The following is a 129,955-nucleotide window of genomic DNA, read 5'->3' as shown; positions in this document are numbered from 1 at the left end:
GCGACACCCCGTAAGCTGGAACACGACTGCTAAAAATGAACATTACAACAGAAGTGGCAACACATTGATCTCCCTGTGAATTAGAGAAAGGGGAAACATTAGTAGGATGAGAGGGACAAAATGACTCCCATGCAGCGGAAGACAGATCCCAGCCATGACAGCGGTCGTCATGGTGCAGTCACAGGACCAGAGCTGCAGCTCGTTCCAGTGGGATAAATTGATAGTGATTGTTTGCCCATGCTTCCACTTCACATGTGGACGTAAGCACACACAAATATAGAAACTGGATTTTGTTTTCAACGTCATATGGTTTCCAGAAGTCTATCACATCACAAACCCCTGAAAGAGTCAAACTCTAAACCATGCACAGACACTCATCTGATAAGACATCTGATAAGGCTCTTAATGATTAGCTGTAGTTGTGAATCAGTGTAAATATCCATCCATGTCATTCTTAAGCTTGCAAAAACACTATAAATAAACCCCTGTAGCTCCACCTACACTACTGCAATGAACAAATGTCTACATTTCCAGAAAAAAAAATCATGTAGCATATCTGTTAGTGTAGTTTGATGCTGATTTCTTGACCTGCTCTCCCTTGAAAAAAGCTTTTGGACCTCAATGAGATGAGGTTACATTAAGGAAAAACAAAGAAATGGTCACATCTTAATTGAGGTATGCAGCAATTTTTACTGCAAAGACAGAAAACTGCATAAGTAGAGCATCATTTATAGCCAAATGCTTCCAGTGTCAGTCCAAAAATGAACAATTCAAATTTTTTTGGCTCTTGTAGCATAACCCCATGTTTCTTTCTCATTTACATGTGAAAAACAATTAATTCTAGACTGGGAAGCGGTGGTTTATCCATTTTTATACTTCTAACTAAAGCGAATCAATTAGACATGTTGAATAGCTGATCAGATCCTGAATCCTGCAACCAGCTGAGGGCAGAAACCAGAGGAATCATTACAACTGGCTCATTGCTGCCACCTAGTGCTCCAAGCATGCTAAAACAACCATTACCTGTGAGGTGCAACACCACTGAAAAGAAATAGACAAGCCTTAATAATATAGGTATATATTTATTCATACGTACATATTCATTTATATCGGTTAATTGTACAAAAAAAAGAAAAAAGAAAGAAAAAAAGAAAAAAAAGGAAAAGATTTACAGTAATTATATGAACTACAGTCATTGTCAAATATGTTTTTGAAATGTCTCCTGTGTCAATCTACCATGAACACACACTGTAGATTCACCTCTTGCCCTCTATCCTAATCCTCATCCTTACTCCAGTGTTTGGGACCGAACGTGCATGAAACAAACTGATCCACAGCAAAGTAGCTCGTCCTCCATGTAAACTGGTGGAAGGTCTGACAGAAGGATACAAAGTGTTTGATACTGCGAGGGGGAAAAAAACGAGTCCGGTGTTTTGTTTTGCGAAGCCTGTAGTGTATTTTGCGCCGTGAAAAGACTGATGACAGGTTATTTCTTTTGTACACAAACCTTCAGGAGCCGGTTGAGTACTATTACCTATAATCCATTCAGAGTATTGTTAGCACTGATGACTCAGCCTGTACCACATACAGTGCACGAAGAGGGCAAGCAGGTGTTACGACCAGGCTTCTTTTCTAAATCCTACGACTTTTCCTTTTTCCTCAAGTCAACCGTCTTAACACCCCCGGAGCACAGGGAGAGAGTACATTAGATACCTCCGCCATTTTGACTCTTGGTTGTTCCCTAATCCCCCCCGTAAAACCCCCCATTCAAACAAAACAGATCAGACTGGATTACACTGGGTTCATCTCTTGGTTGCATTATCCTGTCCACCGTAGCTGTCAAATCACAAACTGAAGAAAAAAAATCATCATTCAGTATTTTGCCTGATAGTGGGCATCTTAAAACCAGGAATGGGGACATTTGAGATTCATCAATGTTTCAAAATGGGTTTACCAATATCTGTCTTGTTTGAAGTGATGGGGCAGGGTGCAATATGGGAGGGGGGAAGGAGGGGGGGTATTTGGAAAAGCAAGGCATACAAATTAAGAAAAAGAGAGGAAAGCACACTTCTTCTTGATGGAAACATTCAATAAGTAAAACCTACATCATACATACATGTCATCATGAACTCCTCCTTAACTCATAAAAAAAAAAAAAAAACCCAACTCACATTTAACATTTATCATAATTGCACTGGTGCCAAAACTTCGTCCCCGGACAAAAAGGCTACACTCTGGACATTTAGTGACAATAAACTCTTAATAAAAACACAAACTCCATCAGATCAAAAAAAAAACAAAAAAAACAACTGAGGACTGGAAGAGGGCTCAAACTCAACTTGGAGACACTGAACTCATGACTTCAAACACAAAGCAGGCGCAATCCATACCACACCAAAACAGAAATGCAAAGAGAGAGAAAGAGAGAGAGAGAGAGAGAGAGAGAGGGTAGAGAGAGAGAGAGAGAGGGTAGAGATCCAGAGGAAATCATGTCAAAGAGAAAAGAAATGCAGTAAAAGACACAATTATAAAATGAAATGGGAACAAAAGAGACGTAGAATAAAGCAGGTGCGAGTGCAGGAGAAGATAATCCATAAGAAAAGGCTTCAATACTTCATAAGGGCGGGAGGGGTAGGAGGGGGAAGGGGAGGGGGAGGGGGAGGGGGGGTTGAACTCTGTTATAGCCCTCCGTTGTGACAGAATCATTCCATCATATCTGCCCGCTCTGAGCAGGCCAGAATTGTGTGCTCGAGATTCAGTCAACTTCCTCTCGCAGTGACTCCACTGGTCTGATCCGGTCTTAACCTCTGGCAGCGTCACTGTTCCCAGACAGACGGGAGGGGGGTCACAGGTGGCAGGGGTGTAACACACCTTTACTCCATCCTCTGCAAGGCCTCATGGGAGTTGAGGAGTCACCGAAGCCACCTCGATGTCCTCCCAACACTCGCGCGTGGTTTCACCAGTTTTTTGTCTCCAGAATCGACGCCGATTGCGACAACAAGAGCGACTAAAAATGAAATCAAACTAACTGAAAATAGACGTACTTTGATTGTTTTCAGTTGGCTTTTTCTTTCCAATGTCCTGGTCTGAACATGAATTCATGTAGTGATGTCCGACGTGTGTTTGTTTTTTTTCCTTCCATCAAAAGAGTTTCTTTATACTTTTCTGTTGTTGAAATGATCTTTCGCAGACCAGCATCAGTTCTTCCACATTGAGTACTGGCTCTTTTTTTTTTTAACTCTCCAAAGTTCCAGCACATGTTCTCACACACATCAGACAAGCATGTGCGAGCTTCACCGTAATTTCCTCGGGGAGATCCACTGACAGCGGTCACCGGCCACATCTCATATCCTCTCGTGTCTGTTGTTTAGCTGGCTTCCACTCTCGAAACTCCCACAATCCTCATTTATGTACAATTAGATCTTTTAAAAAACTAGAGGTGTTACATGCAACATTTGGCATCTTCTTTAGTCCCCACTTGTGAGTCTTAATTGGTGTCCATTTTTAGAAAAATATTAAACTTTGTCTTTTTTTTTTCTTCAGTATATTGAAGCTTCTGATTGTAACAGAGACAGAGAGAGGCGAGGGTACAGTGGTAGCAAGCTCAGTGTATGCATGTGAGTGATGATTTGGATTTGAATGTGTTTTTGTTAGTAAAATTCGGAAATTCCTGTCTTTGTAAAGTGTCTCATCATTGCTTTACTGTAAGTGCAAATGGCTGCAAATATGTTTTTTTCCTTTTTCTTTTTTTTTTTTTTTTTTAAATTCAACAAATAGGCTTTCTCCTGCTTTCTATGTATGAGTTAGAGGAGTGTCGGTGGTTTACCGGCTGCAACGCTTCCCCTTTTTGTAATAAACATCTATTTGGACCGGAGAGCCTGCAGAACAAAGCTAACACAGGTCATACTCAAGTGCAGTTCTATCTAGAGGTAGCTGTTAAGTAACCTTCAACACCGAGGGAAGTGTGGAAGTGTGTGTGTGTGTGTTTGTGTGAGATTAAGAGGGATCTTTTGAGCCTATTCAATTTTTTTTGTTAGAGGCCGTCACTCAAATCTGTCTCAAAGTGCTAAATAAGTAGAGAGAGTGCCTGCTTGCAAATACAGAACAATGGTTTGTGATTTTAAGATCTTGCCTCATTATTCTCTGTTAAACCACTGTTAAATCTGTTAACAGTCATGATCGTATTTACTCTCTTTGTAATACTGGTTTGTCCGTTGAACGCAGGCCAGGAATGTTCTGACATTCTTCTCTAAGAGTTAATCTGTGTGTGTGAGTCTGTCTGCAAATCAGTTCGTGTGTCTGTGCATGTGTGTGTGTGTGTGTGTGTGTGATGGGGAGATTCGGGAATGTTTTGGGGGAAAGTTACCCAAGACCCTGTAGCGTTGTTTGGCTCTCTCCCTCTCTCTGCAGCTCCAAAAAGGGGGGACACACCAGCATGTACTCTTTGACAGGGGGCCAGGAGGGGGGACAGCAGGTCGTGGGGTCAAGTGACGGGCTGCGGGGAGCGTGTACGAGGGACTCGGGGACAGGGAAGGGGGTTGTTGTCTTTACATCATAGCAGGACACAGCAGCGGCAAAACCTCTGACGGCTGCCCCCGACAGAGGGAGGCGGAGTGACGGGAGCGAAGTACGCATGCACTTTGATGTTAGGCAGATGGGTCTGTGGAGAGAAAGAAGGGCAAACAGATAGAAATGTGTTAATGGTACTTAAAAATACTTGAAAAGCTTGACTAGATAACTTATTACATCAGTGGCTGCAACAAATATATACTGAAAATGTTGAGCTTCAATGCCCAGAAATCAATAAATACAGATTTGCCAACCCAGATTTATATCAAATTACAGACATAATTAGTCCAGCTTTCTCTGGAGTGTTCACTCACTCCTCTTAAGGAGATACTTTGAATTTCACACTTGAGTTTTGTTTCATCACTTTTTGTGGGTGGAACGGTGACCATACAACACCAGAATTTAACTTCATCTCATTCTTCTGTTACATCCTGATTGAAACAAATAAGACTAAATGTTTTCAAGTAAATCTCCATCATGCTAGTTTTAAAGTTCATTTTTAAAAATCTGTCTTAAAACAATATTCAGGTACCCATATGAATATTGAAACAGGTTTTGCTCACTGCAATTATTCATTCTGTTCATACAGACCATTACAAATGTACTTATGTAAGTGATTGGGGACAAAATACACAGTCCTCATCTGGAGCAAAAATGTGTTTAGAATTTGTTCAATCAAGTGGATATCTTCCAAAGTTTCACTCTTCTTAGTATGAAACTCCCTCTTTGTGTTTTCCTGTTGAACTGCAGTGGAAAAACAGTGACAGAAAGAGGGGATTTGGCACTAAAACGACAGTAACTTTATTAAGTTACTAATATTGACCTGATTTGACTAATTTATAAATACATTTGACTGAAACTTCATATCAGCTTTAAGTAAACTTTTAAATACATGTTTGCACAGACGGAGGGCTTCGAAACCTTTAGTTACCCCATCACAAAGTTCATTATGAACAGGATGAATCATTACAGAAAACACACCAATATTCATTTGGCACCTGAGTATTGTTTTTATGACAGATTTGAAAAACTGTGAACCTATCCTTTAAGCACATGTGCTGGTGAAAATTGTGATCCAGGATTTTAATTATGCATATCACAGTCAAATCTGAATCTTTCTTTTTACTTGAGACTGTAATGCAGGTCAGAGTTACACTCAAAACTGCCAATGGTGGCCAAAAGCTGCAGTGCACCAGTCTATGCTGCTACAAACAGCAGCACTAAGTGTATTGCTGCTGAAATGATGCAACATCTTGTCTTTTATATTTTATATATGTGTTTTATTCATTTAGACCGTCCTAGCCTCAAAAAGGAAAGAAATTCACCTTTCCTCCTGTGAGTCAATATTTTTAACATTCTTTTGAGTTTGAGCAGCATAGTAAGTTGGCATTTTTGTTCACCTCTACTCATGATCTATGAGTGAGGAACTGCTTTGCTGTCAAAAGGGTATCACACATAAACACACCAACTAGTGGGAAATGCCGAGGGTGGTGTCACTTTACATTTAAGTGTTCAAAACCAACCATTCAGCATTAAACCAACTAAAAATGTATAAATTTGTTATTCCCATGACTCATTCTTTACTAAAATGACATATGTTAAGTTCTCAGAGGGGTTTTTTATGGTACTTTCTGTGTATCAGACTGCTCACTACTCACTGCTGTCAGCCCACACAACTCACCCTTAGTCTCTTGATACCGGCGCGGGTGATCTGCTGGCAGTCGTAGAGCTCAATGCGATCCAGACTATGGCAGCTCTTCAGGTGCTCCAGTGAGGCGTCTGTGATCAGGGGGCAGTTATCCAGCTCGATCACCTCCAGTCGGTCGTGAGCACAGGGGCCGCTGCCGAGGTGTCTGATGCCATCGTCTGTGATCAGCTCGCAGTGAGACAAACTCTACAGGAACACAGCAGTACAACTGTCATTACTCAACTGTTAACTGTAAATGACACAGGAGTAAAATATGTTTAACTGGCAGGCGCACTCTCACCAGAACTTGCAAACGAGGGCAGTAGATAGACAGCTGGATGAGCGTTCCATCTGTGATCTGATGCAAAAGTAAAGAGAAACAAATGTTGTAACTGCAGGCTCTATACGACAGGAAAGACTGTTTGTGTAGCTCATACTGGTTGTTTTTTTTTTTTTACCTGCACACATTCTTCTAAATCCATCTTCTCAAGTTCATGACAATTCTGTAGAAAGACATTAAACACAAATATATCATCTGGTGTTAATGTACATTTAGATTTTATTAACTAAAAATGCCTGAAATACTTTCTTTTTTGGAAGAAAAACACATTTTCAACTCAACTTATATTTAAAATATTGGAATTTCAGTTCAGAGTTTCTGGTTTCTATGTGTATGTATGCAGCTATGAGACAGATGCCAAACTCACCCTCGCTAATGTAGTGAAACCCACGTCTGTAAGCTGAGAGCAGCGAGCCACTTCTAATATTCTGAAAGGAGAGAGAGAGATAGAGAGAGGGGAGCAGAGGGTTACACAATAGCAACATCACTTATAGTCAGTCGCTCTCTCTCTCTCTCTCTCATAGAGGGTAGATGGGACTTTAAAGCAAATGGACCTGAGATAACTTTACTGCAGAACAGAGCGTTACATTGTCAGACTCATGCTGGACAGTTTTTGTTAAAAAGGAGGATCAAAATTGACTCAGCAGAACCACAGAACTTTACTGCCAACAGTTCAAACAGAGATTCAGATGTAGTAGCTAGTAGTGACTAATGTACCCTTGGGCTGCTACCCTCAAGCAGAGATGAGAAGCCAGCCAAAGAGGTCTGGTTACCTCACTTCTTTTGAACTCAGCGCCCCCAGTTTTCAAATTTGTAGTCTCCAGCCTTGACCAATGCTGACTCAAGTGACATCAATTCATCAATGTTGTTATAAAGCAATCGAATGTGTGTTTCTAATCAAGTTTAAGTTTTACCCACTCCAGAGAGAGATCTCTTAAACTGTGGTATGATGTAAGTCACCCAGGATCAAGTCAGTCAATTAGAAACTATTCTTGAAATCATAAACATGTTGTGCTCAACTGAAATCACTTCATACCCACAGTGAGTGGATAGTTACTTAACCTTTGGACTAGATGGCTTAGTTAGGATATTGGCCACAGTTGACTACAGAGTAAAGATGAGTGTGTGTAAACTCACCTGAGGCGAGGGCAATTCTGTCCTAGGGCGTGCAAGATGGCGTCTGTGATGTTGGCACAACCCGACACACACAAAGACTGCAGGCGGTGACAACCCCGGCAAATTGTGATGAGGCCTTCATCTGTGATCTGCTGCTCACAGAGAGGGGAAGAGTGTGATTGGTGTGTGTGGGGGAGGGGAAACTTTTAAATCCACATACACTGTGAGATGTGACAACATACCAACTTCTCCTGTGTTCACTGGTTGCTGTGCATCAACAGCAATCAATGTCAAGACTTAACATATATTCATGTACCACCTCAGCACTCAGCTAATGAGAGCAATCTCTTTTCCCCTGCACGTATCGCTCAAGAAAAATCCCTGTATAGATCAGACAGAGTAAGAACAGGTGAGCTAGGAGAGAGACAGAGGAGGTGTAGGAGAGAAAAGCGGAGCAGAAAGAAAGGAGAGCGAACAACTGGCACAAGATGAAACGCTGAGTTCCTGGGGTGTGACATGAGAGGGAGATACAAGAGGAAGATCAGGAGAAGAAGGAGGGGGGAGAGCGTTCAGGTGCTGACGAAGAAGGGAAACTTTAGAGACAGGTACAGCCACAGTATGTGAGCTGGCATCACACACTACTGGTTATATGGGCTGGACAGCAAAGTCGTGAGTCCACAATGTGCTTTGAGCGGAAAAGCACAACGTGTACTTTGTGCTCTGTCATCCCCTTCCCTGAAACTGTGAAGCAACCAACAGCTTTTATGTACTTCAATCTCAAAAGCACTTCACCATTGAGGGGTTTTATAACAATGTTTACAGAGAAGTATGAGATAATAAAACACAGGTATGAAGTATGACTGAAATATAAAATACAGTTTCTCTGTTGATGTCATGTTAACTGTACTTACTGAACATGTCTGCAAGTTGAGTGTGACCAGCTCTGGACAGTGGGCCCCGATATGCTTCAGAGCCTCATCTTCTAGCTGTGCAAGAGAAAAGAAACAGACAAAGTAATCTGAAATCAATCTACAATCTGTCACACCTCTTTGAGTCCAGGTTATAGGTTTCCACTTCTACTTAAGACAAAATATATGTTGTGATTTGTTTCTTTCTTGAAATGAAGGACCTGTGAAACTTTCATGGACACACATGGTTGTCTTTTCACTCTGTATTGTTGATATAACAGGATGGCACAATGTATTAGGGCTTTTACTTTCGTACATCTGTAAACAATGCATTTCCTCAGAAACAGTCTCTGTTGCACAGGAAGTGTGTATCTTATGTTTGCAGTAGCAGTAACTGGTCTGTCTGGAATGAAAATAAGGAACTTGGTAGATAACACAAGAAGTAACAGTTGCTTTTAAGGGGAAAGTTCAAGAAAACAATGCCAGCTTAACTGTTGACCAATGAGGATATAATACCAGGGTCATCCTTGATGGGTTCAAACAAAGGGTGCTACAACCAGTGTGCTTTCAGAGATTTCTGTTGCATTAAACCACACAACAACATTAGCAGCACCAAGCTAATTTTCAGCATTTAACCATACATACCTGTGTGCAACCCTTGAGAAAAAGGCCTTTGAGTCCAGGGCAGGAACGAACCAGGGCTTGGATGCCATCCTTGGTGACCTGATCACACCAGGAGATGTTAAGCTGCTCCAGCAGAGGACAGCCCTCACTGAGAGGAGGTAAAAGAGGAAGGTAAATGACCTTTTAAGCAACCCACATATCAACTGCAAAAAAGTTTCCAACCTTCAACTGTGACACTCTTCACCTACACATCCAGTCATCAATATAGATTTAATAGAGGAATGAATCATACAAGTTGGTGTGGCATTTGTGGTGAGGTATACATACATACATACATACATACATACATACATACATACATCTCAGCCCTACACACCTGAGAGCTTTGAGAGACAAGTTGGTGATTGAGGTACAGGAAGCGAGGTCCAGGTGCTTCAACTTTGGACAGAACTTGCTGAGGCTATTACACGTGCTGCAGAAGAGAAAAGACACTAAGCGTTTTGAAGGATAAAAGCTCATTACGATTCATTGGCAGCCCTTTTAGAGAAACTATGCACATACCTGTCAGTGATCTTGGTGCAGCCATTCAAACTAAGCAGCTCAATGTTCCTGCAGTTCTGGGAGAAAGTCCTACAAAGAAAAAAGAAAAAAAACATTAAAGGAATGGCTGTCAAACTTAATTTGCCTGTCTCTCTCTTTCCTCAGGGTCATCCTCACCTCAGGGCGCTGTCACCCACACCAAGGCACCCCCGCAGGCTCAACTTTCTAAGGAATCCCCCACATCGCTTTGAGATGTTCTCCACCACGCGGCCCTGCAACAAACACAATACAGCAACTCCAGCCTTATGCATCTCCATATACTTTACCTTATCTTAAAGTAATGACAGACCACAGGGTGAAATGAAGGGTAGACACCCAACATCAACATTACAAACTCACCTCAATGTCCCTCTGAAAGTCAAAGAGGTCGATTCGTTGCCAGTTGCTGCCATCCAAAGCCAGAACATTCCAGGACTGAGAGCAGGGAGGGAGAAACAAATATTTAGGGTCAAGTTTTCTCTTAACACGTACCATGTACACACACACACACACACATAAACACACACAGACACACAAATAAAATGCTAAATCACAAACATGCATACACACACACACACCTTGTGAACACAGACTCACCCGTGAGACCTGGGCACAGCGACAGAGTGTCACCACATCCAGAAAGGAGAAGATTCTGGAAGACAGACAGGGACGGTTTAGAGACCCTGATCCCCGCTGCCAGAAGCTTCCTCTTTACACTAGACTCTGCCCTCAACCCTGCGTCTGCTTCCACTCACAGCACAGGGGTGTGAGTAAATCAGCTAATATTGTCTTTGACTGTCAGCGCGATGGATGTGTTTACCCTGTTTGCAGGATAGACTTGTTTACTCAGAGTGGGGTCATGGCGAGGAGGAGGATAGGCAAACTGCTTCTAGGGAACAGAAACTTACTATAAGATCCTTCAATGCAGCAAAAACACCGTTAAGGGGTTGAAGCAGGGATGCAGTGAGTCCCAGCGCAGCCTGCCAGCCTCACAAATCACAGCGCTGCACCTGGCCAAGCAGCACAGAGTCAGCAGCCGCAGCACAGGCAGCTTGGCTGGCAAGGCCGAGGCTTGAGTTATGGCCTTCATTTTCTGTTTGCTCAGGGGCTCTTGAGTTCTTTCTTTTTTTTGTCTGAATTCAATTTGAATGTTTTACAGCCTCAAGCATCTGGTTTTAATTACAGTTTTAGCATTGGGGGAGCAGAGTAGGTTGGGGAATGAGGAGAAATTTGCATCCTAGTGGCTGGTTGCTTGGTTGGTCTAGTTGAAATATTTGCTAAAGGGCAAGTGAGCATACAGTATATGATTGTGAGATGCACAATGTGTGCGTGTGTTTGGAGAGGGAGGAGGGTGGTGAGAGGCCAGTTGTGCCTTTGTGTATGATGAGAGTAAAAAGGCAAGGAGGTGAGTGTTGGGTATGCAACATGCCATTTCTACTTGCAAAAATCCTGCAGAGACTCTGATTGAAGTGTTTCAAAATGTCACTCACCGTAGCAACAGCTCCTTAGGTAACTTCTTATTGATGACTGCCTCGTCACTGTTTGTGAACATCTGAAAAAAATGTGGAGAAGATAACATTAGTCCCGGCAGCCTGTTTCAACATGGCTGGGGGCCCCCTCCATCCACTCACTCAAGGACAGCCCCAGCACACATATAAAGATAAATGATTGTAATCTCATCAGTTGAGATAGATTCAATGTCAGGTCTTGGAAAACACTAAGGGTGACAGAAGATAAAGCAGTGGAGGATTGTGTGTCTTCTAAGCAAAACCAGCAGGATAGGACTTTGTACTGTCGACTGCAAAGCTGACAGCTTTCGTGTTTTCTTTTCTGCATGCATTTTCTCTCCTTACTTCCTGTATTGTTTGCACTGTTGAGTTTCCACATCAACACATAGAGAGAATGTGCACTGAAATTTGTTACATACATCTTCTTTGACTAACGAAATAGCTCCCATTTCTGCACACAGCTAATGGATTTCCACACAAATAATTGCATGCTGTGTGAAATGCTAGCCAACAATCCACACAAAAGGTCTCACCACACAAAGAAACAATGCATTTACATTTATTAAGATCGAGCTACTTAGATACACAAACACATATACACCCTAACTGAAGACTGGAGGGGTTCCCATAATTTGTGGGAGATCGTATTTGACTACACAGTAAAATGCAAGATGTTGAGACAATGATGACTGGGAGCATCCACTCAGTCACAACGATGCAAATGAAACAACATCTGGCCCAATTCATTTTCCTCCATAGATTTAGAAAGATAAATCTAAACCTAGTGACAAGGTAATTGAGGGGTGGGGGGGGCTTCGGTGTGTAAATAAAAAGTGCAGGAGAGCATGTTATTTACAAGAGGCAAACATCTGTGACAGGTTCAACAAGGAATTCGCAAGTTCTTATTTGCACCTCCTTACAAGTACACATAATACATTACATTATACATCTATACTGCACTTTTCACTTTTCTCACAGTGAATCTCACACTAAACATAAAGAAAATGGTAATAAGCAATATGATTAAAAACACCTTCCTGAATAGAAACTTTTTATGTTTTTAGGCCTTTTAAACAAAGAGGGGGTCTGTGCTGCTCGATGCAGGTGGAAGTTTGTGGTATGAGCAGCTGCTGTAGGTAGGGAGGCAGGAAAACAGAATTTTACATAAGTTTTTCCACTCTTTGGGATCCTGCCAGTGTTCTGAATGTACTGGAGCTTCTGGATGTTCCTGCCAGGGATCCCAGTTAAGAGTGTATTTCAGTAATCCAGTCTTGAGTAGATAAAGGCATGGACAAGCTTGTCTGCATCTGACAGGGTTAGAAAGGCACAGATTTCTAGATGGTAGGACGATAATCAAAAGTCAGTTGAGGGTCAATCCTTACACCCAGATTAGTGACTGAGAAGGAAACAAGGATGTAAAAGGTGAGATGAGGGATGGGGGTTGGGTGTGGGGGGACAATAAGGAGAGAATTCATTTTGCTGCCGATTAAGTGGAGGAAATTTGTCATCATCCACATCTTTATCTCCTTAAGACAGGAACTGAGGTGTGACATGGCTGCAGAGGAGCATGGGCTTCTTGGGGAGGGGGTGAAAGACTGTGACAGATCGAACAATACTAACTTGAAGGCAGAGGTTGACAGGTTGAGTGATCAAGAGGCTTAGAATGAGGATGTATGATTTAAGCAGTTCTATGGGAATGAGGTCCAGACCACAAGTACATCTTCCTGAGGATTTCCTAAATGTGTTTCTGCCTGACGCCAGAAAAATGGAGATGAGTCGGTGAACTCCCAGACAGAGGGTTGATGACAGGAGACGGCAGAAAGGAAGAACTGGAGTGGTAGTTGTTGACCTAGGCTCTGGAAAACTCAAAGAAGCTGTTAGAAAAGAATCTGTCTTCTGTAGCCTCAACTGGGGAAGATTATTGTGGTTTCAGGAGATGATTTATGGTGGAAAAATAATATATCGACTATTTATGAACCACCCATGATCCAAAAATAAATTAAATGTGTTTATAAGGAAAGAGTAATAGGTCCTAGAGGAGTATACCAAGTGCTGTTTTGATTATGGGGTGTATGTCCTAAGACCACATTGACAATAGGTTATTTTGAGATCCTTACACTCTTAAGAAAATGTATTCTTCAGTTCACAAAAACAAACTGACAGGTCTGCCTGTTAAAGTTAATGACTGGACCTTTAAAAATCCAGTAGCTCTAGTTCAAAGCCTCACTATGTCTCTCTGATAAACATACACACTCAACAAGCACACAAACACACACACACACACACACACACACACACACACACACACACACACACACACACACAGGGGCGGCAGACATGTAAAATTTTGAGGGAGTAAGAAGGGACAGACATTTCCCGTTTTGGATATGGGGAAAATTGACTCTGACAGCTCTCCTTCCCCAGCGCTACTTTCTGGCCAAATAATCCATGGCCATTTCCAAAGGACCAGATGCTCATGGTCAACAGGCATACACTGTCCCCTTTTGTAATCTAACATAAAATGAACCTGATGCTGCATGAATGTGAGCATTATGTTTTCTCCACTGGTCAGCTATAGTCAGTGAAGCGGGCCTGGCAGGATGTAAAAACCTGGGGTGAGCTGTAACCTCCAGCAAGTGATCATTGTACAGCTAAACAAAAAAGTATTCATATTTTTAGAAAAATACTTTTATTTACGTTGTTTCCTTTAAAGACCCCATTCTCAGATTTAATTGTGATTAGTTTACAATGAAGCTTTAACCAAAACTAATATTGAATTTTTCTTTCATAACACCCAAATATAGTAAAGGATAAATGATTTATAATGTGAGTCAGAGATAAACTGTCAGTAATAAACTGATTGCTTTCTATCCCACAGTTTAAATTGCTTCAGCAGGACCTTACACCAGCACATCCACTTTAATATAATATGGTGAAGTCACTCACAACACTGTTATTATTGATGTATTCTGTTTAAATGGGGAAATTATTTTTTTGGCATTATGCCCATCTACTTTTCAGACTGCTGTAGTCTTTTGTTAAGGGCTGGTATACAACAGACCACTATGTAAGGCAGAGCAATGAGGGAAGACTGAAAATATCCTGTCATGCCTTTCAGAATAAAACTCTAATTGTCAGACAACATGACAATGAGGTTTGACCACTGGGAGTTTTTAATTGTCTACAGTTAGAGTTACAGTTAAAGGTAATTCTTTGGTCTCAGGCTTCTAAGAGCCCTCAGTCTCAGTTGTGTCTTAGTTCTCAATATTTCAAATCATTTGCTATTAACAAAAAACTTTTGACAAGGGACAAAAGGTGATAATTAGCCTCCAGGGCTAGCCTTTAGTTTATCAACAAGTACAATAAGCAAAAAATGCTATAAAAAGCAAGGCCTAATCAAAATAACACACTGTTTACATGATAATGGACCTGATTATTTAAGATACTCTCATGAAGAGGGCTGTAGCTCTGTAAACCTATATGAGATATTGAAATATACACACAAAAATTTAGTTTCAAATAAAACATCTATCATTATCTATTATTATTATTAGTTGCTATAGTGACCGTTCCCGTTTGAACCATCGACTTCAACCAAGCAGCAAGCTCTGAGTCTGAATGTGAAGCCAATGGGGAAGTGTGAAAGCATGTCTCTCTTGATTTATTACCTCAGTAAACATTTTCCCAATGAATTTATGGTCACAATCGCTAGTTTCAAATCCTCTTCAATACAGCATCATTTTCATTTTGTAAATCATGGTCTGAACGTTAATTGTAACATTTTAGTCACCAAAAACATGTCTCATTTAGTCTTTGGTTACACTAAAAGACCCACTAAGGTATCCACTGTTCAATGTTTCTGGAACACTTTGTTTTAAAGGACTAATGAGCAGGATTTAATGGCATCTAGCAGCGAGGTTGCAGATATTGAAATATTCCATTTCTGCCAATGGATCTCCCTAAATCTTACACACTGGTCTTTTAAAACGATTTTCCTAACCTTATATAAGTAGAATTAGACTGTAAAGTCACAGCGCTAACCAAGCTAGCAGCTAGCATACGGGTAGATGCATCCTCTCAATATGGTCACCTCTGGCCAAGGCCCTAGAAAGAACACTGGGGTCTGAAGCCAATTTGACAAAGTGGCCAAACTGTAATTACGAGTTCTACATCCATCACACGATGTACACTAACCCACAAAGACTTTTTCCCACATTGAGAAACAGATGTCTGTAAATCAGCAGATACATTATTTTGAGTGTCACAACCCTGTGAAATTACTTGTTTCACTATCAGAATTTACTCTATTCAGTCCAATCACATTTGGAAAGTGTAGAAGAGCTGCATAATCTAATTATTTTAAATTGAGCTGCTGGTGGGAGTATCTGGTGGGCCACCAGATCATGGAAGATCTGGGTAATTTTATACCCAAAACTCAACTTCACGCGCCACCGGGCAACTTTGATAGGAATGATTGGTCCCCGCCAACACTGTATCCAGAGTAACCAATGGGTGGTGTCACCAAGACTACACCCATTCTTTTTTAAAGTGTATGACTGCAACACACTTCCCTACAACAGGAGCTCTGGTAACCACAAATGTGTACAAATATTCACTAAATATTTTTAAGTAGCTATTTAATCAGTCACTAATGCACTTCTTTTAATAGTTGTGTTTTACTTAATTTTATATATTGTTCTATTTTTCAGCTACTTTGACTATGCACTATTTTTTATTGTTATTCTTATATTACATAATGTTTTTATTTCTTTCCTCTTTTTAAAAAAAACATTGCTTCATGCTCCTTTTATATCCCTTTTACGTCAAGCACTTGGTGTATGTCATATATTTATGTCGTAAAGCACTTTGAGCTCCATTTATTGCATGAAAGGTACTATATAAATAAAGCTAATTATTATCATTACTACAAGTGTTTACTTTGAAGGTAAGGTCGCACCACTTTCCAGCTTCCTCCTGTTGTAACCTCGGCCAGCTTTACGCAGCCACCGCAGCTGTCGGGCCAGAAGGTATCGGCCTGAATCTTCTGAGTCGTCAGCTGTTGCACCGTTAAAAATAAATAAAACCACACACAAATCCCACACTAGCTAAGGGATTAAACATACACCAAGTGCTCAGGCTACATAGGCCAATGTCACCGGCCGGATACGTAACATTTGTGTTTCAGGTTTTTCACCCAAAAAAAAAATTATCCAGCGACGCTTGCGTGGCTGCGACATAAAAGTTTATGGTTAAAATGTAACAGCACAACAAACACTGTAAGCATGTGTAGGTGTGTACAGGTGGCTCCCCTGAGATCAGTACAGCTTTCTGATCTGTGTCACACTGAAAACAGCTGGGGCCTATTTGTTGTTACTTCAATGCTAATACGGGGGTTCATGTAGCAGTCACAACCCGAGGCCCCCACAACCGCAGCGGCCACGATTACGCACAACAATCCAGCTGGTCAGGCGAGCCACTTAAAGTCGTATAAAAAGCACACACGCGTACTGTAGAAAGGTAATTATAACCTGACTACACATTCTCGGTCAACTAAAGTCAACAACTGCCTCGTTATGAATAATATGTTAATGCGTTTCGGGGCTGTCCTCGGCGTGCTCCATGTAGCAGCCTCATTGTCTTTGTTTTGACGGCGCAAAGCGAAGCATTTGTAGACCTTTAATAACAACAACAAAAAAGTCATTTTACGCATGAACACTACGACAAGCTTCAAGTGGAAAATACGCATTGTGTCCTTAACTAAATGCCATGTCAGGCCTAGCTGTATGTTGTTGTTGCTCGGACAAAAACAACAAGCGTTTTTGACCTAATCCCAAACACACTGACTGCGGAAGCTGCATCAATAGCTGCCTCAACCATACGCGTAATTATACACTAAAACACAGCGACAGTTATCATGCAGGCCCTATATTTCCTCGTGTTGAATGTGTGTCAATAGCTGTCATTTATTGTTTTTACATTGCTCGGGCTCACCTCAAACCGGCTCCGCGAAACACCGTTTACCTCCTTCCCCATGTCGGACGCTGGTTATACCGACTCGGTGAACTCGGTGCAGGCGCAGGGAAATGCAGAAACGGGCCCTCTTCCTGCCGATTCCCCTCCACTATTTCTATCATGCTACCGTCCTCTCGGTAGCTTCTGCAGGAGGGGTGCGATGTCGGTTGTTTTTTTAGGTCTGAAAGACAAACGACAAGACCTCTAGTTTCTGATAAAAAACAATGGGCTATAGGCAGCAGCAGCAGCAGCACCACCACCACCAGCAGCAGCAGCAAATAAGCCTTATCTACTCGCTTCGCCCTCACAGCCCCCCCTCCCCTCTATAAAGCTTTCCATCCATCTAACTACACAATAGCCCAGTAGGAGTAATAATTGGACCTTTGCGCCTACATCACTTAAAAATAATATATAAAACTTATAAATTAGTAGGCATATGTACCCAAACACATTGAAAACTACTGTCTCACCTATACTTGTTGTCTGTCCCTTTAACTAGAGCTTGCAGTACAAGCTCAGGAGCAAAAGATAAATAAAGTGGGGTGTCAACCTTTTTTTGGCAGCTTGTAACACTGCAACAGGAGTCAGGGCTATATATAACACTTATATTTACAAAATTAAGACAGAAAAAAAAGTTTTACACCAGATGATGCTAGCTTTGACACCACACAAAGCAAAAGGAGACCAATTAGGGTATGTAAGACTACTTATATGTGTGCTTTTTCTAGATAGCCTACCTAAAATAACAATTAAGAGGAAGTTTAATGATTATTTTCCACTTAAAGAGATTGTCAAGTTTTCATAATTTTGTCACAGTAAGATCTATACAGCTATATTAAGCATATAAACGGCCGGTTTGGCCACTAATAAGACACTTATCTACCTAAATGCTCATTAACTCCGTGCTGTTACATTTATTTTCCTCAAACCGACTTTGTAACAGTAATTATTTGTTATTATCTTTACAGAAACGAAGCACCACTTCCTGGTTTCTCATCGGCCACGCCCACATGTGCAGCAGAGCCAGTCACAGTTCAGGGCGTCATATTACGTCATCACGGTGACGAACACGCACGCTTGACAACAATTCAAAGTAAAATAAAGAGAAGATGAGATAAATTAATTGATCACACAGTGGGGAAAATTCATTGCTACAGCAGCTCAAAAATAGTGATATAGAAAAAAACAAACAAAAACAAATATGTACAACAAAAAAATTAAAAACTAAATAAAATGATCCTAAAATGCAATTATAACATATATATATGTATACATATATAACAATAAAAATGATAAACTAAGAAAAAGGACCCTAAAGTGTAACTATAGTGCAGCATTGTACAGTCTGACTGCAGTTGGAATGAAGGACCTGCGGAAGCGCTCCTCACAGTCTGATGCAGAGGGTGGGAGTTGTTTTCCATGATGGAGAACAGTTTGGCCATAGCCCTCCTCTCTCCCACCACCTCTATGGGGTCCAGGGGGCAGCCACAGACTGAGCTGGCTCTTTTAATTAATCTGTTGAGTCTGTTCTTGTCTCGCTCAGTCAAAGAAGGATCTCAGCAGTGGCCTGCACACACAAAACATTGCAAGGTGTAAACGACACTGACCCTTCTTGTAAATAGAGTCAGTGTTGTCTGACCAGTCCAGATTACTGTTGAAGTGAACAACCAGGTACGTGTATGTCCTCACTCTCTCGATGTCAAGTCCCTGGATGTTCACTGGTGCAATTTTGGAGGGTTTTCGGTAGAAGTCAACCACTCCCTTGTCTTGCTGGCGTTGACTTGTAGGTGGTTCTGCTCACATCAGTCGACAAAGTCCATGATGACCTTCCTGTACTCACAGTCCTTCCCTTCTGACACACATCCCAAGGGCAGTGTCATCAGAGATTAAAAAAAACAACAATTCAGAATAATATATTATTAATTCCTATTGTTAATTTTGATATTTATATTATCAATATATGTTAACAGTAATAATAATAATAATAATGATAATAACAATAATAATAATTTGAGTCTCTACACTATAAAAAAATAAGAAAAGTACATCTATTATCAAAATCTTCAGATTTTTTTAAATTGAAGATGTCTGTCATTTACACCTTTTTATTATTATTATTTTGTTTTTTTCTTTCTTTCTATTGAAATTATTATATCGTATTTATACCTTTTTTATTTATCTTTTATTTATGAACTGGAATGAATGGTTGCTTGCATATTTTTTTGTGTGTATTCTATTGTATAGTCTGTTCAATAAAAAATATGGGAAAAAAGACAGCAATTCATCATCTCATGAAATCCCTGTTTCACCAAAGGGTTAGTCAGTTGTCTTTGGTGCTGCCATCACAGGCATTATTTCACTTTTTAATAGTTTTAAGGGCAATAGCAATCCCTGTAATGATAGATGCAACTGAAACAACATTTTGGAAAACTTGTTTTTCCTGGCAAAATACAAATACAAATACGGTAATCTGTCAGCTTTTTCAGCAAAACATCATGAGTAAACCGTTGTCATATTGGTTGGAGATATTTGTTGGGAAAGAGTTTGGCTATTGCCACATAAGTTTTGTTTGACTAACAAAGTCAAACAGATAAAACACTTCATGTGTTATAGATATTATATAAGATAATATAAGATATGATATAATATAATGCATTAATGTAAGTTGTACCTTTGGTTGGGTAGCTCAGAGAACTGGTGACACATTTATTTTGGTCTTTGGCCCTCATACAAAACAACTATGGAGTAAATTGTCACGATTTATTGCTGATCATATCTACCCTCACTTAATATTACTCTGGAAAATGCAGGCTATTATATAGAGCTGGCAGTCCATATCAAACAAGATATTTTTTCAACCATCTGCATGTACAAAGAAAAAAGCTGTTAAAATGTATAACTGCTTTACACTTAACAATTTATCTATTTAACCATTTTATTACAACCTTTATTCCCTCAGGCATATTTGTAGACATAAGTGCTGTAAACCTGTTGTACAGCCTACTTATTTCAATAAAGCAGTGTATTAAAAAAATGAGAGAGAGAGAGAGAGAGAGAGAGAGAGAGAGAGAGAGAGAGAGAGAGAGAGAGAGAGAGAGAGAGAGAGAGAATGGTTCAAAGTTGTTCGAAGTGCCACAGTAATCTTTATATTCTACTAAATGCATGAAAGAGTATGAAGTAAAACCAAACATTTATTAGACTAAACTTGGATTAAAATTTGGATTAACTGAGACTTCAAAGCAGAACTGATAATCACAGTGATTCCCATCTCTCTTTTCTCGCCTTTTGGAAAGCCTGATGTGTAATTCAAATGCTTTTTGATGATAACCTACTTAAAGTAATTACTGTCAGCATGTGAAATGATGATAAATGCTGAGTTAGAGAAACAAAATCGATGCAAACAGTGCAATATCAACCAGTGTGTTGGTAACCTATTTAATGGTTGAATATTTATTTTTAATCAGTCATGAAGATAAATCTCCTGCAGCTGTCAGTTTCACTAGACTGTGTCTAAAAATGACTTTTGTCAATGTAATATGGGCCAAGTTGAAACTACACATATCCATTGTTAGAGGAACAGGCATGAAAACTTTAATTTCATATGATTTGAACCCAAGTTTGACTCCAGTCACCATTGTATTAACTTGACACTTGACTCTTTTGGGCAGTGGTTCCTGACCTGCAGGGGTTAATATCCACCAGCTGGGTCAGGAGATAAATCTGGGGGCTCACAAGGTGACTAACATGATGACACAAAAATAAAACTTCTGTGACACAAAATCTTCTAATGTTTTCCTTTTCTTGTAAAAATCTGTATATTGTTACCTCTGCAGGCTTCTGAAATACCACATTTGAGAAGGAAAAGCCTGTCTGGTTGAGCTGCTTTCAATTCATGTCCACATACAGGCTAAAACTTGTAATGAAAGATCAAAAGTAGATTTATTTGCTCCAAGGGTAACAAGCCAAAAAGGTTGTGATGTAGAGGAGGATGAATTTCACCACGACTTCTGAAGAGGCAGGCATTCAATGCCTACACTAAATCTAAATTTTAGTTGGATAGCAGAGTCCTGTCTGTGTTTGTGGGTGTGAATATTCTGAGCTATGAAAATCGACACAAAGCTTTGTTGGCTGGCTATTGTGTATTACTTTATGTACACGTATGTTTGCCACTAATTAATTCAATTAAATGATAAATATTTGAATGTTTGTTATAGGCTAGCTATTGGTGCTCTGTCTTTTTACTAGACCAAAGACATGACATGTGTCTCAAGTACAAAATCTAAAAATTGCCTTCTGATTTAACAAGGAAACATCTTGGGGATTTCATGATATTTGATGTTGATATAATGTATTGGATTCATTTTTAAATATGGTAAACAAGTCAGAATAGCAAAAGGTGTCCCACATTACTCTAATTTACCATATGTGTGTAGCTAATGTGTGTTTAATTTGTTATATTGGTGCTCTGTCTGACTTTACTAGCTAATTTCTACACGACAAAAGATATGATATGTGTAATGATATTTAAGACTAAATAAATAACTGATTTTTGCTTTAGGAGTCATGTGTTCAATAACATATCAGTAAATATTACCTCCTCTAATGTTAACGTATGGTAACGTCTCCCCTTTTCTTGCCTCATTGCACTGGTTACCTGTGGTGTTCAGGATTAATCTTAACATTTTACTGCTTGTTTTTAAATCACTAAACAGTCTTGCCCCATCCTACATAACTGACCTTCTCACCCCTTGCACCCTTCCTCTTACTCTCAGATCTGCTGACCAGCTGTTGCCCTTGGACCCCTGAACAAGGCTTGAGAAAGGGGAAAGTAGGGCATCTGCTGTAATGGCTCCACAATTGTGGAATGTACTTACATTGCAAATCAGACAAGCTACCTCAGTGTCGTAAAAACGTATTTTTTTAAGTTATTTCCAAACTATGCTTTTTATTATTGTTCTTTAAGTCAATTTATTCATTGTCTTTTGTATATAATGTTATATAAAATATTTTTTTTACTATATTTTTTACTACTATTGTTTTTGTTGCTTTTGCACTTAACATTTATTGTTCTTTATTCTTTTTTATTTATTGTTTGTCCTCTATTTTTACTGTCCACTTTGCTGCTGCAATACTGTAAATGTCCCCATTGTGGGACTAATAAAGCAATAGCCTATCTTATCTTATCTTTATTTCTTGATTGTAGTGAAATTATTTTTGTATATTTTTTGTTTTTATGGTTTGTGAAGCACTTTGTAAACCCATTTTTTAAAAGGTGCTATATAAATAAAGCTTAATATTATTATCATGTTTAAATTTAAATCGCCATGATATTGTGAAAAAGCAGCCGTGTGTGTCCATTACTCATCTGAAATAAATTATCTGAAAATCCGCTCATAATTCACTGATCAAAACAACATTTTACTTGTGCAGACTGATCGATCAGAGCGATCAGTTTTGCGTCGCTGCCGCGCCACGACGAGCACAGTAGGCGGGCCATTTGTTTGTGATAGGCCGTTGCTAAGATACGTCCAAGATTGACAGTGTTCCGGCTTCCGGTATGTTCCGCTGTGCGCAGAAGCTGCTGGTCGCAGGAGCCACAATGGCGTTTGTAGTCTCCTTCAGACAGGGCTGTGGATGTTATTAAATCCACTAGCATCGCCCTAAATATAGGCCTGGTTGACTCCCAGAGCCATTGATAATAAACTGGAACATCTACTGCACACGAAAAAACTATGATTTCTAATCAATATTGAATTTATAGGGGATAAAACTTACATTAAAGGGAACATGTAAACAGTACCAACCTGGTCAAGTTTTCATTTTGTTCGAGAAACGAGCGTCTTTCAATGAAGGCGTTTGCTTGTTTCTGAATGCTAAGACCGTAAATCTGTGGAATAAAAACACCTTTACTTAACTTGGCACCGGACAAGGACAGCAGCTTTCCACAAAGGGACTTTTTTTCCTTTTTTTACGAGTCGGCTCGCTAGCTGCCGAGCATTAGCCAGCGGTGCTAGCTAAAAAAATTGAGACGGAGACGACAGCACAATGCTCCGCTCTTTGGTTGGGATCTTCTTTTATTCACTGACTCATTCTAAGTAAATACTGGAAAATCAACTTGGCATTTTTCCTGCAATGTTGGCGATCTCACAGGAATGAATCGGCGCTGAGGAGGACTGGACGTGAGCGGCCTGGTGTGTGTTTATTTTGTGTATTTTCTTTCCCCCCCTCCTCCTTGTTTCTGCTTAGTAACACTTCAGTATTTGGCTTTTTTTGGAGTAAGCAACACTGTTCTCCCGTGAATGCATTGCCTGCAGCACCGAGGCCTAGTCGCGGGAGAGGTACCGACGCCGGCGTGAGGGATGCCTGGGTCGGACCGACACCATGGGACCAAGAGGAAGCCGGATCCAAGTATCAGCTGTGCGCCACACCAGACCCAGGCCTCGTCTCATACCTCTGCAGGAGACATGACGAGTAAAGACGGCAAGTTAAAATCTCCAATGTCCTCTTCCACCGCCAAACGCAAACGACATAAATCAACCAAACATAATCGGGATTGCTCGGCGGCACCAGGACCCGACGATGTTACCCTCGGCGATACTGCGCCTCCTGGTGTCAACACGGTGAAGCCTCTGGTGGAGTACGATGATATTAGCTCCGACTCGGACACTTTCTCGGACCCACCGTCCTCCAGGCCCTCTGAGAGGGGGGGCGTGGACCGACTCGAGCCATCACCAGACTACGACAGGGACGATGTCGGCAGAGCAGCTGACGGTAGAGAGAACAAGGGGCATAGACACTCCCGAAAAAAGTCCAAGGACCCAAATAAAGTTAGAGATTCTGGTAATGGGGAGCGTGGCTACAAGAAAAAGAGCAGCAAAGACCGCGAGAAAGGGACTTCTGGAAAGAGCAAGGAGAAGGCTGCATCATCTTCATCAAGCTCCTCATCCAAACGCCAGGTCCAGCTGGAGAGTGAGTCTAAACGAGGGGAGCTGATGCCCTCCTCCCAGGTACAACCTGCAACCAGTGTAGGCAGCACCACCTCCTCCACATCTTCATCTCGCAGCAAGGAGAGCAGCCGCTCAGGGAAGTCTCGCAAAGACAGGCAGCAGAGGAGAGAAGGTCGAGGGGAGGGCAGCCGCACAGCCTCACAGAGAAGCAGGGCTGACAGGAGCCACCGCAAGTCCTCCAAGAGCCTCAAGTCAAGCCCTAAAGGCAAGTCTTCGAGTAGGGGAAGTCCTCGCAGGAAGGGCACCAGCTCTGCTCTGTCACCCAGTCCCAGAAGAGGGGCTGGCAGCGAGAGCCCAGTGGGCGGTGGGTATGGCCAGCAGGGGGATGATAGCTACAGCAGACGCAGGACGGCCCAGCAGAGCCCCAGTCCTTATGGGGATATGTCTCGCCGTAGCAGGCAGAGATCAGACAGCCCCCATGGCAGCAGACACAGGTCCTCCAGCTTTGAGAGAGACAGCAGCCCCTACTCACGTAGACGCTCCATCAGCCCCTATGGTACTCGCAGGTCCTCCAGCACCAGCCCCATGTCTAGGTGAGTATATATGAGTATACATGCTCCCCAACAAAACCCTGGAAACGTGTTCTGAGAGGGTCCAAAGTTGACACCTAAACTCAGACACGTGTTCATAGGAGAGGTTTAGTATACCAAAAAAATGTGGAATATTTCTTAGAATAATGGTCCACATCACCTTATCAAGCCATATTTGGTAGTTTGTTTGTTTTTTTTGCTTCATCCTGATACACACCATGACCAGGAAACTACATATTGGGTTGTTAATTTAATCAGACAGAAGCAACCTACATTATGTGTAAATTATGTATATAAAGTCAGGCAGACCTGTCAAACCTGAAGACCTTTTCTCCATTCAGCAAACTGCGGTTTAAAGGAAGCCAGTTGTACGAGTCAGGATGTAGATGTTTCTTAATGCTGAGGTTTTCCCCCCTACATAACTCAGACTAAGGCCTGAGAGTGAGAAAATAAAAGAATGGAGGTGGTGTCAAGACAGGCATGCAGTGGCACAATTCAGCCATTTTATTTTTTGCACTGCAAGATGTCAGGAAACATTGAGCTGTGGTTATGTTGGGGGGGGGGGGTTGGAAGCAGCAACTTTTACATTGTGGATTATGTTAGTCATAAAGTAGATACAGGGTCGTCCTTAAAGGTACTTACAATGCACATTTAATAAGAAAGCGTCAGATGGTATGTGTGAGCACTTAGCGTTATTTTGAGGATATTTCCAAACTCCGTAAAGATTTTTCTATCTTACATGAAGCAAAAATAATCTTTCTGTTTTTCAGCAAAATCATCATACAATAAGATAGGATCCACAAAGTATTCTTTCATCTAGACAGGAGTGGCAAACCCAGAATGACCTATTTACCTGCTCATTTAGTAGACAATTATTATCAAAGATATTATTGTCTCTTATGGTCTATAGTTATCTTTTTAAAAAAACATATACAATCGTATTTTAATAGTTAAGAGAGACATCATTTCCAGGCACCACCTTTGGCTGGAAGTGTATGGCTGTGTCTTGAAGTTTGGAAATTTCAGTTTCTGATATCAGGGAGTGGAATGGAGTCAAAGCAAAAGTCTGAAACAGGTTTTAGACCTTCATTTCACTTATGTCTATATGAACTTCTTTTGGTTTCCAAATCTAAAAGCCCCCTTGGTTTTGTTTTCAGTATGATTTGATCCAGACAGATCTGTTTGTCTTGTGGCGGAAAAAGTTGTTTCACCCACTACCCACTCAGTTTGCTTTTTAAAACCTTTCAAAATGGCACCTAAAATGTTGTCTCATGTTTTAGATTTTTAGGAGCAGGAAATAACATTTTTCTCATATTGTCTTTTTTTTGTTTTTCAGACGGTCAGGCCGCTCCAGGAGTCGCTCCCCTCTGCTTTACTCCTCTCGCCGCTCTTCTTCTCGTTCTCGTAGCAAGAGGCATACTTCCTCTGCTGGGGCAGGGGGCGGCTCCCACAGCAGCCGACCAGCCAGCCCCTCCCGCCTCCCACTTAACTCCAGCCTGGGAGCGGAGCTGACCCGCAGGAAGAAGGAGCGACAGGCTGCTGAGGCGGCTGCTCGTGCCAGCAGTGGCGCTTCACCTAGTCTATCTGCACGTAAAGCGACAGGTTCCTCCACCTCCTCACGATCAACTAAAGCTGACGCTCCACAGTCAGAAAGAGACTCGGCGACAGCAGCAGAAACTCAGCCCCCGCCGCCTGCACAGTTATCACAGGACGCTGCCGGCGGTGAAGATCAGGTTACTGCACCTCCACCTTCCTCTTCCACCTCCTCTCCAGCACCACCTCCTCCTCAGCCCTCTCCTCCTGTGCCACCCACACTGGTTCCACCCCCGCCACCTCAGGCAGACTCAAATATTCAGCCTCCCCCACCCTCAGCCGCATCCCAGGCCAAATCGCCAGCTCCGCTTCCCACACGTAGCCCCGTCCGACAGACAGCGCTTCACAAGACGTCGACTCTGCCTCCTTTGCCTTTACCGCCCCTACTGCTGGGAAACGCTCAGGACAGGTGAGGATCTCCCAATATGGACACACATATATGACACTGCTCGCTGGTCTGATACAGTAATACACCACTGAAGTCATAACCTTTTGTTGTTTTTAATGCATGTAAGTCATAATTTATTTTGCTCACACTCTTCTCAACCCTTTCCCTTGAGTCCCGTGGTTTCTCTATATACTAGTTGTTTCTTTAAACAGTGAACTAGAAAAAGCCTGCCTCAGAAGATAATAAGCCATTAGATTTCTATTCTGACTCTTCAATAAATGCCACTTCTTTATTTCTGTATTTTGCACCATCAGTCCAAAGAAGTCCACCCATTCACAGAGGCCTCCCAGGAAAGAGAAGGAAGTTCGCAGCCGGCCATCACTCATCGATCTCCCTCTACCGCCCACCCTGCATGGAGTTGACTCCTCACCCCCGCAGTCACCTATCCGCCAGGCTCCACCACTACCCCAGCAAGCCCTTAAGAAGAGACCAAAGTCAGTTTCCTTCATCACTCATCCACTTCCAGTCTTTATGAATTTAACCCCATTATAAATGCCTTAACACACCGGGGGACATGATGAGTACACTACAGGGAAATGCAAAATACTTGCCTGTGGATATTTTGCATCTAAACTATTCATAATAGCAGCGATTCAAGCGTGTATGAGAGAAACACAAATTTGCAACAACTCTTCAGAAAAAAAAGATGGATGATCCTGTCCTCCTCCTCATTTGTCAAAAGAGGAAAGAGTTCTGTCCATTCAGTCCACACTCTGACATGCTTTCAGTGTGTCTGTCTGCAGAAACAAGTCAAACTGCCTTCCCCAGACTGACTGACAGCAGAAATGTAGTGAACATTTTTCATGTCGGCTCTATGGGAAGAAAAAGACAGTTTGTATTTATTTATTCATTGATTTTTAAGTACCTCTCTCCATATCGAGTGATGGGAATCTGTCTTTAGCCAAACAGACAAGTTCACAGACAGGCTGGGATCATGATTTATCCATGTAGATATGATAAATAAGTTCAAAACACCCATACAGAAGGATATTTGTGTGATTTGAACTGCAGTGTAGTGATTACACTTCACTGAATGTGAGGCAGACTTGGAGCGTTAAAAGGTGCAGTGTCCTTTTTTAATACAATACAGGGTGCTAACAAACACAGTCAACAGGTTCATTAGGAGTTCTAACCTCCATTTTGCACAATGTGATAGTTTTATTTGCCACATAATATTTGCATTCTGTGTTCAAGTACTCGTTACAAAAACAATAGTTGGAAAAAATATATTGATGTGCAAATTTATCGCAGAAATAATCCGTTATGTAAAGGCTTGTAGTGTTTTCTGGTTTTATTCATTCATTTATTCATTTGTTTTTTGTCTTTTTGTTGTTTCTAGGATTTGCTGCCCCCGATATGGTGAGCGCAAACAAACCCAGAGTGACTGGGGCAAACGCTGTGTAGATAAATTCGATATAATCGGCATCATAGGGGAAGGCACTTACGGCCAAGTGTATAAGGCCAAGGACAAAGACACTGGTAAGGGAATTAAATCTGCACTCACATGATTAATCAGTTTTAGCAGTCAGATACGTAATTCTCATTTTTTTCTCTTCTCAGGTGAACTGGTGGCTCTGAAGAAAGTGCGTTTAGACAATGAAAAAGAGGGTTTCCCCATCACAGCCATCAGAGAGATCAAGATCTTGAGGCAGCTCAAACACCGCAGTGTTGTCAACATGAAGGAGATCGTCACTGACAAGCAAGATGCACTCGACTTTAAAAAGGACAAAGGTAAGAGGGATAAAAATTAAAATCCATTACAGCATGGTGTGGATTTTCTCCCTCTTTTATTGTGCACAAAACCTCGAGGCTGCAGTAATAATCACAGGAGGAATTATCGCATGAAAGTGAGTAAACACACACTGGCTCATTTATCAATTAAATGACAGACCTGTGGAAATATGCCAGAACTTTTCCAGGTGTTTTTGTTTCCTGTGCATCTCAGCCCCAACTGCACATAAATCACTACTGCTAATGTAGCACTAGAAATTCTTATGGGGCATTTTTTATCTTTTATTTGGCTACAGGCTCTCAAAGTTAGAGATTATATTCATGTACAGTTAAAATGTCAAATTGCATTAAACCTAAGCTTCATAAAATTGAATTTTAGACAAATCACTCTGTATGCTATCAATTTTTAATCGCAGTTTATCAGCTTGCAGACCGTGTTTGAAAGCAGGAATTGAATATTGATTTCTGAGAAGGATAGATATATAGTTACACATAATTGCTAAGTTTCACTAATGGGTGGAAAATTTAAAGTATAGGCCTGTTACGTACTTGTCTTTTTAAACAAACATTACGAATGCAAACGAATGATTTGCAGCTTTAGAATCCATTTAGTGGTTTAATATTATTTTTCAGCTCACTCTTAATACACATCTAATGATATAAACCAGGACTAATACAGTTATTGCAGTTGGTTTGGTTATTTGGCCTCATGTGAATTCATGGGGGTCACAGTCATGACTAACTGGCTTCTCTAAAGTTTCCACCCACAGAAACCAGAGCTGTATGAAAATGATGCCTTACTACATTTGACAGATTTGTATTGTATTGTACTCTAGCTAGTCACGCACTTACAGCTGAACACACTGTTCCACTGTTAGAGTAAAATCGCTTGAGTACCCTAAGCTGCCAAGAAGCTAATGTGAAACAGTGTGTTGTTAACCCCTCCTTGCTCAAGGGCACCTTTGTAGAAGTCATCAAGTCTCTAACCTCTGAAATTGTGACTTATGTGTGTATAATTGTGGGCTTTTTTGGTGACTTTTTCTGAATACATCTTCCCTTTTCTGTTCAGGTGCTTTTTACTTGGTGTTTGAGTACATGGACCATGACCTGATGGGCTTGCTGGAATCGGGCCTGGTCCAGTTCTCTCACGAGCATGTCCGCAGCTTCATGCGCCAGCTGATGGAGGGTCTGGACTACTGCCATAAGAACAACTTCTTGCACAGAGACATCAAGTGCTCCAACATACTGCTCAACAACAGGTATGAAACAGTGGACACAGACTACAGGGGGTGGGATGTAGTAATGAGAAGAATATGGTGTGATTAATTTGCAGTAGCAGTTAGGTGTTAACCAGTCTGAGTATCAAACTAGAAGCAGTTTCAGGTGAATTTGGAAGTATTGGTATCACCTACAGGTTTCCTCTGTCTTTTATGTATGTGTTAGTTTATTTTATTGATCCACTAAAAGATCCACTAAAATATCCACATCATTAAACATCATTAAACATTTCTTAAGTTTATTTAAATGCAGCTGCAGTCTGTAACTATTGTAGATTCAAGACCTGAACCAGTCGAATGCTAATTGTAATGATCGTAATCTAAGTGTTTGGCGGCGCATCAGCAGCAAAGCTAATTACAGTAGTGCTAATTGAATTGGGCGCTTCAAATAACCGCAATGAAGGAGTACAGCAAGTCCTCACAGATGGCTGCTCAGTAAAGTTCTGCATCCAATCTGCAAACATTGCATAACGCATGCAAAAACAAGTTGAACGAGTTGTAAAAACTACGATTCTAATAAAAAAAAAAGAGATTTTGTTGTGTAATGCAGTGTTAAGAACCTCACATTAGTCTGCTCTCAGTCACTGCCCTGCAACTGTACAACTGACTGTAAATGGAGATGGAGTTTGGACATTTGCACCATAGAACTGCTGAGTTTGGCTAATCATTATGTTGATTTGGCTTGATGTACCTTCTCAACGTTTAACATTTTTCAATCGTCATGTAGTGCATTTCTGTATAGTATCAGTTTTTAGTAAACAGAATCACACAAAAAGATTAGAGTAGATCGATTTACACATCCCCTGGAGAATTGTTGTTTTTCAAATTTAAACTAGTTATCCAAAATATCCTGTCTGGCTCAGGCAGATGAGTTGCGTTGTATTTTGTGTGTCAGAGTTTGTTGGACAGAGCATTTTTTCTCAGACTTGGCGGTGCTGTTCCTAATCAGATTGTTTTTGTTATGTGTTTCTTTGTTCAGAGGTCAAATCAAACTGGCTGACTTTGGTTTGGCCCGGCTGTACAATTCAGAGGAAAGGTAAGATGAGCCGAGTGTTGTCTGCATATAACATAACCCATCTTCTTGCTTCTGCTTTCATGAATATCAGATCTGATTTAAATGTATGATTGTGTTTATTATGATTGAGACAGTAATTAAACGTCACACTGAGTTTAGATGTTCCTCTTCATTAACAATGATTCTCCACTAGATGGTGCTGAGGGATCCCATTTATTTAAAGCTGAAATATTTGTTTGGACACTTGGGGGCAGAGGTGTTCTATGAATGTTTGCTGAGTCTCACCATCCTCCCTTTCCTTGCCCTCAGTCGGCCTTACACTAATAAAGTAATCACACTATGGTACCGACCCCCTGAGCTTCTATTGGGAGAGGAGAGATATTCTCCAGCCATAGACGTGTGGAGTTGTGGGTGAGTATGACCCTGAAAATCATCAAAACTTCTCTTTGTTCATCTACATTTTTTATTGTCCTCATCCATTCTACAATTTTCCTCACATAGTATAAACAGACTTCAAGCAAATGGTTTTGATTGCCAGTGGATTAATAAGGGAAATAAAGACTCTAAAACACCATCCCAAACGTGGAAATTTTGCGAAATATGACGGTTTCATCTCAAATATAGCAGAGGAGTTAAAAAAACAAACATCAAAACTGCACCTGTGCTAGTTCAGTATCATTTGACTAGATGAAAGTGTACATCCCTCCATAGTAAATGCACCAAAGCAGATATGCTTGGTGATATTTTTTTATGGAATGGAAGCAGATTAAAGGTGACACAGGACTAAATAAATAACAGATGTATTGAAAGTACATTTTTTATGCCTTGTAAGCAAATGTGTTTGCAGCATTATGAGCAGACTGGATGTTTGCAGCACACTGGGTCTGTTAGTTTTTTCATCCTTAAGCACCGGAGGCATCAAGAGGCGAATTTAACCCAGTCAGGCATGAGATACTCGATGTTCTCTTTGCCTTTGTGCTCTGCTGCCAAATTTTTTAGCTTGGTTCATAGCAGGAGTCCATTTCATGTAAATCAGTCCTGTTTTTTAGTAGTATGTATTAAAAAAAAAGGGCTGAACACACTGAAGAGCAGGGAAAAGTGGCCTGAGGCGAGTTGCCATGCAATCTCTATGTAAACTATGTAAACTCTTGGCCGCTTTTCGCCTCTCTTTGGTGTGTTCCCGGCGTAAGATAACTCATGTTAATGTTACTTAATACGCACTATTGGAAATGTATCTTCATTCAAAAACAATCTTTATTGGTCACAGTCATAACCGGGTCTGACAGGGATCAGACATTCACATTTTAACATTGTGTTTTTAGCTTTTGTTTTTTCTTTTGGTAATATGCACAACAACAAATATGTATTGGGAGAATATATTTTCTAACCTGTTGCGTGTTGTGGCTCAGGTGCATTCTGGGAGAACTCTTCACTAAGAAGCCCATCTTTCAGGCTAACCAGGAGCTTCTACAGCTGGAGCTCATCAGGTAGGATGCCCTTGCTCGAACACAACATCTCAAGTAATAACTTCACCACTGACTCCATCTTTTCCTCCCTCTTGTCATTTCCTGCAGCCGTCTGTGCGGAAGCCCCTGCCCTGCAGTCTGGCCTGACGTCATTAAACTTCCACTCTTCAACACCATGAAACCTAAGAAGCAGTACAGACGGCGACTGCGGGAGGAGTTTGCTTTGTATGTAGCTGTGCTGCACTGCCTCAAAGTTGCAGTGATTTTAAGTTTTGGGCTGTTTCTACAGTTGAAAAATGTTTCCCCTTCTGCACAGCTTACCTACTACTGCCCTGGATCTGCTGGACCGAATGCTGACCCTTGACCCTGCGCGGCGCTGCACATCAGAGCAGGCTCTTCACAGCGACTTCCTGTGTGACGTGGAGCCCAGCAAGATGCCACCGCCAGAGTCAGTAGCTCCATTTCACCTTCCTCAGTATCAGAATGTTAAAATTAAGCTTCACAGCTCCTGAAGAAGTCTCATATTTAGACCTTTTCTCTCATTTGTTAGAAATAGTGTGTAGAGTACATGTGCATTGTGAATACCGTTTTGTTGCTTGAGTTCTTTACAAAATAAGTTTTAGATTTAGAGCACTGCTGTGCTGTGCTATAATTCTTTTTATCTTCTAATTTTGTCTGTGTCCTGCCCACTTTGTTTCCAGTCTTCCTCACCATCAGGACTGCCACGAGCTGTGGAGTAAGAAGAGGCGACGTGCACGTCAGAGTGGGCAGGCCGAGGATGTGCCTGCAGCCAAAGTGCCCCGTAAGGATGCCACAGGGACCTCAAGCGGAGAGAATAGTCGGCCCCAAACTAGCCCGGCTGGAGCCCCGCCTCCTCCACCAGGAAAACCACCGGCAGCAGCCATCTCAGAGAGTGAGTTGTCAGGTAACAGCTGCCTCAAGTATTTTAGCTGAAATGCACTTTGACATAATAATCTGATTTCCAAGTCAAAGCAAACTCTGTTTTTGGTGGGTAACACTGATGGAATGATTACCCAATTAATGTCATATTTATTTTATTCATATTTTTTGGTTGTCCCTATTACTAATGAATCCATAAACCCACATTGTGTTGCTAGGTATGCATTGCCAGCTAGAAAAAGCTCATTTTAGTATGATTTTGCAGAACTTTTTTTTTTTTTTTTTTAATTCTGGTGTCTGAATGTGTGCGTTCAGGTCTGGGAGCTGCTGCAGAGCAGTTAAACCAGACAGAGTTGGCGGTCTTGCTGAACCTCCTCCAGGGACAGACGGACCTCAGCCTGCCTCAGGTGGCCCAACTCCTTAACCTCTCCAATCCTGAGACTCTCAGCCAGTCGCTGTCTGCGCTCAGCGAGGCATCTGACCACCAGGGGTCTTCAGAGGACCAGGCCCAGTCTGCTGCCAGGCCTCAGCCCCCAGACCAGCCCCCCGAACCCCAGGAGCTCTCGCCGACATCAGGGGAACCACCCCACATCACCCCACAGGAAGAACAGGCCAACCTGCTGGCTCTCATTCTGGGTCACATTATCAAGCCACAAACCGAGGAGCAAGGCGATGAGAGCAATGGCGTCCAATCAGAGGAGGCACTAACACGCGGTTCGTCCGCCTCTACTACTGACCGCAAGGGCAAGTCTGGGTTTAGTCTCTAGAAGTTGAAAAAAAGAGGGAGCCAGGGTCAGTTGGAAGTCACTGGGGACTGCAAGAATGAGGAGAGCAATGCAGAAGAGAACAAAAAAAAGCTGACTGAGTTTTGATTCTCAAAACTCCCTTTTATTATCTAAGTAATTACACTTTAGTCTACCTGATGAAATCGACAAAATGAATCAATTAAGAAAATGAATTGGGCAATTAGGCCTATCATGCATCCCCCCTCCCCACCCCTTCCTTTATCCCTGACATTCCTAAAACTCACATAAACCATTGTCCCCATTTACCACCCATTACACACATACATATATAGAAAAAAAAACCTGGCAAAATGCCTGTCTAGCATTTGTTGTCATGTGACCCTGGATAACCAGGCAAAAAGGTTTGTTGTACATGGACGTGTCCCAATGGTGTACTCAATAAACCAAGAGGAAGTATAACGTTATTCATTTTGAAAAGAAAGGTTCACACTGTATTGTTCACTTCCACGTTTCCTACGTTTCTCTTCCCTTGTTTCTTTTCTCACGGTCTTTGTTTCTGTATCTGTCCCATTTCCACACGTGTTTTTTCTTCCTCACTTCATTTTCATCATAAAGCAGGTGTCAAGGATCCTTCACAGGAAGAGATGTTGCTCTAAACAGTCTGTAATGTCAGCCTTTTTATGAAGAAAGTCTAATAAATTATCAAGTGAAAATAAATGTTTTGAATCTTTAGACCTCACCTGCATGTGTTTCCTTTAACTTTTGTTTGCCACACATTATTTTTTGTTTTATTTTTGTTTTTAACTGTTCACTCTGACTCAGATATTAGTTCAAAAAAATGTGATTAGTTATTTGAATAAAACAGTTGACTATGCTGCTGGCACTGGAATGGTAATAGTCCTGTTTTCTTCTGATTATTTCTGCTGTCAAGGCCTCTCAAATACTTGGTTATACCTGGTTCGCCTTGCCTTGCAATGTTATAATGGACAGAAAAACAAAAAAGAGACCACCCTGGTTTAGTAATCTTTTCCTGCCCTTTGTAATACTAAAAATCCTCCTACTCAGAGTCACCCTCTCTGTTCATCCAACTGTACATGCCCTTCCTAATGTGTTCTCACCTAGTTCCTGCATTATTCCTTTCATTTTTGGGGGTTGTTTAGGGGAAGAACAAATACAGCAGCATCTGTTGTATATACATTATTGCATTTTTTTGGTTTAAGTTTTACCTACATACAGTGGAAAAAAATGTTTTACTGTGTTTAATAAAAGTTCTTTGACAGTGATAAGTCACTTAAAAGGTACAAAAACAGCACTTTTTTCCATTATCAACTTTGATGTTCACTATACCTGAATAGGTGCATGATAATACATCAGACATTTTGTTTTAAGTCTCAATATTTTAAGCATTTGTACAATATCTACATAATTATATAGGTTGATAAAGTTAAGTGATTACAATACAAAAAGTACAGATGCACTGAAATGGTGCTGATTCTGTACTTGATGTGAAGATGCAACTTTAGGTGCTGTGCTCTCCCTCTTGTGGTGAAGGTAGGAATGTCAACATGGTGCAGGGTGCTTCAGTTAATGTATATTTACTTTCTTTAATTGCAAAGTGGATGTAGAAGATGACAGATAAGACTCCATGGTGTTGTCTTTATGTCCATGTGTCTGTAGTGAAATGCTTTGTGTCATACATGTTATAGCTAACATCTAGTCCTTGTCCTGTTTGGCCCCCTTCAGATGTTGCTGTGCCAAAAAGGAAACAGCTTGGGGCCAACCAGGTGCCTCCATCTGGTGAGCAGCGTCCACCCTCTCCTCCCGGGCCGCCTCCATCAGCTCTCGGAGACGCCCAGCAGGCTGGGTCAGAAGTCCAACCCAGCCAGGACATCAGCCCTGCCGTGGCAGCCGCTTTGCTCCAGCTCATCTCTCAGCAAGACTCTGAACCTGGGGCCTCTCAGCGCAGCAAAAACCCCTCTCCGTCTGTGGACACTCCAGCCCGGGGACAGCCCCCTCCACCCTGGGTTGCAGACTCTCCGCCTAAGTCTTCAGCTGCAGCTGAGGCTCCAGCAGGACTGGTGACTGCTGCTCCTGCCTCCGCAGTACAGTTCCCCAAGGACCAAGACCTACGCTTTTCCCACGGAGCTGCCCGCTGAACCCCTCGATCCCCTGGTGAGACAGACCCGGGTATCGTAGGACAGCTCCAGCAATCCTCGCCTGAAGGGAAAAGGCAGACGGAGAATGCAGAGGCACTTCCACAGATTATGACTAACTGGACCATAAGCAGGTAGTGAAAGTTGAATCAAAGATTTTGAAAATGAATGTCACTTTGTGATGGACTGAAAAGAAAGAGATTAAGGGCTTTTTCAGGTATGGTCATGAACATCACTACTCTCAACAAGCCGTAACGTGTTGCTTTGGTGGCAGTGTTAAGACTCTGGTCGGTCTGACCTTAAACAAGACAGTCAACACCTGCATTCCCTTACTCTTTCCTGTCCTCCGAAGGCCCTTGACTTGAATGAAGGTTGGCTTCCAAATTGAGCACCATGCAACTGGCACTCAACTTTGAAAGCAGCTGTGATTTGTCTTCTTTTTTTTTTCCCTCCCCAAAACAAATGATTGTCATGTCCACTGCAGTGCCCACTTCTAACAAGGTTATCAGTGTTTTGGAAAATCAAATCCTCCACTCTGTGATGAAAAGCCCTGGAAGATATGGCGAAGCTAAGGTAGATAGATTTGAGGCACTGATAAGAACACTGTTGAACTGTAAGTTTCCTGATGAACTTTAAACGCTGGTTAACTCCCCTGTTTTCAGCCTTATGCCTCCTTGTGACCCCAGCGACCCCTGAATGATCTCTTAAGTGGGGGAAGTGTAGGTAAAGTTTCTGCTTTGGATGGCAGGGTTGTTTTTCTTTGTTTTCTTTTTAATTTTACACAAAGGAGGTTCCATATTATATTATCAGTCAACAATCCACCTGAACTGCGATGTGTTCTCTGCCCACTTGAAGATTTTACTTCCTTTACATACAGTACAGTAATCCTCTGTGTAGTATCAAGCCTAAGCCTGTAGTGCTCATGTTCCTGTCTCTCAAATATGGATTAAACCACCACATAATGACCCAACTGCTCCATAATACACGCTACTCTGCTAGTTGAAGTATACATACACACATATACACACACATACACAAAGAAACAAGACTTTTCCGGCTATTCCTGGTGGGCTATGAAAGCCTCATCTAACATGTCTACCCCCCCACCCCTCCGCCTTCCTGCCGACTTGTGCAACAAAAGCTTTTTTTCTTTTTTTGGTGCAGTTATTTTCTACATAAAGAAAATGATACACGCTTAAAAAAAAAAAAATTGATGGTCCATGATTCTGTTTCCATTCTTTTTTTTTCTTTGGAAAAGAAAAGGGAGGAGAAAATAGTTTCACGTGTCTGTAAAAAGAAAAGAATATTTTGTAATATGTGTTTTCTCGGTTCAGTTTATTAAAGGAAGTTATGCGACCAGTTGAATTGTCTCTCTGGTGTTTCTGAAGGTTTTTCTCTAAACTGGCCACTAGATGGTAGGCATTCACTCATGCTGCAGCTGAAACTACAGAAAGTCTGCACAGTCAGGCCTCCACAAAAGCCTGAAAACTGCAGTGTCGGCCAAGTTACCCATCAGGTTTCCACTGTTTCTCATTACTCTTATGATGTGGAAACTCATGTTAGCTCGTTTACATTTTTACTCTACAGGCTACCTGGACCATAAATGCAACAAGCGAGCAGTCATTGATCATACAGGAGAAACAGGTGTATGACGAAAACTGAACAAAAATCACACAATTCCACATTTAAAATAATTTATAATAAAATAATAAAGACCTAAAACATGAAGTAAAGAATATACACAATTACAACTTAAACATTTGAGAGTATTTTATTCACACACACCTTTATTTAAACCCTTGCCGGTAGTTTGATTGAATTCAAGCCAGACTATGTTGCTGGTTAGTCAATGTGAGTAATACAGGGTGTCCATAAAGTCTCTTTACAATTTAACACATTTATTACAAAGCAAATGAATAGACAAATCTGTGGAAATGTAATCATTTAATACACCCCTATATGGGCACCATTAGTTGCACGAAGCACATACTCGATTTCTTGCCATGTCTGCTGTAGCATAGCCTCATCAATGGTGGCGATGGCATCAGTGATCTTTTGCTTCAGGTCGTAGATGTCCCATATCTTTGTTCGATACACGATACACAATATCATTAAAAACTTTGATAACCACTTAGTACATGGAACAAATGTGATTAGCATATTTTATCAATTGCTTTTGTAATGTTTTTTTTAAATTGTAAAGACACTTTGTGGACACCCTGTACAAAATCTTACCTCAGACATGTAATCTGTGTTTCATCATGATCAGAGGTAAATAGTGTTACAATTTAAGTTTGTACATGCCAAAAATATGCTGGATGCTTGTTTAAAATACTACTTGTAGTTTCGTTTTCACTGTGACACTCAGTAAGCTCTAAAATTTATAGTGTCTGATACACTGCCTAATATGGATAAGTATATGTGATGTCAAGTACTCCCTGTACATCAATCTTATTTATGTGTTGATTCCTTCACCGCTTGGGTTGATCTCTTTATGAAGATCCTGACAGACAGACAAGGATCATAAACTACACATTGGCAGAGACAGAAGCCTGCGAGGTTCACGCAGACTGGCTGTGTGTGTGTGCATGCCCGTTTGCACGTGTGTGTGTGTTTTTGTGAGGATTGGCCTCATGCATACCCAGACCAACTCCTCACTTGGCAGGCTTACAGAGCCGCTTACCCCTCTGGCCCACCAAGCAGCTGAGCCCTCTGGGTGAGAGATCCTTTCAGAGTGGAGGCAGTGGGAGGCTCACCTGCCCTCTAGCACAGGCCCAGTGTGAGTGAGATGAGACAGTGTAGTGTGTGTGTATGAGGGTGTGTATGTTTCTGTCTGATGCTTTCGCCCATCGGGACTCCAAATAATAGTGAATGTGCCCGCAGGGAGTTTCCACAGGAGAAGTAGTGGGCAATGCCAGTGCCAAGTCACAGAGACTAGACGAATAAATCAGGACTGAGGAGTGAAGAGAGGGAGGTGCAGGAGGCTGTGCCATCAATCAGAAAGGCACCTTATGGGGAATGCCCATAAATGTGCCATGCTGCCAGTCTGAGGCACGTACTCGCCATGACTGAGACAGGCGACGGCGGCATTCAAAGCAGAATGGAGCCTCCATTTTGAATGCCGTCGCTTCAGTGTCAGCCAGTGATTTTTTGTGGTGGACTTGAAGAACATTAATGAATTGATGAATTGATTAATGAATTTGAGTTTATTCTTACAAAAATGTATTCATGACATTTTATTTTGCTTTGTCCAATTTTTTGGGCACAAATTTAACCCCAATTTAAAGCAGTTTTTTGTAGAGTGCATAGCTTCTAAAAGCAGTCAGGACCTTATTAATGTGCATTTGTTGAATAGAGTAGTTTGTTCCTTGTGCAGTTAGTAAAATCTGCCAGACTTGAACAAATTCGGCAGATTATTTAAGTCTATATATTCATTATACATGTATCTAGAGTTTTTCCACAACGATTCTTATCACGCTGCTCACTTTTCTGCTAAGTTTGTTTTTAATTAGCTATTTTATTATAAATAAAAAGGGGGTGTGGCGTCATGATTGACAGCCCAACTCCATTGCGCAGACTCTGGCTCCAAATGACGTCACACAAGCAAGATGGCGGCTGGCGGGAAAGAGATATTTTGCCTTCAGAGCATTGTGGTAGGAAGTAGTGACAGTGGGGTCCCGTCCCTCCATGTGTATAAACCGTAAATGGTCCAAACTTAATAACTCTCATTAAAAACATACACTTTAAAGTAGGACTTGTTAGTAGGAGTAAGCCAAGCAACACGGATGATATTTCAAACATAAAGTAATAGGGGCCACTTTTAATTCGGCACCTATATTCTGTAGGCACCTTTTCCAGTAAACTTTTAAGAGTTGAATTGTTATATTTTTTAAATGAAGTTCATTGTCAAAGTTAAATGCTTCTTTGAAAAGCACCGGTGAGGAGCTGGATGTAGCAGCCGCAGGTGTGTGTCTGTACCGCAGTAGAGTCGGCAACATAGCCCGAGGCAGCGAGGGTGACCCCGGGCAGAGAGGCGGAGAGGGCCGCTACAAAATTGCAGTGCCGCAGGACATGGAGATATCCTCTTGCTGGACTGGAGCCAATGGACGCTTCAGCAAGATTTTACATTTCTTGAACATTGCGTTTAACGAAAATGGATCCATTCACCAGTAACAGCTAATGACATGACTCCTACTAACTCAGGTAAGACCAGAGAGGTGTGGGGGGAAATGTATGTAGCCTATGTATTTATTATATAATAACATTATGGCACTACTCTGCTATTGATTTGTTGGTTGGTTTATTTGCACATCTGTATTATAAAAGTCAGAGAAAAACATTAAATGAAATAAAACACTTGCGGGTTAGGTAGAAACCCACTATGGGCTTATCATAAAACCTCACCTATAACAGATAAAACAACCTAGAATATTTAAGTGTAGTCTTTTCTGTCTCCTTAGAAAGTTTTTTATCTACTGTGGTGACTGCAGCATACATTAGGATACTAATGTTTAGCATGCAGTATTGCAGGTTGTCACCCACAAAACAACAGATTATGCACCCAGCCAGTGTTAAACATTAATGTATTATAAGCCTGGTTCTTATATAGTGTTGGGGGGGCATGCTAGTTACCCCTTTATATGTAAAGGTGCAGCTGTCTTAAGGCCTGCCAAAAAACCCCATCCTGAACACAGTAATGGCGAGAAACATCTTAAATGTCTCCACAATCCTGAACTAAATAGTTAACAGTCATTTCCAGCAATTATTTTCTAACACCTTGTTTTTTCTTTACACAGACTTTAAGTAAAATAACACATCCAGCACTCACATATCACACCTACCTGGAAATGAGTGATTACAAAGAGCACTTAGAAATTAGATTGATGGACAAAGAAGGAGAGTGAAACACAGATGACAAACATAACCATTTTTAATTCCGTATTTCAATGTAGGGAAACATTTTAAATCAGTCAAACATGGAGGGATGTTTGTTTCACACTTTTTACGTGTATGTAGATGAGCCTGCAGGTTGTTGACACTCAGCAGTTCAGATTTATTTACTTTCATGCTGACATCCAAATGAACAGAGAGTTTGAGAGGTAGAAACAAGCATCTCTGATCCAAACGCAACTATGAATTCTGCTGCTGAAGCACTCCATAAAGTCAATCACTCATTTTTTTTATTGCTTTTACGTGTTACTGTGATAAATTTCTAGATTAAATTTGAATATAAAAAATAGGATCTGCATCAGTAAAATGCTCTTAATTGACTCTTAAAAACAAGTTAATATCTCTTACTCCACAATAGTGCTCTATGTGTCTGTCTGCAAGTGTGTGTATGTGTGTGTGTGTGTGTGCAGACTTCTTGCATATATGTTTGTGTGTGTGTGTGGTGGCTCCTTTGTGCTTATGTAGTGTAAATCTGGGCCGCTGTTGTCTCTCTGAGTTGTGTTTCGGTTTGATGTTGAGTTTGATGACTGAGGCTGTTTGATCAGTGACTATGTGTAAACTCAGTGAGGAGAGACAGGGACTCCCACAGTCCCACATCTAAGACGCACACACACACACACAGTGTGATCACGAAAGAAAGAAAATTATAAAAAAAATGATATACGTAGATTTAAATAATTGGTGTTTTTGATGGGTAATTTACACCCCTTTACCCTTATAGTTGAGCAAACAAAAAATTAAACTGTAAATGCAACTTGTATGGTGCAGTAAATTGTGCTGCCTCCATCAGCACAATATCTCATCCCTCTTTGTCTTCTATTGGGGGAAAAAAAATGGTAACGTCAGTCATTTCATTTATGGCGACATCCTTATTTATGTGATATTTCAAAAATTGATTGACTTTATCCCGGCAGTGATATATGCTTTTACTGCTGCAACCGGCGTGCTTTATTGATGCCATAACACCATCTCCATTTCTTCTCGGTTTATAGTTTTGTGAGGAACTGCTGTCACACACACTCGTTATTTCTTGATTGCTCAACAGCAGTGAGGCCCGACCAAAGAGCTTTAGGGTTGGCCAGATGATACAGATGTGTGTTAATTTTATGTAAAGTCATCCGTGCCAGGTCATGAAACTGTAATAATCTGATATCACATTACCTCCATTGGTATGAATCCAACGTCCACTGAGGTTTTATCGGTTTAACAATTGAAGCTCAATCAGTGATCAATTATGAAAAGGAAAGCTTGAGAGGACAGAAAGAAGAAGTCACTGACTTTCTTTCTTTCTCTTTCTCTTTCTCACTCTGTCTCTCTGACCTTTTTACAGTTTTTGTCCTCTCCAGCTAAAGACACATCATCCTCTCTGCATGATGCTGCACTTCTGTCGTACTTTTGCAAGGTCTCGGCACATCACTACCAAGTACATTCAAAGAGCTTCGTGAGACAGGAGAGATTATTGTCCCCCTCTCTCTCTCTCTTTCTGTCTTTCTGTGTTGATGCTACCGCTTTAAGGGCAGAGGGGCTGCTGGGAAAGCAGTGAGCGAGGGTGGTGGTGGTGGAGGAGGAGGGTGGTGGTGGGTGTAGGGGGGGGGTATGTGTGTGGGGGGGGTGGACGGGCCCTGCAGGACCATTTGTGCTGAAGCTCATTTGCGCAGCGACACTTAATTGGCTACAACAATTAATTAATGTGTTGGAAAGTTGGCACAAAAAGTTCATTTAAGAGGGTTTTAATAAGCAATTAGAGGAAAAGCAGCGAAGAGAGGGAATTACTGGAGAGGAAAAAGAAAAGCAGAGATGGAGCGAACGTCTGGCCACTAGGAGTGCATACGCCCCACTGTAGCTGGGTGCAGGGCTTTGTCTCTTCCACTGACCCTTTAGTTTTGAAGAGCTGATGAATGATTAGGCATCATTATAATGCCATTATATCTCTTTCTGAGGCTCTTACTGCTGCTCTTAAGTGGACTTCAAACCAGCGGTGCCCTTATATTGTATACATATCAACCTCGGTGGCCCCTCCTTCCCCTCCCTTTCCTACCTCTTGTCCTAGCGCCCAGTGTAAAATATCGCATGACTAATGAGTGGAGCAGGTTGGAATCCTGGGGAAGATGTCCTTGGAAGACGAATGCATTTTCAGCAGAATAATTAACTTAATTAACAACTTCACATGCATATTCATCAGCCTATTAATGTCTGCTCCGCGCTGCTTGATGAGCAATGCAATAATAACCGTTTCATTTGCATATTTGCGTTCACACTCACACCCTTCTCCAAATAATTAAAAAAAAAGAAAGAAGGAGAGGCACAGAATGCAGGAGAAACTCAAAAGTCACTCGGCCTCATGCTGCGTCTTGCAAACACTTTCTACCTGCAGAGCACACACACACACACACACACACTCAAACACATTTACACACACACACACACGAGCATACAGATATCTATCTATCACCTCTGGAGTGTGTTCCCATCTTAGCTGTGGAGCTGCTGCATGCCAGTTTAACTTAAGATTGGAAGTGTGTGTGTGTGTGTGTGACAGTCTCTAGTTCACCGCCTGCACCTCCAGCCTCCTTCCAAAAAAAAATCACTGCATCTCCCTTTTCTGCTTCCTCTCTCGCTGCTGCACACTCTGTCTCTCCTTCCTGTTTGCGTCCCTCTCTCCTCTTGTTATTTATTCATCCCTATCAGACTCCTCTTTTAATTTATTTATTTCTCGCTTTTGAAGTTGGGCTCGTCTGCCTGTCAGTGTATGTGTGTGTTTTGTTTTTTGTTTTTTTTGCTGGGGAACTTGTATGCGTGCGGCTGGCTGCATGAGCGCCGCTGACAGGTATTATTTTATTATGCTGGTTTGAAACTGAAGGAGCCGCTAGTAGGGATTAAAATAAACAAATATTCATGTTCATGTCCTTTTACTTCCTTGATTTCTGTTTCTGTTTTAGGGGGCTCATCATATATGTGTGTGTGTTTGCTTTCACACCGGATTTGTATTCTGAGTAGCAGGAATGCTGTCTCTATGTCTCTCAGCTACTGTCATTGATGAAGTGTGTGTGCTTGTATGTGTGTGTGTGTGTGTGTGTGTGTATTTCCTGGGAGGCTGCAAGCATCTCAGTCTTTCATCAGCTTGTGTGTATTTGTGTTTATCTCTTTGAATTCAACTTGTACTGTGTCATTGATGTCCCTTGTGTGTTTTTGTGAGCTCCCCTCCAATATTTCAGATGACAGTGATGTGAAAGACAAACGTGTGAGTTGCATTGAAACTGGACGAGGGGCCACTGTGTGTGTCTTTGAATGCCTTTTTAATGGAGGGAGTGGGGGGGTTACACCGGTGCATTTGTAAAACCCAAGAATATGTATGTATGTGTGTGTGTGTGCGCGCGCATGTATGTGTTGCCAGCTTGTGTTCAGACAGCAGCAGTTTGTGGAGCGAGAATTAAAAGTAGGGAGAGATGCCAAGTGAGTCCCTAGAGACAGATACAGGGGACAGAGAGAGAAGAAAGAGGAAATAAAAAGAGGATTTCACGCACACGCATGCAATCACTTACACAAAGAAAACCAAGCCTAGTAGTTGCCTGCTACAAACCCTGTGCAGCAACACACATTAAGGGAGGCTATTAAAATAGATTATGTTTGTTTTCTTATCAGTATATCTCCATCATGACAAGCAGCCTCATGGAGAAGTAAGGAGCAGCCAAAATGTCCTTACTCTTGAGGTGTAAAAACAAGAGTCCTCTCAAAGATATAAGCACAAGAACACACACACAAACATATAAAGACACACACACACACACACACAGACACACCCCCGCACACACAGATTGAGATAGTTCTCTCACCTTTCTCTCTGACTCCCTGTCCACTTTCTCCCCTTTTTCTCACTGCTTGTCTGTCTCTCTCCCTCTCTTTCTCTTCCCAGCCTGGTGAGGTGACACCCTGTGTGCAGTGTGACACTGAGCTGTCACCTCCCACTCCCTGCATCACACCTCTGCCCCCTGCTGGGCCAACCCCGTCAGGGCACCCAGACACCCAGCCGGCCTCTCCTCCTCTGCTGGCATGAAAAACTGGTAACACTGAACATCGCTTTACATCAACTCGCCCTCATCCGCTTCAACTTTACTATATGTACTTTCTTTCTCATTTCCTGCCTTTTTATAAATATTTAAGTTTATTAGAAATGATGCAGGAATTTACGAAAGAGGGTCTTAATGGACAGCTGAAATAATACGATGTTAATCAAAAAAGACCACAAGAGCAATTGAAGTCTATATTAGCAGTCTACAACCCTTTTTGGCTTGTGACCTGTTTAAATAAAGCAATGTCTACTTCTGACCTCTACTCAAATAGGTTCAACCAAACAGTGATTCTTCCTTCCCACATCATTTTATTTGAATATGTGAGGAAATTGGCTCCTGTGATAAATGTACTGCACTTTTTCAGAGGCCTTAAAAGCTCAAATTATTCAGTATTCAACCAGAAACCAAAAGCAAAAACCCAAAGCTCAGCAAAGCAGTAACACAAAACTTAGAAACTTGCTTTTTTTTCTCTAATCTTTGCTTTATTTTCAATTACTAGATCATTTGTCCTCACTTGGGGTGAAATACCACCAGTAATTCAGAGTTGCAAGTAGACATAGCTTTATTTTGAGGGTAGAAAACACTGCTTCAAGGGAACTTTTTCAGTCCTTAGTTTATTCCACAAGTCAATTTGAAATAAAATCTGGTAGAAAAATCAGATTTGGGTATTTTCTGTCGCAAATTTGGAACCCCCAGGCTCTCATGAGGCAACACACTTGACTCTTCAGGCCTGGTTAGTCGTTTTGCAGATCCAGACTCTCACATGTGAATACCAGTATGGTTGAAAGCAATATGTTGAGGTGAGGGCTCAATGGCTTTCTAGTCATGCTCTGTTGCTTGTTTTGTGTACCTGTGTGTGCTTTTAAATCTGCCTTGTCTTCTAGTCTTTTGAGTCACTAGGTGTGTGTGTCCAGCCAGGCAGACCAGTGGCGAGCGGGGACGGAGCGATTGAGATATAGAGCATTAGTTGGTGTCAGGAGTAAATTAGAGGCCAGATCTGTTTTCTAATCAGAGCACAAGCACCGTGTTAGAGGAATTAGGGCGACAGCTGCTGGGAGCTTTTTATTCCTCTCTCTCTCAGCCAGAGACAGGCAGACCCCAGCTCAGGGACCACCTCTTTACCACAGCCACCTGTCAACACCGGTGCGCGTATGTGTGTGTGCACATGCATGTTTCCCTCCCCAATTGACATGCACGCTCACATACATGTGAGCACACATTCACTGCCATGCGAGCCTGCACACATGCTTGCACACAGACACACAAACACCGTCTGGTACACTGACCTCCCTCCATCTCTGAAATTAATGACAGTGCAGGTTCTGTGTGCATGCAGACGTTCATGGTGTGTTTATGTTTTCCGGCAAGTGTGAAAGGCCCTTATGAGATATCAAATTTAGATAAGGTGGAGAGGTGGGCGGCTTTGCATATGTCTGTTTACTATGGATCCTTAACGCCGTATCAACCCGTTCATTCAGCACACCAGCTCTGCAGGCAAAATGATATTGTAAGAATGTGACAATGACTTTGGTGGGAAACAAACTAATGAAAACAAAAGTTATGTACTGGTTACACTTTAAGATACCAGACGACAAATATTACTGTAAAAGCAAAAAGCAATGCAATCAAAGAATGGAATAAGTCACACAAAAGTCAAGGTCAAAGACAAATACATCCAAAAAATGTATAATTGTAATTCTTTGGATATTAAATTAAGTCCAAAAAATGCTTGTTCAAGTTTTGTTCATGATTTGATAACCTAACTGATTCCAATGGATGAATAAGTGAATGCGTAAGCTGTCTGGACTGATTTTCTCTTGTGGGCTGGATTGTAGGAGGGTGAGAGGTGTGGGAGGTGGCATCGAGATTCACACCATGTCACACACTTGCTTCGGAAATGTCACCTCTCTTTTTTCAGAACAGTCTGAATCCATAGTGTTTTCAGGTAATGCGCGGATGGATTTGGGAAAATTGTTCTTTAGGATCATTGCGGCGAGTCTTGAGAAAAAGAAGAAATGTATTTTTAGAGATTTAAAGCCTATCTTATTGAAGGCTGATGAAGTGTTGTAGATGAAATGTGGGAAAAATGTCCTTTTTAATGAATAAACCCTATTCATGAGAATAAATATTTATTGTGCTTAGTCAACAAAAATCTATCCAGCATTTCTAGTTGTTCTCTAAAAAGCTTTTGACACCACTGTCCTTTGCATATTGAAATGTTAGATCTTTTGTTAAATGTACACGGCAAAGAGGCAATTACTTGTTGTTAAGAGCCCTGAAATCAGACATAATGAAAACCCCTCTCATATCTATTCATGTCTCTAGAGTGTAAATATCTGAATAGTCCAAACCCTATAACTGAAAATGAGTTTGAGTTTGATGAATTTAAGACTGTCCCTGCCCTCCACTTGCTCGTGGTCGTTTTCTTTGCTTAGATTTTGTCCTCCTCTCTTCTTTCTTTCTGTCCCTTTCCTTGATCTGTGATTACAGTGTGATTTAAGCAATTGCATTTTGGTGTATTCGAACTAGGGGTGGGAGCTTTAACACTTTTCTGCAAATGATTACACGTCCATTTTTCTCCAATATGACAATAAAAACAACTTTTTTAGTTTAGATTGAGGGACCATATCTATGATTTCTTAGCAGTTGTTATTGCTTTTCTTTATCTATTCCTTTTGTTCATATGTGCACAGGCTGTCTATTTGAAGAAATAAGTATTGTGTAGTCTTTAAAAAAAACAATCATTAATTTACTAGCGAATACTTGTTTATATCTTCCCAGTCCTAATTTGGACAGCTGTCCTGATACTTTTTTCATTCCAACCCAGAATAAACACACACGCACCTTTGCAGGGTTAATGAGGTAACATTAACTTTTTGACAGGGTTACTTTGTGTTAACAGTAACGTAGCATTAACAGCTGAGCTAACACTAACCTTATACCACACATGCTTCACTGCACCAGAAGTAGTGCAACAATTTTACTCAAATTTAAATTTGAGAGAGACAATGAGACAATGAAAATGGTGCAAATTACTGTGTAGCTGAACGTGTGCTTTATATGTTCCCCCCTCACCATCCCACACTAGCACGGGCTTGTTAATGTTAGGCAACTAGCAAGAGTATGTGATATTAGCATAATTAAACCATTCATGCTAACAAAGAGTTAACAATTAGCGGCACAGGTGTCATCTTCTTCTTTTGCCTTTTCATTTCCTCTATAACTCTAATGCTCTCCCCATGCACTCCACCATACCCTCCAGTGCTCTAGCATGTTCTGACTGTGATGATCATTGACTTATGACTATGATTGACTTTTTCTCTTCTGGGTGCAATTGTATATATTATATGTTAATCTTGTTTGTAACTAAAATGTTAACACAATCAGGTCTTGTTTTTCTGCTTTTTCTTTCTCTCTGTCTTAATATATATTGAAGCTTTATCTGTCAAGTTGAAGGTCATGAGGATGTCATTTTCATCTCATTTCAAAGAGAATAAAGTGTGAAATCCATTTGAATTGTTAAATAATAATTTAAATTTTGTCAGCTTTAAATCATTTCCAGATTGTTCACCAAGACTAAAAATATAATCACACCCACTACTGTTACATCACATTAGACATAACATTTATTGTGATTGGCTATTCATAAGTGTCTCACTTACCACACTGATACAAACCACCTTGTGTGTGTATAGTAAATTAAATAATCCAGTCTTACAGTGTGAAATCTGGACGAAGAATAAGGGCTTGTAACGCACGTCTTTCTTTCTAACTTCAATTTAGGCAACAGTCTTGTGGCTTTGGATGCTAATTTGCTATTGGCTGAGGTCTAATAGGAAAACACATGCACGTACTCACCCACACACATACACACATACACACACACAGTCCTCCTCTCACTCTTGCACATCCCACACATGTGCGCCGCCACACAGTGTCATAAATAGACAGACAGTGCCAATCTGAGGCCTGGATGGGAGCCAGCTCTGCAGCAGCTCAGTAGTTAAATTATTAACACCAACTGGGAGAGAGACAAAGAGAGGAGCGGATCAGGCAGATCAGTGGAGAGGAGATCTGGAGAGAAAAGAGGAGGTGAATCGAGACACACGTAGACATCAGAGGGGCAGTGGAGGTTAGCTGTTTAGGTGGTGGGTTGTTTGAAGGCGTGTAGAGAGAGATAAAAGACCATGCAAAACATAAAAATATCTGATTTCTTTCAGTAGAGTAGGAGAGTTTGGGATGAGTACAGAACATAACAGGATCTTAATGTGTGTGTGTGTGTGTGTGTGAGAGGAAGGTAGAGAGGTTGATGTTGAGGTTTGTCATGGATGGCAGTAGAATACTAATGTGTGTGTGTGTTGGTGTGTTGGTGTGTGTATTTAGCAGAGTGAGGGGAGGGGAAGAGAGATGGAGAGAGATCTGGGGATGTTGGTTCTGATCCAGAGAGTTAATGTTGCGCTCATTGATGGATAGAGTGCCAGCCATGAGGCTCCATACCCACACAAGATGGATGAAGCCTCTCTCTCTCTCTCTCTCGCTCTCTCTCTCTCTCGCTCTCTCTCTCTCTCTTCTGCTATAGTTTGATGTCTCTCATCTTATTTCTCCCTCCTTTTCAAAGCTAAACGATGATCAGAGAGCTCTGCCACAAACACACCATCAGATCCCAAACAGCAGCAGTGTGTGTGTGTGTGTCCGTCATAAGGTTTTATGATTTCCTGTCATGTCCGCTATCCCTCTGTCAAGCTGTCTTTTATGTTCTGAAAAAATAATAGCAAATAATGTGTGTGTGTGTGTGTGTGTGTGTGTGTGTGTGTGTGTGTGTGTGTGTGTGTGTGTGTGTGTGAATAAGAGAAGCATGTAGGTTTTAACACACATGTACATTAAAGGCAGAATCCGAGATTCAACTGTAGATTAAATGCCACCACAACTAAACCTCAACATATAAGGAACCCTCCCAGTCATTCCCAGTTTAACAGATCTTACGTTTTTATGAGACAACAACAAAATGTATAGAAAGTGAAAGTGAATGATGAGGATTTATTTACATAAGTGATATTTTGACCAATAATTAAAAGTTGACTCTGATTCTTTACGTCAACCTTTTCAATTGTATCCATGAAAATATCTGTAATTTAAAGGCCTAAAAGTGCTGTTTGTCCCTTTTTAACTAGAAAGAAAAAGAAAAAAACCTCCAGAACTAAAAAGTGTGTGTGTGTGTGTGTGTGTGTGTGTGTGTGTGTGTGTGTGTGTGTGTGTGTGTGTGTGTGTGTGTGTGTGTGTGTGTGTGTGTGTGTGTGTGTGTGTGTGTGTGTGTGTGTGTGTGTGTGTGTCAGAGACTATTGAATACAAATGCATATTCAGCAAGAAACCAAAATTGAAGTAGTTGTACCATGTGTTTTAGTGTTTGAGTGTGAGTGTGTGCATGCTTGTACGCTATGTGTGTTGTTTTTATTTACACGCAGAACTAAAAGCTTGACTACATTGTCTATAAGCCCCCCACCCCACCCACCCCACCAAATACACAAACACACACTCACACAAACACACACTTTCCCCAGCTTCCTCCTTTCTGGCGGGGGCATCGGGGGGGTGAAGTGATCTGTGCGAAAGCCTCCTGTTCTATGCGCCGCGCGGCTGAGGCATAGGGGGATTGTGGGTAGCTGCTGTCTGCAGGGGTGGGGGGGAGTGGGGGAGGTCGAGTTAGCGAGGAGGGGAGGGGTGGTTGGGTTGCCGGGGCGGGCGGCAGCAGATGGCGTGCCACACTGTGAGGGCCGTCGGCTGGCATCCAGAGGAGGAGGAGGAGGAGGAGGAGGAGGAGGGAGGGAGGGAGAGGAGGATGGGAGGGGGGGTGTAGTGGTGGTGGTGGTGGTGGTGGTGGTGGTGGTGATGATGGTGTGGTGGTGAGGGGGGTACAGGGATTGGAGGGGCACTGCTCCCAAAGTGCCAGCAGGCATCAGGAGAGAGAGAGAGAGATAGAGAGAGAGACAGAGGTGAGGGGCTTTGGTGGGAGACAGGCTGGTAGACAGGCAGACTGGAGGGAACCCACAGACTCTGAGATTAGAGCTTAAGCGGGGCTTGGGATCAGGATTTTGCTGCTAATTGCATCCAATGAAGAAGAACCAAAATGACAGATTTGTCTTTGAACCCTAATTCACTAGTGACTTTTGACCTTTTCCACTTCCCATACAGTGTCACCCAGTGCCCACCGCCGGGGGATTTGCACACTGGGCCAAGCAGAGGTCCTCCGTTGGCATATTGTTGTCTGAGGATTGCCACCGATGTAGCATGAGGTTGGCATGTGGAGGGCATCGGGTTGGCATATGTACTATGAGGAGTTGACACTGGGTCTGCTCTGATGTGACATAAGTTTGGCAAGCTTGGCATCAAGGTGGCATTAGACTGGCATCGGGTTAGTGAGGGGTGCCGAATGGATATTGTCTGTCAAAGAGGTCATGGATGTGTGTTTGTGTGCACGTTTCTGTGCTTCATATTTTATATCTGCTACTGTGTAGATAAACACAGATAGTGGTGGAAAAAAATATCCTTCACCTAAGTAAAAGTAGCAAATCACAGTGAAACTTTTACTTGAGGAAGAGTGCAGAGATAAGTTGAAAAAAGTACCACATGCTCGGCTCCATTTTCGACAAAGTTCAAAAAGACTTTGTCGAAATGCTTATGATTAAAAATGCTAAAAATGGAGTGGAGTGTGCACTACTTTTTTCTGAACTATCTGTCTGAATTCTCCTTCTTCTCCTTCCTACCAGCACCTTACAAAGACTTTGGTGTGCATTTGCCTGCTCTTTTACTAAGAGTACAGAGATGTCATCGGAAAAATCAATTTCATTAATGTGTCAGTTGCATTTTAGTGTTGCTGGTTGAGATGGAGCTAATTAGAACACCTTCCATATGCTGTTTAGTCATTTAATCTGTAACAATGCATCATACTTTTAAGTCATTTTAAATTTAAAACCTTAATCTGCAAAGAAAACTAGCTCTAAAATAAATGTAGTGTTGTAAAAAAAAAAACATTTCACTCTTAAATGGAGTGGACTTGAAATGAAAAGTAGCATAAAATGAAAATTCTCAAGTGAAGCACCTCAAATCTGTACAGTACTTGAGAAAACGTGCTCACCTCCAGTGCAGACAGGCCCCAGAGCTGTGTATGTTTGCGCTTTGAAACTCGTGTGGCTCTGGCCCAGGAGAGATGGCACACGGGACCTAAATATTTCATTTCCAAGATCTTTGTCATTCCACATTCATACGTGCACATGGCATGCTAATGCTAACCCACATCTCTCACTGACTTACTTCAAATCTGTGCTAGAAGACTAAATGCACTCAGGCGTGCACACTCCTGGGCCATTCAGGCTGACCTAGTTGGTTTATACGCTGGCCTGCTTCAGCCACACTCCTTAATCTTTCCACCGTGTTTGATGAGGAGAGTATTTCCATGTTGTCGTGGCTTTGAGTGGGTGACCTGCAGCATGCATTATGGTTTCGATTAAAGGCATTGAACTTGAGATGTAATTTGGGTCACAGTCCTGGGAGCAGAGGAGGCGTCGCAGTTTTTGGAGGTGAATGGGTCTCTTTTTGTATTCACTGCGAGTGCTTCACATTACCTGCAAGTATTGTTGAAAATGAGTCTCTGTCTCCTTCTAATTAAGGTGCGGGTAACAACCAGCACCTTCAGCAGAGCATGCACATATGCAGACAGACACACGAACACTCAACGCACACACATAAACATGCATGCGCACACATACACACAGACATCACAACCCGCTGCTGCTACCACAGAGAAGGGTTGAACAGATGTTGAGGAATTTAAGATGCAAAAGGGAACTGGGATCCCCCCCCCCCACACCCTCCACACACACCACCACACACACACACACACACACACACACACACACATACCCACCCTGTGCCCCACCTCTCTGTACCCTCCCCTCCTTCACGTACACACAAGCAGTTTTACACTCTTAACACACATGAATCTACATATATTACACCTAAAACTCAGCAACACATTTTCCGTGTTTCTACACCTTTGATGCGTATGGATGGCCTCGCATACACATGTACGTACACGTGCATGCACAAAAGCAGACACAAACACACACACATACACACGCGTACATGCATTGTGGCCCACATCCCCCTCCAGGCTGGCCCTGCTCATAAGGGGCACCATGTGGCACTCTATTCCCTCTGGCACGAGGCACCGACTCTGCCAGCTCTGCATTGTCCTCTGCCCGCTGGAGAGCACGCGCCCAAACCGTGGCCCCTCTCTTCCTCTGTCTTTACCCCCCCTCTCTCTCGCTCTCTTTCTATCGCTTTCTTTCACTGCCTTTCCTCTTGTTTACCTTACAGAACATTATAGACGAACTGAGATGGATGACGTTTGCTTGCTTTCAGTCTCCACAGTGCACTGAAAACTTAAGATGAATGAGTGTGTGTTTGTGATGGAACACTTTTGGGAAATCTAGTTCCCGCACCTCATTGTCATGCCTTTGTGCCCCGCCAAAATTTCCAACATTCGTCCAACCTGAAGTAGTAAATATTTTTGTGAATCGCTGGCGTTGCAGAATGACACCAAAATGCCAAAGATGACAAAGATGCCAAAGATGACAGTAAGCACCAAAATGCCAAAGATGACAGTAAGCAGCCTCTGTGACAGATACATACAGTACTCTGTTTTCTCATTCTTTCTCATTGTCTCATTGTTTGAGTAGTTGGTCGGGCGCTTCATTTTCTTCTCTGATTGATTGATTCAGGAGCATTATAATTCCCTGTAGCAACAAAGCACATTTAAAAGACACCATTAAAAGTGACATATAGAAGAAAGTAATAAAAGACATTCACGTATGTTTGTTTCATATCCTGATGAACCTTAAATCAGTTTATTACTGCTATAGATGTATTTTTAGGCCATTATAAAGTACAAGGCCTGTCAATGTGGGATGGGTTTAACCTAATCTACAGTACCAGTTAATTTAAAAAAAAAGGTGAATACCTCTAGATGGGGATGTTTACAGGTGACATTGCTGTGTTCAGTTAAACAGTGCGAACGTTGCTTGGATACTGTTGCTGTAAAATGCAAGAAATCGTTGTGTTATTGCCAAGAATCCAGATTTATTGAAGTGAAGTGAGGTCAAGATGAACCTGGAATAAATTTTTAAAACTTTTATTATTCCTATATATGCTCCTCTGTCCTGTAATGTAATATTGAAAGATATTGAAGAAAAATGGCTATGTTTGAGAAAAAACAATAACAATATTTGCACTGACAAGAAAAGCAGAAAAATTAAAGATTTGTATGCTGCAGATGTTTACATCACACATATGAAGGCACAAAAATTAAAAATTTAATTAAAAATTGAAAATATTATATGTGAGATTAATAGCAAGAGGGGGAAAAAAGTATACTTGCAGTTTACAAAAGTTTGATCTGTAAACTTTTAGCAACTTGTACTAATTGACAAAATGTCATCAGTGCCATGGAGAGAGTCATATGAGCGATGCTTTGATTCCTCACTCATTTTTTCCCTCTGGTTCCTCAGAGGGAACTCGGGCTCGGTCCCTCCCTCCCTCCACCACACAGCTGCTGTGAGGAGAGCGGGGCTCCGCGGGGCTCTGGGTAGCCTTAGCTCTCTGTGCTTGGGTGAGAATTAGCCAGCTTTAGTGCTCGCCTCGCCTGGTAATCCCTTAATCTGGCGAGGCTGAGGAGAAAGGCTTTGGAGGAGAGATGGTGTGTCAATCCATGTCTTCACATCTCTTTTGGCACACGGAGGCTCACAGGAAACACAGGAAAGTTTGCAGTGGAGAGCTATGCCGTGCCTTAATGAATCTGGCCTGTTTATTCTGCATGAGATGGAACATCTTCTTTAAGGCCTTTACATCAATGACAAATTTATTGCGATAACTTAGTGTAATTACAAAATGAGGAACAGGTTGAGAAGTTTTAGCTCGTGTCACACGTTTCTGAAATTGAGGAACACATTTCCAATTAAGCCTGTTGCTCCTTCAATCTGTTGTGCTTAATATTTTTAATAAGATCTTTTTGTCAATTTAAAAAAAAATGTTTTATTGTTTACTTACTTTTTTTGTTTAGTTTAGTCTGGTTTTATTTGGTTTCTTCAGAAAGAGGTGAGAGTCTGACCCTAAACCATGAATAAAAGTCAAACAGGGTAACACAAGTATATCATCCATTGTAGAAAGAAGAAGCTCAATAGAAAATGAACATCTACAATAGACAGTAATGTGTGACTTTAAAACAGCAGAACTACAAATCATTTACATCAAACAGCCTTTAAACTTCTAATTTCTCACTGAGCCAGTCCTTCATTTTCACTTTAAAGTTCTTCTTTGTCTCACTGTATTCTTAATGGGCACTGGTGACTTGTTCCGTTCCACCGTTCATGTTTATAATCACAGTTATTCATCCAAACAAGTCCTAAACCTTGTCACATACACAGATTGGCTCTGCTTTTGGTGTTGTGTCTCTGCATGTATCTTTGTATTTTTGTATCTTTGTCTGTATTTTTGGGATACCTGCATACCTGCATGTGTATTTGGTGCTGCGGAGCAATCCGAAGCAGATTTTTGACATGAATAGTGCACAGAGTTCAATGCACTGTGGAGGTCAGCTGAGGCTTACAAGCTTTTTGGCTTTGACTGCATTCGTTTTCAGTAATTGAACTAAAAATGACACCCAGAATTGATGCAATAATAATAATAATCAGTTCATTTTAAAATTGCATGCAGAACAAGAAGTGAACATTGTAGAGTCCAGCAGGAATCAGAAGTCCAACATTTTACCTTGTGTTCTTTTTTATTTATTTTTTGCATGATTTACATATTTAGTAAGTTATATATACCTTTTACTATCACTGCTGCATGTCTTTTTCATATTTCACCTCTTAAAAAATCTAAAAATAAATGCCAAGTGACAACTGCCTGATGATAAGTGATACGTTAAATCATACTTCCTGATAAGGGTGTATGAATAACAAGGCATCCAAACATGTTAACATTGTCATGAATGCAATAACACGGTTAACACGGAGAGGAAATGAGGGGCGGCCTGGTACTGATTGTGCAACCACATGGTAATGAATGGCTAATGTGCTGGTGCAGAGTAGACGTTAATGCCATCCTAATTCCCTTTTGCTCAGAGCGGGGGCACTGTGTCCTGAGCTTGTTAATCTGAACCCTTTAAACCTTTAATCTGGGAATCTGTCACACAAACACACACATAGACATAGACTCAGACAACCTGTCATTGCTGTGTAAAAGCTCTCCACTATACCTGTCACACCTCTCCCTCTCTGTCTCCCTCTTTTCTCTGAGACATATGTGACATATTGAGCGCCTGCAGCGAGATTCTTCCCCATGAGCGGCATTCCAGAGCAGGCCGTCCCAGGGGAGCACGGGAGTGGGGCCGGGGAGTGGTGGGTCTGGGGGGCAGTTGGAAGAGAAGGGAGGGCAGGGGGTGGTTTAGGAGGAGAAGGATAAGGGGGGGGTGCTTGTTGTCTGCTATAGTTCACTTTAATGGTCAAGAGTTTTTGCAGCAGGACAGAGTGACCTCAGCTGAACTACAGGACTGTGACCTCAGCAGCGGTCACACCGAGCATCTCTGCTGCACATTTCCACTGAACAGATGTATTATTGAAGAGGAAGCTAGTTTGTCACCCATGAAAAAACAAAGTAGAAATAAACACGTCACAATGAGCCACATATGAAAGACGGACATACACTATAACTAATGTATGTCATACAACAAATATACAAATGATGCTCCTATAACAAGACCAATTCAATGAAAAAAACTAATGAATTAAGAAAGTGATGTAAAAATGGATATAGCATCAAAAATACATGCAGGATGAATGAGTTCATGTTCTGTGGTACATGTGGGCAACTTAAACTAGCTGCTTAACACACTATTTAAGCTACATGCACCATAAAGGAGGTGACCTTCAAACAGAAGCATGGCTTTTGACTCTTCTTCTTCTTTCTTCTTTCTTCTTCTTCTTCTTCTTCTTCTTCTTCTTCTTCTTCTTCTTCTTCTCCTTCTCTGGCTAATTCTATGTGATATCTGTTGCTTTGCAGTGTCCTCTGTAGTCAATGCTTTAAAGTTGGCACTAGATGTTTTACATTTGCATTATGAATTCAAATTGAAGATGATGAACACAAAAAGATAAACCAATCACCTGTTTTGAAGCATTTTCATGTCGCTAATCTCTCTCACGGCAACACATAGCCTGCAGTTTTCTAGGCCTTTCCACTCTGAGTTGTTGATTGTGTTTTGTCTCCTTAATTAGATCAGAACGGGGACTTTGTGTGCGTGAGTGGAGACACCGTGTGCGCATTTTTGTCACATATTATCTTATCATTTTCCCTCTTTCTCTCCCTTTGTCCTCGCTCCTCTCCTCATTCTTTATGTCTGCCGGTTAATATTTCATTTGCTTTGCCGTCGTAGCGGGGCTGGTACATTAACCAGCGGTGCCAGTCGAGCTCTCTGCTTGTGGCTGGCTGTATAAAAATAAACACACTCTAGTTGTAATGAACAGATGTCACAGAATTTAAACGTGCACACCCCCTCACCACCACCACCACCACCACCATCACCTCCTCCTCCTCCTCCTCCTTGCACACATACACACAAACACACTTCACCCTCCTCTCCCACCTCTCCTCCGCCTCCTCCTCATTCTTGCTCACGCATAAAGGCGCACATGCATGCATGCACACACAGCAAGCAGTTTCACTTCTGCATCCACATGTATTAAAAAAACACAGATAGCAAAGGAGCTGCAGGAGCAAAACACTTGTCCACATGAGTGTATATTGAACGTACACATGCAAGAACGCTTATGTATTCCCATGTGAGCTTTGGGGCCACGCATTGGCAGACATTGTGTTGCTCTGCCAATCTCTTCCTGTCTTTCTCTGTCTCTATTTTTCCTCTCTCTCCTCCTTTCCTCCTCCGTCCCCCCCTGTCGTCTCTGTCTGTCTGTTAGTCTGACAGCAGGCTAACACTGTGGTCATTTTACAGACTATTTTCATGAGGTCCTCCCATCCACTTCGCAGAACCAGCCTGTCATCCCACAATCCCCAGCGGCATCATCAGAACCCATTTTGGTACTGAGAGGAAAAAAGATGGGCACACATGTATATGAGTGTGTGTGTGTGTGTGTGTGTGTCTGTGTATCTGTGTATGTGTGTTTGTCCATCCCCCTTGTCACTCCCGCTCTTTTCCCACTGAGTGTGTGCCAGCTCTCTGTGTTTGCTGGCTGACAGGACCGAAGGAGAGACGATTGTTCTCTGCGTATCCAGAGACCCTCCCCTGCCAAGTCTGGGATGAAATCCTTTCTATAGTGCTAACTCCTCACAGTCAGGCATCTCACAGCAAAAACACACACTATTACTGCTCCGGGTGGGAGGGTGATAGCACGCTAAAAGTCAGTCACATACACAGAGGTCTGTTTTAAACTAACACTGCAAAAAAAAAAAAAATCTCTTTTAGCAAGTCAGTTAGTCCTTTTTTTTCAGGACGTATCTGTTTGTGAGGAGGGTTTTTAAGATGATCTGCCTCATTTCAAGAGTCAGTCCAGCAAGTTCAAAAAGGGTTCTGCCACTCAAACCTATCAGTGTGTTTTTTAATCCCTTAAAGTTTCCAAATTTTAGCACATGGAGAAAAGTACACATTCACTCTTAACCGAGGCTGGGCGATATAGGTAAAATCAAATATCACTATATATATATGACCTTGATATTGATATTGCAACGATATTGTAGGGATGACTATTGATGCTTTCACAAAATATTTACACTATTAAATTTTGATAAATAATCATCAGTCATTTGGATATAATGACAAAGTGGGTAAAGGCAGGAAATAGAAGAGCTAAAACAGTCTGGTAAGTTCAGAAAATTACACCATTTTACTGAAATGCAGCCTATATACACTTCTGTTATATCACGCTATCACAATATCCACAATCTAAGACAATATATAGTCTCATATCACGATGTCGATAGCCTATAATATCAATATTGTCTAGCCCTACTCTTAACCTATCAGCAACTATGAGTGTGAGTCACTTATCAGCAGCTGGAATAGCTATGAAAAAATGCTGTATTATGAAATTCTTGGAGATCAATAGCTGCAAAGAAAAAAGCAAGAACACAAAACTCAGACAAATCTCAACAGACTGAAAGTAGAGTTCGTGTTCTAAGTTTGGAGGAGCTGTGGGCGGAAGACAGAGGCAGTGATGGACAGACCAGGTCATCCCTGTGAAGGCAGAGGAGGCGGGCAACGGGAGATTAAAGGTGACGGAGAGGAGGCGAGATGAAGGGATGAAGAAGAAGGCCGAGATGAAAGGAAAAGGGGAGAGGTGCTGAGGTCGTCCGGGGGGTGATCAGTGAGGTGGATGCGATGCCATCTGACAGGTCCAGCTGGGAGTCTGCCCGCCCCCCAGCGCTGCAAACTGGTCAATATGGAGGCCAATTACTGCTGCCCATGTGACCAGGGCATCATCCAACCCTATCATAACACACGCGCACACACACACGCACGCACACATGCCATCTGTGCAGACCAGCAACCAACGACCACCTCCAAACCCCCTCCTCTCTTCTGATCCAGTTGCGTCCCAGTGCACGCTCCTACTTAACCTCCTAAACAGGGGCCAGCCACGCCCCCCCGCCGGACCCTCTGCGGAGCATACCGCAACATGGGGCCTCCGTGTGAGGACGAGGCAGAGCTGTCGGACAGGTCAAGAAGACTTTTTGCTTCCACTCTGTAGGCAAAGTCTCTAAACAAACTCCCCACACCCCCTTTACAACATCTGGCACCACCCAAAACCCCGGCAAAACCTATCTGGCCACCCGCCAAAGGCCTGAAACCTACCTGGCGCACACCCGGATCTCCACCTCTGTCTTTTCACCCCACCTCTACCCGGTGCTCTGGTTCTTCCCCCTCTCTCCTCCCAACCTCCACATCCTGAAAGCCCCTCCCCACCCCCTTCCATGGCAGGACCTCCAGCAGTATAGCGCACTCTCTCAGTTTAGCTTCCGCCTCGTCTTCTGCCCCACTGCCCGTGCCACACCGTGCCCCATTGTGTGATAACAAACAGATGTTGTGGAATTTCCTCTGAATGGACTGCCAGTGACAGGGCCCCGCTCCCGTGTCTGGCAGCGTGGGGGAACACTGGCATATACAGTCTGGCAAAGTGTGCTCGATTGTTTCCTCTGTGCACATGTGTAACAATTTTTTTTTCTTGTTTGCAGCAGGTGTCAAAGAAGTTCATAAATGTTTACATCCTTCCTTCTTTCTTTCCATTTTGTTGGGTTGCATATAAATTATTCACAATTATGAAGAGATGCATTTTTTTTTGTTAAATCAAAGCTGCATTGCCACATCGTTTGTTTTTTAATCAACAACAGATTGCAAATGCTCACAATCTCCCAGATTATCTTTTCCTCCTCTCTGCATTCAATCCTAAATACATTTATTCCTCACATATTTATATTAAAATTATTATCTGATATCTGCATTTTTCCACCACCCCCCACCCCCTCCAAAAAAAAAACTCTTATTATTTTAGCTAGACGTTAATTGGTATTCACACACCATAGTACATGTGACATTTAGATAATCGCACTATTGACTGTTATGTCGGACAGACACTCTTGATTTTTTTTTTCTCTTTTCTACCAAGTTGAGTGAGAAAAAGAGTGGGCATGAACATGATAATTTAAACAGCGAGATTCATTCACTCACTTTTCACCCTGAGTGGAGCACAGAGTGTCACTGCAAGTTTTTTTTTCTTTCCTTAAGTAAAACTGACTGCAAATTTCAACTCTACTTGTGAGACTTGAAGTAAATAAGGAAGGAAAAAAAAAGATTTATTCATAAACGCAAAAACACCTGTGAATTCCTTCATGTTCAGCCAAATCTTACATGCAACGTCTGCAATTATAGCGAGTCATATTTTTTTTGTCATTTAAATGAGTTGTTAGTGTTTTATTTATTTTAAAAAGAAATGTGTGACATATCTTAATCAAAGTATTGGTCAGTTTGATGGTATGTTACACACAGGTTTCAACAGACGTGTCAATGTATAATCATCTGGCAGTGAAGTTAGAAAACAAAAGGTCGCCCAATTAACACATTTGCCCCAATTCTTGACATTTTCACACTCCAACCGTCTTCAAAATGCTTTTATAACAACAGAATATTAACCAGACTAAAGTTTCTGCTACTTTTTTAGTGTATAACTCATGCAAATGTATGTCTGTGTATTTGTGCCAACCCTGTTGCAAGGTTAGCACATGTAAGGAGTGTTAACACAGTGTAATTCTGAGGATGCAACACAGACTTCATTCAGTACATCAGCTCATGTACAGCAACATTAGAGGTAGATATGCATATTCATAGGCCAACACACACAAAAAAAGCTGTACTGTGTATCTGCGTGTGTGTGTTTGTGTGTGTGGTGCGAAGGGTTACTCGGGATGAGCGCTCTCGTTTTTAAACGTCCTGGATAATGAACAGATGCTGCAAAAATTAGGAAAGAAACATCGACTCCTCCCAGCAGTGCCACTTTGGCCCGGTGAACTGGCACACTGGCGCACACACTGGGTTGTCCTCTCCGGAGCTCCTGGTGCTGCTGCTGGGGAACATTAAGGGACTTGGCACGGCTCTCCTCCGCCAGCCTGCCAGCCTCTCTCTCTCTCTCTCTCTCTCTCTCTCTCACTCTCTCTCACTCTCTCCGGACTGTGGAGGAAGAAGAGATAGAGGTGGTGGTGGTAGTGGTGGTGATGGTGGCGTGAGGGGGGGTCAGAGAGTATTTTGATAGATGCCCTCTCCCACCGCTGGCTGGCTTCACTTTTTGGACCGACTCCTCCAGAAATTCATGCAACTTTTTTTTTCTTTTCTTTGCTGATGAGGCCATAGAAGAATGCAGAGGCCTAAAACTAACAGCAAGGTGTAGGGGGGAAAAAAAGCAGATTGGGCCTCGGGGTTTTTGCGGTGGTGGGTTGAGACCCAGAACCTGAACCAGCACTGCAGAGCTCCAGGTTTGACTCACACACCAGGGACACTATTACTAAATGAATACACTCAAAGGTAGAAGCGCGTGCCAAAGTGAACATATTGTATGTAATATAGAGCAGTGTTTTTATGCACAACCTGGAAGATTGAGCAGGAAATGTATTAAGATGATAAAACACCAGAAAAAAACGAAATATTGTAAAATAAATCAGAATGTATTACCTGATTTAAGAATTATTAAATATATTTAATGCATTACACCATCAAACGTCCCGCCATGATGCATCTCTACAGAATGATGTAAAACATTTAGGAGCCTTTTTTCCAGAGTATTAGTATTATGTGCAGCCAAAATTTGATTTTTAATTTTTTTTTTTAATTAAGATGTCATCTTTAGTCACCTTTTAATCTTTATCAAGTTTATTTTTCAAGGAGAGTTAGAGGGCATTAACAGCATATTTTTTACGTTAGAAGTACATGCTGCAGACTATTTCTATGGAACTAAATATCCCTGAAACGATATAAAATGTATTTATCTGTAAGTTTATCTATTATTGATTATATATTACACTCTAGTTTTATTGAAATATATTTACTTGAACGTGTTAATTGAAACTAATTTAAAAATGTATATCATGTACTTTAGGTTTAAAACGTTTAAAAAAAAATAAGACGGCATTTCTTTACCATCCATACTCTAAAACTTTCAGAGATAAATAAATCACTTAACAGACTGCATGAATTAATAATGACTGACAGAATATTATGGTCAAAAATATTCTGCTTTTTAAGAATGTGTATTATTTTTTATTGAATTGAACCTCATTTAAATAATTGACACCACCAGATTAACATTGAACCTTCCAGCAGTGGTCATTCTCTCCAAACCCTCAGCTGATATTTCACTCCGTTTTCATTTCAAATAAAAATAAGCAGTTAGGACTGTCAGTGTCGCTGGTATCGATATTAATATTGATATTGATGTTGGTCACCACCGTCACCCTGCCCACCCAAAAGCCTGTGTGTGTTCCTGCAGCAGAGAGCACCCAGGTCATTTTGGGGAACATATGGGTCCCGAGGCAGCGCTCCAAACCCAGCCGGGGTGGCAACGGCTGCCCCCTTTCACTGTGTGTGTGTGTGTGTGTGTGTGTGTGTGTGTGTGTGTGTGTGTGTGTGTGTGTGTGTGTGTGTGTGTGTGTGTGTGTGTGTGTGTGTGTGTGTGTGTGTGTGTGTGTGTGTGTGAGAAATCCAACCATTTCACCCGTTTCAACACATACTGTACATTCAATAAACATCCCGATTTAATCAATTTCAACAGCCCATCACGGAAAATGTCACATAAATAAAAATATATGACATTAATATGAAATGTGTGTTTAAAGTTACAGGAGATGAAACTATGAACGGGAGGCGTCTTAATAATTTATGTGTGATGTTTAATGCATCCTCGGATGGTGCAAAGATGAATCTGGTGTTATCACAACGCCACAATTAAGACATTTTGAAAGAAGAAAAAAGAAAAAATAACCTTCTTTTGTCGATATTTCGTTTATTTAAAAAGGCACTACAGGTGTGTTTTATTATAATTGTCACTTGCTTTCTTTTTTCTTTTAGTTGCAATTCTGTCATTCCTTATGCATTGACGTGACCTGAGGCCTGATTCAATTTAGTCTGGCTCTCTTTGGGTGAACTGGTTTCACTTGGCCGTCCTGGATCACCATGTACGCCGATGCTGGTTATCAACCAGTTCAGCCAACTCTTGGGTTATCCTATCCAGCAACGATGCGCGTTCACGTGAAAGAGGCGGGGTTGATAATTACGAGTAACATAATCAGAACTATCAATGAAGTACTTCATATGATATCAATTAACTCAGGAAAAGTTCTGCTTTAGGGGTTTTACAAAAGTCACTTTTAAGTGAAATGTAAATGATCATACAACAGAATAAGAAGAAATAAGAAGATGTAGAAAAACTAGAAATAATGTCCACATATTAAAAGTAGGTTAAGGCTTAAAATACATGTATTATATTGCCTATGACTGAATAGATTGAGTGTTTTTTTAATATTTAGTTAGATGATGAAGAAACCATTCTGAATATGTCATAAAACTTAAAAGTAATGCTAGACAGTTTCTGCTGCTGAAGTACAGAGTGTAAAAGTAGTCAGTGACCTCAAATGTTGCATTTATAATGTTGGGAGCCAATTAACAGTGTGTGGATTATTTTCCTTTCGTTTTTGAAGTTATCATTACATAGTTGTCTCATGTTATTCTGAGCTGCAGTGATGGAGTCAGAGTGTAAAAATCAGCCTTCATGTCTAGGGATAAAAATGAATTTAGCACAATTAAAATGCAGCAAAAATCATTATTATGTGTCCAGTGTCGTAAAGAAGTTTTGTTTTAAGTAGAAGTAGACAGTCTATGACAATAAAATGTGTCCACTGACATATAAAAACACATATTTGCTTTTTTTCTCAATTGATTTAAAATGTAGGATTTGTGTCCATGTCACGATCCTGTAGGACTGATGACTGCCTTTATCCAGTGATCTGATTGGTCAGTGGTCGGGTTGATGACAGGTTGTGACCCATTAGCTTTTCCGCATAAGTTGCCATGGTGATATATCCCAATTAAAAAAGTGAGCCAGCTTCGTGATACCGGAAAACCTGAATTAAACCCAAAGATAGCTTGCTAACATAGTAATCTCGCTTCGTGATAGGCTGCAGGCTCCTGCTGTGAAACTGTGTGTTCGTGTGTGTGCGTGTGCGCGTGTGTGTGTGTTTTGGATATTTTAGGAGAAAATCTAAAAATACCTCCTGTAAATGTGGCCAGCATGTTCTAAAGCATATGGAGTGAATGACAAGCACATCGTGTGTCGCATTATTATCATATTGTTTACAGTTTGTTTGAATTATTTTGGATCATTTGAAGTTTGAGCCTAAAAAAAACCGTTAAACGGAGCCAAGCGGCAGCTGCTGGAGCTCTCCGCGGTGCTGAAACAAATGCCCGCCTCACATCCTGTCCTAAAATATCTCGATTATCACCACGATGACCTTGAATGCGTATGCGCTTGGCATCAATTAACCTGCACTGTTTGTATTTGTTAAGCAGGGTGCTCTGATGAGCCTGTGGACTCTCCAAATGTCCATACCTAAACCTCTTTTGTTTCAGTGTCTGCATGTAAAAATCATTCTATACATTTTTTAAAAGGATTTCTGAATAAAAATCAAACTATCCGCCAAGCAAATTGACTCATTGGCACCAATTTACTTCATCTGGATGAGTGACAATACTGCCCTCTCCCTCCTGTCCGGGTATATGAGATTAAGGCCCCAAAGGCACTGAGAGGAACTCCTGCAGGTTGTGGCACAACAGGCCTGCTCAGCATCATTATCGTTATCGACTAATACAAAAACGGATAGGTATAAGTGACATATTTTAATAAATCCATCATGCTCCATATGAAGAGACATTTAAGTCGATAATAAAAACGAATGATTAATAACTCATCGATGGGAAAGTTATTTAAGACTTCTAGAGGTCTGAAAGAAGAAATAGAAATCAAGTTGCACAGTCTTATTTATTGTCATTTTATTTTACCACACAGTTGGTTGAATACAAAGTTGAAAGACTTGAATTTTATGAAAAGAAAAAGAAAAGCTCAGCAACACATTGGATCCCTTCATTTTCCATAGACTATTAACATCCATTGCAAACCCAAAAACCCAAAACACAATAAATACGTGCAATGATAATAATAATAATAATTAATTAATTAATTAATAATAATAATAATAATAATAATAATAAACTTATTCAACATAGTACATTTTAAATCAAAAGTATTGAACCAAAATTTAATTTTTGAAAGAAAATTACGGTGCAATGGTTCAATTGTAATATGAATAAATCAGAGTTTGAAAAAATGAGAAACATGTCTGATTTCATTGTATTTTCACTTCATTTCATTTTTAGATGATAACATTTTGGCCAGTCCAGCCATTGTCAGATCTGTTGGGTTTTGATTCCCGTGTGTGTGTGTGTGTAGGTGTGTGTGTCTGTGTGTGTGTGTGTGTCTGTAGGTGTGTGTGTGTGTGTTGTGTAGGTGTGTGTAGGTGTGTGTGTGTGTGTAGCAACAGTGCTGATAAAACGTACAGTGTCTCTCTGGGCCTTGTTGCCTTGCTCTGTGGTCTCGTTGGGTTTTGCATAGATGCGAAACGATTGATTTGCTGGAGAACAGATTTTTTTTTCCTTTAACAACCCAACCCAGCACATTTCTTTCTTTTTTTTTAAATCTGCATTTACCTTTGCATTCCTACAGAAATGAAAAAATCCCAAACATCCCAAATCTCGCACGTATAGGCGAAGTAAATGTGATTTGCATTAGCTGGTTCAGTGATTTATTAGAAAATCACTGCCAATTTCAGGGTGGAGCTGTAGCCAGTGATGTAGTGGTAAATAAATAAGTGGGTAAACTTTGACTTTCAGGTAAATGCAAACAGCCACCAATACAAACACAAATCACATTTTTAAAAAACATTTAAACGAATTTAATTTCCCTTATTCTCATATAGATCTTAGTAGGTTTTATTCAATCAAAATTCCTCTTTGAGATTTATATTAGCCTTTAAAAGCTGGAAATGTTCTGTTACTCATAATACCAATAGGGTCAGACGGATTGCCCTCCACTACATCCCTGACTATAGCAAAACCAAAAGAATTTAACACTGAATAAATTAAACGAAAAACACAAATGACAAAGAGTGAAACACCTCTCCAGAATTTCCTAAATCCTTGGTAGGTATGTTTTGTTTTTTTCTTCCAAAAAAAGTGTGCCGTGGATAGATTGTTGATTGCAAAGGGACGCACGATAGGCTTCTCTCTTTCGTTTTCTTTCTTTTTTTTCTTTTTTAATTGTGAAAAAACGCGTTCAGTTCATCATACACAGGGGCCCGTTCGTGGTGTAAGTGCATGTCGTGGTAAGGCAGGACGTTTTCAGAGTGAATGCCGCTCCGGGTCCCCGAGGAGCCAAACACCAGGTTGTGGGCCCCGGTAGGTCTGGAGCCAGGCAGGCCGGAGTAATGCATAGAGTAGTGGTACCCCTTCTCGTTTTCGGGGGACGCGGAGCCTTGGTGCTTCAGGGAAAAGTTGCCATTGACGCACAGGGGCGGACTGAGGGGCCCCTCGTACTCAGGACTGTTATACTCCGGGGAACCACTCCCACCGTAGAGAGAGTCGTAAGCTGAGCAGTAGCCTTGTGTCCTCAGGGGATGCGAGTTCGAGCCCGGCTGGCAGTGGGGGCTGGAGAGACGCGCACACTGGTACGGGTAGGAGTGCATGGAGAAGGAGCCGGACCCGTACCTGCTCCCGTCCTGACACTGCTGCTCGGTGAGGAAGTTACGGGAGTTCAGCTGCAGGCATCCCGCCACGAGGTTGGTCGTGGGCTGGGAGAGTCCCTTGCACAGCGTCTGGACGTAGTTCACAAGGTCGGGCCTTTTCCCAGAGCGCAATATCTCCGACAGGGCCCAGATATAGTTTTTGGCCAACCGCAGTGTCTCGATTTTGGACAGTTTTTGCGTTTTGGAGTAGCATGGCACCACTTTACGCAGATTGTCGAGCGCAGAGTTCAGGTCGTGCATGCGGGTCCGCTCTCTCGCGTTGGCCTTTACCCGCCTCATCTTGGAGCGCTCGATGCGGGCCGGGGTCATCTTGCGCTTCTTGGGCCCCCTTTTCTTGGGCCTGTCCCCCTCTGTATCCTCTCCGTCGTCCTCCTCCTCCACATCGTCGTCCTCGTCGTCTTCCCCAGCGTGTTCGGAATGCGTCCGGCTGTCTCCTCTCAGCTCAGAGGAATCCATATCGTCCTGTGTGTCCTGGTCATCATCTTTGACTTGGCTCTCATCGTCGCTGTCCTCCGCCCAGCCGGAGTATTTCTGCACGTCGGGAAGCAGCGAGGGGTCACTGAAAAGCCTCGTCAACATTGTGGCTCTGGAGGGAGGAGAGAAAAAGAAATCGAAAACGAGGCCTCACAAGCACAGGACATGCACACAGAGTCTATGTAGCTCTAGAATAAGCAAATGAAGATATAATGGCTCAATACCAGAAAAAAAGAAGCCTATATAATTAAACACATTACGGTGCACGTCACCATAAACATCCCAATATAGGTCCCATATTATAAATCCAACAAATCTCACTATTAACGCAGGCTTGAAATGTTTTTTTAAAATGTCATTTTAAATATCAGAGTCGTTATTTTTTTTTCACCCACAGGACAAAAAGTGCAAATGTGTATAGGGTGTGAAAAAAGAGAAATAAAACAGCTCTTAAAGCTTCACACTGGGTTAAAGCCAGACGGATCCCCATTTAAATCCCTGCTGTCATCCGCGTGCCCTCTCGCGTCCTCTCAGCAGCGGGTCCCAGCGGCAGGGGCCACATTACAGGTCCCACGGGGGCCCCCACTTTCACTCCTCCTGACGCCCATATATATACGCTGCTGGCTGCATTCCAGCACTATTCATCTACACCCTTGCACCTCTCCTCTGAGGTGGCGGCGGAAGGGATTTTATTTAATTGATAGGTTTGCTCCATAAAAGTCACGCAGATTATTAAATTAAGGTTTACGGACATCTCCTAATTTAAGATGTAATAAGAAAGCTATTTTAATACTATGGCCTTTAAACAGTAGCCACCAGGAAAGGTAAACTTCACTGTCTTTTACAATAAATAAAATAGTCATTTTTTTTATCGTTGGTCAGATGAAATAATAATAATAATGATGATAATAGAATATTTATTTAGGAGAAAATGCATCCCAATTATTTCGCAAAATGCCTCAAAATAAGAGTAGGCCATTGTTATAACGAATTACATTTAATGTTTTAAAAGTAAGCAAACATGCTTATTAATAAATCTAAAATCAAAAGTTGATAAGCCTACCACTTCAAGTTCAGTCCCATCACAGAAAGAAGAGGTGCTCTTTGACAGCTTCAATAAGCCTCCATTGGCTTCCTCCCTAACATGTTTCACTTCCCATCTATTATTATAGTGCAGCAGCAGATAGACTCGCAGCCCGTGGTAAGGTAGGCTGTGATGGTTGGTTAATTATCTCGGGGGGTGTGCCAGGGGCAAAATCTAGTTTTTAAATCTCAGGCTCAGGAGGTTTGCTCAATTAGAAGGGAGAAAAAACACAACAACGTTTAATTAACAGACCATGCAGCTTACACGAAATAGATTTCACACATAATTCAGTATGCACGAGTGCATGATTTCAAAGCACTTTTTTAAAAGGCGGCTCTTCACAGATGGAAATCGCTTGTATCCTTTTAGCCCTCGTTAAAAATAAAAAGACACAACTCGTGAAACACAAATAACCTGCAAAAGCCTGCATGCATTTTACTCCCCTGGAGCAGCACCGGCTGTGCTTTAAACAACGTTATGTCGAGATAGATTGTTGGAGATAAAATTGAACAAACAGAGATAAATCATAATGCACACCGCCTGTCACAGTCAATGGCGTTGTCCCACCCTTTCATTTGCTCCGAGATTGGACGTGCAAATCATCGACAAAACCATCAATAAATCTCCCATTAAGCTTGAGGACGTCCTTCGCTCAGGCAGCGGGGGCTCATATCAAAATCTTCTACAGATATCTGTGGCGCTCATCGTCTTTTGTTTCTCTGATTCAATGTCCAGACGCAGGAATCTCTAAATCAAATTAGTGTCCGATATGATCTATTTACTGCCCGTGCGCCGCTGTTGTAAAGGGGCTACTCCAATCCTCAAGATTACTCCCTGAAAATGATCCTGGAAAGGGGTGTGAAACCGGGACAGGGAGTCGCTTTTGATGCCTTTTGACTCAAGCGTGGCATTTGATCTTTATCTTTTTATAATCCAGGTAGATGGATGCCAAAAGTTGAAGGGCAAGCAGAGAGAGAGGGAGAGAGGGAGAGAGAGGGGGATGGAGTGCGGAGCTATTTTGTGCATCTCATAAGGAAATCCAACAAATTGGCCAACATGCCATATTTACCCATTCATGACATTTTTGCCAAAATATGCCATTAGCAGATTAAGACTCTGTAAAGAGCCTATATACTGAGGATCAATAGGAACACACTGGAGCAAAGTCAGACACACACTGGGCGACTATACATTACATTTCCATATGGATTCATGCCAGTTAATTATTAGCATTTACCCTACAAATTACAAGAGATAAAGGTGCCTTAATTAAGCAAAAACAGGCTACTTAAAAGAACAAAAACAAACACAGATGAACATTAAAAATACATCTGTTCATCTGTTTATTAGATTAATTTTCTCCTCCATTTTGGACCTGCGCTTCAGCTTCCAAATTTTTTTTCCACCCCCCTTGCTAATGTTGTTGTTTATGTTCCAACTTACCTCGTCTGGAGCTCTTCACGGGGGATAGGAAGGAGAGAGAGAGAGAGGGAAAAAAAAAACTGCGCTTGAGTTTCAGACCATCTTCAGGGGCCTCACCAGTGAGCGAACCAACGCTCCCTATCAGTGTGTGTAGGTGCAGGCAGCAGCGTGCAGCTCTCCTCCTTTTGGCTCTGATGGGTTGTTTTTAGTGGTGCCTCTCTCCCCAGCGCGCGCACTCGAATAACCGGAGCTTGCGAGCTGAACGTGCGTCTTGAGAGTGTCTGTGTGTGTGAGTGAGGAGTGAGCATGTATGTGTGTGTGTATGTGTGTGTGTGTTTGTGTGTGTGGAGGAGAGAGAGAGAGGGAGAGAGAGAGAGAGAGAGAGAGAGGGAGGGAGGGAGGATGCGCGTGTGGCAACTGTGAGCTACCGGGGACGGGGTTACATACCAGCTAAGGCTGTGATGCCAGCGCCCATATGGCTGGCACGTCACCGGCAAGAGCCATCACAGGAGAGCCCGGTGATTGACATGCGCCCGCATTCGGAGAGATTTGCCCTCCCGGGGGAAGAGAGGGAGAGAGAGAGAGACAGAGAGAGAGAGATGGTGGGAGAGAGAGAGAGAGGCAGAGAGAGAGGAGGAGGAGGTGGTGGTGGTGGTGGTGGAGGAGGAGGAGAAGGAGGAGGAGGAGGAGGGGGGCGGCTTCGCCATCTGTCACCGTGCTAGCGCTCACACAGCCAGAAAAAAGGAGGAAAAACAGAAGAGAGAGAGAGAGAGATGGAGAGAGAGTGAGAGAGAGAGAATAAAATGGTAGAACAACAAAACTCATCATTATTGACCTGTGCTGCTGCTGCTGCTGCTTCAAGTGATGTAGGCTATTTTTCTTATCAAATCTGTGTATTTTCCCATTCACCTGCCAAACTCCAGTCAATGTTTAATGCAATTTACCATAGAAGATGATGAGCTGCGAACAAATCCCAGCAGTCACCATGAGGAAGATCATAGAACAGGAAGTTAATATACAGTAGGGTTAGTGCATAATGTCAGCCATAGTAATTCCCTATAGGGGTGTTGTAGTGATTACTCCACAGGGTCGCCTATGAAGTGTTTAATAGTGTTAATATGATAATACAGTAAGCAACTGTGACCTGCTGCTGTTATCAAATCACATCTACACAAGCAATGAGCTGCTTTTTTAAAGGAATTTGAGAGGATAATACAATAATGCTGTATGCAGCCTGTTATGAAAATGACATCAATTAACGCCTCAGCAAATGAAAGGTGGGTAAAGTGGGTTTAGTTGCATGGTTTACCCTCCACCACATCTCCGGCGGGTGGTAGGGGGATGGGGATGCATTATAAGTGCATTAAGGCCATGGAACAGAAGGCATATTGTTTATTTATTTACCTAATTGGATCAAATTATGCTTCCATGTATTCAGAGGAACGACAACCAAAACCAATTGTGATTTGCTCTGACTCTTGTGGGCACAACACCGGGCACAGATGACCCACTTGCCAAAGCTGCAAAGGAGTCAGATTAAAAGGTATAATGTTACATAGACTTCTGCTGTATGCTTAGTGTGTGTGTGTGTGTGTGTGTGTGTGGACTGGTGCTCATGTGGTGAAGTGTGAGGATCAAATGTGTCCTGGTAAGCTGTGTCCGAATGTGTGCGGTTTGCCAGAGCTGCTGCTGGTGTTTTCCAGGGTGCAATGCTGAGCAAGGGGCGCCTTCAGGGGCGAGCATCAGAGAAAGCGGGAAACTGTCACAGCAAGAGGAAGGGTGAGAGAGAGAGAGAGAGAGAGAGTGAGACCCAGGTGTGCAGGCTCACTGGGGATGTATGAAAAATGAGGAGGAAGAGGGGGGGGGGGGTGTAGTTGGAGATGACAGGGATTTGGTGCTGCTAGGAGCTGGCAGAGGTGCCCAAGATTTAGGAGGAGGCATGTTGGCACATCAGTGGCTTAGATGCAAGAATTCCGCACTACCAGCATCCCAATCCCTCTAGCGTGTCTGCTTAGCTGCATTGTGTCCATCCCAGCCCCGAGATCTCTCTATTTAGCACATATTAGTGGAGTTAATGTGGGAGAAATGAGTTTGATGACCACCATGTCCAATTTGGCACAGAGAGACCCGTCGGGCTGAGGGAACAGGGACCTGGAAGCTGAAAAATAGCTGATAGAAGCTCTTCATGTCCTTGGGCCTGGTTCACCCCTACATCTCCTCTGCAACCACAACTGAGAGTGTTTGGGAGGGTTGCGGGGGTCATCCCTGGGGTCAACGGTAGTGTGGCAGCTGTGGCTAGGGAGCGGTGATGCTGCACATTCACTAATGTGTCTCATCCCTTATGGGATGAGGGGATGGTAACCTGGCACTGCCCCAAACCATGGTGGGGTGATTGTGTCAGTGTTTGTGTGTGCGTGTGTGTTTGTGTGTTTGTGTGTGGAGGGGGAATAGAGGGGTATGGAGCTTCCCTGCCAGCCAAATCGGTGCCCTATCCTACCTCAGCTGCAGTGGGGGGAAAGAAGGGGGGTTGGGTTCGATTGCTGCGGCCATGGGGGGCTGATGCTTCTCAACAAGTCCCAAACAACCTTCAGGTCACCTTGCCAAAATAAATGCTAAATGTCAACAGCATGGCTTTAGCCAGCACCGGGCTCAAGGCGACTCCAATCAAGGAGGCTTTGATCTGATATTGAAACGCCGGAGGAGAGCTTGTTTGGAATTATAATATTTTAGAATGACTTTGCATCCTGTTTGTATGCGGATTAGTCTTAAGTAAGGGCCACCTGCTGTGCTTTTTCATAGGCTAAATGAATCTAATCAAAATGCAAAAATTGAAGCCTTTTCCCTTTAAGATATCAGATTCTCACTTTTTTTCCTCTTAGTGGACAAATGATACCCAATAAGCTTTTCAAAGTCATCAAGCCACACCTCCTACCTTTGTCATCTTCACCCTCCCTTCCTCCTTTTCTTTCCTCACTGTCAGACATGTGAGGTGATGACCTGCACTTCACTTGTCTTTCTGGAAAAATTGCAAACTTCTGCTGGCACAAATATAAAATACAGCACACGCACGCACGCACACACACAAACACACACACACACACACACACACACACACCCTCACCCTCCCACCCCCACCAGACTCCCGGACCCCATCTGCACTCTCCTCTCTCCAGCCTTCTAATTGCATATGCACAAATGCAAATGCCTATTAATTAATTACTTGACTAATTAGTGCAGTGGTATTTTAGAGCGATAAATCAAGTGGAGATGGGGCCGAGGACGGCGGGGCAGGAGGAGGGCCGCGCCGAGCATCTACAATGAACCCACACCAGGGGGAATGCTCCTACTGTACAAGTGTGCTGGGGAAGAGGGAGGTGCACACCGGAGCCTATGAAGTGAAGCACCAGTTAAAAATGCTGAAGAGGTGAGCGAGCGAGGTGAGTACTCTCTGTCTGAAAGAGGAGGTGAGGAAGATATTGAGAGAGAGAGTGAGAGGAGAGATGTAATTTAGATTGCATATGAGATATGACCTCTGCTCCACCAACTGTGTTGTCTCCTGGCGTGTTGCCAAGTGCGAATGCTCGTCGCACCTACTTTCACAAAGAAGAAACCATCAGCTACATACTACAACTGCTCCTACTGATGCATATTTATACTGATATTGTAAACCATGTACAATAGTTCAATGAGCATAACAGTTGGCATCATTTAGCCTACGCAGTGAAACGGATGTGATAATTGTGGCATCTGTGATTGGGAGGTGAATAATTCTGGCAGCCCTGGTAAGCCTGTGTATCTGTCTAAGTGTGTGTGGGTATCTGTCTGTATGTGTGTGTGTGTGTGCCTGTAGGTGTGCCAGGCCCCCACCATAGGTACCCATGGAGATCTCCGGACTGAAATATTCATTCTTGTTTGCTCGCCCAGACAGTGTGGTCCTAATTGCAGCATCAGAAAGCTCCACCTCTCCTTCTCGTCTGGCTTGGCTGCAGCGGAGACAATCCTCACCTGGGAGCAGGATGCCTGTGTAAGTGTGTGTGTGTGTGTGTGTGTGTGTTTGTACATCCATCCTCTTCTTGGGAGTGGAACCGGTTTTCATAGATTTGTGTTTGGCTCGCTCTTCCCTCACTTTCTCACTCATTCTCAAACACTGTGCACAAAGGCACATTTTCTAGGACCGGTTCAGTCAAATTCATTCATTTAATTTGCCTGCATGTCACATTTTGCACGTATTTCAGCTTTGCCTTCATGCCTCATTCACTCTGCCTGTGTTGGAGCTGGCTTGGCTATTGATCTCTCTATTGAACTCTCTGTCAACATGTCTGTCTGTCTGTCGATCTGTCGGTCCACAGGGTGTGTGTGAGGCTCTGGAGTTTTTCATCAGTTCCTCTGCCAACCCAACCCGTGCTTGGCCAAGCTGAACCATCTTGTGGGATTTTTGGCTTTTAATTATAGTAAGAGAGGATTAATTATGGCAGTGGAAACAAGGGGCCATGCATTATTGATGCTATGAGTGAAAGGCTGGAGGGGGTAGAGGGTGCTAATTAAATCACTGCCCTACTGCCACGTCCTCCTCCGTCTCTGCCTCCACCATGTCTTCCACCTGCTACATCTCCAGCACCCCACCCTAAGTTAGTCCTCTCACCCATCCACACATATATCATCACTCACACAAAACACTCAGACCTCTGTTGTCATTTTTCACTTCTGTCTTTGCTTTCCACAGCTCTGCCTCACCAAAAACTTCCAAAATAAAAGTTAAAGAATGTCTTCCATTGCCAAAAATATCTTTACCTTTTGAGGAATCTGCCATCCATGCAGTTTATCCTTCACCTTCCTGTGTCTCATTTGTGTCTCAGGGGGGTTTCCTCTCTGTCTACATAGTATCTCGATTTGCACGCTGCCACATCCTGTTAACAGTGATTTATACATTTTATCCATACATTTAGTATCCCCCAGTGGTGACATGTTTTGAATTTGCTTTCATCCTAAATGAGAACTTCAGTTTCAATTTCAACCCCCATTAGGGATGCTCTTTAAACAACATTTTTTATAGAGCCAAATGTAACAAAAGGCTGCCATCTACTGGAATTTACTGCCATCTGCTGTCACTTGTACACAATCACCAATCACCGAGTCCATATATAGGAAAATAAAGGATTTCTTTTGAAACACAATATACATGTACATAAATAAATGCTGAAAACGTGAAAGTAGTAATGACTTGTGTTAGACCATTTCTAACTGTAACTGTTTCTCGCCATTTCTGTGTTCAGGATTGTTTTGGGCAGGCTTTAAAACAGCTGCACCATGACATAGGGGGGTGACTAGAATGACCCTTAATCGGCAGAGCTGGGTTGATAACCACCGGTACCATAGTTACTGGTGAATGGGGCCTTTTTTGGTCAATGGTAGTACTAATTTAGTTACATTTTTACTGAAAGAAGTCCACAAATATAATTTTTAGGGGAGTCAGCATTTTCAGAACTCAATACTGTTTGTTTTTCCATGATTTTGACAGGCAGTAACTAGTGATATTATGCCAGTGTGTTCTAATGTGAAATGAAAAACATTTTTATACCATTTTGTTCCTAAATGTCAGACTGTATTTATAAAGTGGACTTGTCATGAGGAGCTACACTGTAAAGTGATTTGCGTAATGCAGGAGTTATACCGCTTTTTACATTCAGCCATTTTTGAATGTAAAATATCACCAAATAAACCACTGAAGTCTATTTTACATCTGAAGGATTTGTTCCATTTCCACATCTGTAATATTTTTTGCCATCTAACTGAAAGTGCATATACAACTTTTTGAGAGACTGAAACCTTCAAACAGTTGTACATATTCTGACATTATTCTTTACAAAAAAAGTAACACTGATGTTGTGTGCTGTTCATTTTTCCATTTTCTTTGTTGTCTTATGGATCTAATATTTGTCCAGAAACCCAACTTCATGTTTCCCACACTTCATCGTTTCTTCGTCTTATTTCTCAGAGATGAATCCATCATGCGTTGTGCTGCTCTAACAGATTCCAGGTGGATGTTCAGTCCTGGGTGTCTGATGTTGCAACAGTAACAATGAGGTAACCCCTTCTTGTCCATTTATATGCAATAATAGACAATAATATGCAGCAGAGATAAAATTAGCATGCAGAAAAAAAAAAATAGATGTAGGAAAATGTGGAAAAGATTTGTGTTTATCAAGAGTTGTTGCATTTGTATGAAATTGTAAGTTTGCAATGACTTATTGAAGAATTGTCAATGATTTATAATTTTGTGTTTTTGTGTGTGTGTTATGTGTGTACTCCTATGAGATGAGCTGGTTTGGTTGTTAAGTTTATGTGGTTATAGTGACTGCAAGACTAATGGGGATCCTAATCGAGAAAGAAATAAGGAAACCCCCTTCGTGCATATATATACTGTATGTATATAAATTGAAGGCAAGATGGAGTGTTAAAATAAAAAACAGAGGAACAATTCAAATCAAGCAAGTGGAAAAATATGGTGACTTGAAACGCACACAAGATGTGTTCATCTGTGTCGGATCTCTGATGTCTGTATGGAGGGAGGGGAATATCATGATCTAAATGCCATCTAAAGTGTAATTACCCCAACAGAACAGCAGATGGTACTCTTGTATCCTTCACATCCTTCTACATGTTACTGACACTGCAGCTTTCCCAGGTGTCTCTGTCTATGGCTGTTCAGGTGGTGGTACCTGTTTATTGTGTGATGGCATGTTATATAACCAAATGGAGGGGGGGATGAGCGAGGTGTCAAGTCATGCGTTGACTGACGGCAGTGCCCCTCAACAGAATTACCAGGACACCTGCTACGCCGGCACAAAGCTTCTCTGTGATCCTGATTAATGGAATATTTCACCTTTTACAGCAATGTTTGTCCCTGAAATCCCCTGTGAAGGTATCGGCTTATTACTGCAAGAGCACCTGGCAGGTAGAGAGAATTAGGCAGCCTGAGAGAGAGAGGGGTTGAAGAGTGCATAGATTATATGTCTCCATCGACTTTTTTCAGGATGATTCTTTGTTCTTTTTTTGTTTTGTTTTTAGCAATACTTCATTCTTTATCTTTATCATCTTCATCGATTATATATCATCTATAGGAGGTCTGAGGGGCCTGTGAATTACTGTCATAACAGGGAGGTTTTTGTCCCCTTATTGTCACATGATACAAGATGCCCTGTTTAATAGAAGATAGAATTACACACTTTTCCCCAATCTGTCTTTGGAGCTAGTTTAGAGAGTCTCCAGTATATGTGTGTGTGTGTAGTGTCAGTGAGTGAGTGAGTGTGTGAGTGTACAGGTCGCACATTTTGTACAGCGTGTCCCTGCTTCCTACTGGAGTCATTATCAAGCTTCCTCTGGTTGTGCCAGTGTGGAGATTTAATGACGTGCCTGACAAATATTGCATGTATAAACACAGTGAAGTGCAATAAAAATAGAGGCAGACGCATGTGGGTCTACTGTAGATGAGTGAAGCAAATGTAAAGCAACTGCTTAATTAGAGGTACAAACTAATGCAGACACTCCCAAGGGTATCAAACTCACAGACACATTGTAGAGAGGTTGTTACATAACCAGTGTAAGTGATCAGATATTAACAAAGGAATTACAGAGCAGTGTCAGGACATTACAAATATCAAGATGAGCTGAGATATACACAGGAGATCAAAATCAAGAGAATGGAGAATGCAATTGGTTTTGTGCAAATTAGTTCATATGCTGAGGAATGTCCGTTTGGTTCCCAATTAGAGCGATTTGTTCTACTTGTCAGTGTGTCCACAATGTGGAGTAATTTTGTTAATATGACAGACGGCCTGGGGATTTTGCAATGCCTGGCTGCTCTGACACTTCTGCATTCATAGGTTTGAAAGCTTACCTGACAATCTGTCTTTCCAGTAATCCAGGTATAACGTCTACTCATGTTTGTGATGCAAGATTTCACACATTTTTGTTATTGTGTATTGCTTTGATATGGTGTTGATTGTCAAAGTTTTTACCTTTTTGTTCATATTTCACAAAGTCAGCTTCACATTTTTATCCAAGCAGAGCAGCAACTGCACTTGTGGAGCTGTTGACAACAAGCAGACTGGGCAGAGCAACTCCCAGGAGTAAATATTGTTGGATTTACCCAAGAACAGAATGTGTTGTCTGAATTAAAAAAAAAAAAATCTGATTTACTGGTGACCCAAATCTGATTTCCTGGTGCTCTAATCCATGCAGCCATTATGTATGCAGTGTGGCTGTTCTCAGTCAACATTTAGTAAAATACAATAGATTTTATGTGTTCATATCCTTTATATGTGCCTCAAACTTGGTTTAAGTTAACTGTACTGCAGTGGAGCACACAACCTACAATTTAACTTTGTTTCTGAGCCACAATCTTGTTCTCCTTTTTGTGATTATAACCTTACTTGGTCTCACATGTTTGTAGTTACTTGCAATTTACTGAATCTGCAAACCAAGGCCTAAAGAAACATTTTTAATTTACTGGAGAATTGTGATTATTTTTGGAGATTAAACGCCTCATCTCATATTAGAGTCTCAGATCAAAGATAATCATCTTGTTTGGGTTTACTGTGCCAGCCTTGAACTTGTTTTTTAGTTTGCGTTTTAACTGTTTTCATGTTCTTTCCAGTTTTATCATGGCTTTACCTCCCTCCTGGGTTTGCTCATCAGGGTTGCACAGTAAACTCTTTCCAAACAGCTTGTTGGATCAAATAGAATAGAAACTTAATTGACAAAACATGTGGAAAATTGCCATGGCTCAGACGCAGACAGTACACTATGTCCCAATAAAATAGCTTAAACATATTAAGAAAATGAATTCAGTAATAAAATAGCAGTTGGCGTATTTCCTTGCAAAAGAGTGACTTAACATCCTCTGTAAATCTTGTTTTTGCTGACCCCCAGTGGTTTGACTTCTCACCCCGCTGTAAAGTACAAGTGTACTCCAGGACCTCGTGACATCACTATTAGTTACAGGTGCAACAAAACACTCATAGGTGTCATATTTGCATGCAGCTTAGCCATAATTTTATTGGATGTTGCCAATTTTCTCTTGTTTTTAGACTAAAGATTGCTCCATGTGAAAAGGCATGATGTGTTCCACTAATGTGAAACAGTTGAATGTTTTACTGATCTCATTGCTGTAAAACCCAGTCTCCTGACTAATAAAGTGCCCAGACATTTAATATCTTCAGCCTATACCCCTTGCAGGTTCTCTGTGACTGCAGGGGGATAAGAGAAGAGGGGGCCCTTTAATAACCACAGTGCTGACCTGACACCAGCTAATCAAGCTCTTTCACACATGCTGTTAATATCAAAACGCTCTGCGAGACCTGCCCTCAAACCAAACAAGTGTTCAGCATTTTTTTATTTATTTTTTTTGCAGAGATCAAGTTGAGTCCAGAATCTGCATCTTATTTGTTTTAATGAAGAACAAAAGCACTGGGGTGCACCCGTGTTTATCACATCCTGCTCAGACACAGATTCCTAAAAAGAAGCTACTCCTCCAACTGATTCTCTGGTCTCTTAAATCAAATGTAACCCTTGATTATTTGTTTATTATTGACAATAAAATTACTCAATCACAAGTTTCATTAAACACTGGAATCCTGCAGCTTGTAGTGAGCCGACCTCTTGAATAGAGCCTATTAAACATTCCTCGTGAAATATTGCACAATTCCTGCCGAATGCACCACAACTTACATAACCACTGTGGAATAAAATCAAATGGCAGTGAGGGAAGTTCTTCAGAAACATTTAGCAACTGCTTGGATAATTATTTTGTTGAACTTGTCAAATTTGTCATGAACATAAACCACAACATACAGAGATGGGATAATGAGTCGCTACTTGCAGGCTTGAGGAGGTCATTCTTTGTTGGAGACAGGAGTGGCTTTGTTGAGGAGTCAAACACCCAGGCAAACCCTTTAAAAATCAAATCCCGAGCCCATTTGTCCACCCCCACATGGAAACAGTGAATAAATAACAGGCTGGCATGTTGGACTTTCTCTCACTAGTGGGATAAACAGTTGACTGTTTAATGTGTTTCTGGACTCAGTTGTGCTCCCAGAGCGCCACATATACCTTGACCTTCCTCTCTGTTCTGCCCACCAAGTCCCTACAGCCACCTATTTTCTTCCTTCTCCTCCTCCTCATCTCAATCTACCACCACAGAAGCTATCTCCTTTATTCCAGCCCATGCCAAAGCTCAACTCTGCCCCGAGGCCAAATCCATTGCTCTCCACTGTCCAAATCCCTCTGCCATGTGAGTGAAATAACAGCAAGGCCCTGAAAATAGCAATGGAGCTGCCCTTTTTCTCCCTCTTCTTCTACTTCACAACAACAATCTGCCTCACCTCTACTTCCACCATCCTCTGTCTCTATTTTTAAACTTGATCTATTTAAATTCTTGTTGTCCTATTTCGTCTCCTTCCTCTCTTCCATCTTAATGGTCTCTTTGTATTCTTGAAACAAGTGTTTTGATGTCTTTTATGCTTTTTTTGTTATTCCATCTGTTGTTAGATTCAGTCGTGCTGTTTGCAGGTTAAAAAAGCATTTTTAATGGATTTGTCTCAGGCGTGCTGAGCTGGGCTTTCATTGAAAGTTATTGGTCAATAGCGGCATATATAACAACATCCAACCTAATAAATCTAGTGATGTCAGTGGCATTGGCTTAGCTGCTGGAATCTCATGTACGTTCCCGCTACATTCTCCACAATGCATCTCTCTCTTCTTGTTTATCTCTCCTTGCACTCCCTGCTCCCTCTCTCCCTCCCTCTCTCAACATAAATCTCTCATTCACAAATAGAGGCCAAAAGAGGCTCAGCTGATGTGATGAGATTATTATTTTTTTTCTGATTACAAATCAACCACAGCTTAGATAGATAGAAAAACACAGCAGCCGCCCCCCCTCTCCTCTATCCCCTGTTACATCCTCTTTTTTTCCCCTCCCCTATTTGCTCTGACTCCTCCTGTCTCCCCTGATATCTCCACCTTCTTTTGGCCCTTGGCACCTCCCCTCCTACCCACCCACTTCTCTCCCTCACAGCCACATCTAAGGACATGCCTCATTCACTGCTGCTGCACAGGTTGTGAGGGTGGGGAATCAGAGAACGAGTGAGAGAGTAAGAGAGAGAGAGAGAGAGAGAGAGAGAGAGAGAACCAGAGAGGTAGAGGAGAATATTAGCAACTGCTGAAGAGGGAAAGAAGGACAGGAGGTGAAACAGAAGACAGTCTGTTGAGTTTGGTGTTTTTGCTGAGAGAAGAAGAGGGTGTCAGGGTGTGAAGGAGTGAGGCAGGAGAAGGGTGGACAAGTCTTCAGGAGTTGGGACTACCCAGCAGTGGGAGGTTCCTCCAGGAAGTTTATAGTGATCTTCGGCAGTAACTACCTCCTCTCCGCTGGGAGTCAGACCCCCAGGATCCAGAGCCATGGAGCCCTCCGTGACGACCGAGGTCGAGGGGGAGCCCAAGGAGAGGAAGAAGATCCAATTTGCTGTTCCTTCCGCTGCACCCACCAACCTGGACCCTCGGCAAGTTGAGATGGTGAGCAGGAGTTGGGGCAGATTAGAGTTTCCGAGAATTCAGTTTAGTTTTCAGCTCTGACTTGTTTTCTTATTTGTGTTTCACAGCTCACATTTCTTACTGACTAATTCCTCCTCTAGCTCTCACCTAGTTATTCAAGGCAGGGGTAGCTCTGTTTATTGTGTAAAGGACGTACCACTACTGGCCAAATTTCTTCACTTTAGAACATCTTGTCTGCATCACCTTTTCTCTCTGCTGTGTTTCATTTTTGACAAGTTTTTCACACAGGGCTGATTCTGCTGGCTCTGTACGCCACTCGGTTGAGAAATTATGATGACATTTCCCTTTCTCTGTTTCCTCATGAGATTACTGCCTTGCTGTCTCATCTCATCTTGACCTGTTTAACAATGTGACATTGACATGAAAGCCATTATCTTGCCTACGTATCCAGCTCTCTCTTTTGTAACTTTCTAGCAAAGCAACAGCGAGCCCTTGACATTTTGTTGGTGGTCACACAACTGACAGTGTTAATAATTACTCCCTCCTTTTTTGGGGGGTTTTGGCAGCTTGTCTTTCTTACTGCATGTAAGTGACTGACCTCTGTCACACTTTTGTTAGTACAATCCCTCAGCCCTGCAGCCACACAAAATATCTTATGACTGACTCAGCATGGCTTTGTATCATTCTGTGAACTTTGTACACTCGTTTTTTGATTGGACGACTCAGATCTTTCTTTTTTTTTGCCCTAATGCTGCTGGTGGCTCTTATTTTAGAGCAGGAGAAAGTGGGCCAAAGTAGGAATCGGTTGATGCCAAGGTAGATCGAGGCCAATGGCTCATCCCTCCCGAGAGCTTGAGGAGAGATGAGGCGGGAAAGCAAGAGAGAGATGTGCCATATAAAGGAAAGCAGTGAGAATGCCCCACAACCTGATCTCTCACACCTGTCTGGGGTCAGCTCCCTTAGGGACTGTCCCTATTTCACATCTTCCATGAGGGAGACTTTAAATGAACTTGAGTGGCCTGCGATCATGCTCCCTCTTCCCATCATACTCTCATAATACGTTTGTTTGTAGTTTTTATTTTGCATAGCAAAGAAAATCTGATAACTGCATATCAAAAGGAATCAAGAGTGGCTTGTGTGATGTTCTTGAAGACTTATTCAGAAGGCTTCTTCAGTTCTGAGAATAATCATTTATTTTCTAAAGCAAATCCTCCTTCTTCAAGACTTGAATCAAATTGGATTTTCTTGCCTTCCTCTACCAGCTTTTAATGGATAGGTTCACAATTTTTTCAAGTCTGTCCTAAAACCATATTTAGGTGATCAAACAAACATTTATAGGTTCTCTTGCTGTTGAGTCAGTATCTTTCAAAGTTAGTCTGTTTTTTCCCCAAAGTCCCTCTTTTTGTCACAATCCTTCCACTGCTGCTGAACAGGGAAGCACTGTCCGCCGAGACACAAAGAGGCCAAAAGACAGTGGAAGATTTCCACTTTATTGGACAAACTCAGGCAGCTAAAGTCTCATCTGATCTTTTGTTTTCAGTGTTCATTTTGGCTTCTGACTGTGCAGACAGACTTGTGAAATTGTAAAACTATCCTTTTAGATCATTCTTGTCACCGGAAAATTTATGACATAAGTTGCTTCAGCTCAATTTCTCATTTGAGACAGTAACACAGAATATATGGGCTAAAGTGGAAATGATTTTGCAATATTTCACTCACATTTACACATAAAAAAACCTGCTCTCCACCTCCCCCTCTTATTTTCTCTGTATCTCATGGCCTATCATCACACTTTGATGCCTATCATCTCTTCCAAGAATCGGCAGGATATCTATGTACCATATGTGAGCTGTGCGTTTATTTGAAAAAAAAAAAAAAAATTCACTTCCTTTTCTGTTTTGGGGTGGACCTTATTGCTCAATCACCTTATGGACAAACAGTGATCAGCTATATTTAGGACACGTTGGCTGGCTCCCCTCCAGCCTTGGCCTTTACCTCTAGATAGGTTGTGTGTGCTCAAGCTTCTGCATCAGTTTGTTGGCTTGATGCTGCAGCTAAGGACATAAGCTCATTCAATCATCCATGTCACAGAGATGCTTCAAGAGTATAAAACTGTAAAGTCTCAAATTGGCTGTCAATGATATTCTATTCTATATATCTGAGTATGTGTGCAGGCTATAAAAGTAACAAATGCACCTAAGGAGGGGGGGTGAGGAAAACAGGGGGGGGGGGGGGGGCGTTTGTTCAGGAGAGGATGTGTTTATGTGTGTTTAACAGCAGATAGCGTCTACACAGGGCTGATTGGAGTCTCCAGGGACGTGTGGGTGGGCAGAGTTTAACGGTTAACGCTACCCCTCCCACAGCAATTACTGCGGCCCTCAAGTGCGTCTTTGCTAATGAGTTGCAATGACTATACCATTCTTCTCCAACTTGTTATACAACCAGAAAATCCTTACTGTCGTTTCCGGTGGCATTTCTACCACAAAAAACGCTATCGACTGAACCGCCAAGGTCTAGTTACCATGGAGACTGGCTGAACAACTATGTCGCCCCAAAGCTCCCCCACAGTTAGCATCTAAAAGGTCAACTTTAATAGACAGCTCTGTATTTCTAGATAGTTTGTTTCCATTGGTGCTGTTACATGTTTGTAGATGTGTATGCATGAATGCTCAGCGATGGGTTCGTTATTGATGTGTGAGACACTACCATACCTCCCACTCAGTGAAATATTGTACATTGTGTGAGAAAATAGCAGCTACTCATATACATGCCTCAAAGGCGCAAGATATGGAAACACTTCTCACCTGTTTTTGAATATTTGCACCGAAGGAATTCTACTTGAATTTCTGCAAGGTCGACCATTATAAATAGACTCGGTTTATCTACATAGCAACAAAAACTAATTTCTCACTTACCCCTAGCAGTATTTAGCACTGCAAATTATTCTGGTTGTATTTGGCCAAGTTTTTACACATTTATCCCTTGAACTATCTACAACCACCCCAGTGCATGGAGGTGAATACAATTTAATTTGTGGTGGTCAAAGCATTGAAAATGTGTCTCAATATTCTGTTTTTAGATAAACAAAGTCAGCTATTTGTAGATAATCAGCAGCTGTTTTCTACCAACAACTGTCCACAGTGGGCTCTGTATTCAAGGTAAACTGAATGTCACATGGTTCAAATTTTGTTCACAAGTGAAGTGTCTCTCTTCACTGACAAACCTTTCTACTTGTTCTAAGAAATTTTTGGCAGGCTTCAGACTCACCACTAAATTACTGTGTAAGCCCTGTCCAAGTTATCCTCCTCCAAGCCCTGAAGTGCCCGGACTTGAATTTTTTAAACCGCAACAACACATTTGTCATCATAATATTTTCTTTCTGGCTCCCCAGTGGCATCCCTGACATCTTTTTTTTTATGACTGGAGTTATGTTCTGCCATCCCCTTCAAATCCTCCTAGAATGAACGGCTTTTTAAGATGATCATTCTTCAGTAATCTTCACATTGAGGGGTAAGGAAGAAAGTTGTGCTTGTCCGCAAAAACACAGAGAAAGCACATGGCTGTGTTTACCATCCCTACCCCCCACTCCACACACACACACCCACACACACCAATCCTGCGTGCTTTGCAAGTGATGTAGGGTAATGTGCATAATGGACAGAGATTAGGGTCATGCTGCAGACACTGCATCCCTGATTCCCTACAAGTCTGCCTCCCTGTGGCCTGGACAAGTAGACATCTCTCCATGTTTCTCCTCCTTCGACTCAGCCTGATCTGATCAGCTCATTTTGATCCTTTAAATTGAAACTCACAATGTCAAAGGGGATGTTAAAAGGGCAGCATAGAGCATCCATCTAAAGCCCTCAAACAGCAACCAAGTTCATATTGATCAATATTGAACCTAACTGACCTAATGCCATGAAGGGCATACTTTAGGGTTTCTTGCACCACTCACTCCCCAACCACCACCACTCTCCAACCCTTTCTATCATCCACCTGGTCAGGTCTCCTCTGGGTTAAACGTCAAACAACGACCTTTGATGCAGTGAGTGTTTGTGGGTAAACATTAGCAGTCTGGGGGACTGTCAACATGCACTCCCAGAAAGAACATCTTGTTAGATGGCACAAAGCATGCTGGGACTGGGCAAGAGGGTACAGTGATCTTTCCTTGCATTTGGACATGTCAGAAATGTCACTGTAATGGTCTGACTCAGTTTGCCCGATGATGTAATCTGTCAGTCTCATGAAAATTATTTTTAATGTTATTTTTAAGTTACCTGCCCAGAGCAATTTGATGATGTTTGTATAGGCAAAACCAAATGCATCTTTAAAGAAATAAGAAAAAAAGAAAAAAGATGAATTGCTTTGCTTGAAACCGCAGATTGTAAACACGCTTTGGACACAATCAATGGTTCTCTTTCTTCTGTTTATTTGTTCGTCCCTGTTTTTGACAGTCCAGGAGTTTTGGTTAGTTAATGACTCTATGCATCATGGTCATGGACTGTATCTGTCTCCAGCAATTTCACACAAAGTTTCCCTTCATGTATTTTTTTCCCTACTTTACTTCAGCGGTATAGTTCTGTGCAAAAAAAGCATGTTTACTTGTATTTTTTTTTTTTTTTAATCACATTGACTTAGTGACAACATGAGCAGAACAATCTATCATCTGCTGCTGGTTCCTGTGCGCATGGCTGTGTGATGTGTAAACAGTTAGAAAACATAAATATTGAACATGGGTAGAGTGATTTGTGCCTGATGACACTGTACACAGTGAGCTGATAATGCACCATAATGCCCACTGCACCTCAGGCATGCACGTGGCACAGAAGAACCTTATGGAGGCCTGCAGCACTGCAACACTCCCTCTTAGCCTTTGAGCATTATGGTCAACAAATCCTCTGTTGTCAGTTGGTGTCATTATCCTACTCAATCACTCACTTGTCGCTTCAGGGGATCATCGTTAATCAAACCAAATCAGGAAGAGATGCATCCCCCTAATGTGCATTCGTTCATCTCCAACTGCACATGCATGGGTTTTTTTGTTTTCTATCACAGTGTATCTGAAGCACTTCATCTTATAACTTGACTATAGCAACAACAGCAGCAGCTATATCTGTGATGAGAGGAGAGGGAGAGGATTAGAAGGGCAACAGTAGAACAGTGAATAGAGAAATGGGGGTAGGGGGATAAGGGCTGGACAGGATCTGGAGCTGACCTGCCGCCAAATGTTATGAGACATCAGTATGCTTGTTGTTGCCTGTTGTCCGGACCCTGAACTGCAATTTGTGTTGCCTTTGTCCTTCCTGATTTAATTTTCCGGTTCAGGGGAAGCTGAAGTTGGAGTCCCCCTCGCCAAAGAGCTACAGGATGGTCAGACTGATGATGGCATATTGACAGAAGCGCTGAGGCCTGAATAAAAACAAATGGGATTGGTCTCTATCCCTGTTTCATCAACACAGAGAAGACATGGCATTATGTTATTGCTGCTGTGCCTGTTGTAATCTCTGATTTTCATCACAGCAGTTGATGTTGTTGTTGAGATTTTTTTTTGCACGTTTAGCTGCTTGAGGCTTAATGGGCTCGTACAGAGGGCACACCGGGTCATCTTTAGCATGTTTAGGAGGAAATTACCCAAAGCAGAAATAAGTTGTAGTGACTGGTTTGTCTGCCTGGAATGCAAAACTAATATTTGGAATTTATGCTATCAGATGGTAAATCGAGGCGTTTGTAGATGATGGTAAATGTTGGTCATAATCTTGTGTTTATACATGCTTTTTGCATCCAAGCAATGACCTGTAAGCTGCATAGCAACCATCAACAGTGACCTGTTTTTTCATTTATCACCTGTGGGTAGATATGACATTGCAGATGAGTAACTATAGCTACTCTTCCCTCTGTTTGTACCTGCCTGTTGACCTCTGAAACAGGTCTTTGTCAGACGCATAATGCAAAACCACTCAGTGCTGCTGAATTTGAACAAGTGAACAAGGAAAGCAGAATTATCTCTGTGTTTGCAGGTTGTGAGTCGTGCTGTCGTCTCCTTGAAAGCTTTGATTGGCACCTTCCCCGTCGTTGCCTCGCCCTGTATGTTGCTCCAGCGTGTGCTGTGGGGCTGGCAGGTGGCTTTCTGTCACTCATCAGCCATTGGCATATCCTCTATGTTACACTGTGATGGTAAACCTTTCCTCCAACAGTCTCTGGAACAACAGGCCAAACAGCTAACCGCAGCTAATTACGTAAATGCTGGGGGGTACAGAGGAGAAGGAGAGAGAGAGTGACAGAGAGTGAGAGAGCGAGAGAGAGAGAGGGGGAGTTGGGGGGGGGGGGGGGGGTTGTCTGAGTATGATATCATTCTGCCAGTGGGTGCTGTGTAATTACATTTCCTATTTGGGGGTCATTGGAGAGCCCCTCCAGATGCTATCTCAGGCCCATCTGTTTATTCAGTTAGCCAGTGGTGAGGCCAAAGGTCACGGCACAAGTGTTACATGAACGCTGAGAGGCAACACACAGGACATAATGTGAATTCAGTGATACTGTTCATTTGAATAAAAATGAGCGCTGCATGCATATGTGACAGACCCCTGACCTCACTGAGCTGCAGTTGGGGGTGTAATGTCCTTGACTCTCTTTGAAACAGCTGGAAAAATGGGTGTTACTCAGTGGCTTACTGTGAGTGGTGACTGAGTGTAGCCTGAATGTATCTGATATAGGGTCACATGATAGATCTGGCCTTTGGTTATGTGTTTGTCAAGCTTATGGAAACATTTTGTCTGCCAGCTTTGTCAGGAGGCTGTAGCCAAAAGGTCTTTGAGCAAAACCCAAATAAAATTCCTCAAATTCCAAAGTGAGTATGGTCACAAACAAAACAACAGGCAGATATAATGATATTAATTAACCATGCTGATATTTGTAGCCTTGGAGCCTAAAAAACAGACTGCAGCGTTACCTCCCACTAACAAGATCAAAGTAGACGGTTACCAGAGTAGATACAGAAACAGCATTTGAATAGGTGTCCTTTGAAATGTGTTTTTTTACACATACAACACAATTTTGTTCCATATATTCAACCTGGGAGGTGGTTATTTGTCAAGAAAATGTTTCTTTGTGGACTAGAAACATACAACTGACTCAACCGCGTTCATACAGAGAGGGATCATTTTTCACATTATTGTGTTATTGAACTCATTGCACTTAAACACCACATGGGGTTCAGCCACTTCATTTTAAAAGGGCGGTGTGTGTGTGTGTGTGGAGGAGGGGGGATTAGCACATAGCTCATAGGAAAAGGGCGACGCAATGACTTTAATTGAGTTGCTCTGCAGAGTTCAGATCTGCTAAAGATCAAGACAGCAGAGGCGGAGAAAAAATCTGCACCTCTCACCCGGAGATGGACAGAAATTAGATAAATGGCCTCAAGAGGAGAGAGTGGTATTTCAGTAGAGGTTGTAAAGAGGAGGCATGTCCAGAAAGACAAGGAAGACAGAGAAAGAGGAGGTGTTGGAAAATGTTGGGGTGAGTGGTTTAAGAGCTGTATCTGTGCAGGTAATTTTATTTAGATAAAGAAAGATGAGGAAATGAAAGATTACAAAGCAATCAACAATAAGGGGATCCACCAATACTAGATAAATATGAATAACAGGAAACCTAAAGAAACACACAAATGCAAGAAATGCAAACTAAAAAGTAACACATTTAGATTTTCCACCTTCACAGTTTAGCTCTTTGTCATATTTTGTCAATAGTTTGGATTGCTGTTAGTTTGTGGTCCCACATTTGTTGGACAAATTTACTCCATAATCCTCTTGCCAGTGTGTGGATTAACATTATGAGTGTGTTCCCATTGGTGTACTGTACTGTATTGTACTGTATGTTGCCATGCACGTACACATGTACTTATTTCTCTGATGATGTAGCGGCATGTGCCCGTGGGCAGATGCCATAACTGCAAATCAATCTTGTACAAATCCATATCTATTCATCTGGAGCTGGGTTACAGGCCAGGAGAGAGAGACAGAGACAGAGAGAGGGGGGGCAGAGTTATAAAAGCTCCATATGGACCTGGTGGATGCTCCACCTCTATCAGAGATAGTTGACACACACTGCTTGATAGGGTGGCCCGATGTAATGCTTTGGCCACGAGGGATGGAAGCTGACAGGAAGAGAGATCTGAGGTGTGTTGTCTTTGTAAAGCTGACTCCCCTTGAGATGCTTGACTGTTAAGTGCTGGTGTGGGGCAGAGTTTTTGTCTCATCCTACAGAACCTCAAGAGACCCCTCTGATCTAGTTTATGCTGTCCTACTGCTGCCGCTTTTTATAGGCCTGGCCACGAGAGCGCCAGCTTAGAGGATGGCCTCTGGGGAGCAGGCCCATATCAGCCGTTTCTGCAACCCAGGCTGATACACAAACCAACACACATACCTGTACACACACATGTGGAAAGTCAACATATGCCAATGACTAATTTACCCCACATAGCACAGAGTGAAGAGTGGGGTACATGAGTCAGGAGCATTTGAGTCAGTCCCGCTACTTAACCTCTTTACCTCCAATTAAACTTGACAGATGTCTAAATATACAACGAATTATAGGATTTTCATTTATGTGCTCCAAATGTGCTCTAAAAACACAGCACCAAAGCGCTTTACAGAGGTTTGAAGGTCATAAAACTTATGAAAGATATGTCAGGATTAAAGAAGCATTTATAAAAAATGAATACAGAGGCATTGCATTTAGGTGTTTATGGTGTATTTACTAAATTTTGTCTAGTTTTGAAACTAGAGGGGTTTTCTTCTCTCTCTCCTCTCTGTCTGAGAATGCAGAGTCAGCACATTACTAAATTTACCCATCAGCTCTGCATAAACAAAGACATTTCCTTTCTATCCTATGATCCAAGAGCCAACGTTTCTTCTTATTGAGGCTAAAGCTTTCTGTGAAATGCAGAGAGGTGCTGCTGCCTCTTGGGGAAGCCTGCAGGCATACACCTGTGGAGCCGCAGAAAGGCCACTGCAGCAGCCGGCTTAGAGCCCCTCAGAGCAAGTCCACAGCAGCTCGACTGATCTTGGTGCAAAAACAATAGCTGCCAGCAGACGAGAGGGGTTTGTGAGATTGGGGGCAGGAGGGTTTAGAGAAGCAGAGGAAGGAGGGAGGGACTGGGGAAGGGATAAAGCATAGCGGGTGTAATCTCACACACTGCGCCCCAGTGTTGGCATAAATGAGGAAGTCACATACGATATTACGTAACTCAGGCTGTGTGTGGTGGTTTTAAGGCTGGAAAATTACTAGAGCCAGTATGCGTGTTTATATCATCTGGTGATGTCAATATCACACAGCAGCACGTCATCACCACCATCACTTTGCGTGTGTGTGTGAATGCACATGAAAGAGAGAAAGAGACACCTGTGTTTACTCAGCACTGACGCATTTACACTTATTGTCATTGGTTTTATGTCATTTAGTGTATTTTACAACCGGTTTTACAATTTATTTGAGAAGTGGACCCTTTCCTGGTTCCTATAGAAGGTTATATCATGGCATTTCACAAGCTCACTATGATTATTAAGTAGATGAAATCAGGATGACACATACACACACACACACAGAGAGCATGCCAGCATGCGATCAGGTAAATAGATCATCAGATTACGCTTCTCAGTGACCTCAATTATCCCACCCAATCATTTTACCTTCCATTTATCTCACCAGCCCTATTTTTATCTCAATCTGAGTAAATTAACCTGTTGTTCTGAATCTTTCCCCGCTTTCATTAAGCAACTGTCTTTTTCAATGGCACCTTCTTAGAGGTTCAGCATGCTTTGACTCCTCTGGTGGGGTCATGAAAAGCACTCATCACGTGCACACTTTCGTTTGATAGTAAACTGGAAAAAATTGATGATATTAAGATATTAAGCCTGGAAAACATGGGCTAATGTATACATGCAAAGATGTTATTTGCATGAAAAGAAGCAGGAGCTGCTGATTTAGTCAGGACAGAGCGACATAACCCAAAGCTTACCTTAACTTAAACCACAATAATGCAACAGAACCGTAAACTCAAAATTGGACATAACCGAAAAAGCAAATATCTGCATGACTAGAATTACAAGGAAGGGTCCAGTGGTTTTCCCTGTTTAATGGCTTTAGTGTTACAAGGTTTGGTCATGGCAACATCTGGTGTCTACTCTCTCTTGTGGCTGGCTGGTAGCAGGTGTCAGGCAGGCAGAGGCAGCAGGGTTCACAGCAGCACGGAGCCCCGAGCCTCCACACCTTGCCAGGGGTGAGACGGAGGGGGGTGGAGTGGTGTTAGAGGAAGCCCTGTGGATGTTCCCTGCCAATAAAGAGGGAGCCAGAGAGATCAATTGAGGAGAGAGGAGAGGGCAGACAAAGTAAAATGATAATAATTTGATTTTGGTTATGACGCACTCTGGTGAATGAGAGGGGAGAGGGAAACTGAAGTGGATAAGGGTAATGTCACTGTCAAGGAATGAAGGATGGATGTGGAGGTAAACAGGATAGAGGAAGCAGAGGATCAAGTGAGATGGAAACGAGAGGCGAATGACAGAAAGACAGATAGTGGTGAGGGATCCAGGAGAGATGGGAAAGCTGGAAGTTGCGTGACAAGATTAAAATGTATCTCTGGTGTCATAAATAAGGGAGAAATCCACGCTCGATTACTCTGTGTTGCCACGTCTGACAAAGGCAGATTTCCACCATGCGGCCTGCAAGCTTCTGCTTTGGCAACACTCGCCGTGCTGTGATGACGCACAGCTTGCTTAATAAGACGGAGGGGAACTAAACACAAACATACCCCTCCGTATAGAGCAGTTTTACGCAAAATAGAGCCAGGCTACTTAACTCTCTTACTGTGATGTTATGTGGTGCCGTAAACAGCAGCACCAAGGTTCATGTCACGGACAAGGTTGGCCTGCTCCACAGAGGACAATTTTCAATAACTCGCTTGTTTGACCTGTCAAATCCACTTAGCTGCTTTACTTTTTTCCCCTAAGTGCCCTTTATTTCATCCAACATTTTTCTAAAAGGTAGTTTTATAGATGCCAGCCATGAATAATTTAAAATTGTGAGAAAGTGGAGGAAAAGCATTGATCATGTTTCTTTATAAAACAAAAGCCCCCACACACTCTGCTCTGAACATTCCTTTAATCATCAAGTTATTAAAGTGATACTCCACCCCAAATTTATCTTCTGGGCATGACATATTCATTTCCTGTTCACATGAAAAGGCGGTTTGTAAAAAGTTTACAATTTGCTCCTTCATGGGGAAAAGAGGCTGTGTTCAAGTTGGATTTGTGTCGGTTTCAGCTGATTTAAATTGTGACCAGTTTTTCACAGTGGAAAAATGTATCAAAGCACCCACAGAAGCTTTAAACCACGATTGCAGCATAATCTTTTCTATTGTGGGAACTAAGATTTCATGACCAATTATTTTGGAGATTATTTTTCTTATCAAATGATAAATTATTGAGTCTATAAACTGCCAGAAAATATTGTAAAATAGGGTTATTGCTTATAGCCTTAATGTGTGGTTTAATTTTATGTGATTTTCTTCTGGTTTTGTATTTTAAAAAAAAGAAAAAGAATGAAATGCTGTGTGAAATTCGCAAAAAAAAAAGAGAAAATCCCTATCTGAATCCCCAGAACCCAAAGTCAAAGGGCATAAACTTCAAAGATATTTAAATTTACTGTAATTTAAAACAGAAAATATCAACAGTTTGGCCTTTTGCTTAATTAATAATTTGTTAAATTTCCTGTTGATCACCAGTTTGATTTAAATGACTAATAGTGTACAGTATAGTTGGATACTGAGAGTGTTTTAAAGAAGAAAATATAGCTAAATGCACTCATTCTGCCCTAGTCTTCATTCAGGGCACAATATTTGTAAACTGGAGGGATGTATGGGCACAGCTGGGCATTTATTCCAAAGGACAGAGAGTCCATTGTATATAGTGACTTTAGCTAGAGGTGAAGTGTAGACCTGCAGGCAACAAAATAGAGAGGGAGACTTGACATTGGAGGGGAGTGTCTGAGCTGATTACTTGGGCTCATTTAATGTAAACTCCCTTTTTCCATGGTCCCTCTATCTGTGCTAATGTATATAACTGTAGTTGGCACACTCAGGCAATCAAACACACTGAGGCGGCCATTGATTTCAAATAAATCCTGTATTAAAAGGTTTAACACTCCTAAAAATGCTGGTTAATTTGAGCAGCCGGCATCAATTTAGCGTCTGTTTTACACTATATAACTTTAATTATGCACAGTATTTGTCTATAGATTTAAAATGTTGCATAATGAGTGTTCCTCTACTCCACTGACCGCGGCATGTGCTCTGATCTGGCCAGTATTGAACTCCGAAACTTGCTGTTGGCTGTTGATCCATGATGGGCAGCAGCACTAATGAAGTCAGTGAGGGCCAACCCAGCATGAAATGTCAACATTTTCCATTAGATTGCTAAGACAGTGTGTGAGCATGATTAATAATAGAGTGTTGACGAGTGTTAATTATTCATATGTTTGTGGCTTGTGTGTGATTGCTTACAGATCCGACGCAGGAGGCCAACACCTGCCACGCTGTTTAGAGTAGCTGACCAATCATCTCCTGATGATGATCAGTCCACCCATCAGGTAAAGGTGAAGTCAAAACAGTTTTTTTAATAATAAGTGTCTGTGAATCCTCATCCATCATCGTCATCATCTGATCATGAACCCATACCAGTTTGGAGTCGTGAGTCTGACATTTCATTGTGCTTTTGTGTCATCGACTGTTTCATGAATCCCAGCTGTTATTTCATATCACAATATTTTTTTCAACCCTGCTAGTGTGTCTATCATCATGAACTGTTGTTGTGTGGTCAACCATTGTTCAAACCCAAGAACTTGAAGTTAAATTTTTACTAAATGCTTTGAGATTGAAAGTTTATTCTTAACCTTAGAGATAACAGTTTGACAAAAAATCAAACATAAAACAAACTCATGATTGAAAGCTTTGAAAAACAAACAAGTAACCAAGTGTTACCAATTCTTGCTGACTTTACTTTAAAGGATAGGTTCTCAATTTTTCAAGTCTGTCTTAAAGGTGCAGTGTGTTGCAGTGGCATCTAGCGGCATCTAGTGGTGAACTTAATACCCCTCCTCTAGCTCTCCTCTTCCAAGCATGTAGGAGAACTTACAGTGACAAAAGGAGCCCCAAAAGGTTTATCTAAACAACAGTGTTTGGTTTGTCCACTCTGAGCTTCTGTAGAAACATGGCAGTGCAACATGGTGCTCCCTGCTCCCTCTGCAGATATATGTGACTCATTCTAAGGTGACAAAAATGCAACAATTCTTACTTTCATGGGATTATTCACTAATTAAAACATACTCATGAGATTATATTTAATATGTGCAAAGTCTGGTGCACTAGATGCCTCTAAATTCTACACATTGCACCTTTCAAAACAAAGGTTAGGTACCCATACATACATTAAAAGAGGTTTTGCACACTGTAATCATTTTTCCTGTTCATACTGACCGTTAAAGTATCCCTTCCTTGTGTACTTTAAATGTTATGGGGCACATTCCTAGTCCTTGTTTTGTGCAAATATTTATTTAAAAGTTTATCTTCACATTAACCTTGTTTCCTTGTTGGGCTGCAGTGGAAGGATTGTAATAAAAAGAGGGAATTTTCGACTAAAAAAGTTATAACTTTGGATGATATACTCTTTATTTGACCCGTTTTAATAGCTTAAGCCTCATATTAGCTTAATTTATTTGTATAGTTTTGCACAAAATAAGGACTGTGGATTTTGGAAGGGATTAGTATGGGAATAAAAGGGGATCTGTTAATGGTCAGTATAAACAAAAGGAATGATTACAGCCAGAAAACCCTGTCTCAGTGCTCATATGGGCACGTGACTGTTGTTTTCAGACAGACTTAAAGAATAAGAAACAAACAGATAATGATTGACAGTGTAGTCAAACACATTTATCATGATATGAACTATGTCTTCATAGCAGGAGTTAAAATTGTTGACACATACTGCTCATTAACACTTAAAAATGCCCTTATATAAGCTTTTAACTACATTAAACATGTATATACTGCTTATTAATGCTAAATGGGTAAGTACAGTGTTACATAACTCTAGTGGAAAACTCAAAATGTCAAAAATATTAAATACACTATGCCAGACTTTGGGACCATGTTCACTTCTACAGTATGAACACTACTCACATGGCAAATGGTGGCATTTATGAGAAGCCAAACATATCCTGAAGTGAAGGTATTACATTCCTGGCAAACACATGCAGTAACTATGCTATAGGGATAAAGAGAGTTGAAGCTTAGGAGCCTTTAAGAGATTAAAGTTCGGTATGTACAAGACATACAGAACATTTTAATTTCATAGTGCAATCCTGATAAAACATAGCATCTTGGGTTTGAATACTTCTCTAAATGTAAGCTTGATCTACTGTGTAATTTAATTTTGGAATAAAGACTTTTATATGGATTCATTGTACAGTGTTTTTTTCTTATCTTAAATGTACTGAAAGGGTTATTTAAGCTAATTAATGCCTCTTTCTCCGTGTTCACAGTGGGTCGTAGGAGAGAACGGAGTGCTCAAACCAAAACGTGTCAACCCAAACGTGTACCAGCCTCCATCACTCAAAGGTCGGTGTGAGCGGTAATGAAACCGCAGGTGGTGGTTGTGTGTGTTGTGATTCATCCTTGTGTTTAAGTCCTTCTCGTTTTAACCGTGCTTCGGCTGCCGTCAATTTCCTCCTTGTTTTCCATGCTTCATGATAGACAAGAATGCATGTGACAGATGGGTAGATACGCAATAAAAGCCTTTACTCCTTCTTCTTCTTCTTTTTTTCTCTGCATGGCTGATATGCATAGGCTTGTTTCGGTGTTTTCGGTTCTTAGTGTAAACTCAACAGCAGGCTCTGTATATTTGTGTGTGACAGAAAGGGAGAAAGAGAGAGATTAAAGTGTGACAGCTGTGAGACACTGAGTGTGAGTCTAGGAAAGTCTGGATCATCCAGGATTACACTCAGTTGTGTATACAGCTGTGGCACACACACACACACACACACACACACACACACACACACACACACATATAGGAAAGACATAATAGAAATAGAAACATTAAGACAAACACTCTCTTATGTGTGTTTATGCATGTGGCTTCTTGCTTGTTGCATGTGGTCGTTAAAGGGGCAAAACTCTTCATCTCATCTTCATCACTTTGGTGCTTATCAGCAGCTCTTCATTTATTCTGGGATTTCTGAGTGTTTGTTACATGTCAAGTGATGATATAATGAAGCAGGAAGCCTTATTCTTTCATCAGAAATCTGTCCTTCAGCAGCTCAGTTGCAGAGAGCGAAAGAGAGAGAGAGCTACCTTGGAATAATTTCTAATTACATAACGTACCTTAAACTAGAATAAGTGACCTGCCTCAGTGCCGCACTGTGTATCTGAGGGTGTGAGAGATTGAAAGAGAGCAAGAGAGAGAGAGAGAGAGGCCAAGGTGACCCAGCGGAAGTGAGAGGAGGAGTTGAGGTAACATCACAAAAGGGGAGAGAGGGTGTAGAGAGAGAGAGAAAGAGAGAGAGAGAGAGAAGCGTGTGAGTCAGCATTGCCAGCCGAGAGCACTGAGGAGAACAGGCAGCCGAGGAAAGTCGAGGGTACAAACAAACAGATGGGAGAACAGGGTGAGAGAAGGGACAGAAAACAACAGCGAGGCCTCTACTGTATTAAAAAAAAAAATCAGTGTGGGATACCATTTTGCAGTTGCTGGCTTGCCTGTCTATCTATCAGTGCATGTGTTTAATTGGCTTCCTGCCTGCCTGGCATGTATTCAAAAACCCCCGTGAGGCTTGATAAAAACTGACAGTTTTGAAGCGTGGTAAAACCACAACAACATCTCCCTCTATCCCTGTGTCTATGTCCGTGTGTTTGTGTGGCTATCTCCCCGTGCGTGCTGTGTCTACCTGTGCGTGTGCGTGTTTGTGTTTGTTTGTGTGTGTGTGTGTAGCTGTGCAGAAGATGGCTGAAGCACACATGCAGAACCTAGGTGTCTACCCTCCTTTGGAAGACCCTTGTGAAGGGGAGGAGGATGAGGACTACAGGCAGGGAGAGGAGGGAGAGGACACATCTCCCACCAAAGCTGCTGGTGAGAGGGAGGTTCTCTGTCGACCGGCTGGGACTGTAACATACTGTCAGTGACAACGTGACACACAGCGGCAGCAAGGATAACACCGTTGTTGTTGTTGTTGTTGTTGTGATTATTTTTCAAATGAAAAACTGCAACTAATTATTTTAACCAGATCACATAGATTCAAATTGCTTGGTCTGTCTTGAATAACAGTCTACAATGTTGAGATATTTAATTAAGTGTCATATATGAAAAGAAAAAAAGGATAATTACCAAATATTTTGCTTTTTTTCTTCAAGAAATGATTGAAATGATTAATCAATTATCAAAACAGCTGCCAATCAACTAATCATTTAATAAACTAATTGTTGTAGTTCTAGTGGTGTATATTGTTCTTATCTCTTTAGATCATTGGCCTGAGATCTATAATATGGCACCACGTGGAGAAATCTACAGCACATTAATGATAACGTTTAATAGGAGACACTGAATTTCAACTGTCAAAAACATGAATAATCTGATTTTGTACCAAAACAAATATCCACCACATATTAGATATCCAAGATAAAGGAAATTAGTTTTAGCACAATATAAGGCATTAATCACAAGCTGATGATATATCTCAGGGTATATTTTTCTGTCAGGTTATTATTATATATATATTTCTAAATATTTATTCTGGTGTTGTCTGTATGGAGTTTGAGATTTCAGGGTAAATATCTCTCCATTATAAGAAGCCACCGTTGCAATTACTCCTTAAACTGTGAGAAAAACAACTTCCTTCTTCTGTCAAACTTCAGTTCACTGTACTAAGATTGAGTTTTCCTTAGTGACAGGCATTGCATAACACTCTGGCTATCACCTGGCAATTAGTAGAAGAAACCTTTTGACCTTATTAAGTTTGCATGTTAAAAATGATGAAAAACAAATTAATTTCAAAGAATTTCACATAATACAAGATGACAAAGATGGAAGAAACAAGGGCAGACAGGAGTACATTGGCAAGAATAAACCACAGTATGACCGGTTGGTGGTTTTGTTCTTGGCCTAAACTTTTACTCACTTGAACCTGCTCTGAAAAACATTTGGTCCAAGTAGAATAACGCCGCTGTTCTCAGAGGAAGGGTAACGTAAGCTCCTCTGCGGGGCCGACCAACAGGACAGGTGAAGCTCTGTGCATTGAGAGACAGACCCAGTGTCATATTAGCCCTCTGCCTCTCGCCCCAAATCTGTCAGAGGGTACGCTGAAGCTGTCTAAAGGCCTAGCACCGACATCTATACCAGTCACAGAGGCCAGACAGGATTAATAAGGACAGAGAGCAGAGCTGTCTGTGCACAGAGAGCTCTGATCCTGCTCTGTATTCTCCTCCATTTCAGCCCGTCTTCTATTATTTGATATGCACCAGAGAGTTAGGAGCTGCACCCAGAAAAACTAGATTTTTTTAGCAAATATATTTTTTGCATATACACCACCTTAGTATATGTTTTTGATTTTATGCAGCACAATTATGGGTTTTAATCTCTATTATATCACTTGAGAACAGTGTCCTTTCTTTGAGAATTATTGCTCTGTCAGCCCAGATGACAGGCTCCGTCAATAAATCCCTTTGTGGGATCCTAGTAAAAAAAACAAAGTACCCAAACAGGATGTTGATAGATCCTAATTGGGTCATTTGATTACAGCTCATCTGTTGTTTCAGGTTGAGCAACACAATTAGGGCTTGGCGGGCTGTGACGGACAGAAGATAAAAAATTATCTAATTAGGTAGCTGTTCATGACATGATTGACATCTGATGAAATCCTAGTGACTGACAACTGTAAAGACAAAGAACAAATAGTCTCCTTCTTGTCTCATCCAATGTTTTTTGTAATTGGGCAGTGGGTCTGCAGCTTAGAAAAGGTGCATGAAAGTGTAAAAAAGTAAGAATTTAAGACACTGCTACACATTTCTTTACAGTTCAGTCCTCCTTTTAAAATACTTGCCCTTTCCTAAATTGATAATAGACGACCAGAAACAAACTAAGTGCAGTCAGTCTGTTTTTACTACCAAAGACACTCCATATGATACTTAAGTTTATAAATAGCCTAAAGTGTATTCTTGATTCCCTGCTGCTTTTTAACATGAGTTTTTGTTTCCTTAGATCACCACGAGACAGCCACCACCGACCAATCAGACAAGCTTTCCAGCGTGAGGGAGACGGTCAAGCAGATCCAAGCAGCACAGGAGGAAGAGGAGGAGGAGGAGGAGGAAGAGGGGAAGGACAAAATCCAGGCAACGACAGTGGAGAACAGTCGGGGTAGTAACTGAGAGAAAGAGAGAAAGAAAGACAGAGAGAGAGAGAGAGAGAGAGAGAGAGAGAGAGAGAGAGAGAGAGAGAGGCAACCATTTGGAAGAAGGATTGGGGAGAGTGAAGGAGTTTTGTTGTTTAAAAAAAAGAGGTTAAAATCTGAAGAACTCAAACAAGCTGAGGAAAAGGATTTGCTGTTTAGTGGATGTCTGAGAGCTGTGGGTGGAGATTAAAAGTGAGTAACTGAGCGAAATATATACTTCCACGAAATGAAAGAGGGAAAGCAAATTTGTGTTTAAGGAGTTGGCTCCTTATGAGGGGGTGAGGAATGATGTACTTACAGAGCAGACTACAGTCGCCACTTTGGCCCTAATGTCCCCTTCTTTATAATGAGTGTGGAGAGGACAAGGTCAGCATGACCAAATACCCTGAAAGACCAGTCCTCCTTCTACCTTAATGCTTCTGCACAGAACTAAATGTTCCTTTTAAAGAGGGTAATGATTACTACAACTAACACAAAATCTCACATGCATTCAAATGTTCTTGGGTACATTTTTTTAACAAAGGATTGTCTCTCATATGTCCCTTTTTAAAAGTACTTGAAAGTCTTTAAATCTGTGTTGCGGTCGGTGTTCCACTTCATCTTGAAACCACGGCCTGCATCGCTCTGATTCGCAGCATATTTTTAAATGTGTGTTCCTTTAATTAAATGTGCTTTTACTGCCATCTTGTGGCAGAAAGAAGGAAGTTTAAAGCGATATTCCAGCCAAAATCTACCTTTTTTAAGTTCATGAGAAACTTTAATTTAAAGTTAGTGACAATAAATTTCATCAGTGACTCATTTTCAAGGTCTAAAAGAGTTTTAAAATGCCTGTGGGAACATTTCAAACCATTGCTGCATTATATTATCCACTTTCTGCCCATCTATATATTTAGAAGTACTTTTGAGTCAGTCCAAGGTCAATTAGCCTATACTAAATAGATGGATACCAAATTATTTAGGGAGTATCACTTTAAGAAGCCCCAAAAGGTTTATCTAACGAGTGTGCACAGTGAGTGTATGTGTACAATTATTGCATTTAAATCAGGACTTTTCCTCATTTGAGTATTTTTCAAATAAATCTTTAAAGGGTGAAGCTACCTCTAATTTTCTCAAATTATCCAGCTATTGCCACGATGCATCACACTTTTGATTCAACGTGAACCGGATTTCCGGAATCAGTAATTCAATTTCAAATCTTTTCCAAATGCTTTGGACTTCTTCCTGAGTGTTCGCAGGCTCCCTTTTGTATGTTAACACTTTTCTATCATCATCTTTTTAATTGTTCACTCATGACTTGTATGTCACGGATCTGTTGTGAGAGCTATTTTTCTAAGCTAATGCTCAGTGTGTGAGTAGCTCAGCTGATGTTTCTACTGTCTGTATACAACCATACTAAAAACAACCTATAAGTAGCATTCAGCACCAGGAGCCTAAAACCAGGCTTCATGCTCAGTTTTTGACTGACATTTGAGCAAAATGATCACTGTACAAACTTTTGTCAGTCTTTTTATGACAGTTTAGATGTTCACTTTGTCTCTCTCTGTTGGTGGATGACAAGTCGATGACTATTTTAAATGTTTTTACTGTCTTGCTTCTCAAATTGTCAGCCTTTGCCGAATCTAACTTCCAATTTAAATGAAGATCCAGGATCTGATGTTGCAAGAAGGTTCCCAGTTGTGCCACAGGATGAATAAATCTATCATCTGGGCTGCCGTCTGTATATAAAATAAACTGTGTGGAGCTTCTTTTTTTTTAACCTCTGACCTGCTTGAATTGTTGGATGACTGGGTGAGCAGGTTGTGTGTGCTGAGGCTCTGTTGCCGACGCTGTCCTCCCTCCTCCGCTCTCTGTCCACCTCCCCTCTCCTCCTGGGTCAAAAGAAAACAACCATGGAAAGAAGACATGTACGAACTCTTATTCTTATCTGTCTTTACTTTACTTTTATTTTTTTTCCATTCTCTTGTTTCTAAATGTGATGTGGTTGTTTTAAAGTGAACATCAATATAATATAAAAATAAATACTTTCCCCCTCCTTTCATCTGTAGCCTCATCTGTGGTCTGTGTGAAATCTGAATTTATCGGAGTGTCTATTTTTTATTGTTTCTCATTTATCTTTCCAGTCACCATCCTCCATAAAATACAAACACTAAATCTTCTGCTGGATACCAAAATGTATTATGGCTCAACAGAGGATTTTTGGTGTATTTTTTAAACAGATAATAACTCATGAAATAATGAAATGTTCTCATGTCATATTTGATAAAAAGCTTTCTGGTTAAAACAATTTCTATTATCACAAAACAGGGTCTGTTAAGATTAGGGCCCGACCCATACTGGATTTTTGGGGTTGATGCTAATGTTAGGGAGTAAAAAAATTCCAATATTGATATATCAACCCATAATGTTGAATGTAGAATATATATACATAAACATACTTTTTTTTGCAATGATCCCTCAAATGTGGTGATCAAACACTTCTAAGAAATAAACTTTATTGTTTAAAGTAACATGGGGACTTAATAATTATAATTAACTATAAAAAAAACCCCACATAGAACAAAAAGGACATATGTATTACATAGGCTTTGGATTAAGAAAAAGGATCAAATATACATAAAATGTTATTTATATAACCCTAAAAAATAGAATATAACAACATATAAGCTGATACATATCTGTGATAAGACAATATTGGAGCTCTAGTTTAAATTTTGTCACCAAAATGTGGATTATTCTTTTTCTCTTTACACATAGTCACTACGCCTAACCCTATATTAATGCAACTTATCTAACAAGAACAACAAAAACTCCCAACATAATTGTATAAAGTAGTACTAATTCATTATATTATTCATAAGCATTTTTCTTTTGACTGATTAAAAACTTTTATAGTGCACAGATGAAATGTAGTGAATTATAGGGCTGCTTTATGATACAGTTAACTTATTTTCAAGCTTTAAATCCCATACTAACACAAAAAAGCGAAACCGGAAGTACATCACAGCTAACTATCTTGAATTGTTTGACTGATTTCGCGGTGGTCACGTGAACTTTACCGTGTTGTTTTGAAGACTTTTTTGGCTTTAACATTATCATCACTGTGTTTACTAGTCTGAAGTTCAATATTCAGTCTTCCTGTTATCACACTTCACATCTACACCTGAGTTTTATTTTAAAAGTCCTGACCGGAAACGCTATTATGAGTTTGGCACATCTGCCTCTGCTCCTTGTGGTGTTGATCACTGACTGCTTATAAATGAAAAATACTAAATTTAGCACAATTTTGAAGTAGGCCTACTTGTTCTTCACTTGAGTATTTCCATTTCATGCTACTTTATACTTCCACTCCACTATATTTATCTGACAGCTTTAGTTACTCTTCAGATGAAGATTTGACACAATGGATAATATAACAAGCTTTTAAAATAACACATTGTTAAAGATTAAACAACCCTAACCCTTTTGTTTTTTAACGTCTTACAAAAATCAATGTGTAGTCGGGCTCACATTTCAGATGTCTATGAGTTGTTAACAGCTCCATCAAATAGTGATTTCCCTTTAAACTTCTCACATGGTTTCATTTCAATAAATGTTCAAATGATCCAATATTTCACCAAAAATCAACGATTAGAGAAAAAGTAAAAAAACACATTTGTGTATCAGAATTTTGTTTTTTCTTCTTTCCCCTCCCATTAATCATCTCACCACCCCTCATATTTATCTGCTGACCCTTTGGGGGGACCAAAACACTACTTTTACTACTACATAGTACATCACTCACAATACTTATGTACTTTTACTGTAATACTGCATACTACACTCATAATACTTCTGTACTTTTACTGTAATACTACATACTGGATGTGAGTACTTCTTCAACCACTGTATGAACATATTTATGTATAATGTGTTAATGGTTGCTATGGAAGTGTTTAAAGGCTGCCCTCCCCTGGTGTGTTACAGTAAAACATTAGGTTGTCTCAAACCAAAAACAGTAATGAAAGAATATAAATGGAAATGTATACAATAACAATTTAATGTAGACCTCAAATTAAATCAAACACAATTTAAATGAGGTTGGTTTTTTTTAATCAAATATTAACAATACATACTAATGCTTCTGGTGAGCACTTTCAAAGCAAAACATTATGTTTCACACGTATGAAACAGCAAACGAGAACAAAAAAAATATATGTCATTATGAGAAAGTAACTCAAAACAATGACTTATCTTATGACTTTGTTTCTCATTATTTTGAATTACTAAGTCATTATGTTGAGATACTAAGTCATCATTTTGAAATAGTATCTCATAGTTTTTAATCATTTTCTTAGATAGGTTCTCATTATTTTGAGATATGTTATTATTTATTTTAAGTCTTTTTTTTTTTGAGTTACTAAGTCATTTTTGCTACCTCATCATTTCGAGATAAGAAGTAATCATTTTGAGATAGTATCTCATTATTTTTGAGATACTAAGTCATAAGTTACTATTTTGAGGTAATAAGTCTATAATAATGACTTATTATCTCGAAATAATGAGAGTTTCTCATTTTATTGACTTAAAGGAGCTTTTATCATCCTATTGGCGTTAATGATCTTCCATACAAACCAAAACCTCCTCGGCAGGGATTCATCTTGCTGCGACTCTTCTTCTTTGACAGTCCATCCCGGAAGAAGAGTTGCTTGGCGATGATGATGATGATGCGGTAAATCAAGTAAGTTAAATACCCTAAATATGACGGGTTTGTGCTTAAAATGAAGATAACAAAACAGAGTTAGATTAAACTCCAGTCTGCAGTTTCATAGCTAGTTGCTTTCTGCAGCTGCTCGCTTGTGTCATGGCGTCTCTCTTGTTTTTTTGTGGCTAACAGTGGCTAAGTTAGCTTTCTGTTTTAGTTTGTTTACAGAAGAGTTTTATGGTTTATATGATTATAATACTTTATGTCAGTGTCTTGTTTCAGATTTCCCTTACAGATACAATCAAGAACCATCAGTTGTTTGTTTGTTTGTTTGGTTTAATAGAAGAAGCTAAAGAAGGGGGGCGAGGGTCTTAAAACCACCATTACCACTACTATTACATTAAATCTGCAACTTTAAACTTTTAAATATATATTTTCTACAAACACTAATGCATATAGTTTTGATAGAGTAATGTCTGCAGTTTTAATTCATCTTGTTTACAATCAGTGAAACTCACTCAGCATTGACTGATTGTGAGTCACTGTGTTGACAATGGTTACAAACTTGTTGACAAAAAACAGGTTATTTTCCTGTTTGCAGGCAATTTACACTGATGTCACAGTGAAAGCAGCTCTCAGTAGAAACTAAAACACAATAGATAAACTCACATTGTGTGTGTGTGTTACTGGAAGTCTGGAAGTTTTACTAATGATTAATCCCATATGAGAAGTCAGGGCCAGTTTATCTGTGTAGCTGAAATGTGGAAATGAGGTTTAGTTTCATTTAAATGAGGCCTATTGATCATCATTTCCAGAAACTACACTACCGTTCAAAAGTTTGGGGTCACATTGAAATGTTCTTATTTTTGAAGGAAAAGCACTGTACTTTTCAATGAATATAACTTTAAACTAGTCTTAACTTTAAAGAAATACACTCTATACATTGCTAATGTGGTAAATGACTATTCTAGCTGCAAATGTCTGGTTTTTGGTGCAATATCTACATAGGTGTATAAAGGCCCATTTCCAGCAACTATCACTCCAGTGTTCTAATGGTACAATGTGTTTGCTCATTGGCTCAGAAGGCTAATTGATGATTAGAAAACCCTTGTGCAATCATGTTCACACATCTAAAAACAGTTTAGCTCGTTACAGAAGCTACAAAACTGACCTTCCTTTGAGCAGATTGAGTTTCTGGAGCATCACATTTGTGGGGTCAATTAAACGCTCAAAATGGCCAGAAAAAGAGAACTTTCATCTGAAACTCGACAGTCTATTCTTGTTCTTAGAAATGAAGGCTATTCCATGCGAGAAATTGCTAAGAAATTGAAGATTTCCTACAACGGTGTGTACTACTCCCTTCAGAGGACAGCACAAACAGGCTCTAACTAGAGTAGAAAAAGAAGTGGGAGGCCACGTTGCACAACTGAGCAAGAAGATAAGTACATTAGAGTCTCTAGTTTGAGAAACAGACGCCTCACAGGTCCCCAACTGGCATCTTCATTAAATAGTACCTGCAAAACACCAGTGTCAACATCTACAGTGAAGAGGCGGCTGCGGGATTCTGGGCTTCAGGGCAGAGTGGCAAAGAAAAAGCCATATCTGAGACTGGCCAATAAAATAAAAAGATTAAGATGGGCAAAAGAACACAGACATTGGACAGAGGAAGACTGGAAAAAAGTGTTGTGGACAGATGAATCCAAGTTTGAGGTGTTTGGATCACAAAGAAGAACGTTTGTGAGACGCAGAACAAATGAAAAGATGCTGGAAGAATGCCTTACGCCATCTGTTAAGCATGGTGGAGGTAATGTGATGGTCTGGGGTTGCTTTGGTGCTGGTAAGGTGGGAGATTTGTACAGGGTAAAAGGGATTCTGAATAAGGAAGGCTATCACGCCATTTTGCAACGCCATGCCATACCCAGTGGACAGCGCTTGATTGGAGCCAATTTCATCCTACAACAGGACAATGACCCTAAACACACCTCCAAATTGTGCAAGAACTATTTAGAGCAGAAGCAGGCAGCTGGTATTCTATCGGTAATGGAGTGGCCAGCGCAGTCACCAGATCTGAACCCCATTGAGCTGTTGTGGGAGCAGCTTGACCGTATGGTATGCAAGAAGTGCCCATCCAACCAATCCAACTTGTGGGAGCTGCTTCTGGAAGCGTGGGGTGCAATTTCTCCAGATTACCTCAACAAATTAACAGCTAGAATGCCAAAGGTCTGCAATGCTGTAATTGCTGCAAATGGAGGATTCTTTGACGAAAGCAAAGTTTGATGTAAAAAAAATCTTATTTCAAATACAAATCATTATTTCTAACCTTGTCAATGTCTTGACTCTATTTTCTATTCATTTCACAACGTATGGTGATGAATAAGTGTGACTTTTCATGGAAAACACAAAATTGTTTGGGTGACCCCAAACTTTTGAACGGTAGTGTATGTGTAAAACTTGTGATAATAAGTTGGACTGAAGTTTGCAAAAAACTTAGGTGATAATTTTTAAGCGTTAACCCTTACTGTTCATGGGTCAATTCCAAATAAGGGTTGGCAAGATGTGATGAAGTAATGTGTAATAAAGTGGAATGACACAGGGAAAAAAGTATTGAACACGTTAAGAAAAAGCAGTACACCAAGCCAAGGAAAGGTAAGTAAACAGTTGAAAATCCATAAGTAGTTATAAAGTAATTCTACCTCCTATCTGTGCAAATTAATATCTTCTGGGATAGTGCATATTGATGGATTATAAAAAGGCTTTTTATTGCCAAGGTGTCACCAAAGAAATCCAAACAAACGTCATGATGGATAAAAGCAAAGAGCTCTCCCAAGGCCTTCGCAATCTGATTGTTATAAAACATATCAGGAGACTCATTACAGATGTATTTCACAACTTCTGAATCATCTGGTAAGCACCATTGGGGCAACAGGAAGTAGAGATCAGGGTTCACAAGAGGATTTAAAGACAATCTGTTTAAAAGAATGGGCCAAAATCACACCTGAGCGCTACAGTCTTGAGTGTTGAAGCTGTCGTTACAAACAAAGGTAACTTTATTTAACATCATGCCTTTATATCATGGCATGGGATCTCGTCACACCCCTGTTCTCCATTTATGTGCGCTGGAGGATTACACAATTACACAATCACACAATCAAAATTTTGGAAGTTAGCATATTGGGTTGAGGAATGTCTCCAAACTAGTTGTGAAAAAACCAAACTTCCACACAATACATCAAACATCCACACACCTTCTTGAGCGTAGTGGGACTTTAAGAACATCTTCAATAGAGAGAAAGAGGACGTAACACTGTCCCGATAACTCTGTCTGTGTTGTTTGCAGGAGGGACTTTCCTGTCTCACTGCAGGAATGCCAGGCGGAGAGTACGGGGAGCTCGGGGGTAGCCTCCCCGCCATCGCCTCCCTGAACGCCTCCTACTCTACAACCCTGTCTCTGCCTTCCCCGTACCTGTTTGTACCACCCGCGGAGCGTAAGGTCATCTCTGACGTCCGACGCACCTTCTGCCTCTTCGTGACGTTCGACCTCCTCTTCATCTCCCTCCTGTGGATTATTGAGCTGAATGTAAGTGTGATTTTATGATTATAGGGTCCAAAAATCTGAGTCCAAATGGGGAAAGTGGTCTCAGACTTTTGGACCCTCCTTTAAGTATGTTGTGAAGCGGACTTTCAGCAGTGGTTTGACTTTTCTTCTGTCCTCCTGCAGATCTCCAGCACAATCTGGGAGAGCTTAGAAAACGAGGTCGTCCGTTACAACTACAGATCTTCCTTCTTTGACATCTTTGTAAGTGGGTCGATCCAAGTCTGTGTACACCTCAGTCTGCTTCAGTGTTGAATAAGAGTTCTTAAATTGATCTCTATTAGTGCGTAATCCTGGTCATGTTTGGAAAGCTTTGTGTTTCAAAGGGATCGGGTTTATATTAGTCATGTTTCCTCTTTTTTTTATGCGCTCTAAAAGAGCCGTCAAGGTCGGTCACATGCTTGCTTTTATTCACAGAAATGTCAGCTAAGTCAACATGTCTGCACTGTGTGATCACATTAAGTGCCTAAGGTCATTTTCGTCTTCTGTTCCTTCCTTTTTATCACAGCTCCTTGCTTTGTTTCGTTTCCTGTGTCTACAAGTCGGTTACGCTGCTTTTCGGCTAAAGCACTGGTGGGTTATTGCGGTAAGTGAACTTAATCACAGTGAAACATACAACAATCCTTTTTTAATATTTACACATCTGAACAGTGGATTATAACGTGAATCTAAATCTTCTTCCCTCCACAGGTCACCACTCTAGTAACCAGCGTCTTCCTTGTTGTGAAAGTCATCGTATCTAATGTGAGTGTCCTTGAACGTCACATCTACATTTGAGTGGTGCAAGAATATCACTTAAAGCCACATCAACTTTTTCACTTCTGCTTTTAATGCCAGAAATCTGCTGTCTAACCAGACGATCAGCTGATAACAGTTAATATGATTGTGTTCCTTTATGCGGCACAGACTTCTTTTAAGTATTAAATCCTTTGTGTCACGGACATTTACTGCAGATTGCTCATTTAACCACTGATGTGGGAATCAAAGCTTTCTAAAGAACTGAATCAATATGAAGCAACCGCATTGAAATGGCGACATTAGCTGGGCCGACAGAATTACTGTAAATCTGAGATAGATGAAACAGTTAGATAATAAGTGGTCTTACTGCTTCCCTTAATGTTATTTTGTTCAGTCTATATTATTAAAACAGCTCTGCTTTTAAATACTAGCATATTTAGGTGCTAATCCAGTATCCAAAACCAGTGCCACTCCTCTCTTATATGACTGTAACAAAGGCCTTGTTATGTTTGGGGTGTTCATGTGATTTTTTTTTTTTTTTTGGGTGATGAAACAAGGCATCTAAACATCTTGCTGCAATACTTTTATGATTTAAAAGCTCAATACAGTGTAGAGTAGTCTGCGGCGAGCGTTTGAACTTTCAATACTACAGTACAATGGGGAAGTAAAACAGCATAAAAACTAACCAACACTTCTTTTATGGAAGTTGTCGAAGTCCTTTTTAGTTCTTTTAATACCTCTCAGTAGCTTCAGTGTGACCTGTGACCTTCTCTTATATACATAGCTCCTGTCCCAGAATGCCTTTGGTTACGTGTTACCCATCACCTCGTTCGTGGTGGCCTGGCTGGAGACCTGGTTCCTCGACTTCAAGGTGCTCACGCAGGAGGCCGATGATGAGAGAGGTGAGAGGAAGATGTCAGAGAAGTGAAGAAGAAATGCATGTTTGGCCAGAGATGTGATGTCTGAGAACAACACATTGATCTAGTTACGTCACTGCCCTTGATCATTACTGCCCCTGATGATTTAATCTGAATCTGAATGTAGACCCTCCTCCTTTTTTTTTTGACGCTTCCCCCCCAAGTTATCCATACATCTTGCCTGTGTGTCACACTGTAAGGCCTGAATGCAAATGCTCTCCCTTCCTGCCTTTTGTTTCTTTGCTAATAACTGCCTTTGTCTTACTGTATAAAGTGCCACCATTTCATTTGCTCTGGGTAAGTCTCTTGTTGGACGTCGCAGTCATGACTAGTGTTGGTCACTATAATGAAATTATATCGATATCGTGATATGAGACAAGATGTCGTCTTAGATTTTGGTTGTCTTTTCCTGGTTTTAAATGCTGCACTACAGTAAAATACGTAATTTTCTGAACTTAACAGACAGTTGTAGCTGTTCTGTTATCTACATATTGTTTTAATATTGATATGGAGGCATTTGGTCTCAAATATTGTGATATTTAATTTTGTCCATATCGCCGACGCCCAGCCCTACTCATGACCCTTCCAGTGACGACACTCATTTTAGTATCAGCTCGGCTCGCTAGGAACCTCGCCAGAGCAGGTATTCAATAGGTACCAAGTTCCAGGTACTATCCCTAATAGAAAAGCAAAAAAACCCGAGCCGAGTAGTGCTAGAACTGTATAATGGGAAAGCCTTGTGTGCTCACCGGTATCCTAGGATATCAATAAACATCCAACACCACAGCAAACTTTCAACAAGGACTTAAGTGATTTATCTTCCACAGTAGTTTGAACTCGACTTAACATAAATTCTGTTTCTCTGTTTTAACCTTTGCTCTTTTTTTTTTCACTTCTTTGACACTCAGCCTACTTAGCAGCGGTGAACGCAGCCTGCGAGCGAGCCCCCATGATCTACCCCCGCGCTGTTTCAGACGGACAGTTCTACTCTCCACCTGAATCAGTCGCAGGTGATGTCTAAAGAAGATTTAGTTTAGTAAATGTCTTGGGTTCATTTTTTTAATGTTGTGCTAATTTTTGGACTTGAACTTGTGTCTAAAGGCTCTGAAGAAGATCTGGATGAGGAGGGTCTCGGTCGACGCGCTGTCACTTCTCAGGTACCCGTATCAATCTGAAGAGTTTTTACACTTCCTGCTGCTGGTTTCTCTTCACCTGACGATCCCTCTGATGGTTTCCTGCTTTCTTTCTTGTCTCTCTTCTTCTCGCTCCAGGAGAAGGAATATGTCAGACAGGGTCGTGAAGCCATGTCCGTGGTAGAGCAGATCCTGACCCAGGAGGACAACTGGAAGTTTGAAAAAAACAACGTGAGTGTGTGTGTGTGTGTGTGTGTGTGTGTGTGTGTGTGGTTTTTATTTTTCTCCTCTTCTGATCTTATTGGGATGCTGGGTCAAGGACATTTCAGCAGACATGACTGAAGATCTTCTTAGTAGTCCACTTTAAAAATACTGGTTTGGACATGTCGTGGAAACCAGGCAAAAGTGTTTATAGCTGTTATAAACTGCCACAGTGAAGGGCAGGATGAAAGCCAGCCGGCAGAGAAAGGGGCGAGATTGACATGAACAATAACATACGGGGATAACACATGTGCACATTCTCAGACAGACTCTCCAGGAAGGTATTTATAGTGTTACACTTGTTTGGACACACAAAAAGTGAAAGAAGTAATGGTGTAAAGACTGAAAAAAAGGCTTTCCAGCTTTCTCAGCTCCACATACCTCAATCATTGTATGAGGTAGACATGAATGCTGGATTGATGAATAGCCAAATACTATAAAATGTGATGTGGGAGGAGTGTGTTTTTGAAGCTGTTTGACAATCCAACAAGCCCTTCTGATGGAGTGTACTGACCCCCTTAAGTCCACTGTGTTATATCCTTCATTCTCAAACAGTGCAAACCATCAAAATGCTATATTGTTGTGGTGTTTTCAGCTAAAAGGGTTTCGGTTTGATAGCAATTCAATGAATCTGAATCCAGTATTGTAGCATATGTATTTTATTTGAATCCCTGATAGATACAGTGTAGCAGCAGGTTTTTTTAATCTTCTTCTTTTAACAGAAACTGCAGCTTTATAAGAAATGAATGAAATAAAAAAACAATGTTTCTTTTCATTTTAGGACATGGGCGACTCTGTCTACACTTTGGAGATTCCCTTCCACGGCAAGACTTTCATTCTGAAGGTACAGCTGTCCTTTTTGTGCTCATTGTGAAACTGTGTATGATCCTCATTGAAATCACATTAAAAGGACAGATTTTAGCTGTGGTTTCTAAGTATTGTAGCTCTATAATAAAGCAGTAAATAGTGGGTCAGGCTGTATTTCAATGCAGTGTTAACAATCCTTTCTAGCACTAACTATAACCCAAATCAATCTGCTTTGCGGCTGTCGGGCATGTATGTATTTAAACGACCTCTAGAGGGCACGGTGGTAAAAAATAATAATAATTTAGACTAATGGGTTGTTAAATTAAATCTGATGTTAAAGAGACGTCCTGTTGCTGTCACACTGGATTTAGAAGAACTGAAGTCAAAGAAGTTCCTTAAGCATGAATAATTACCCCATGTAGAGGAAAACAGGAAGTCTGCTGTTTGCAAGATGCTCTATAACTGAAGGCTGTTTGAGACGCTGCAGCTGCAATTTATAGATTACTGTAGATAATAAAAGGCCTGGTTATATTTATTTTACTTTTTAGACACACTTTTGCCATGTCTAAAAGGTTGAGAAGATATTGATTAGTTTGACTTTAGTAAAATCTTGTTTCTTCTTTATCTATTAACAGTAGACAGACACAAATTAATAATCTAATCTAATCTAATAATCAGTTAATCAGTTTTTTTCACTCCTAAGTGTTCAAAGAAGTAGCAAAGTGTCTCCGACATGCATTCTTTTTTTTCTTTCAGACAAAATGAGTGAAAAATATGTGTTTGCTTTGTTATTAATGAAAGATTTAAGTTTAAAAAGAGACCGTAGGTGTTCAGAAATACTTATATAGTAGAAATAGTTTTTTTTTTAAACATGACCCTTTGATCATATGATTTGACCACACCATTAAGAGGCGTAGGACAAAGTCAAGATTCAGATTCAGCAAGTAAATCCCAGTATTGCATAAAGGAGGAATTTCACCATAATGTGTCCAAATCATTGCCTTTGAAGTCATCTGTACTAAAACAATTGTCCAGAAGTCCACGCTGGGACTGGGAAAATATAACTTGATGGTGTTTTCCAAGAGGTCAATAATCATTTGACCATCATCTTTGGTAATGGCTAAAATTAGTATTTTTTCTAAGTCCATAGTTATGACCTTTGCCTCAGGAGATTATGTGAACAATTCAGAACAAATGCGGTTAGATTTATTTTAGTTCTGGCAGAGAAGGTCAGAATCCAAATCCTGGTTGTGACATTTATATATATTTATTGTCATATTTTCCATTTTTTCCCACAGTTGTGTTTCTCTTACATGCTCCACTGGGTCTTACAGCCTCACCACAAACCTGATATAACACCAATATGTCTTGTAAATATGACACACAGCTGTTTGTTATTTTGGTGCGTTCAGGCTCTTATGCAGTGTACCGCTGAACTCGTGTATCAAGAGGTGATTTTGCAGCCGGAGAAGATGGTCCAGTGGAACAAAACTGTCTCTGCCTGCCAGGTGACAACTTTGATTCTTTTATTGACTCATCTTTTTGTCCTTTTTGGGCTCAGTTTTAGGTCTTGTGAAGCCTAACGATGATTTCTGCCTCTCTCCTCAGATCCTCCAGAGGATTGACGACAACACTCTAGTATCATACGATGTCTCCGCTGGGGCAGCAGGAGGAGTTGTGTCTGCTAGGTACATCAGACCTGCATTTTCAGTACTCTATATGTTGCTTTTTCTTATTTTTCTCATCTGTTATTTGTGTTTCTGCCTTTAAAAAAAAATAAGAAATGAACCCCAGCTCTGTAATAGAGTTATCTGATGAGTGATTGATTTTTCTTCCTTCAGGGACTTTGTTAATGTTCGGCGAGTTGAACGCAAACGAGACTGCTACCTGTCTGCTGGCATGGCAACCGACCACGATGCCAAACCTCCGAGCGGCCGCTACGTCAGGTCAGACTGCGCCTGCAGCCGGGATCCTTGTCACTGATCCAGCAAATTAGACCGTGATATTGATTTAATAAAAGTGCAGCCGTGTCAGTTTCATCTCTCTAACTTCTCCGTCTTGTCCTCTGCTGTTTTTTATTGGCCCGCTTCAGGGGAGAGAACGGTCCAGGTGGATTTGTGGTCCTTAAATCCAGCAGCAACCCGTCCGTCTGCACCTTCATCTGGGTCCTCAACACAGACCTGAAGGTGAGAATGTGCCTGTTGAATTTAGTGTCCTGGCAAAATGGTATGACTATTTAAGATTAGAAAAAGATGAATAATTTGAATATAGAAAAGGGGGTTGGTGCAAATGTAGAAAAATAGAATCATAAGAAAAAGCAAATAGTAGCTTTTAATGACACAACCGGTCATTATTTATGTATAAATTAGTATGAAGGTAAAGATAAAGGCAAATGAAAAATAAATCCAGTGTCAAATTGGCAAAAAAAACAATAAATGTAGATTAAAATAATAAAAATGCACATATTCTTTCTGTGTTCTTTCTCATTAGGGCCGACTGCCCCGCTACCTCATCCACCAGAGTCTGGCCGCCACCATGTTTGAGTTCATGTCCCATTTACGTCAACGCATAGCTGACCTGCGGCCCTCTCTCCGTGCCCACCAACACCTTTAAAGCAGGAGAGATGTCAAACTGTGCCAAGGCTGTTTGGGACGCGTCACTACAGTTTTTTTTTTTTTTTTTTTTTGTGAATCCCAAAATCGGCATAGCTGCACCCTTGTGATGCATCAAAGCTGAAGGGATAAGCTACCGTAACCGAGAAGACTGTTTTCCTTAAGCATAGGAAGTGTGAGACATTTTCACATTTCAGTCACTGGAGAAGAGGAGTCATTCGGTTATCACAAAGAGAGACGGTGCTCCTCCTCGTTCTTAAAACTTCAACCATGTTGTTTTTAAGCTTGATCGCATATATATGTGTTTTTGCGTGGACCTGTAAATGTTTTGCTGTGTCTCACCATGCAACGAGAACTTGAAGTTTCACCCCGAAGCCTTCTTGACTCAGGGTGGACTTTACTGAAACAAGAAGACCTGCATGTGAGTGATTCTCACCGTGTGGACGTCTGTCTCACTTGTTACGAAAGAACTGATGTGACGGTTCGGTCGACTGAAATCTTCTTCTACCAAGCAGCTGTCTCTCTGAGCCTTATCTTACTGCACACATCACTTGCTGCTTCTTTTTTTTCTTTTGTGGAGATTTTTTTTGTGTTTTTTCTTTTTTTTTTCACTGCACCAGCTTCAACGTGGTTCTCTGGTGCACCTACCCATAAACTAATCCACACTTCACAACAATGCCTGTAACAAACACTTAATTTGGATGGGTTAAAGCTATTTCCACACAGTTTGTCTACACTGTGATAGATTGGGAGGAAAAGAAGTCACTCTGATGTCTAATGACCACAAGAGGGAGACACCACTTATCCACTAAGAGAAAGCCTCTTGATTTGACTTCCTCACCTGCAACAGGCTGCAACTCATGATTATTTTTTTTAATGAAATATTAAACTATTTTCTTGATATTTGAGTTGATCCATAAAATAACAGAAAGTAGGGAGAAATTCCCATCATAATTTCCAAGATCCCAAGGTGATACCAACAAAAAATGTCATGTTTTTCTTACCAACAGCCCAAAAACCAAAGATATTAAAGTTACTGTAATGTTCAGACAAGGGGAAAGCAGCAAACTGTCACATCAGAGAAGCTGAAATTCTGAAATTGCATGAAAAACTCATTTAAGTCAACTAAACGACTAATCATTGAAGCTGTAGTTTTTAATTCTGGGATTGGCCAGGAAGTCAAACAAGGAGTCAGATCAGGAGGTCGTCAGTTTGTGTTGCAGATAATTTATCAAGCTCGGTTAAAGAAAAAATGAGGACGATCATAATGTTCATAAATTAGGACCTTGTGCACTTACTAAAGCTTTTGTGCCAATAACCTCAAGTGGCCTTGTGGAAAAATAGCTGAACTCATGATTTGTCATAAGAAGTTATTACTTTGTTGATTTTTCATTGACTTTCGTTCAGCCTGCCCGTCCCTCCATCAAGCCCTGAAAGGTGGCACTGAATAAGGTTTTTCTATCATTTCTTACAATTATGAGCATTATATATTTGTTTTTAATCATTTAGAAATCACACTTCCAGCTTGTTAAGTTTTACTCAGTGTTATGATGTATGTGGAAAAAAGGAAAAAAAAATCATTGTTCATAAGTAATGAAAACTGGCTACAAACTGAGGTTTTGTCTTTTGTTGGAGTTAATATTGAGTTGAACCTAATGGAACAAATTGTCTTTTGCTTTTCTACTTCAGGAAGTAAGGAAACAACTCGTATTGTTGTTCACTCTTTGAAGGAGCATAATTATGGGAGTTACTGTGATGTAATGTAAATGACCATTTCACAGTCACAACATGGCTTACAGCCTTTAAGGCTTTTTCAGTTTTTAAGTATTTGTGGGTGCTGCATCACATCTAGTCAAAAAGGCAAGATTATTTTGATTTAGCTGGATTGCTACTTACTGTAAAGAGAGAATGTCATATGATGTAATTATATCAACAATTTGGTGCCTTTATCACAGCAACGTTACACATCAGCGTTTTCTTTTGCTTTGCATTTATCTCAAGTAACACATGCTGTTATATCAACGCTTCAACAAAGCTATATTGTATGAAACCTGCCTGGAAGTGCTTCAGTTATTGTTTTTTTTTTCTCTTTAGTAATCGTTTTTGAATGTATGTGTCATGACTTAATTTAAAGCCATCACAGGAGTACTGACCAACCATTTTTATAGAGTCTTAACCAGTGTCTTATGTCTAATAAAATGAATTCATGACAGTGCTACAGCTTCAACACTCATTTAAAGTCCACATTCACATTTCCACATTTCCTATTTCTATATATTTGAATGATTTACAGTTTTAAAAAACCCACTTGATTTATCTTATACTGGCCCTTTATGCAGCTCCTCAGTTCAGCCTCTGTTTGAAACAGACCATTTTAGCGCCTCTCTCTTTTAAGGGCCCCCCTCATTCCTGTTAAGCCCACTCTGTTCTGATTGGTCTGCTCCCAAATGCCGCTCCTCAGCAGACTTCCAGCAGCCCTGACGGCTTCGTAATCTAAAGGATTGTTAGGATTTGACTTCTTTTCTTGTTCTTTACTCAAAATCATCATCACAAAGAGGCTTTTGATGTTTTTACATATAGTTTCTTCAGGTTTTTGGAGCTTTGACCATTTTTAACATAGACATCTGATACTATAACAGCATAAAAAACATGATACATCTTTAATACATCTATCTAAGAGCTAAATTTGTGATGTCACATCTAGTTCAGAAGCGAGTAGTGTTCCAATATGCAAATTAAGCAAGTGCGATGTGGAAACTTGAAGACTTAAGAGAACACAGAGAACAGACATCTCTAAGAATATTGCGTCCAGTGCTTAAACTTTGGAAATGAACAAAATTGCATGTTCATTCTAGATTTGTTCAATGAGGGAGAAGGAGGAGATAATTACACTTTTTATGTGTAGAAACATATCACTATCAAACTATTATTCAAAGCACTTTATTTTTATGTCTTAATACATGTCAAGAGGAACTTACACTTATCTTATTATATAACCATCTCATGCGATTAACATCTGTCAAGAAATCTACGTAATGATACAGATGTTGCTTTTCTTTTTTCTTTTTAACTGCATCACAGCTGATGTTACTGAATGACTTACTATTCATAGTATCACAGTAGTTTCTACCCCCTTATTTTCCATTATTGGATCCTGGGGGTGTTTATGTCATGAAGTTCAATATCCTGTGACTTGAGCCTATGTCACATGCAGGACAGCCTCATTATCGCTAAAAAGGGCAAAATTGAAGGCTGGCTTGTGGAGGTTGAGTCAACTTCCACCACATGGTCATTATTATTCCACTGCATCGCAATCTTTTGCTAAAAAAAACTTGTCTGTTTCTAAGATAACCTCTGAAAATGGGATAAATCACAAACATTGAGACCTCAAAATTCTTAAGCAATCCACACAAAGATAACAGCATACAATGGATTTAAATAACCCTTAAATCAATAAAACCATGGTAGATTGCATCCAGAGTGTGTAACTGGACTTACAGTTAAAGAGGAGATGTGTTGTCCTCAGGGCAAAACACAATGCTAAGGACAAGAGATGGAGCAGCTCACATGATTGTGCTGTGACTGTCTTCTGAGAATATGGGTGTGTGAATGTGTGTGTTTTTGAATCGATGAGAGAGCGAGCGTTTCACTGCTCTCATTGTCTTCCATGTGAGGCTGATGAGAAGCAACAGTCCTTGGGCTGCCATTTGCCTGAGCTTCTCTACCCAGTCAGGCTCTGGCCAATGACCTGGAGGAGGTGGAGCTGTGCCGGGATCCTGGACGATGGGAAGTTGAAAATTAGGTAGAGTTTTGGGATCAGTGACTTTTAGTTTTGTGACTTTTGTTTTTTTTACCTGTTGTTCTTGATGATTTTGAGCATTTTTATTAGTGCGTGTGAAACCAGATTTATTAGATTTCATACTTGTGGATCCATACACGTTTTGTGCCTTTTCTTACTTTACCGAATATTTTTTCGAACTAGGTTGTGAATAAGGTCCCCTTCCTCAGAAGCCACTAGAATCAGCATCTACAGTGACAACAAGGATTTGGGAGCTAAGCAAAGCAGCCTAAGTCATACCCATCAGGCCAGACTCAGCTGGAAAAACCCTTGCTTGAAGAACTGAGGAAGTTGTTCTTCCTACTGGATTATCTGTGAATCCTGCTAGCCTTTGACTCTGTTCTTAATAGATGGGTGCAGGTTTTAAGAAGTTCTGCATGCAGTTCTGCTGCTGCTGCTGCGCTGGTGACGAAGACGATGAGGATGAAAAACAGCCTTTAGTACCGTAAGACCAGAAACAGTTCTTCACCACATAAGTATTTTTAATGTTCTTTTAATACACCAAGAGAAGAACACAATCCATAGAGCATTTCTCTCATTAAATGATGTGCTTTCTCATGTGTAAAGTCTAATAATTGTATGAATGTATGATAACTGTGTCTCTGGGCAATTGTGTTTGTTCAACCAAACAGTCAGGACCCGTTGGAGTATTTCAATCGTGAAATCCAGAAGCGTCGCGATGAGGAGACCAACCTGTGGAGTGAGCCAGGAGACCCCAGCCACTCGGGGAGAGAAGACGACCGAGTGCTTCACACCCTGCTGCAGGCCAGGAATAAGACCCGCATGGGATCCACGGTACGTGAGGCAGACTTTTCTTAAGACTTCATCAACCATAAAATCACTGTGATGAGTGATTCAAAGCAGATATAGATCAAATTATCCTCTTACAAGAGAATAAATCTGTTGAACCCCTCCTATGAGAAGAATTACACCCATGTCTTATTCTTGTCTAGGGCTATCGCCGTCTGAGTGTTGACATTGAGGCCATGAGAGACACACGCCGAGAAGTTAGGGAGAAATGGAAGACGATTCTGGAGAACCTAGGTGAGTCTGGGTGTATGGGATGTGAGATACAGTATTGCTCCTGCATACAGACAAACCACAAATACTTTGCCTTGTTTCCTAGGTTTTATGGCAGAGGCAGACTCACTCCTGACAGTGTCTGCCGGGGCCTCACATGACCGCATGCGCAACGCCCCAGCAGCACGTGCGCTGCTTAATACGCTCCACACTGAGACCTCCGTTTTCTTCAGCAGAGAGCCACCACCTGAGAGATATCTGTTCATTCTGGTGAGAGCAGGGGCTTGTTGCTTGTCAGAGTTTAAAATTACTTAAACTCTTCCAGTATGGTAGTCCTCACTGTGACCTGGAGCTTGGGGTTGAAAAACACCCTTGGGTGGTGTAAGACATATTTAACCTTAACCTAACCCAGAGTAGGGTTGTTTTTACTCCATCTATGTGCTCCAGGCAACAACAAAGGTACTTTCCTCAATCCTGCAGCAAGTCCTAACAGCTAAGGGTAACCACAGGGTGTATTAACCTGTGAAAAACATAGATAATGTGTCCCATTGCAGGGGCTGTCGCCGTCAATGACAACATTTAACAGAGACTGACTGTCTCAAATATATGAATAGGTTGATGAGGTTGTTTTAATACTAACTTAAAATAAGTCATTCATTTGCCTGAGTTTGGAGTTTCTTTTCTTTAATTATGAGGTAAAAGCATGAACTCATGATAAACTTATGATGAATCCTCTGTAGACATTTCATTTGGAGAGCCAATCCACGAAAGGCCACACCTTTGTAGGCTGTTCTTCAAAGGGAGCAGACATAAAATAGGGTCTAATGTCCTTAAAAGTATATCACTGTTTTCCTTTTCAACTTGATATGACTTACTCTATATTTAGAGTAGATGTGTATTGACAAAAGATTGGGTGCGGGGTACAAGCACATTATTATTTCTGCTCTTATGAATAAAACTTGTGTAAGATCACAATCAAGAGAAGACACTGACACACTCCCTCCCTGTGGTTCAGTAGCAAACGCTGCCCCCTTTAACATCCATATTCTGACAATAATCACACTTCCTTCTCCCTCTGCACAGGATCGCCTCCTGTATCTAGATATAGCTGAAGATTTCTTGGCAAAGGCAAAGCGCTTCTATCCTCCAAAGGAGGATTCAGATGAGGATACGCCGGGCCTCGCCATAAACCTACCGCTGCTACTTGCCAGGGTAGAGGCTATCAACGGGGGAGGGGATGACGAAGAGGAAAACGATAGCGAAAGAGATGATGGAAACATGAGTGACAGATCCTAAGATCAACTGGCTGCAATAATAACAGACACAAGGCAGGGGGCAGTAGTCATCAATCCTGGAAATGTGGATGACAGCATTACATAGCTCTTACCTTCAAGTGTATGTTGGTTTCAACAGTTCTGCTGCTGTTTCTTGGAAGTTTTAAGCTGAACATTTTTTTCCTTTCTCCTCCAACTGCACAGCTTGCATTTTATACTGTTAACTCTGGTCAAAATCCTAAAAGGGTTTAGCAGATTTCCAGGTGAATGTTACAGAGATGTTGACTGTCTTCTGTGTTCCTTTTTTTTTTTTTTGTCCGTCTACCACAAAGTTTTATCAAGTTCTTAGCCTGTTCATTGTTCAGCTGTTGTGAACCTTCAGGGTAGCGATGTTCCTTTGAGCAGAGCCTCTTTATATTTTGTCCTATGATTATCAGCACTCATTTCATTCAGTCACATGATCGGTAACAACACTAAATAAAAAGCCTGCTAAGATAATTTCAGATCCACAAGAATGTGTGTGTTTCTGTAATCAAAACTCTTGACTCTGAAAATCTGCATTTGGCTTAAAACCTTTTGGGAAAAAAAGCACATGGAAATATAACACCACCTGTACTGTATGTTGAACTGAATTTGAATGTATGTGATTGAGGATGGGATGTTGGTGAGGGTGAAAATATGAAAAACTAATGTGGCAATATGTGTATGTGTTCTGGTGTCTAGTTTATGATGAAATAAAGTTACAGCCTGAAGCCCGTTATGGGTAAGATGTCACATGTTGGTAATGATGCCTTCCCTGGAGCTGTTTCATGTGAAGTAATCTGAGCCTTAAAAAAGTACACAAAGGACAAAGAATAAAAAGAGAATGAGCATGGCGATTTGCAGACTGAAATTTAAAAAGAATATGCTGTGTGAAAATCAAGTAGGTATTGTTCAGTGATTTCCAAACATAGTGTGGCACATTCCTTAAAGTGGAATACGAGGCTCTTCAGGCTGTTTCCATGCCCCTCACGTGGCCTGCCGCCTGTGCGCCCATGGTTTACACAGTGATCCGCATGTGCACCACAAATCTTGACCTGGCACAGCCTGTCCGGCATCTGACCATCCCGCTGGGACCCGAGAGGGATTCAAGATGGATGGCAATGGTGGTGTTTTGGTGGTCAGCTGCTTGTTGTTGTTGTTGTCGTTATGTAAGCGAGACACTCTGGTGAGGGCACATGCTTGAACACGGCACCAGTCGTCTACTAGCACACAGACACACAAGTACCTTGTAACACTTGATTCTGTGGTGCTGATCTTAAGTGCTAGTGAAGATTGTGTGCAAGTTTCCACTGCAGGAATCAATACAGAAAGTTAACTTTGCCTCAGATTCTTCTCACTGCTAAGCAAGCACTCTGTCAGACTGACCTGTCTAGGCGGCTCCTCACTGTCCTCGCAAATTCACTCGTCTGTCACAGAAAAGACAATCCCACTTACTCAAACTTGCACTCTCACAATATTTTCCTTTATTTACCGCCTCCTGACAGACCTGGGCTTTATCCTGCAATTGCCCTTCTCCTCCCTCCTTCCCTCCCTCCCACTCTCTGTCTCTTTCCCGGTGACAGCTCATTTAAATGTCACTTCCCAGCAGCTGTGGCGGTGTTCTTACGCAACACAAAGCTCTTCCTGGCCGGGCCTCGGAGGGACGAGAGGTGACCACTGTGACGGGACTCGCCTCATCACTGTTCACCTTTACAGACCCTCTGCATCCCGTGGCCTCATTAGCATTGTGTGACTCACCCAAAACCAGCTAGGTTGAGGTGAAAACCAGTTCAGTTCAGTTGCTTTTATTGTGGAAACTTGACTTGCAGACAGGTTAAAAAATAGACAACTATGAAAAACATAATCACATGTAAAAACATGATAGACAAATCACAAGCAACAATCAAATCTGGCCATCAGATGTCCTTCTGCAGTTTTAGCTTGTACCTTTACAAACAATAACAAGACATACAAATTAAACGCATCACTCTGCATCACTCCTGCTCTGTGTCAAGTCGATCCTAAAAAGATATGATCTCAACGCTGAGGGACTTCGGATAGTGACTTACTAGGTTTCCCACATGGCATTTCACGGTTGCTATGGTGTCATAACAGAACTTAACGTGTGACCTAAGGGATGCCTACGGTGCTCTTGCTCACTTTTCTCTCTTTGACACCGAGCAATATTTTATACATGCAATGTCACCCTGCTGAGAAGCTGCAGAGAGGAAATTGAAATATTGCTGTACAGTATTTGACAAGCAGATGGAAAATAACATTTAACTGCTGCCTTACATACTGTGAATGTATAGTCAGTGGAAAGGAATGGCAGCCATTTAGGCCGGAAGTGATTATAGTAACACATATTAAATGTCACAATTTGACACCAATTCAACACCGTGACTACTACTGTCATTAATACACGTGAAAAAATAGAAAAAGACACATTAAATGACTTATGAATTATGATTGATCAGGTGTCTTATCCTTGGGATCATCATGCCTTTATGCTGCATGTGTGTTATCTGATATCTGTTATCTGATGATATCAGGACCTGATGTGGTTGAATGAGTCAGAGACAGGGACCAGTAGTAACATCATACTGCCAGACAACTGTCACAAGTGTGTGAATGTGTGTATGTGTGTGTGTGTGTGTAACCTGAGTTGATTATGGCTTGCGTGGCACTCTGTCACCAGGGTAATGAATCACTGGGGATGGAGCTCTTCTCCGCTACTGTGAGGTAGAGCACTGTAATGGCATCTAATGAGGGGTTTTGATGTTATCACAAGGCACAGCTGTTGTATAAACTCCTTCTGAATTGTATTATGAATAAAAAGGCAGCGGGATGTGACTCCATAAACTTCTCCAGCTTTTCACCTTTTATCCCCAAGTGACAGATGAGTTATATATTTAACCTACATGCCTGGAAATATGCCTTTGTGTACGAAAAACAGCTGCATCAGTCATCCCACTCTTTCCACATTAGTGAGGTGTCACTTGTTGCTCCTTCATGTACATCAAGAACAAATCCTTATTAAGATTCCTCTCTGTAGATCAAACCTGTTGTGTGTGTGTCTGTCTTCATGTTTACATAACCTCTACACAGGTTGTCTCCATGATGCTTTCCCCTCTTAAGACACAGCAATCACAGCTGAAGTGGAAAGTGTTGGGCTGAGTGATTACAGAGGTGATTGGGCACACAATTTGAGAATCAGGGGATTTTCAGCCCAATTACCCTTAACCCCTCCTCAGAGTGACTTCCAGCTCTTGGGGGAATGAGACATGGCGTTCTTGGTGTCGGATGTCAGTATACACTGATTGTACAGTGACAACATGGACCAGAAATAGCAACAGAACGTCTATAAAAGCTGTGGACGGACCCGAGCCCAGGCATAGACAGCACAAAGACAGAGGGAGAGAAGCCTGGAGCATCCCTGTTTACTTGGGCAAAAAATCAGCATCACAAACCAAACCAGAAGATTGACGTACAAGACGAGACCCATTGGAAGCAATCCTTTTGAGACAGATAGATCTTCAAACAGCAAAGATGATGCCATTCTGTACCGTCGTGGAAAAGTGCAATGGTGTGGTGGTGGGAGCTAAGCTGTCTTGCAGTGTTAAGGAGGAGAACAAGGCTCAGAGGGAGAGCTACAGTGCTGATTGGCACAGTGTTAGACTCAACACTCAACCTGAGGACAGGTGAGAGCTTACCCATCAACCAGATGATACCTTGCATGTCCTCATGTCCTCTTAATGTTGCATGAGTCACCTGACTGAGAAGGGAAAAAAGTTAATTTGAAAAAAAAAGTAATTTGAAGATAATTTAAAGTTTTAACTAGTCTTATATTACGAGGCAATTGCAGTCTAATTAAAAAGGTAAATCACAGCGACGACTGAGTGTTCCCAAAATTTCTAACTTCAATTTTCCTCTGATGCTTGTAGGCAGACAATGAACATGAAAGACGACTCTCGCAGGGAGACTATGTCTCGACTGTGGAACGCCCGTTCTCTGGTACAGACCTGCCCCTCTGGTGTCTTCAGAGTGGGCACTATGGAAAGAGGGGTGAGGGAGCACCAGCTGCTGCCAAAGAGAAACACCCTCCCCTTGCCCATCTTCGTCCCCGCAGAGCTGGGTGTCAGGCTCGGTCGTGGAGCACCACACACCGAGGAGGACCTGCGGCCTTTCCCCACCCCAGACGGAGCCTGTCCAAGCAAGAGGACAGTGGACGACATCACAAGAGACCTGCCCCCAGTCAAGCCGACCCTCATGGAGTTCTCCAAAGCACCCAAAGCTCTGGGTCGCTCCATGTCCCAGGAGGCCCAGAGAGGGTGAAAAACGAAAGGACAAAGAGAGAAAGAGGGGATGTTAGGGAGAAAAATAACAGATGGGGGAGGATAGTCGTGTCAGAAAAGAGCTTGACAAGATGTATATGCATTTATCCCTAGTGACATTTATCATAAATCCTACCTACTGTAGATCTTTAGCACTATCTGTGGTAAGCACAGCACCATTTAAATGTCATGCTTTGTCATTGTTGGTGTTTAGTGGTGGTAGTTGGTTATGTGAGGGCATTGGGAGAGGTAGGGAAATGTGTGCTCAGCCATGCCTGCCTGTGCTGGCCGGCTGGCCTCACCAAATCTGCTGATTTCTCAGTCAGATCACTGCGACCCAACTACTGCATGCAATGGTGCATCATAACCATACAGCATGCAAGCACCTTTGCCTTTATTTTGTAAATGAAAGTGTTCTTGAGGTTATCAGATTCATGGATTGTGTAACAGGCAGTGAAGGCATGCAATGACGCAGAAAGTGACAAGTGGAAAATTACATGCACAAGGAAGAGGCAGGTAGGAAACAGTAAAGAGGGATGGACAGAGGGAGGGAGAGTCAGAGGGGAAGAGGAGGGGGTGAGGGGGTCCGGGAACATGTTTTGGTCCACCTCCAGCCTTCCACAAGCCCTTGACAGCCGCTGATCTCTGTGAAGAGTACAGAATGCTCCGGCGTGATCACACACTGCAGCTGTATATATGTGTGTGAGTGTGTCCCTGTATGTGTGTGTGTGTGTGTGTGTGTGTGTGTGCGTGTGTGCCGGCTGACAACTCTAATCAAGCAGACTTAGGAAATCTAATAACCTGTTCTTTACTGTGTATTGACTGAACTGCCACCTTAGATGACTGGCAGCTCATATATTTGATAGAGGAACTGATACTCCATTAGTGTTGGTGATGAACTCGAAATGTGTGCAATGATGCTGAAATGTTTTTCCTAGATATTTATTATTTTTACTAATAAAAGCTGAGTCACTCTCTCTGCTTCTCTCTCACTGTGTTTTTCTCCCAACGATGCAACATGAACATCATCTTACATTTCATGGTGTGGTGCAGTAAGGGCTTAGTTAATCAAATTAAAGTAACATAATGATAGATTATGAACAAGTAATCAATTTTAACCTGATTTACAAGAACAGAAACAGCTGGGACACGCTGAAAGGACAGTGTAATAACTCTTATAACTGTATCACATAATCACTGAATAAGGCTGTGTAATAGATTGGATTAAACTTTATTGATTCCTGAAGATTATTGGCTGTGGACAGAAAAGAATAGGATAAACAACAAAGAGAAAAAAGCAGCAAACAATGGTTATAATCTAAACAGCGCTGTGATATGATATATGATAATGAATGTAAAAGAAAATATATAAATAACAGGATCTTTGAGTCGAATACACTGATGAAATTAGTGAAAGGAACATTACAATATACCTTGATAAGAAAAAGCTCCCAGATGGCCTGAAATGAATAGCTGAGTATCTGTCCCTCATAATTTGGATATACACGTACAGCAACAGTGTCCTCCACCTTCCGAACAATCCCCACTTCCCCACTTTACATCCCTTCATTTATCTTTCATGTTCCACCTCCTGTGTTTGTGCTCGTTCTCAACACAGAACGCACTGTTCCCCCGTTATTGTGCGAAGCTGTAATGGATGCACTGCGCCCCCTCCTTTTAGTCCTTTTATTCACTCTCTAAATCCACAATTTACTTCATTTAACTTATTAATTTTTTTTTACTTCCGCCACCAGCCAGCATTCTCTAATGAAGTCTTATTCCCCCTCTGAATATATTTGTGTTTTTTAACCCCTTCTGACTTACTGTTCCTCTCTCGTCACTCTCACTTGTCTCCCTGTGATAGGCGGCATGTGGTGGTTTGATATTAATAGCTGGGTAAACATTGGCATTGCCCTGGAGACAGTGGAGAGACAGCCCTATTGGCACGTTCCTCCCATTTGAGCTCTTAATCCTAGTGTTTTATCAGAGATTTGGGCGTGCTGCCTTCACTCCCTATCTTTAAAATTACCCTCCCACACAGCCTCTGAAATGCCACGCTTCCAACTCTGCACTGCTGCGTTACAATTCACTTCTCAAACTCAAAATGAACCCTCAAAACCCTGAAACTATTTCCAGTGGGCGCCGATGAATGTGGGGAATTGAGATGGCGTGTGTTGTCACAGGCAAATCCAGTAAATTAACACTGAAATTCATTCCTATATGCCTCAGCTGTCGCAGTATGTTGCAGCTGTATTATCCCATTTGGTGAACTCAAGCTGCTGCTGCTACTGCTGCAAGCAAGTTACTGTAAAGCTAAAGAACTGGGTCACACTGTGCTGTACATTACCTGAACACTTGTCCCTCATACCTGGAGTTTGGGCCAGTGTGGAAAAACAATAAAATATACTGTATCTCACCTGTTGCACTTACCTGAACAAATCTAAAGTATTGAGTTTGTATATTTCAATACTTTGGATTTTTACGCAACCATTTTGACACATTCTTTGTCATCACCTGTGGGGGTTGATAGGTGTGTCTCCGGTTATCCTTTAAGTACACATCAGAGTGTATTTAAAGACAAGGTCACACCATGTTACATAGCAGTAGATCCTCTTGCTGTGTTACCCGCAATGGTACAATATGTTATGACCCAGATCAGCGCCTCAGCATACTGTGAATGCTTGTCAATAGAGGAATACTTCTTGCTTGTGGTCTATATTCATTGGCACAGCAGAGGTCCTCCTACTTAAACATCTGTTGCTGCTCCCAACTGGAGAACTTTGGTAATGCAGTGTTGAAATGACAAAACAGAGATTTATTGTAAGGAGTAAGAAAACGTGTGGAATAATGATAATGATTGTTTTTTTTTTTGAAGAAATCTATTTGATCCACTCCTTTCTTCTCTGCTTCTGCTATGCCCCCCCCCCACTCCACCCCCCGCAGCTCTGTTGTACAAAACAGAAGATAAAACGTTTTACAGATCTAAAACATCTGATGAACTCTTTTCTTCTGCCGTTCAAGATCAACAGCACCGTAGTCGCTAACAGCATCCCCAATGAGTGCCCTTCTAATCCCAATTACACTGCGATGCTCTCTGTTGTCACCTTTTACTCTATCACCTCATTTCAGAGGCCCTTGTGACATCACAGGAGCAGGCCACATTAATTGGTTGTCGGCTGGGTGTTGCTGTGCTGTGCTGTGCTTTGTACCTGCTGCAGGGGCGACATTGGCTCCCACAGACCCGGTGGTGGCACTTGGCGGGAGAGGAAGGGGGACAGCAGGCCTGATCATACATCACCCAAAAACAGTCACGCATCAGTATAATTTTTATCTTTCTGATATGAAGAAGAATAATCCAGTGATGAAAAAAGCTTTTATATAGGCTTACATACATACACACAATCTAAAGCACAGATTAGAGTTTGCATTTAACCTTTGTGTCGTCCTCCCGGGTCAAATTGACCCTGAGTGTTCCTTCCTTCCTTCCTTCCTTCCTTCCTTCCTTCCTTCCTTCCTTCCTTCCATCTGTCCTTCCTCCCTCCTTCTCTCTTTCTTCCTTCTGTCTTTACTTCCTTCGTTCCTTCCTTCCTCCCTCCCTCCCTCCTTGTCTCCTTCTTTCCTCCCCATTACCTTCCTTCTTTCCTCTGTCCTTCTTTTCTTTCTTCCTCCCTTCCTCTTTTCCTTTCTCTCTCCCTACCTCCTTCCTTCTTTCCTCCCTCCCTCCTACCTTCCTTCTTTCCTTTCCTCCCTTCCTTCCTTCTTTCCTTTCCTCACTTCCTTCCTCCCTCCTTTCATTCCTTCCTTCCTCGCTCCTTTCCTTCATTCTTTCCTTTCATTTATTCTTCCTCCCTTCCTTCTTTCCTTGACTCGAGGACAACAGGACGGTTAATAAATAAAGGGCAGATACATACTCTTAAACCTGCTGTAAAAATGTTGTATTGTTTTTGTCTGGAGTGGAACAACTTGAGCAGGGTTGTCTGAATGTCTTAAATATGTGAGTGAAAGAAGGGCTTTTAGTTCTAGC

At 41.4% G+C, this 129,955-nt stretch overlaps 8 protein-coding genes across 14 annotated transcripts; 6 read left to right on the top strand and 2 right to left on the bottom strand.

Annotated features, from left to right (window-relative positions):
- Positions 1-1,062: 1,062 nt before the first annotated feature.
- fbxl20 (F-box and leucine-rich repeat protein 20) lies at positions 1,063-17,826 on the bottom strand. Of its 3 annotated transcripts, XM_053339266.1 has the most exons (16): positions 17,814-17,826; positions 17,323-17,524; positions 11,314-11,375; positions 10,421-10,475; positions 10,184-10,258; positions 9,962-10,056; positions 9,806-9,874; positions 9,621-9,716; positions 9,266-9,392; positions 8,624-8,698; positions 7,734-7,864; positions 6,964-7,024; positions 6,715-6,759; positions 6,558-6,614; positions 6,251-6,463; positions 1,063-4,660 (listed from the first exon to the last, which is right to left on the bottom strand). In XM_053339266.1, the coding sequence occupies exons 2-16, from the start codon at positions 17,362-17,364 to the stop codon at positions 4,553-4,555; spliced, it is 1,311 nt and encodes a 436-aa protein (XP_053195241.1). In that variant the 5' UTR covers positions 17,365-17,524; positions 17,814-17,826; the 3' UTR covers positions 1,063-4,552. The 3 variants fall into 3 exon arrangements, with proteins under 3 accessions (XP_053195241.1, XP_053195240.1, XP_053195242.1); XM_053339265.1 differs by lacking the exon at positions 17,814-17,826 and having other exon boundaries at positions 17,323-17,649; XM_053339267.1 differs by lacking the exons at positions 11,314-11,375; positions 17,323-17,524; positions 17,814-17,826 and having other exon boundaries at positions 9,962-10,258; positions 10,402-10,442.
- Positions 17,827-23,414: 5,588 nt separating this feature from the next.
- cdk12 (cyclin-dependent kinase 12) lies at positions 23,415-34,788 on the top strand. 3 transcript variants are annotated; one of them, XM_053339261.1, is made up of 14 exons: positions 23,415-23,534; positions 23,658-24,883; positions 26,217-26,882; positions 27,176-27,355; positions 28,261-28,400; positions 28,482-28,652; positions 29,722-29,911; positions 30,909-30,965; positions 31,254-31,355; positions 32,354-32,431; positions 32,519-32,635; positions 32,727-32,858; positions 33,112-33,335; positions 33,626-34,788. In XM_053339261.1, exons 2-14 carry the CDS (start codon positions 23,703-23,705, stop codon positions 34,075-34,077), a joined length of 3,690 nt encoding a protein of 1,229 aa, XP_053195236.1. In that variant the 5' UTR covers positions 23,415-23,534; positions 23,658-23,702; the 3' UTR covers positions 34,078-34,788. The 3 variants fall into 3 exon arrangements, with proteins under 3 accessions (XP_053195236.1, XP_053195237.1, XP_053195238.1); XM_053339262.1 differs by having other exon boundaries at positions 23,429-23,534; positions 23,624-24,883; XM_053339263.1 differs by lacking the exon at positions 23,415-23,534 and having other exon boundaries at positions 23,695-24,883; positions 33,112-33,323.
- Positions 34,789-35,621: 833 nt separating this feature from the next.
- On the top strand, positions 35,622-37,563 carry LOC128379266 (uncharacterized). The gene is made up of 2 exons (XM_053338891.1): positions 35,622-35,645; positions 35,763-37,563. Exons 1-2 carry the CDS (start codon positions 35,622-35,624, stop codon positions 36,210-36,212), a joined length of 474 nt encoding a protein of 157 aa, XP_053194866.1. The 3' UTR covers positions 36,213-37,563.
- A 29,638-nt stretch (positions 37,564-67,201) lies between these two features.
- Positions 67,202-71,217, bottom strand: LOC128378884 (neurogenic differentiation factor 2-like). 2 transcript variants are annotated; one of them, XM_053338459.1, is made up of 2 exons: positions 71,114-71,217; positions 67,202-68,274 (listed from the first exon to the last, which is right to left on the bottom strand). In XM_053338459.1, exon 2 carries the CDS (start codon positions 68,267-68,269, stop codon positions 67,202-67,204), a length of 1,068 nt encoding a protein of 355 aa, XP_053194434.1. In that variant the 5' UTR covers positions 68,270-68,274; positions 71,114-71,217. The 2 variants fall into 2 exon arrangements, with proteins under 2 accessions (XP_053194434.1, XP_053194433.1); XM_053338458.1 differs by having other exon boundaries at positions 67,202-68,276; positions 71,118-71,194.
- Positions 71,218-81,596: 10,379 nt separating this feature from the next.
- ppp1r1b (protein phosphatase 1, regulatory (inhibitor) subunit 1B) lies at positions 81,597-102,741 on the top strand. 2 transcript variants are annotated; one of them, XM_053337943.1, is made up of 5 exons: positions 81,597-82,238; positions 94,773-94,862; positions 96,807-96,882; positions 98,252-98,389; positions 100,514-102,741. In XM_053337943.1, exons 1-5 carry the CDS (start codon positions 82,125-82,127, stop codon positions 100,678-100,680), a joined length of 585 nt encoding a protein of 194 aa, XP_053193918.1. In that variant the 5' UTR covers positions 81,597-82,124; the 3' UTR covers positions 100,681-102,741. The 2 variants fall into 2 exon arrangements, with proteins under 2 accessions (XP_053193918.1, XP_053193919.1); XM_053337944.1 differs by having other exon boundaries at positions 81,617-82,238; positions 94,773-94,856.
- Positions 102,742-105,321: 2,580 nt separating this feature from the next.
- Positions 105,322-117,659, top strand: stard3 (StAR-related lipid transfer (START) domain containing 3). The gene is made up of 15 exons (XM_053337936.1): positions 105,322-105,420; positions 108,722-108,961; positions 109,103-109,180; positions 109,485-109,562; positions 109,667-109,720; positions 110,499-110,616; positions 111,540-111,641; positions 111,733-111,788; positions 111,903-111,995; positions 112,807-112,869; positions 114,245-114,340; positions 114,441-114,520; positions 114,674-114,778; positions 114,925-115,018; positions 115,323-117,659. Exons 2-15 carry the CDS (start codon positions 108,749-108,751, stop codon positions 115,443-115,445), a joined length of 1,353 nt encoding a protein of 450 aa, XP_053193911.1. The 5' UTR covers positions 105,322-105,420; positions 108,722-108,748; the 3' UTR covers positions 115,446-117,659.
- Positions 117,660-119,632: 1,973 nt separating this feature from the next.
- On the top strand, positions 119,633-121,598 carry mreg (melanoregulin). Its single transcript, XM_053338890.1, has 5 exons — positions 119,633-119,727; positions 119,915-120,077; positions 120,236-120,326; positions 120,409-120,572; positions 121,386-121,598. The coding sequence occupies exons 1-5, from the start codon at positions 119,633-119,635 to the stop codon at positions 121,596-121,598; spliced, it is 726 nt and encodes a 241-aa protein (XP_053194865.1).
- A 3,474-nt stretch (positions 121,599-125,072) lies between these two features.
- On the top strand, positions 125,073-126,100 carry tcap (titin-cap (telethonin)). Its single transcript, XM_053337945.1, has 2 exons — positions 125,073-125,298; positions 125,542-126,100. Exons 1-2 carry the CDS (start codon positions 125,147-125,149, stop codon positions 125,930-125,932), a joined length of 543 nt encoding a protein of 180 aa, XP_053193920.1. The 5' UTR covers positions 125,073-125,146; the 3' UTR covers positions 125,933-126,100.
- Positions 126,101-129,955: the final 3,855 nt, after the last annotated feature.

This window comes from Scomber japonicus, chromosome 18 (genome assembly GCF_027409825.1).
Source record: "Scomber japonicus isolate fScoJap1 chromosome 18, fScoJap1.pri, whole genome shotgun sequence".
In the NCBI taxonomy this organism is placed as follows: domain Eukaryota; kingdom Metazoa; phylum Chordata; class Actinopteri; order Scombriformes; family Scombridae; genus Scomber; species Scomber japonicus.
The sequence above is the reverse complement of the archived record's forward strand: the minus strand, read 5'-3'. Positions and strand labels throughout refer to the sequence as shown.

What these genes read in the sequence shown, in the direction of transcription:
- fbxl20 (XM_053339266.1), bottom strand. Translation starts at nt 17,364, where the DNA reads ATGGGGAAGGAGGTAAACGGTGTTTCGCGGAGCCGGTTTGAG. An exon ending in TTGTCTCTCAAAGCTCTCAG is followed by an intron (nt 9,393 to 9,620) that starts GTGTGTAGGGCT and finishes ACCTCCTCTCAG; the next exon opens with TGAGGGCTGTCCTCTGCTGG. An exon ending in GTTTCACTACATTAGCGAGG is followed by an intron (nt 6,760 to 6,963) that starts GTGAGTTTGGCA and finishes GTCTTTCTACAG; the next exon opens with AATTGTCATGAACTTGAGAA.
- cdk12 (XM_053339261.1), top strand. Translation starts at nt 23,703, where the DNA reads ATGCCTGGGTCGGACCGACACCATGGGACCAAGAGGAAGCCGGATCCA. An exon ending in AACATACTGCTCAACAACAG is followed by an intron (nt 29,912 to 30,908) that starts GTATGAAACAGT and finishes TTCTTTGTTCAG; the next exon opens with AGGTCAAATCAAACTGGCTG. An exon ending in CTGCGGGAGGAGTTTGCTTT is followed by an intron (nt 32,636 to 32,726) that starts GTATGTAGCTGT and finishes CCTTCTGCACAG; the next exon opens with CTTACCTACTACTGCCCTGG.
- LOC128379266 (XM_053338891.1), top strand. Translation starts at nt 35,622, where the DNA reads ATGGTGCAGGGTGCTTCAGTTAAT. An exon ending in TGCAGGGTGCTTCAGTTAAT is followed by an intron (nt 35,646 to 35,762) that starts GTATATTTACTT and finishes TACATGTTATAG; the next exon opens with CTAACATCTAGTCCTTGTCC.
- LOC128378884 (XM_053338459.1), bottom strand. Translation starts at nt 68,269, where the DNA reads ATGTTGACGAGGCTTTTCAGTGACCCCTCGCTGCTTCCCGACGTGCAG.
- ppp1r1b (XM_053337943.1), top strand. Translation starts at nt 82,125, where the DNA reads ATGGAGCCCTCCGTGACGACCGAGGTCGAGGGGGAGCCCAAGGAGAGG. An exon ending in AGTCCACCCATCAGGTAAAG is followed by an intron (nt 94,863 to 96,806) that starts GTGAAGTCAAAA and finishes CCGTGTTCACAG; the next exon opens with TGGGTCGTAGGAGAGAACGG. An exon ending in CCAGCCTCCATCACTCAAAG is followed by an intron (nt 96,883 to 98,251) that starts GTCGGTGTGAGC and finishes GTGTGTGTGTAG; the next exon opens with CTGTGCAGAAGATGGCTGAA.
- stard3 (XM_053337936.1), top strand. Translation starts at nt 108,749, where the DNA reads ATGCCAGGCGGAGAGTACGGGGAGCTCGGGGGTAGCCTCCCCGCCATC. An exon ending in AGCACTGGTGGGTTATTGCG is followed by an intron (nt 109,563 to 109,666) that starts GTAAGTGAACTT and finishes TTCCCTCCACAG; the next exon opens with GTCACCACTCTAGTAACCAG. An exon ending in GGAAGTTTGAAAAAAACAAC is followed by an intron (nt 111,996 to 112,806) that starts GTGAGTGTGTGT and finishes TTTTCATTTTAG; the next exon opens with GACATGGGCGACTCTGTCTA.
- mreg (XM_053338890.1), top strand. Translation starts at nt 119,633, where the DNA reads ATGGGTGCAGGTTTTAAGAAGTTCTGCATGCAGTTCTGCTGCTGCTGC. An exon ending in GAAAAACAGCCTTTAGTACC is followed by an intron (nt 119,728 to 119,914) that starts GTAAGACCAGAA and finishes TCAACCAAACAG; the next exon opens with TCAGGACCCGTTGGAGTATT. An exon ending in AGAGATATCTGTTCATTCTG is followed by an intron (nt 120,573 to 121,385) that starts GTGAGAGCAGGG and finishes CCCTCTGCACAG; the next exon opens with GATCGCCTCCTGTATCTAGA.
- tcap (XM_053337945.1), top strand. Translation starts at nt 125,147, where the DNA reads ATGATGCCATTCTGTACCGTCGTGGAAAAGTGCAATGGTGTGGTGGTG. An exon ending in AACACTCAACCTGAGGACAG is followed by an intron (nt 125,299 to 125,541) that starts GTGAGAGCTTAC and finishes TGATGCTTGTAG; the next exon opens with GCAGACAATGAACATGAAAG.